Source organism: Saccostrea echinata, unplaced genomic scaffold (assembly GCF_033153115.1).
Source record: "Saccostrea echinata isolate AGI-Se365-2 ecotype Australia unplaced genomic scaffold, CSIRO_AGI_Sech_v1 ptg000028l, whole genome shotgun sequence".
Lineage (NCBI taxonomy): Eukaryota > Metazoa > Mollusca > Bivalvia > Ostreida > Ostreidae > Saccostrea > Saccostrea echinata.
Window position 1 is genome coordinate 11,820,210 of NW_026889777.1, and position 144,179 is coordinate 11,964,388.

Here is a 144,179-nt window from a genome sequence, read left to right on the forward strand (position 1 = left end):
GTTTTTTTAATGTTGATCTCATCAGGAAATAAGAAATTTGATTTTTTCGAAATAGTATTTTTACCAACGAACTGATTATCTAAACAGTTTAAAGTCTTATCTCAATACTTTCTATTTTCGACATGAAAGTGTTATGGTTCTTAGTGCGCTCTTTTGTGAAAAAGTTGGAAAATGTACAAATCTTGCAGGATTTCTGGGACACTCAGCATGTAAACAATATGTTGAATGGTGATGAAAAACAGCCAAGCAAACATGAAAATGAGACACTGCATTGCTCCTGAATTTACATGCATCAGAAATAGAAAGGAAAACGATATCAATTTATCTCTATTACAGGAAGTTAATAAGAAGTGTTGACGGTCCATCTTCAACAGGTTGGGCACAGTTCCTATTTCGAGGAAGTATTACTATAAAACGGGATTGTTCCTCTGTTCAGTAATAAAAAAAAACATTACTGTATACGGGAATTTTCACTCGTTTACCCTCTATTCTCGTGTTTGCTTTAATTTGAATGAAAGATTAAGTGCAAGAATATTTTCACATCCTCTAAATATTTATAGTCTATTAAGTGTATGTATGCTCAAAATTATAATATTTATCGCTGCAAAATGCTGAAAAAGAGTGATGAAATATTTCTACGTTATAAATTTTTTACGGAAGCTTATCTGTGTTAAAATTGTGAGATTGAATACGTTCGGCACTTGCTAACTCGTTCATGAAATTATTCGTTCTAATTTAATTTTATATCACTGCTTCTTTTACAGATGAAAATAATTATTTGAAATGATAAATTTTAGAGATAGTCTCTCAAAGATGGTTTTAACATGAATGCCCTTATAAGATTCCATGCTTTTCGTATCGTTTATCAACAGTGAAAATTAAAGTAAAAGTCGTGGATTACTGCTGCACGTGAGTGTAAATTTCTATGCTTTTTCAAAAGATGTCACCTTCACGAAACCAAGCTATGAAATTTTCCGTTTTTGAATAAATAAAAATATAACTTATAAGGGAAATATTCACATCCGTTTGAAGAATACTCATGATGTCGTACGATTAAATCTCATCTTACTCCTGTCTGCAGCACTAAAGGACCAAATTTTATTTGTCAGCGAGGTTGGTTTAATAAAGTTTAAGCACATCACATCGTATTTTTCATGCACGTTTTATTTAATAAACGGATTTGGGGCATTATTTTAAAAATATGACGAAAATTCCCGTATACAGTAATATTTTTTATTACTGAAAAGAGGAATAATCCCGTTTTATAGTAATACTTCATCGAAAAAGGAACTGTGCCCAACCTGTTCAAATACGGGTGTTGCTAAAACACGGAACGGAAAACGAAACGGAACGGAAAATATGATACCAATTTAAAGCCCTTGAAAATATATAAATTATACTAAAAAAACGATATACATTATATATGTTGTTCATATTTAACCTTGATTATGAAGAACAAGTTGATCTATTCATGTAATATATTCTCATATGAAGTTTCCTGTACAAAAGCAAAGCATAGGGTACGGTAAAATATAAAAATATAATGCCGTACACATGGTATATATAAAACGTTGTGGTAAAATATGGGTGAATTAACTTTATAAAAAAAACCACTCTGATCAACATGAATAGCCAGTATTCGATATTTATATGAGCGAACACAGCATAATTTTCGATGCACAGGCACCTAAAGCGTGGATAACCATGATATCGTGCAATTCTCTAACCCCCCCCCCCCCCTGTAAACAGCACAGACTGATTGCACAGAATAACATTAAAATTGTTATGATGGAGAAATCACACATTTTCCAGAAAATGCACTTTCGTAATTTATATATTATTTGGTAGAGAGGGGGAATGATGCATAGATGTAGCCTACGTTGTCCTCGCTTTAAGTGCCTGACGGTGGATAGCGCAGCTAGATCCAGGATATTCTTCCGGGGGAGGGAGGGGTTACACCCCAGTCTAAAAAAGTTTGTTTATTGTTTAACGTCCCTCTCGAGAATTTTTCACTCATATGGAGACGCCACCGCTTGCCGGTGGAGAACTACAAATTTTGACCTATACTCGGCACTGAGGGCCATTGAGCAGTGAGGGATCTTTTTCGTACCAGCACCTATTGCGACACGGGACCTCGGTTTATACGGTCTCACCGAAGGACCGGTCCCCACGTCCCACAGTGGGATTCGAACCCGTGACGTCAGGATCAACTCCTTACTCCGCGACTTTAGAGCGAAATCTCTAACCACTGCGCCACGCGGGCGACAGTAAAAAAAAGCGTTTTATGTGTACTTTTCTCATCAACTTCACAGGGGTCCGTTTTTCGGGGGAGGGGAGGGGGGCAAGGTCATTTTACTTTTATTTACTAAATACTATGTACACATAATAACTCCGAAAATTTCAGGGGGTCTGAACCCCATCCCAAACCCCTCTAGATCCGTACATGTCTAGTTTAAATAAGTGTATCCTTTATTCTTTCCTTAATGCCAGTGATCGTTGTCTATATAGAACACAAATGTGTACATGATTATTCTCTTCCCCCTCCCCCTCCCCCTGTTTTAAAACATTATTGCCTGTTTCATAATAAATGGTCAAATAAAGAGAGTTTTGTCTTTATTGAATAAGCTTTAAAAATTAGATTTGGACGAGTGATGAATGAGGCGTTCAGATAGATACTTGGGCTGTGTATCTACTATGTATTTAATTGACCACTGCTTGTAGTTTGTAGAGGGGGGGGGGTCATGAATAAATTACATTATTATGTTTTTTTAATGAGATATAAACTGTATGATAAAGAATACTGGTTCCTGTCTGATTTATATATGCGTGAAGTAATTAATTTGATATAAGATTTTCCGTTCAGTTCCGTTTTCCGTTCCGCGTTTTAGCAACACCCTCCAAATACAATGAAAATGTCTTGGAAACGCAGTAATTTTTTACAATGAATGATAAATTTAAGGCTTTCTCACTCTCAGATATTTATGTCTATTAGGGTAGGATGGTGTAATTTCGACCGATTATATTTTGTACTGAAGATTTGTTCAAGTATGTCATAGTCTGTTATGCTATAGCTTTAACTGAATTTTTTTCCCTTCGGAAAACCTTTTATTTTTCAGATTACATTGTTTTTATATGTATTATTTGTCATTATAAGAAATAAATGCGTTCGATTTACAAGATATGTGTGTGGGTAACTTCGACCACGCACGGGGTAACTTTGACCGCTGCACCATTGTAAACGGAATAATTTGCGTCACCCTAATATAATATAATATAATATAATATAATATAATATAATATAATATAATATAATATAATATAATATAATATAATATAATATAATATATATATATATATATAAATTCAAATTATTCTTTTGTAAAACATAAAAGACTGATGTAAAAATACTAACAAAAAGAGACGATAATTTTCAAAATGTGACTAATCTGAAGACATCGAATACACCTATCGACGCTGTTTACTGATTGCTACGAATGTACATGCACACAAAGGCATCTAATCCGCATGTAAACTGAACAGACGAGTTTTCACTGTTGTAGAACTAGTTTCTACTGTTTATACGTGTACATAATATTTTTCTTAATTTTTTTTATACGGTTAGGAATTCTTTTTGGTAAAAGTCATATTACTTCAGATTGTATTGCATTATTTTTCATTTGTCGAAGTTTATACCTGCACCCATGCAGGGGTAACTTCGGCCGATTTCTGTTCAGCTGATTTGCATTTTAATTTGTAAAAAAATAAATACTTATAAAAAATAATAACTTAACAGCTTAATTACGCTTACTGAAATAAAATTAAGAACGGATCGTCAATTAGGACTGCAGGCTTGATAAATTCACAGCATGAAGCATCCTCACAACGTCAGGGGTCCTGATCGTGAGTCAACAATTGGATAACAGCTTCATCCTTAATTCCAATTTTGTTCCAAAATATTATCCTTAAAAGTGCAAAGTTAAAATTTACCAAAAGAATAAAAGAATATTTTAAATCACATGGGAAATACTTCAGTGGCACCAGATTAAGTTCATAATTTTGATTGACAGGTGTAGCGCCGTTCATAGATTTTTTGTACTTATAAATTTTTTAATGTACAATTTGTGACTGAAAATAAGAAACGAACAGATCTAAAGAAAAGAGTTATTGATTGACATTGTAAAACAAAGACAATTAACGGTAGTTTGGCTGCGCTGGCTATTCTGACTTTTCATTTCATCATTAGATGTCTAATAAGTTTGTGATATTCAAGTATATATATGTATGTTCTCCTTGTACAACTTTTATGGAACCGCGCGCATGCAGGGGGAATTGAATTTTTCATAATTAATAGCCATTCTCTGTAAGCATTTAAACTCTTATATAGGGAGTGTGGCACGCTAGGTCTTAGATTTTTATGAAACTTGGCACACATTCCTATAATGATGTATGAAACTAAAATTCATAATAAAATGGTTGCTATGGTCAATGGTTACCATGGTAACCAACATACATTTTTCATGGCCGAAAAAATGCTAAATTTTGATGAAAAATGACCATTTTTGACTAATTAAAAGTCTTTAATACAACAATATATTTACATGACTTTATCTTTTTGTCAAAATACTTCATTTTTATAGTTCTTTAGATAATTTCTAGTATTTGAGTAACTTAACCTCATAGAAAAAATATCCCCCCCTTTTTAGGTATGATTTTTCTAAGGAAAAATTGTAGATTTTAGGTTCTTTTGAAAAGCCTGGTTTAAATTTTTGCGGACATATTGGAAAAAATAAATACATTGGTTTGAAAGTCCATATATAGTTGTAATATAAACTGCAAAGAACCACTTGGTATTCATATCTTGTTTTCATGTTACCATGGTTACAAACTAGTGTTTTTTTTAAGAATTCCAGACAAGGGCAATAGGTATCTACTATCAGTTTCCATATAAATACCTGAGTATTTTAAAATGGATTAAAACCAAATTTGTACACGTAGTACACATTAGCAAAAACAAAGAAAAAAATCAATTTTCATAACAAAAGGTCAAAGGTCAAGGTCAAAATGGCTCGATTTAGATGGAAGAGTAAGGAAACTAAGCACATTTTTCAATGCCATAACTAATACTTGTGTTTTAAACAACATAATTATGAATAAACAAAATTACAGTTCTGGTGGACAATACATGTAACTAGCATCACATGAATTGGTAAATATGGACAGAAGGTCAAAGTTCAAGGACACAATGGTATATAAAATTTGCCTTTTTGTCCCCTGCTTTCACGTAAAGTGGGGGATATTTATTTAGGTCTGTCTGACGTCCATCCGTCTGTCAGTCTGTCTTTCTGCAACACTTTCATTTCTGCACGATCTCTCGTGAAGCCTTTGAGTCTTTGCAATAAAACAACTCCCTGTGGCCTAAGGAAGACCCCCATTGATTTTAAGGTCAAAGGTAAAGGTCATGAATTCATAAATTCTGTCTGTTTTAACACTTTATTTCCACGCAATATCTCAAAAACTTCGAGGTTTTGCAATGAAATTTTACACTGAAACTCCCTATGGCCTAAAGAAGACCATTATTGATTTCGAGTTCAAAAGGTCAACGGTCAAGGTAAAAAATTTATACATTCTGTTTGTGTGTAAAATTTTCATTTCCGTGCGATATCTCAAGAAGCTTTTAAGCTTTTGCAATGAAATTTTATATCATAACTCCCTTTGGTCCCGCCCACAACTCTTAAAGTATCCCGCCCCCCGCCCCCCCCCCCCACCCCACCATCCTCCGACCCCACCCCTCAAGATCCGTATATGCTCATTTTTCTTAAGCAGGGGACACAGCTTCTCTGAATTAGCTTGTTAGTATAGCATTTAACTTGAGTCCTTGAAAATATTGAAAATAATCTGTCCCTGCCTTCTTCCTACGGTTTTCATTTTTTAAAATGAACATGATAAAGTAACCAATGACCAGGACTTACTCCATCCCTTCCAGGAACCATGTAAAAGCACTTACCCCACATAAATTGGTAAGAGACATTTGTAAGAAAAACACGGATCCCTTGTGAAACATTAAGAAGCGTTATATATAAATATGAAAGAAAGCGGTTCATTCATAATTGACTAATCCCAACCCGCCCCCATTCCAGAGTATAGATTTTTTGTGTTTAACTTTATGATTTTTTTTCTTTTGATAGAAAGGGGTGGGGTGGGGGGGGCTTGTCAGAAATGTATGTATGTTTTCATTATTAATAAAATACAGCTACACAGATTTACTATTAGTTTTACTGCTACAAGGTTCAATCTACACTTTTCTTAGTCTAGAGAAATGATAAACTTGATAAAAATGATAACTTTAAATATGATTCAGACAATTTGTATTTCTATGCAAACACCCCCCCCCCTTAAAAAAAATCGAAAGTATAATTTTCACTGGTTGAAAGGAATCAATTACAAAACAAAACATTTTCATTACTGACCTTAACAATTTTTTTTAATTCTTTTTTTTTTTTGGATAAAGACCATTCCCTTAAAGAAACTACTTGGATCAGGAACATTATCAATTTCTTTGTACATATTTTCAAAGTCATTGAATAAAAAGTTCAAATCAGAAATATACACAGATAACTTTTCCCTTTTTTACTGAATCAGATACAGATAAAGGCAAACAGTAGTATTAAAAAGATTGAGTTTTCTGTTACATCCCTCACTAATACAGGGTTTTTAGGTGTGAATTTTTTTCTACATGTAGCCTTTAAATAGAGATAAAATGTACTTTTACGTTCTTTAATTTTAGAATGAGGGTGTAAAGAGTATCAGTTTATATTTTAAATGTAGCAAATCCTATCAAGTGAAAACATTCATCATATAAAAATTGTAAATTATGAATGACATAAATTCTGTTTGAAACTGCATAATATGACTGCGTTGACTATGGGTTAAGGGACGACCATTTGATTCAGAAGGGGGGGGGGGCAATTTTTTTCCGAGTCAGATTATTTATTTTCATGGAATTGAAGACAGATTATTTATTTCCAATATGATCCAGGACAGATTATGTATTTTTTGTTTCACTGAAAAAAGTCTGAAAATAAAATAAACAATCCATCCCGCCCCAAGGGAAAACGTCCAAACTTTATTTCGTGGGGGGTGGGGGGGGGGTAGGCATTTGATTCCAGAATAATTTTTTTAACCCATAGTATAATAATAATACTTATTATAATATGGGTTAAAAAATTATTACCGAAACAAGTGCCTTTGGGTTGGAGGTTGTAGCACTTATCAAAGATGGATTATTTATTTTCCTGCCAGTTGAGGAAAGATTATTTATTTTCAACATTTTCAAGAACGGACTTTAGTTTCTAAAATCTGTAACCTCCCCCCCCCCCTCCCCCCTCGCATCAAATGATCATCCCTTTAATGACAGACATCAACTTACATACATCATTCAATATAAAATTCAACTTCCAGTTCTGTACAAACATGTAAATGTAGCTTGACTTTAATTATTTAGGTAAAATCAATATCCTAGTTCTCTCACATTATAATTCAGTTTTGTTTTTTTTTTTCCACATTTGTTTTTAAAAGGCACTGACTTTCCAAGGCTGTATTCATTATAATATATCACTCTGACTAGGACATTGTACCTCTTCTTACAACCAATTCAATATAATTCTGATATCTCAAGTTTATCTTTTTCTCCATTTTAAAACTCCTAAGACCTTGAGGCTTAGGCTTCAATATCATGAATGTGCACAGAGCTGATTTCCTTTACCATGTGGTCTTTTACATTTCACCATTGTTCACTCATCAAAATTATTCTTTTGCATGCAGGAAATAAACAAAGAGGTTAAAATTTTTATGCACATTAAATAAACAGAAAAAACCACTTGATTTTACTTGAAATCCAGGATACATGTTGATAATGTAAACAACTTCCAGTCAGTTTTGTCCAATGATTTTTTTATCTCTCGCACTAAAGAGCTCACAATTATCAAAGGGAGATAATTCAATTTTTAAATGAATGTCTGCTATTTTAATCATATATTTCTTATATTTATAGACTGAATACCAACAATGTTTTTAAATGCCTTTTAAAATCAGATGTCATACTTTTTATTTCTGTGAGTAACATGAATTGAAGTAGCCGCATTTCATTGATTGACATTCCCAAAAATTGCATTTTTTCAGAAAAAATCAACTTTAGACACCGTTTCCATGGTAACTACTCAACATTCATATGATCTAACAATATTTTTTGGAGTAGTTTGTGAGGTGGTAAATTCTAGCCAAATTTGAAAAAAATCTGTGACTATGCGTGCCACAAAAGTTTAAGTGGTTACAGAGAATGGCTATTAAATACATGTAACACACTACTGAAATTTATGTAATTTACGTTAGACAATTCTGGACATTCGAAATAATTAAGTTTATAGGCTCCTAAGATATTCTAAAAAGTATGGATAGGATTAAACATGTATTTTAAAAAATACGCCACAATATAGCCTTTCAGTTACTTGTACAAACAAATCAAATTACATGTAATAGCTTTCAAATTTTGAAATTTATTTCTTATTGAAACTTAAGATCTCGTTCCGTAAACAGGTATGTTATGACGAGGTCATTAAAGGCCGAGATTTTTAAGCAGAAAAGGGAACGAATAGTCGCCAGCTTTTCTTTGGAATTTTACAGTTATATATTGGACGTCATATTGCATGTACATGTACAAAACAGCAGTGAAGTTTGAAAAAAATCCATGAAGTCAAGGTTTAATTATCTTCTCTCAATTATTTCTTGTTATAATTACCGATCCATATAAAAATATAATAACGATTTGATTTAACATTTTTTTTTTTTTATCAGAGTGTATATCAAGCGATTTTCATGCGGTACATGAGAGCGTTTTACGCGTGACAATTACAAGTTAAGTAGAAAATAATAATTTGTTCAGGTTAGGTGTCTAATAAAATTTAATTTGTAATATTTAAATACAGTTACGCAGCCATTTATGTCTCATTCTACATATTTTGGACGCGCGAGTGAATGTGAGATTTTGTATTTCCATACGCTCGATATGCGTATATTTGGGGCGCTTTGTATATGTATATACACAGTTGTACATTTTAAGGGCGTCGACAAAAGAACGTATATTAGATTACATACATGTACATTTAAGTTTCAAAAGTTCCATAACTAGTAGGAATTAATAAAGGTAACATATTTTGAATTTTATTTGAAATAAAACAGACAATTACCTCGATATCGAGAAATAAATTGTTTATAAAAATAATTATGCAACTTTCTTGTAATTCAGCGAATAAAATATTAAATGAAATGCACTAGCGACTTAATCAAAGATATTATGAAATAATCTGAAAGATTCAACATATTTATCCACTCATCACTTAGTTTACAAAATCAAATTGGATTGGCCATTCTATGGTTTGTTTTGTGTTAGACCGTAGGTCGCTGGTTCACATGCCGATTGATCCCCGGTGACCTCCTTTGCCACGCGCTATCGAGGGAGATGTTACATAATTCTAAACACACAAGGTGAATGTAAAAGACGTGCACTTAATGGTTGTGAATAGTCTATGCTTCAAAGTTATGTTTTTTTTTTCTCACTATATTGTTTGTTTTTATATGATAAGAAGAAAAAGGTATTTTTTCCCCTATTTTAGTAGACTGGTTTATTCGAATTTGAAAAAAATGAAATAAAAGGGAAAGTTGTCAGTAAATAACTCGGAAATAAAGCACAAAACACTTCAAGAACCTTATTCTAAAGAATATTAGCATCTAATGTAGTCAGGTTTATTATTTATAGTAAGTTTATTTTAGTTACGCGCATGAAGAGCTCGTTTACTTGTTGAATGAAAACAGTTACCTATATATGGGTCAAGCTCCTGGCTCATTTAAAACACAATACTCGAACAAAATAACATTTTCGTGAGATCAATAAGATGTTAAAGAACAACTTTTTTAACGGCAGCCATTTCGAAATATTTACCATTTTTGAGTTATAAAGCAAAAACTTTAAAGGGCTCCAGATCCCTAATTTTAGGGGCCAGCCCCTTTTTAGTGGTGTCAAATGAAAGGCCTAAAAGGCCTAAAAGTTGTGCACAACTTTTATTCTATATGTCTTAACAAAATATTTTTAGTTTTAAAGATACAAAGAAAAATATGTCTAAATTTTCGCTCTTTTAGGCGTTCTAATTTTTGACCCCTATATAACGCCATTTTGAATACAGAAATCGAAAAACAAAAACCGATGTGCACAACTTCAATCATTCTGTTATTTAAATTCGGAATAATTTCTGTTCCAGCTTTTGTAGTCTCGGAGCCTTTGTCTGGAAATGAAGGCAAATAAATTTTCATTTAAAGGGAAATAACTCAAAAGCAGAAGTGACTTTTTGAAATGTTTGCAAATTTGAGCAATATCCGTTGAGAAATGAGCGAGATATGAGGTCTCAAAGTTGGCGTCTAGGAAAAAGAAGAAAAAAACTAGAGCCGAGCTCGTTGCAATGCAACGAATAGGTCTTTCGTCGGACAGGACATAGCGACCTTGAGTCAAGGTCACGAAACATTTTAAGGTTATAAACAATCCTGTAAGGGGCATTAACTTTCAATGTTTCAACAGTAGAAAGACAGTAATGGAATGTAAAATTCCCCTCTCAGTGAACTTGAACTTGTCCAAATAACCTCGCGTCAAGCCATGACACATTCTGCAGTTGGTTAAGAGCAAACACCATCTGTATGTCACCGACATAAAAAAAATTCACAGTCACGTATTTTTTCAGACTATTCATCCAAACATCATATTCTAAGTGACCTCGAATTTAAGTCAAGGCCATTACACACTCTGGATGATATATTTATTATTTTTCAGTGAAATGCAAATGCATGCAATTTTTTCTATTACAAAATTATAGACCTTTTTGTTTGTTTGTTTGTATGTTGTTTAACGTCCCTCTCGAGAATTTTTCAATCATATGGAGACGCCACCATTTGCCGATGGAGATCTGCAAATTTTGACCTATACTCGGCACTCATGGCCATTGAGCAGTGAGGGATCTTTTTCGTGCCAGCACCTACTGCCAGACGGGATCTCAGTTTATAAAGTCTCATCCAAAGGATCGGTCTCTTCGTCCCAAAGTGGGATTCGAACCTGCGACGTCAGGATCAACTCCTTAATCCACGACTCTAGAGCAGACACTCTTACCACTGCGCTACGTGGGCGACTAGACCTTTTTGAATTTTACACTTATTATATCAGTGACCTTGAACTTGCCTAAATGACCTATGTTAAGATCAAAAACAACCTTTGAACAAATTATGAGCTTCCAGTGATACTCAATGACAAAGATATATACCTGAAAAAGAATATTGCACTTTTCTGTCAGTGACCTTGAACTTGCCAGAAAGACCTTGGATCAAGGTCAAAACACATTCTTGGATCATAAGCAATCTCTGTATCAAGTAAAAGCTTCCAGTGATTTTATATTACAAAGTTATAGCATGGAAAAAAAATTATCTGCCAGTGACCTTGAACTTGCCGGAAAAACCTTTGTTCAAGCTTTGTGTTAAATTATGAACACTCTTTCCGGTCCAAACCTTCTCCCTGAAATCAATATTTGCAAAAAAGAATGAATGTATGCTATGCTGGAAATTTTCTCATTCTAGTCCAGGGGTTCTTGAGAATACTATTTTCAAATGACCCATGCGCAGATCTAGAGGGGGTTGGGGGCAGTTAAGTGTATACTAAACCAAGTAAAAGTGACCACGCCCCCTCCCGCCCCTAGAAAACGCGGACCCTTCCTCGAAAACGCGGATCTGTGTTAAAATGATATTAAAAGTCTTAGGTATGAAGCTTTAAAAGTCAACGACCCCCCCCCCCCATACACAAACACAAACACACACACAGAATAGGTTTTTCACGTTTGAGAAAAGAGTTTCCTTTTTTCTTGGCTCGTCAAGAAATTTCTGGGTTGAAATATTTTTTTTATTGGGATCCCCCCCCCCCCCGTGGAAAAAAATTCCTTGATCCGCGCCTGGACCCCATCTAATTTTTACTAGATGTATCCGTTAAAAGAGGATGTGACCCTTCATTTGAACAAAACTTTACCAAAAATTTTCTGTGTTAATTTTCGTTGTTATGGTCCAGTGGTTCTTGATAAGATAAAAATGAGAAAAAATTATAAGTAGCTTTAGAACAACAACGACGATAACGCTTATATACACCAAGAAAGCAAACAAAGATGAAGAATTATGAACAGAAAAGCTTACTTGGGCCTTTGGCTTGGGAGATGAGATACTTACTAAAAATTGAAATTATTTTGTCATTTTTTTTTACGATCGACGGGCCTGCATTTCAAAGAGAGAGAGAGAGAGAAAGAGAATTTCTGGCTAGGTTTTGAATAACAGTGACATCGGTGCAGAAAACCAGGTCCCTAGGAATGTACATGTATATAAAATAGGCAGTGCCTTTCTCTCGGATTTCACCACCTGCTTCTGTAAAGCTCCATCCTCACTTGTACTTACATGTACCTGGTAAAACCAACCGATTGCGAAGGAAAACATTCTATTTATTTCGGGGATGGGGGTATACATATAGTGACGAGAGGAAATTTATTCACCTATACGTTCATTAAATATGAAAGATTGCTTCTGAGTATTTGTATACGATCGCACGACTTTCATGTTAATTTATAAAAGTTAGATTACGTAAGCAAAAAACTAAAATAACATTTGTTGTAGATGAATTAAATAATTATTTAGCCGTTTATTAGGGTTTTTTTAACAACTGTAAGATCCACTTTATTTTGAAAAACAAATAATCGTCCTATTATGGGCGCCCATGATATATTAGACAGGGTGTTTAATTAAAACATAATTCAGATATCGACATCCAAGAGAACAGCAATTCTTTTTCAGTGGCGGATACAGGAATCTTGAAGAAGGGGTCCGACCAGTTTTGGGTCGGGGTAGGGGCCCAAAGCCATGCACATAAAAAATTGATTTATTAAATCTTGTGTACATTTTGGATACAAAAGGGGGGCAGGCCCCCTGAACCTCCTCTCAATCAAAAATCTCGAACCCGATCTAAAACGCGTTGACAAAGTCAAACCAGACGGTTTTACTTTTTAGGGCATTTTTACTGTGATATGAGAAAAGTCTGATAATTGCTGTTAATTTTAAGAAATAAAGTTCTTCATTTTTCAACCTCGTTCGGTATAATATAATTTACTGATAATTTTTTCCGTTAAGGAGGAACACATGGACGAAGGATAAAAAAAAGCGGTATTCTGCATGTACATGTACACATCATTGCTATTGTGTACTCGGATTAAACCCAAAATCCTTCGTTAAATTGTATTTGGGTATAATTTTCACATGTTCCCGGGCGGATATTCATTTATTCTTATCTATCTAAAGACAATAATTTCAGTTAATAGAGAAATGTTTTTATTTCATCGTTTTTCCAGGGACCTATATAGTATATAGGTCCCTGGTTTTTCCCATCCCTTTGGTTTACACGTTTGCTTTGTACACAAAAGCATGTGTTTCTACGCACTATCGATGTGATCTGGGAGAACATGATATCCTCCAGCAATTTACTTCTTATGAAAACACTCAATGAAAACATATTAGTTGAAAATATATTTACCCGTTAGTATCTTAGTACCTTAGTATCTACCTGTTTAATTGCAATGTCACCAACCGTAACGATCGATCGCTGGCCAGGATTTGAATATAATTTATTACCGTTATTAAAACAACTCGTCAGCTGAGCGGACCTATGATTTAAACAGTAAAATAGGGAAATTCCAGAGTTCGAAGTGTATTTATTTTGGGCGCTCTTCCACATACACAAATAAAACAGCATTTACGCGTACTTACATGAATGTACCAGTAATTTGTGCCATGGGTAAATTCAGTTTATTAGATAAAATATTTAAAACAAATGCATAAGATTAATCTTCCTAAACAACACGTTTTTAAAACAATCTATCTAATATAACTGACGGTATAAAATAACAAGGAAAATAACGGGTTTGTTTTTGTATTTAATTTGGAATGAGAACAAATCTTAATCTGTCAGATCATTTATAAAACATACTTCGTTTTCCAGACGCGAATTGCCATACGTAATCTTCACATGCACTGACCAAGAGGTCACAAGTTTGAAATGTATGGCTTCTCACTGCGTGAGTTTTGTCAACACATCTAGACTATCTAAGCGAATTGATTCCTAAAGAAAACTGCATAGGAAGGGGTTTTTGTACACTTTTTAACGGGTAAAATTCATTCGAAGCTCGATAGAATTTTCAAATACAAGTGAAATATTTAGGTTACTTGCGTCCGACCTAGTATTTTGTATGCAATGATATTGTAAGTTAGGAAGAAAATAATACAAACTCAAAAGTACTTAATTCTATTTTCGATTTTCCTGACAATTAAAAAATGTGACCTCTACGTACAATTATCGTGAATAATTATATACATGCTGTTTAATGTTCATGAAAGAAATAGCAGGGACCTATATACTTTAACCCTTTCCACGCCAAAGCGACATAAATGTCGTTTACTGTGTCAATGCCAAACCGACAAAAATGTCGTTTTGCAATAATTTTACATTTTCTTTTATTAACCATATACCTTACGTGTAATTTAATACAATAATATCTATATTTTGACAAAAATATAGGTCATTATTTGTACATAGGTACTGCTCTAAACATGACGTCATATTTTTTACGTTGAAGTTAAATTATGACGTCAGTTCAGGAGTACGCTAGAATTGTAAATAAAGTATGGCGCACTTTCCGTTAGCATCCTTATGGTTCATTGTTGCCGGAAAGTTTTATACTGATTTTCCCCGGTAATATATACATTTACATGCACATATTTTTTTTTCAGAAAGAGAGAGAGAGAGAGCTCTGTGCACATATATGAGCATTTTTTTTTATATAAGTGGTTTTTTTAATCTGAATAACACCTTATAAAATGTTTTAACCATTTTAATTTTAATCCATAGTTAATCATATTGATATACTCGATTAGACAAGCTCAGGGTGTATAGCGTCGATTTGCAGATGGGTGTTGGTTGAGGGGGGGGGAGTTAAGCATGCAGAGATAATTGACAAGCAAAAAAAAATTCTCCGAATGAAAAGGCAACCGCTAATAATTAAAACTGAAAAAGAGACATCATCGTTGTTTGAATATAAATACCGGTAACATGGGATGCTTGAACCTACGTTTAAACATTAAATAACAACAACGAGGAGGGGCACACAACTATGTCTAAATAAACACACAATAAAACGGAGGGGTGGGTACAAAAAATCTAAATTTTGTTTAAATAAAAAAATGAAAAAATGCATTAAATGCATTAAAAAATATTAGTCCCTGAAAATAATATGAAATTGTTCTGGTAAAAGCCAGTTTGAAATGAACTTGCAACTTGTTTAGGAATTGAATACAGCTAAACAGATGTGGACTTTTTCCAAGAGCATTATACTTAGAGTTGAAGAAAATAAGAATTAAATCGACAGTGACTTTTTTGCTTTAAAAATATGTATGAAACAGAACAAACAGTAGATTAAATAGTAGAGTAGGCTGTAAAGAAATTATTATTAAACTTCTGATAAATGTTTATACGGCAACACCGATTGAGAATAAATCAGTGATAGAAGAAAAAATGTACTATTACATTTATCAAGTGGTTATGGATGTCATTCAAATGATATGAAAAAGTTCAAAATCATAAACCAAACACTAGTATGGAAACTGTACATTATGGGAAAAATAAAAATAAAAGCAACGTTGATGTTTTGAGCAAAAACAAAACAAAGCAAAACAAACAAACAAACAAACAAAAAACAAAAACACCCCCCCCCCAAAAAAAAACAAACAAACGAATAAACAAAAGAAAAATTGAGATTCGTTCAAAACTTTGATGAACGTGAAAAATGTCAGGAATCATTTTTTAAAAATTGACTGTTGAATTCGTGTATGTAATAATTTAGCCATGAAAACTTGAACGTCAAGTTTCAACTCTGATATCTCGACACCCCGGATATCTCGACATTTCTGAAAGTTCCGTTGAATTATATATGACTTTGAGGAAAAAGGATATACACACACCTTTCTGCCTTTAAAGGAAAAAAAAAAAAACGTTTTTAATCCTGTCCTGTGGTAACAGGCAAAAATATCCGTCATGTTCTGTAATTTCAAGCTTCCACTTAGCCTATGAAGAGAGTCGAGTAGAGCAGGAGAGTTTCAAACATTAAATGGATTTTGCTTACCTGCATCGCCTTATACAAAAAATTATAAACATGTGTTGGACGTATTATTTAATTATTGCTTGAGACATAATTATATGTGCATTTCATTGCAAGTATGAAAAGCTTTAAGATGTCAGATTAGCTGATGTCACGGAGGAAGATGACTACATAAAAATATATTCAAGTCTTGCAAAATATTCAGTTTCAATTTCAGATTTCGTCAAAATTGTAATGCAGCTGTATCTCACTTTGCTCAGAAAAGTCCAGCTATGTTAAATATGCATAATATAGAAAAGCTCCAAGAGCAGAACAACCATCTCTTTGATCAAACTCTACTTAAAAAATAATTTTAGAACTTTCCGTAAATCTGAGTTGGAAACCTGACAATAAAATCTCTCGCGAGATCTTTTTTAATTCCAGGAATCCAGAAAGGTCATTATTTCAGATCAAGCGCAATGCTACAAGGAATTCTATTTTTCCTGGGATTGAAATTTCGAACTTTAGTAAGCTTAAACATGACACGTGACTGACGGCTATATTTCTATGTCCAGCAGGTGATAGTAAGATCGCGAATTTCCAATTCATTCCGACATTAAGACTGCGGAACACTTACTGTCAAGGTTTGGAAATATGCAGATTACGTCATTTTCATCTATTAGAGTCAAAACATTTGAGCGGGTAATTATAATAATTTAGCGCGGGCGTCTGGATTAAAATTCTAGTTCGAAATTCATTTTAAATTCACCTCAGCTACAGAGTGTACTCTTGTGCGCACAGTGTTAGTGATAGATCCAGAAGATAAATAATGCCAATTTCGAAATAATTAATATAATATATTAATATATATTATATAATAATTATATTATATAATAATATATAAATCAGAGTTTTCTGTCCAATGTTTTTTGTTTAAAAGAAATAATAAGAGGACGAACATTTGTTTCTTGAGAGAGGCGGGGGGGGGGGGGGAGTTAGATCTTAGAAATAAGCAGAAAGTTTTTGAGTTTGGACAGCCCATATCAGTGTCGTCTCGATCATCAAATATTTTAAGTGTAACAGATGGAAATGAGGTACATGTAAGCTGTATATTTCCAATCTTGCCAGTTAATGTCGTGCGGTCTTAGAAATCTACTTTAAAGAAACCAATTTCCTTAGTGTTTCATTTGAGATTACAGTTTCGACCCTTTAAAGAAATGAGGTACGATTGCTGTGTCCAAGTGATAAGCGTCGAGAGCACAGGTTAAAAAAAAACCAGAAGACAGCTTTGGATATAACCTGATTTACTTGGGAAAAACTAAAAATTGACGTGTAATAGTTTCAATTTTCATGTATATGAAATAAACTTTCACAAAACAATCTTTTGAATCATTATGTGCCTCTTTTTTTATGTTTGTATTCCATACCTTGGAAGAAATTGGTTTGTATGAACAACATGGTCAATATTAAATTAAAAAAATCCGCTTGGAAGTAGAAAAACAGACTTTTTTAATTACTTTTTTATGAACGGAATAAACTTAACCAAAAAACAAACGAACAAACAACTACCGTATTTTACACATCATGCATCTGAATCAATTTCCCGTTAGAATTCATCGGTGATACATAAAATACTTGGAGTGTTATTATCTTCTCTTTTAAACAAAGTTGGAGGGGGAAAAAGTAACGCGCTTGTGGATGTGGGTGGGTGGATGGTAGAGTGATTGCGTGCTTTTAACCGAAAGTAATAATTTTTATATATCGAGATCAATTTGCTTTTTTGCGAGGGAATGGCCCGCTTTACGCGCAGACCCCTTGTTTGGGTTGGATTTCTTTTTTTCTCAATGGGGCATCTGCGATTTTTTTTTTTTTTTTTTGGGGGGGGGGTTAATGTTTCAAGTGCGCCTGCTTTATATCCATTTTTAATTGGGCTAGATTATAAAATATAAAAAGAATATTTTGTGTGAAATTGTAGTATTTTTCGACTGAATTTAAACCGTTCCCAGATCCTAAATGTCTAGATCCCCCTCCTCCTTAATTAATGGGTCTGCCTCTAGAAGTATGAACTAAGGCGTCTTTTCTTAGGAATAATTACATACTAGTAGCTTAGAAAAAGATATCAAATATTTTCTCAAGTTTTTATGTGTCAAAACGATTAGGATTATTAAATAATTTTAAGAATGTTTGGAAAGTGAAATTGCTGAACGCGACATCAGTACGTTTTCTTTGACTAACGTCAACGTTGTTTTAAAGTGCCTTTCTAAAATGCGTATGAAATACTGAAAAAATCAGATATTTTTAAAAGTTATATATATTTGCACTCAGAAAGGGCCAGGCTATTTAAGGGCCCCTTTTCTCGTGACGGCAGTCATACATTTATAACATTTAGTAAAAATATTATTTGAAAAAGATTAAACGTCGCTTTTGTTATACATGTATGTAAAGAATTTCCTTGTGAATTCTAGCTACAGGATATATATATGCTGAATTTACTTTATGGCGATTAAAAATTATTGGAATGAATATGACTATATATTATGCACATTTTCCATGAAAACTATGAACATCCTATTACCTTGCTTAAACAGGTGCTTGTTTCATTATCAATTTGACGCTTTTTTCTGAAGCAAATTATTTTACGTCTCAGTTGACGTCATAGTACGGCATTCATGACGTTATAAACGTAACTATATTCGGCGTCGAAAGGGTTAATGTTCATGAAAGAAAAAGCAACTCGTTAAAATAATAACATTAGAGAGATAAATCAACTGTTTCTTAAATACGCAAACAAAGTGGTCTTTTCGGCATTCAAAATGCATTGAATTTGAAGTGAACAAGTGAAAGGCAGTTAAGACTAGCTGATTAAAACGAGCGAGTGATAAACAGTAAGACGAAATCATATGAAAGATTCGAAATGATTTTAAAGTAATTTTCCACAAGGTGCAATTATCTCAACATCGAGAAATACAATGTTTATAGAAATAAATATGCAACTTTCTTGTAATTCAGCGAATAAAATATAAATTGAAATGTACTAGCAACTTAATCAAAGATATTATGACATAATCTGAAAGATTCAACATATTTATCCACTCATCACTTAGTTTACAAAATGCATTTGGAATGGCCATTCTATGATTTGTTTTGTGTATGACCTTAGGTCGCTGGTTCACATGCCGATTGATCCTCGGTGACCTCCTTTGCCACGCGCTATCGAGGGAGGGGTTACATAATTGTAAACACACAAGGTGAAGGTAAAAGGCGTGTACTTAATAGCTGTGAATAGTCTATGTTCAAAGTTTTGTTTTTATTGTTTGTTTTTGTGTGATAAGAAGAAAAAGTTATCTTTTTTTCCCTGTTTAGTACACAGGTTTATCCAAATTTGAAAACAAACGAAAAAAAAAGGGAAAGTTGTCAGAAAATAATTTGGAAATAAAGCACAGAATACTTCAAGAACCTGATTCTAAAGAATATTAGCATCTAATGTAGCTAGGTTTATTATTTATAGTAAGTTTATTTTAATTACACGCATGAAGAGCTCTTGTTTACTTGCTGAATGAAAACACTTACCTGTATATGTGTTATGCTTCTAGCTAATTTAGAACACAAGACTCAAACAAAATAACGTTTTCTTGAGATCAATAAGATGTTAAATAACAACTTTAATTACGGCAGCTATTTCGAAATATTTACCGTTTTTGAGTTATAAAGCAAAAACTTTAAAGGGCTCCAGATCCCTAATTTTAGGGGCCAGCCCCTTTTTAGTGGTGTCAAATGAAAGGCCTTAAAATTGTGCACAACTTTTATTCTACATGTATTATCAAAATATTTTTAGTTTAGAAGATAAAAAGGAAAATATGTGTAAATTTTCGCTCTTTTAGGCGTTCTAATTTTTGACCCCTCTCTAGCGCCATTTTGAATACATAAATTGAAAAAAAAAACCGATGTGCACAACTTCAATGCTTCTATTATTTAAATTCGGTAGAACTTTTACTCCAGCTTTTGTAGTCTCGGAGCCTTTGTCTGGAAATGAAGCCTCCCAAATTTTCATTTAAAGGGAGATAACCCAAAAGCGGAAGTGGATTTTTGAAATGTTTGACATTATTCTGATTGAGTTTTGTAACGTCTATAAACCCTGCAAATTTGAGCAAAATCCGTTGAGAAATGAGCAAGATATCAGGTCTCAAAGTTGGCGTCTAGGAAAAGAAACAAAGAATATTAAGAATAATCTTAACCATCAGAATCAGTAGAAGGTCTCCCGCTGGAGCGGAAGACCTTAAAAAGAATAATAATCTTAACCATCAGAATCAGTAGAAGGTCTTCCGTTGGAACGGAAGACCTTAATTACTTTGTTGAAAACCAATCAAAGACATTATTTTTTTTCCGAGTTCCATTTGTTTTCGAAGAAGCAGTTGTCTATGATATCAAAATGCCTAGTTTTTGATTTATCGTGAGGAATGGTTGTATTAAGTGAGAAAGTCATATACTGATGTTAGTGAATTTTGAAAATTGAAAAATTATGGGATCTTAACAATTCTTTGGAGTTACGGAGAATCCACATTTGGCTTACACCACTTCTAGAAACCGAGTTTTTTTTTTTCAACCATTTCATATACTAATATTTGCTTGTACAATGCTTTGCAAGCAGTACAGATGCCTACTCGGGAAAAAATCATGCCTTGTGATCGGTTATGAACAAAATTACTTTGTTAAAAAGCAGTGTATTCAACAATTATAATTTCTTGAGTGCAGTAAACGCCCTTAGGGCATTCTAAGCATACAAAGCTTGGTTCAAGGAGTGGATTCCAAGCGATGCATGTACCGATTTTTGTTTCCCAAATGCTTCCAGGAAGTAGACAAATACAGTTTAATTTTAATTTTGAAGCAGTGCATGTACCGATTTTGGTTCTTCACAGAAATAATTCCAAGCAGTGATGCACATATTGTGGTTCACAAAAGGGATTTCAGGCTGAGCATGTACGTATATTGGTTCCTAAGTGTAGTACAATCATTATACTGTAAACCAACTTTTCTTCTCGAGCGAGAAATATCCCCAAGTTTTGCGTCATACTTTTACTCACAAATGGAATATTTCTCGTCGCGAACCAATTATTCACCGATGTATTTATGCAGAATATTGTTTGTTTCTATGTTGTTTAACGTACCTCTCGAGAATTTACACTCATATGGAGACGCCACCACTTGCCGATGGAGAGCTGCAAATTTTGTCCTATACTCGGCACTTACGGCCATTGAGCAGTGAGGGATCTTTTTCGTGCCAGCACTTACTGCGACACGGGACCTCGGTTTATACGGTCTCATCCGAAGGACCGGTCTCCACGTCCCACAGTGGGATTCGAACCTGCGACGTACGGATCAACTCCTTACTCCGCGACCCTAGAGCAGACGCTCTAACCACTGCGCCACGCGGGCGATAAGTAAATTTGAAAATGAACTTTTGACATAAAATAAAAGGGGAACAAATCTTTAGGAAGATTTGTTAATTGTTGGCCTATAGAAAATTTGAAATCCCCCTCTTCAGAGTGTACATTTTTGGTCTTGCGATTTTAACAATAAAAATATTATATAATAAGTATATGATGAATAAAGTTGTATAATTTAATAAAGATGGTTACAGAAAGGAAGAATTTTGAACATCATAGAGAGTTTACAATTCCTTGATATCTTAGAAATTTATTATACGCATCATTTACAACCATAACAGGTCAATTTAGGCATCCATTTTTCTTATTGTATCATCTGTCCATTAGTGTTCATTAACTGAATTTGAATATGTTCTTGCAATAATGAAATGCATTGATACTGTAGATACCTGAATACACGCGAGGAATAAATTATCGCGTAATTACGCGAGAAGTACCGCTCGCGAAAGAAAATTACTCGCTTTCATTTTTATGGTGCTTTAATGTATGTAAAATCTCTAGATAAATCACCGATTCGCGAATTATTGTTCTCGCCATTTGACGACATTTGCCCATTTTGCGATATTAAGTACTCGCGTAAAATAAGGAAATTACAGTAATCGAAATACTGTTGGTTCATTTGGTAAAAACCATGCAGATGACTACCAAATTACATACCATATCTGAATAAAGAAATCGTGATTAACATATAGTTTCTACCAATATTAAATTTATCTATGATCAGTAGATTGGTACAGATGTAAATTGATATTGATTGATTGTAGTATTACGTTCCATTCGAGAATGTTTCACTCATTAATAGAGACTTCACTATATACCGGTGAAGGGTTTCAAATTATACTCGGCATCAGGGTCATTGAGCAGTCAGGATTCTTTATTGTGCCAATGCCTATCGTGACACAGGACCTTGGTTTTTTAGATCTTATCCGAATGACCCATGAATTTCACTTTTACTGCCGCACGCTTTGCGAAGGAACAGTCACTACCTGTGTTTACGTCTAAGATTTGAAGCGGTTTGGCGAACGAGAACCGAACCCTGTCCTCCCTATTACGTAGCGAACGCCCTACCGCTAGGCTACCGTGCAGCTATAAATTGAAATGCCAATCCTAATAAACAAATGTGTTTTGGATAAAAATGTGTGCTGCATGGTTGCATCTAGTCAAAATTTTCGTTACACTAGAAATCAGGACAGCTCCAGCTTTGGGGGTATTCTTGGTCCAAGATACAGAAGTATGTTTTCTTGACTGTCCTACCCTATCATTGCTTGTATTTGATTAATCTAAAATGACAAAACCATTTTATAAAGGTGCACTCATGATTACATGTGCAAACACGGATATAGTGAATTCACGAATATAACGAATATTTTTTGCAATCCCCGGCGAAATTCTTAATAAATCCTAGGAAAATATAACAGTTATAACAAACTCTGATATAATGAATTTACGGATATAGCGAACTGATTTTGTGTTCCATAGAGATTATAAAAAACGAAAATTGCATCTTTTGTAACAAATTTTCAGTATCTTAATATTCAATATATCTAACTCAAATTATTTTTCAAAGGTATTTTTATTATTTGAAATTCAATTCATTAGAAATATTTAGTGCCCCATGGAAAATTTTGTATTTAGTAACTCCCAGAACATATTTAGTAGTCATATATGAAGGAAACTTTACTCTAACGAATTTGCAATGCGGATATAACAAATTACGGATATAGCGAAGTAGATTCACAGGTCCCCAGGACTTATTAGTCCCCTACCGGTGAAACCGGAGGGGACTATAGGTTTTTTCTGAGTCTCTCCGTCCGTCTGTCTGTCTGTCCCTCTGTCTGTCTGTCAGTCTGTCCCACTTGGTTTTCTGCACTTTTTTTCCTAAACGCTTGCAGAAATTGAGCTGATTTTTGGTGTGTGAGTGTATCTTGATGAGTTACAGATCAAGTTTGCATTTCGTTCCGCTTCATTGATTTTTGACGGAATTACGGCCTTTTCAATTTTTAGGGGTTTTCCGCAATTTTCTTCTAAACGCTTTCAGATATTGAGGTGATTTTTGGTATGTGACTTTACCTTGATTAGTTATAGATCAAGTTTGCATTTCGCCCCGCTTCATTGATTTTTGACGGAATTATGGCATTTTCAATTCTTTACGGGAACCAGATTACACTTGCCGGTAGGGGACTAGTATTGCTAATGCAATACTTTCAGAATGCTTGTTTTAATGGGCTCCGTTCCTATTCTGTCACAACATAAATTATATCGCCGTAAACTCTTAGCTATTTCAACGTTATCAGCAATAATTACTCATTCCAAAGACTTTTTGCATTTCCTTTCAAGTTTAAATGTACTTCTTAGTATTGATTGATTGATCTACTCCGATCATTTCTATACAAAACAGTTTGCAAATATTTAGTTCATTACCTAATTCATATTACATGTTCTAACCCGATAGATTTACATGTCTCCATATTCCCTAGGACTACTCATTTGTCTTATTTTACCATGATTGACATGACTGAGGTATTAAAAAACAAGAATTTAACTTTAACACATTTATCATGAAATGTCTTTAATGGGTTTATTTTCTCTAAATTGTTATCCCTGATTGAGGCACAAGAAAGGGTTTGCTTTATGCACCTGTTGATAATATACAGTGTGAATATTGAAGTTTTTACGATAACTTTGAGTCACGAATTTACAGATTTATATTATATATACGTATTTTTAAAAACTGTGTTATAGACCAACCTGAGATTTCTCTAACATGATACTAGACTTAATCACCACAGAAGGATTTAATCGTTAATCACACCTCTCAGTACAGTGTCATGGTGTACTGTTCTAAAAATTAACAAATCACTGACTATATAAAGAGAAAGGACAAGAGTATATATATACATTCTACCAAAGGAGTGACATAATGACGAAGTCTAACAATGCTTCTCAAAAACTGGACAATTTATTATTTAGCATGGTTAACAACAACATAGATTTTAACCAGATGTTTAAATTTTCATCTATTTATGGTACATTCGGTTTGGAATTTTCTACAACTGTATCACCATATCTATGGATCTTGCCATTCTGTTCAACTATTTTTATGTGGAAAATATTTCGAGAGGGGAAACTTTTTGGCACCGCTCAAAGGTTTCTGGTTCTATTAATGTGTGTTGATGTTCTGTTTACGATGTTTATGGGCATCCGTGATGGACTTCTAGAATACATGGACATGAATTATGGATTGATAGAATACAAGATTTGTAGGTTCATGATTATTTCTACTGTTGTTTTGCAAGTAATTCATGCAACATCTATTCATCTCAAATGTCTATCGACTTTAACTCAGGCAATGTTATTTTTCTTTCCCATAAAATTCAAATTTTATTACGGCAGATTTAGGACATTACTTTCTGTTTGGTTTCTCATTCATGTTATTGTGTGTAGTTTACAATTTATAGTTCCGATTAGCATTCCACTGACACCCGTTCGAACTCTACAGGAATTTTCCAAAGGGCAACCATTAAAAATTATTGATGCATGTAAAGCAAACTTGTCCACAAGAAACAACACATGGGAAGTTATAGTCAACACACAAAATCTCGGTTTTTTAAGTAATTTAATCTATTTTAGTTTTCTGCCCATTGTTATCAATAGTGGAAGTGTAATTGCATTATATATTGTAATGAAGAAACAGATAAAAGCACTAGAAGTATTATTGACTGGTAAGAAAACTGGTAAAGTCAAATATTTGCGTCTACTTAAAATCCATTTGCTCTTAGGAAGTTCCTTCCTTTTGCAAGAGATTCCAGTTCTTAGTTTAAGAGCTTATCTCTATGTATCATCTCAATCCTTGGAATCCATATTTCCTGATTCCTCAGTATTTCTAATATATATTTACATCTACTTTATTTTCACAATTAGTAAACCTATTGAAGTTTTTATTTATGCGACCCAAAGTAAATCTTTCAGAGCACAGATCTCAAAATATCTAGGTTCACAGCGTGATTGAAATAAAGTCACGTGACAGAGATGGGGTCGGTCATGTTTTTTGTGCTTTATATGGCTGTATATCTCCCAAAATGTGTATGTGAAGTGTACTATATTTTTAATATTGTATTGAAAAAATTATTGATTTTTTTGTTTAAATACCCGTTTTTGCTTGCAAATCTCAATTGTAAATTGACACAACCTTTACAAACGTCCACGAAAAAGATCCAAAATATGCATGGAAAGCCAAGATCCATCACTGGGAGACTTAAACAAGATTACAGATATAGGCTTCATTCTGCAGGCGCAAAGGGAGCATGAAAATTAGCGCCAAGAACAGAACAGAAGAAGAGGTGAACTATTCCGATTCAGCATTCTCTCCACTTTACGCCATTACGCCACAAACATCAATTGAACTGTAAGAAATGTACCGATGCTAAAAGAGTCGAAAAAATTCTGAAAGCAAACGTAAAGACATGTATTGTTTGGGGGGAGGGGGTCTTGTATTCCCAACAGGAAGTGTACAAAAAGTACAGAGTCCAGACAGAATAAATTATAGGAATACATGGACAAAACAGAAAGAGAAGCTCAGAAAGAAGATTAAGTGACGAAGATGGAGGCAACTGAAGTGGACATCTTCGAGGTCTGGGGACAATAACAGCAGAGTGCATTACGTGTACAAGAAAGCATTTAATTAGATTTCGAGATTCAAGTGGACTTATTCGCGAGGGATACAATGATGATGGTGAGCTTGCCACAGGACGAGGATTAATTAAAACAATGCAGAACTTACAAGTCACCTAATATGACAGTCGTTATATTGCGCGCGCTTTCAAGGGAAAAACATCGGTATTGTCGATTTGAAATTCTGGGAAATTTTCTGACTGAGGTGGTTCTTCAACACACTAATCACTGAGGGTGTGTCATGCGCAAGCATTCAGCCCCTTCTTTCACTGAACTGCATTTAATTACTTCAAAATTATGCAGTAATGCGAACATTGATATACTAGTATATTGTTTAATCATTGACTGAGTTGTACTTTAATTATTGTTATTTTTCATGCATGGCTCACCTACCCCCCCCCCCCCCCCCTTTCATGTTTTTGAACCTCTCGGATGCTCAGTTGTTAGAGCGCTGGCACGGTACGCCAGAGACTTTCTTCCGGTTAAGACTTGATTTTTCACCGTCTGTGACGTTTTTACAGATAGTGTATATATTCACGAGTATTCTTTATTTCATTGTTGATGCGTTTTAATTTTTGTTTTCTATTACCAGATATTTTCTGAATAATGTTACTTTCTGAACAGGTTTTCATTATCACTATTTTATACTTGCGACTTAGAGTAAAAGGATGTAGGTAGCTTTTTTTTTTCAGTCTACTAGCAAGTTTTAAGGTGTATTTTTCATACCCTTTGTTAATATATGATTTTATCGTTCTTTTTTATGATACCTGCCTCTGCAACAATGTATTATTTTGCCAGACAGTTGTAAAATTGCAGTAACATTACATGTATAATAAATTGTTTATAATTTTGATGCCGTTTCAGTTGTTATGTATCTCACTAAATCCTAGTTTGATTAATTGTATGCTGTTTAATTAACATCCGATTCCAGAACTTTTCATTCATATTGAGATAACTGTATGCCGGGGAAGAGCTTCAAATTTAGACCTATATTCGAAAAAGTGAGCAGTGATGCTTCGTTATCGTGCCAACGCTCACAGTGTCAAGGAACCTGATTTTTTAAAATCTCGTCCGAATGATCCGTGACTTTCACTTTTAATTCCGAGTGGTTGGCGATTGAACAGTCACCACCCATGTTAACGCCTTAGGTTTCACGCGGTGCAGTGAATGGGTATCGAACCTGGGCCTCTTGATCACGGAGCGAACGCCATACCACTAGTTTACTGTGACTGGTCACTAAATGTTAGAGAGCTTGGCTCAAAACATGAAACCCATGGTATTTTAACGTGGCTTAAAAAATCTTGCGACAATACTGATGGACGACAATATGCGCAGTGAGGGTAGGTACAAATTGTCGCCGGCGACGAAGTTAACAGGACGACAAAATGTACCTACTCAATCATGCTGCGTGAAATAGCATTCGAGACACGTAAGTGTGATTTACACACCAGTTACATTCACAAAACTATTTAAAAAAACCCAACAATCTTTAAGTTACAATATCTCTGGGACGACAATATGTGCAATGAGGGTAGTTAGGTCACATAATGTCCCCAGCGGCAATATGTAAATGTGTAACTTTTCAGCCGGCGACAATACGTAGCGATGGACGACAATATGTACAGTGAGGGTAGGTATATATTTTCGCCGACGACAATATGTACAAAACTACAATACCTACCGTAACAGCTTCTCTTTAATTTACCAAAGTTATTTTTCCGGATCATATCTTAGATATATAGCCTTCTGTGTATTAGCCAATCTGATTTCTGTGCAGATAAATGCGTGTGTTTTCCAGCGTTGTCATATCTATCATCTTATAGTATCTAATAATAAAAGGCTACATATATAAAATTCAAAAGGTTTTCAATTAAAATTTCAAACATTGCAGCTATTGAAATATATATGCATGCATGTCCTCTTGTTCTTTTTTTCTGATGGTACTATATTGCAATATTGTATATAATTTGTCTGAGCTCTGAATTTTGTTTTGTTGAAAACTACAAAACGTCAAGGTCAGACAATAATATATAATTTTTCCCAAGAATATGTTCTTGAAGTATTGCTACTTTAAGAAGTTTCCTCGCAAAATATTGAGGTACCTTACCAGTCATTTGTGCAAGATACCAGAGGGCGGTGTTTCCTATATAATACTATTTGAAATCACTTGAATTGTCAATATCACAACTTTTGTTGTAATTATTTTCCAAGACATTTTGAAATCAGTTTAGAAATCACAACATAATGTTTATTATGAATATTTTGCATACCATACGAAGAGAAACAAAACAGATGTATTTGAGGAACGTGTCGTCAGACCTTAAATCCATTTACAACCTTAGCCATTCAAATTTCATCACGCGTGCATATATACAGGTGTTAATGTTTTTTTTTTTTTTTTTTTTTTTTTTTTTTTTTTTTTTTTTTTTTTTTTTTTAGATCTCTCATGTTTACATTTACCATCTTATAGTGTCAGTCGACACGTTCTTCTAATATTTGCTTTTTTGTCTCTTTGTAATTTACCAAAAATATTTATAATTATTGTTATCTTGCTATTTCTAAACTGTTTTTAGAATAGCTTTAAAAAAGTTTAAAAATTATGATATAAGCAATTCAAGTCTTTTCCGAAAGGATATAATATAGGAAACACCATCCTCCGTTACCTTTCACAATAAATGCCTGGTAAGGTACCTCAATTTTTTGAGAGGAAACTTGTTAAAATAGACACACGAGGGTTGTCCCAAATTCCGTAGACAAGCGTTGTTTGTAGGAACCTGGTGTCATAATTAATGAAGCTTTGTACAAAGATTAAAGAAACAATAACTAATGAATTTATCGACAAATATTGAGTACCTACACAGATTAACCCTGTTTAAATGAAATATTTCATTGTCTGGTGTAGGAAGGCGTCACAGTACCCAAAAATGACAACGAAAAATCGGTATATCATATCTAAAATTCTGCTAAAAAGCATTTACTTCTGGGAATTTCGAAAATAAAATTGAAAATTCATAATATTGTATTGTTAACTATCTTTCCTCAAATTTTGGTGTTTATGCATTAATTAATATGAATTAAATAACTTTTAATATCCATCGGTTTGAAATCTGACGTGTTAAAAATGGCGGCTGCGTTGACAAAGGCAGCGCAGTAGACTGTGATCAGTTGTTCTGATCTTGAATTTACTCCTGCAGAAACGCCGAAGTCATAAATGTTTGGTACATGTACAAATGGAAATGTTTTCTGGTTCTTATTGAAATGAAAATGACTGAAACGGTTTTTCTAAGTATGTGAAGGAGGGAAACTAAAAGAGACACCGGCTAAGGAATCGGGCAAGAGTGAGACTGTGCAACTAAATTAGAGAAGACAAACGAAAAACCCGTAGAAACAAAGAAATTTTCAAAATATTATTGTTTGATACAGGTACATGTATGTACTTCGTTCACATATTTAATGCTAAATCTTTTCATAATGATTAAGTTATTTCAAATTTATATCTATAATCTTTATGATGAATTATATTATTTTATTCTGTAATAAGTGTATTTCTCCCCCAAAATCTGAACCGGTGACGTTTTAACTGTTTTGACGTCGGAGTTTGCTCCGGGTGTTAAGGAATGATAACACTAAAAATCTTATTACTCGTATTGTTTTCATGTAATCATGTTCAAACTTCGTAATTTATCAGCCAAAAAACATACTTTATCCACCCAGAAAATTTTATGAAGATATATTAATATCTGAAAAAGATATGAGCTCATTCTACGAAATTTTGGGACAACACTCGTACTTCAATAACAAGTTATTAGGAAAAATTATATATTATTGAGGAAAGCGTCGTCTGACCTTAAATTTTAGACTATATCATTCATAAGAAAGTTACAGTCATTAAAGAACAGGGCTTTTTGACATAAAATACTACTGCTTTTTCAATAAAAATGGAGCACGTCAATTTTCATGCATTGCCATTGGTCATCTGCAAACTTTCTAAAAAAAATTTTTAGGATTCTGCACTCAAGAATTTCGAGGTTGATAAATCAAAAAGATGCTTGAATTTCTCAATGACAATATCTTCGTAGTCTTCGAAGATCAAGTCTTCCAACAATCTGATGGAAAGTCAAATTGTGCAAATTGTGCTGCATTTATTAGCAGATCCCTTTTTAATTCTGATGAAGCAGAATTTATTCAAAAACTCCTACATGGAAACAAAAGTATGTTGGTTTGGCCTTGCATTCGACACTTAGAAATATCTGCGACGTTTTATCAATTTAAAATATTAAATTTTTTTTTATTACAAGTGACTGCAAAAAATAGTGAAGAAGTAAAATATGTTCTCACAGAGTGATGATTTCAGAGACTGGATTTACTTTCACTTCATTATTATTCGCGACATTTTTATTCGCTATTAGCCGTTTTGAAATCTATCAGCGACGATTAATTTTTGCGACTGAGAAGACGTTATAAAAAATTACTGTTGCATCTAGAATTATCCACAAGTTGATAAAGATGGCATTACATATGTAGCAGAGTATGTCGATTAGCATCATGACATGCCTATTAAGGTTATCTGGTATATGTTGTATGCTTTCAGTCACTGGTTTTGGAATACTAGTATGCATAAAGAGAATTGATGAGATTTCTAATCTTATCTGCACATGTGTGATATATATATATATATATATATATATATATATATATATATATATATATATATATATATATATATATATATATATATATATATATATATATATATATATATATATATATATATATATATATATATATATATATATTGAAAGGTTCGAAATGTGGCTCAATGAGAAGATATTGATAAAATTTTTGACATGACAAAAATCAACTCCATATCTACAAGTATGATATCTCATTTTTGTACGTTGGTTATGTATTTCTTTTCTGCGCAACAGGTGAAACATTATGATACTCCTATACTTTGGTATCCTAACAGCAAAACTTTATGATAAACATGATAACATCAACTTTTCTATCCTTACTTATGTAGAAATATGTCTTTATCACCTGCATATTGGGTTTATGTCTCCCAGTCGATTCGATACGCAAGAGCATGCTCTCCATGCGAAGACTTCTTAAAACAAGACAAGCTTTTAACAAAAAAGTTGATGAAACAAGGATATAAACAGTTTCGGTTGAAATCATCATTTTGCAAGTTCTATGGTCGATACAATGACCTTGTCAGCAAAAATAACATATTAAGTCGAATGTTGACTGCAGTTTTTCATACTAATTGTAAGGCTCTTATTTACACACTAAATTATCTACAGATTTTGCCCGATAATGACGAGAAGAATACGTCGACAGGGGATGCTTGCTCTTCTAAGGCACCTGATCCCACCTTTGATATTATTAGAGATCTTTGTTTGCTCTGCTCCCGCTTTGTATTGATTCCATAGACTTTTGAACTCGATTACCGTTCGCTATCTCCATATTTCAATTGAATAATATATAATAGTTTTATTATACTTTTTTTTAGATGAATATAATTAACTCGAGTTAAATTCAATTTTATTTAACGATTTTGTTTACTTGACAACAATTCTACAGACAAAAAACCTTGAATTTGCAAAATGCTAAACTTGTTTGTTTTTTACACTTTACTTTTATTGGTTTCTTATTTATATCGTTCAGGTACAAAAGATCTATCAAAAGTTTGGATTCTTGGTCTTTTTATTCTGGAATTTTTTGAAAATTAATGCTCTTTCAAAAACTAATGCTGAATCTCAAAGCTGCGTATTGCAAAAGGGAAATTGGGCAACTGAAAGCAGGTGTACCAAAGTCTACAATTGATATAGGTTTTAATATTGCACAAAGCACAATATCTCACCTAAAAAAATACCAACAGCATGGTATAGCAAAAGATCTACTAAAATATGACAGACCACATATTTTTTGAATGACCCCCGTTTTAGGGATTTTCGAAGATATCAAAGTAACGTGGATTCTCCGTTATTTTTCATCTATATGTTAAATGATCCAACAAATAGCGTCTTGCAAAAAATACAATTTTTTGATTGTGAAGAACGTATTAGAATTAATGTTAATGTTCCTTAATTATTCAATAGTAAACCTGATTTGATCTTGTTCCATTGTATTGAGTTATGTAAAACCTTGGTAGTAATGACTTGTGAAAATTGATTTCAAGATTGGAAATCTTAACCGGTGAAATAATTTTGTGTCGATTACCAAGTGAAGCGTTTCTTTTTAAGGGGGCTGGGGTTTCCATTGTGGAATACTTCGCGCAGTATAATGAAATAAAGCATTTTTACTTTTCTGAAGTAATTATTTTAACATAATTAATCAAATTTAAGAGAATTAGAAATCAAAGACAATTTTTATAACGTCTTAAAAGAATCGTTTTTTTAAAAAAAAACAATTTGTCTTTCAACTGATAGGTTGATGGACGTCGTTATTATATTTGTGACTTTATGATAAAATGAAGTTCTTTAAGTAACTAAAGGGTGTCATAAAAAGTTATTACAAAGAAAAGTATAAAATATATGCTCTTGAAATTATAAATCGTTTGAAAATTTTTCAGCTTTTTAAAAATAAATCCTTAGTATTTGTCATATTTTTTGAAGTACTCATTAGCATCAGGAACATTTTTGAGATGCCCACAGACGGCAAAATTTTGTTTGTCTTATATATATTATATACGATATTGTTTTACTATTAACATATTATAATCTGAGCAGAAGCCTATGTAGTATTTATTATGATTTGCTTTGAAATGCGAAAAAAAATATTTCCCAGTAGCATATCTACCATGTATGCTTGTATTCCAAAGCATCTACTTTTTTAAAAAATCGGTATATAATGGATGAGCCTGGAATTCTATCATCTTACTGACATCTACTCTACAAAGCTTTAATCTACTGTCCATTGCATACTATTGAGAGAATATTCAAAAATAAGTGTACATCTCTACTTAAATTTAAAAACCATACTGTAAGACAGTCATATATATGAATTGGACGATATTTCATTGAAACAATGGAATTTTGAAATTCTGTATTACAGCACGAAGACTCAAAGAAATGACCTCATTGTCAGATCCACAGCCTTTTGCGACCCTATACGTACATAAATATTTCTACATTGAAAAAAATTGATATGGGTGGCTAAGCAAAACAGATCCTTGTAGATGATGGAGTTGTGTAACCTATTATATACTCACACCCGTAGACTACCCAGGGTATTCAGTAATGTACCCAAAATGCTGTTATATAAATTCATCAATTTAAGAGTTACTTGATCGTCAAAAATCAATATATAAAAGTATGTAATTTGTAAAAAACCTATAGGATTTCGATAATTACATTTTTTTTAAAATGAATAATTAAAGATGACGTCGTTGTATTTGAATTTCCTCTATCAGCTCTTATCTGCAATCCCCCTGTGATTTGTCTGTTAACTTCCCTTTGGTGCATATCATCTGAATCAGAATGCTTTTTCCATTATTTTGTATGGCATTGCCTCTCATAACGGAAGAAAAACCAAGTGGTATGTATACATTTTTTGCATGATTTCAGCATGAATTGCTTTATAACATATTCTTCCAAAACCTTTGGTTTTTAATATAAATATTACTTTTATTACATTTAAAAAAAACGTGAAAGTAAATTTTTAATCATATTTTAAAAAAAGAACTTATCTTTGTCGATTGAATTGCTTTTTTTCCCAAGGATATGTACATGACTGTATTATGTAGCTGAACCAAAAAGATGTTTACTCCAAATAACCTTTGTTTGCTTCACTTTTTTCTCTCGAAATTTCAATATAATATTTTGGGTCACTAAAATGCGCGATAAAAATACAAGCAGAAAATAAATTAATCTAATTTTCTTATCTCTATTGATGTCAGCTTTATGCATAAATTTTGCTATAAAGAATGGTGTTCTCCTCTTCTGTTTAAAGTCATACTGAAATATGGAGATAACAAACAGTATTCAAGCTTAGAGTCCATTAAAACAATACAAATCGGAAGCAGCGTAAACACGGACCTTCAAAAAGCATCAGAGGTATCAGAGGTGGGATCTGGTACCATAGAGAAGTGAGCATCCCCTGCTGACCGGTCACACCCGGCGTGTGTTCCTTGTCATGAACGGGGGAAAACGGAAACACCCGTAGACATTTCAGTGTGTAAATAATGGCCTAACAATAAGTATGAAAAATGTCAGTCAGAATTTGACTTAATGATAGGTTGTATTTGCTGACAAGTATCGACCATAAATCTTGCGAAATGATGACTTCAAACGAGACTGTTGATATCCCCGTTTCATCAACTTGTTTGTCAGTAGCTTGCCTCGTTTTAGAAATTGTTAATACATAGAGCATGCTCTTGCGTATCAAATCAAATGGAAGATAAAAACCCCATATACAGGTGATAAGGGTATGTTGCTACACAAGTAAGGGAAGCTGACATTGAAAAGTTGAAGTCATCACGTTTATCATAAAGCTTTGCTGTTAGGTTACCATTATAATTAATGTCTTTTTTGGTAAAATATCCAGATATGAAACAGATGTGTCAGTCTCTGTGATATCTTTTATTTCAAGCTCACTGGGAAATATTGAGCCGACAAATGAATGGAAGTAACTATTCTTAATTGATAATACGTCGTCGATATATCTAAATGTCGAGTTGAAGGCCACAGCAAGTGTGTTCTTCTCTTGTAAAAGTTTTTTAATAAATTCTGCTTCATATGAATAAATATATTTACAAGTTCCATTTTTATTGATGTCAAAAAGCCTGGAATTCTAGCATCCACATCTAATTTACACCAGTTCTCGAATGAAGCGCAACAAATTGTTTTAAATTTACACATATGATTTAGTTAATGATTTGTATATACATTAGCACAGTCAAATTGAGCCCTGTGACCATGCGTTCTTCTCTAAAATAGCTAATCTTTACACAAAACTGTGCATCGATTGAAATAAGTAAAAATGCACTTTTTGTGCTCAAAGGTAATTGTTGATAGAAATTCATTGTTTATCATCCCCTTTTTCATTTTTCGCATGCTCTGTAATAAGAACAGCAAGATCAAGTCCATGTTGATTACATGGACAGCATGGGTCAAAGTCAGATCATAGTGAAGAACATATTTTTCAGCATAACAAGAAACATATTTTTTGCGTTGTCACATGTAGTATCAGAGATTCTGTATATTGATATCTTATATCGCTAACAAAGTTTCTGTTTGACATCATTTTTGTTTTCCTGTGCTCAAACAATGTAAACATGAAAAATTTTAATCGCACTTACGTCTTTTTTAACGATGTTGATACCTCAATACTGAGGTAAGATTGTATGTTGTTTTACGTCCCGTTCGAGAATTTTTAAGGTCTCATCCGAAGGACCCGCAACTTTCACTTCCAAGTGCCTAGCGCTTGGCGACAGAACCGTTGCTACCTATTTTTTTATCGACTTTGGTCAGTCGCGGCAGTGAATCGAACACCCGATCTTCCGATCACGGTAATACTGAGTAAAGCTTCACCTGTGAATATAAATATAAAAACACACTTGAATTTCTTTTGATTAAGTATTTTAGAAAGTCTTTTAGAATGTAGTGATATTTTTTCTTTTATATATGAAATTCTACAAATAAAAATTCTGATTTTTTTTTTTTTTTTTTTTTTTTTTTTTTTTTTTGAATTTGTCAATTTTATTGTAACTTCGGATATTTTACTAGAATGTTTGTACAATTTAAGGTTGTAATTAAAAAATATGCTATGCCAAGTTGATTATTTTAAAATTCCATTGGCTGGTCATTATTTTTTAACTGTCAGTAAAAACTACAATATATATTATTGAAATTGTTCTGTCAGTAGTAGTAAGAATTTAATTCCACGCTCTTGCGCGGGATTTCATCAAGTGAATTAAGATTTCTATACCTCTTTCAGCAAGCTTTTCTAATTGGACACCCTGGGGCACGTGTTCTGTCACGTGTGGTAAGGGAAATCAAAAAAGGATAAGATATTGCACCAAACAACCCAAGTTTTGCAATGGAGATTCTGTCGAGTATCGGTATTGTAACAGCACGCACTGTCCAGGTGATGGTCATTGATTGTCAATAAACGATTTGATATATATAGGGACTGTTGTCTTTATTGTTTAGCAATTAGTGCAATTCGAAGAACATGTACATCAAAGCAAAATTAGAAATAGTCACTGGCTTTACATTTCCCTTTATACACATAGAATAAATATTATTTAGAATATAAACAACGAATTATTGAAATTCGTATTAATTCTGCGTACCTATGGGCATTCATCCATCTTTTTACAAGTTGATCCTGACATTAATGGTTGGTCAGCCTGGAGCACGTGTTCTGTCACGTGTGGTGGTGGTGGATTTCAGGAGAGAACAAGATGCTACAACTCTGAAGCAAATTTTGAGGGCATCCTTTGTGTTAGAGCTGAGAAAGACACTCGGAATTGTTCCACACAAAATTGTCCTAGTAACTCTATTCTTTTTTAATTTATATTGGTTTTAAGACCATCTCCTTCTAATTCTTCTTTTCTAGTAATATTTGCTTCTTTTGGAATATATATCAACTTAATATATCAAGTATTAGCTTGATTTTAATTTCAGTCGAGGGAGGACTTACTGATTGGTCACCATGGAACACTTGCTCTGTGAGATGTGGTGGTGGTTTTCAACGACGAGAAAGATCATGCGCAAACTCGGACACTCAATATAGCGAAGCTCAGTGTGAAGGGATTGTTTCCGAGGTCATTAAATGTAATACCAACAGTTGTCCAAGTATGCAATATTTTGGCACAACACTGTGAAAGCACTGATTTTCTTGGGGGTTTAATTTTGTTGTTTTCGTGGTATTGACATCTTCACAATTTCAAGGTTTTGTGATGTGGAGTTCCTTAATCACAAAAAATTGGCATTGTAAAGATGTGGTATTGAAAGACCCGTGAAGTCGTGTCCCCCCATGTTAAAATGTTTAAATTCAATACTAAAGTATGATGTTTATTTGGACTTTTGAGCATATCTTCATATGTCCAAAGAAAATCTTTCTGCAAACTTTTTGATTTTTAAGACTTCAGCAAGTCTAGGCATATTGATTGTTATGTGATCTGTAAAATGGAAAGACATACTTAGGTCCCGGAATGCTAAAAAATGTCTTATTTCAATGGCAGACAAAACGCCCATAATTAATTTTTAGGCATTACTCAAGGATGTAAACATTTATCGTTTTTACCAGTCGTTAAACTATGTTACCTTTGTCCTTAGGTAAATTATTTTTGAATGAAATATGGAGATAACGAACAGCATTATTTTCTCTATTACCAGTATTCGAAGCTCTCTGATTGGCTAAAACTTGATCACATGATCAAGTATATAACAGCATATAGACTTGTGTTACTATTTTAGATTCTGAAATGCATATCGACCTGATATTTCTAAAATTGGAAATTATCTTCTATAAATCAATAATAGTGTTGACTTTACATATCTAACATGCATGGCTTAATTGATGTTTTTGAAAAAAAAAACACGCAGAGAGATACTTAAGTTCCTAAATATTGTAAATAAATATATTGTAATGTTTTGTAATAATTTTTAAGACGTAACAATGCCCCGAATATTGCTCTTCTTTATGTTAAAACAAATTTGATATAATTTTTCATAAATTGATAAAAAATATATATATATTAAAACAAAATGTAGCCTTCAAATACTCTATCAGTATAAAGAAAACACAACGAAATTAAATATGTAACTATAATTTGATCTCTATATGAAAATTAAAATGTTGTATTTATTATTTTTAAATTTTGTCCTGTCAAACTCTTTAAAAAATAAGATCTCATGAAAGGGCTATATCTGTATAGTATTCAAACTCTCAAAGTCCAATTAGACAATACAAATCGGGAGCAGAGCAAACTAGGACCTCCAAAAACCTCCAAAAACATCGGAGATGGGGCCAGGTGCCATGGAGGAGTGAGCATCCCCTGCCAAGAGGTTGCAGCCGCCGTGTGTCCCTTCTCATGATCGGGGAAAATCCGTAGACAATTCAGTGTGTAAATAATGGCCTTACAATTAGCATAAATAATAAAAATCCAGAGATATTGTTTTTCGATATTACTGTAATGTTTCCAGTTTGAGTTTATTGGAAGCGACATTCCACCTCGTGAAGAGGGTAAAAAACTACAAACAATTCAAAAAGAATCATAAACAAATGACATATATATCATCCAGATTTACCAAAAAACATAATAATTGACATTAACAATAGTTTCTTGTACATGAGTTCACTGAACAGACCAACATTTTACTTAAAGATTATTTAAACATTTAAATTTAGCAGCATCATTGGTATAAAACAATTCAAATATGTTCTTAACATTATTTTTCTTGAAATTTTATGAATTTAGATAATTACTTACTCCTGTGAGGCTCTACCAAGTACAAGCACATGTTAAATTGAAACATTTCTGCTTGGGCGGAAACATAAACAAATACATAATAATCAAACCTGTAACGGACAAATTTCCGGATCGGGGACTTTACACTCCCCCTCTGATTTTGTCAAAAATCACTGATACTTCACAAAAAAAAATTACACTGCACATTCATTATGTTCATGCATATGAAAATAAAATAACCAGCATAAAATGTTGATACATATGTAATACTGTACATCAAGGACCAATGTGTATCTCACAAAGAGGACAAAAAATAAAATGTTCACTCATCAACTTCCAACAAAAGAATAAGATCTGTTATTGGTCTTACACACAAAACTTGTTTTCCCTCCTTTTCAACAGCTATTTCTACTTTTCTAACAAGTCCATCTCCACTTTCAAATGTTCGGCGCACAACTCCCATAGGCCATTCATTGCGAGGGGACTGATCTTTGAGATCACATCTCCAAACTTGATATTCCTCAACTGTTTTTGCCACTTTTCACGTTTTTGCAACTGGTGCAAATATTCGGACTTCCATCGTCGCCAAAATTCTTCTGCCAAGACTTGAACATTTTTCCAAGCTGACTTAAGAGCATCCTTTGTTCCAAGCTGTGGAAATGGCTTGACATCTGAGTAAGTCTTCATGGTAAGTAGCATTGACGGCGTAAGTAGGTGTGGTGAGTCCGGATCACATGACACATCCATCAGCGGTCTGTTATTAACAATGGCACATATTTCTGACATAAGAGTAATGAGTTCCTCATGTGTTAAGTCTCTACCTTGTCGTTGCAAAAACATGGAATTCAGTATACGCTTGACTATTCCAATAAGTCGTTCCCACACCCCACCCATGTGTGGGGCATGAGGAGGATTAAACTTCCAAGTAGTACGACAGTTGGAGAGAAAGTCTAACACTGGTCCCTTCTCAATAAATTCTGCGTTGATAGACAAATCTTCTGATGCACCTACAAAATTAGTACCACGATCAGATCGGAATTGGGTCATGGGTCCACGTAATGCAACAAAACGTCTGAGAGCATTGATGAAAGACGAACTGGTGAGTTGTTCTATGATCTCAATGTGGATGGCTCTGGTAACTAGACAGGTGAATAAAAGACCCCATCGTTTCTGATTAGCACTACCTCCTCTTGTGCGACGGAATGACACCATCCAAGGACCAAACGTATCAATGCCCACATATGAAAAAGGTGGACTGGGTTTGCAGCGATCTTCTGGAAGATCCGCCATCTTTTGTTGACTGAATTTACCCCGAAGCTTGCGACACACCACACACTTGCTGATGAAAGATGAAACTTTCCTCTTCAATCCAACAATCCAATATCCTGTCGCACGCACAGCACCCTCTGTGAAATGGCGTCCCTGGTGAAACACTTTTGAATGAAAGTAACCAATAAGCAGGTGACTGACATGATTGTTTTTAGGTAAAATTATCGGGTTGCGCTGTTGCCCACTCAGTTCTGCGTCGTTCACTTTCTTCAGTCTCCCACCAACTCGTAGAACACCTTCACTGTCCAACACAGGAGAGAGAGATTGGATGGTACTGTTGTTTGGAATTCTGCCTGACTCTTTCATGTACTTCATTTCTTCCATATAGCTGTCTTTTTGAACACATGCAATTATTGCAAGTTCACTGTCCCTTAGCAACTGAGGATGATCAAATCGAGTACAGGAACTCTCACTCCTTCGTTTGCAGCGAGCCCAATACTTGATACGAGCGACTGTCCTAACCAGTCTGTTCCAAGATGAAAATGTTGAGAAGTGGTCTGAGAAGGGGTTTGATGTTTTAGGACAATCTTTTGTATCCACTCCTTGCTTGCAGCTGGTGACTTCTGGTCGAACTTCAATGTCATGTTCGGGATTAACAAGTTCAAACTCTGACTTGGTTGTTACTTCAGGTATCTCCTCTGGACCACGAAGCCATACTGAATCTTCAAGTTGTGATGCATCAATGCTACGGGTAGCAACATCTGCAGGATTACATTCTGTTCTAACAAAATGCCATTGCGATGGTTTGCTAAAAAGACGTATTCTCCCAACACGATTAGCAACATAAATGTAAAATCTTCTTGCTTCATTTGAAATACATGTATATCCAAGCACAACTTGACTATCTGTAAAGAAGTGAAAGTTGTTCTGAGGAATCTTCAGTTGATCTCGCACATTTTCTGCTATCTCGGTGGCAAGCACAGCTGCACACAACTCCAAGCGAGGAATTGTGTGCCCATGTGTCGGTGCAAGTTTTGCTTTACCCATCAAAAAGCTAGTTGTGGATTTTTTCTCATCACATAACATGAGATATGCAACAGCTGCCACTGCATTCTTTGATGCATCCGCAAATACCAAAACCTCTCTATGGGTGGCATCCTCAAACGAGATATCACTGTACATTCTAGGTATGTGAAGAGTCTCAAGATAGCTTAAAGAGTTCATCCACGAGATTTTTGTTATACAGTGGTCCTGGTAATGGGTCATCCCAATCAGTTTTACTGGTCACAGACATCATTTCACGAAGTAAGAGTTTTCCTTCTATGATGACAGGTTGTAAAAAGCCAATAGGGTCGAAAACACTATTGATTACAGATAGAAGTCCACGTCGAGTGTACGAATTTTCAGCAGAGTTGACTTTAAATGTAAAGCTATCTGTATCTGTATTCCAAAGTAGGCCTAGACTTCTCTGGGTAGGAAGAGTAGCCGTTCCTAAATCAAGGTCCTTTAAATCCTTTGCTAAGTCGCCTTGGTCCAGCCCATTTAGCACTTGTCTGCTGTTTGACGCAAACTTGTGAAGTCTTATTCTACCGTTGTCATGTAAGACTTGCTTCGTGCGTAGGACAAGGTCAACGGTGTGTTCAACGGTTTTACAGGATACCAATCCATCGTCAACATAGAAGCTTTCTCTGATGAGGTCCTGTACATCTTCGTCAGCAGTTTCTACAACTTTGCGAAATCCATAGTTGGCAACTGCAGGCGATGCAGTATTGCCAAATACATGTCTAGTCATTTGATAATCAACAAGGGGTTGTTCGAAGTCATTGTTTTGGTGCCATATAAAACGCAAATAACATCGCTGTTCTTGTGGTACTTTGAAATTATAAAACATATGTTGTACGTCCATGGTAACGGCTACCTTTTCCTGGCGGAATCGAAGAAGGATACCAACCAGACTGTTCAACAAGTCAGGTCCTTGAAGAAGCACAGAATTCAATGCCACATCTTGATATTTCGCAGATGAATCGAACACCACACGAATGCTCTCCGGCTTTTTCGGATGAAATACAGCGAACATTGGTAAGTACCATCGCTCGACATTAACAGGTAGTTCTGGAGCCAATTCAGCATGCTTATTCTGTAGAAGCTTCTCTACAAATTCAACAACTTGCTTTTTCTTCTCTGTGTTAGAGCGCAAGTTGGCATCAAATGACTTGGCTCTACGCAAGGCCATTGACCGATTATCTGGTAGAGGTTGTCTACCGTCCCGAAAGGGTAATGGCGCCTCCCAAAATCCATCGCTAGATCTATGGAAACTTGACTCCATGATGTGAAGAAACTTCTTGTCTTCTATTGAGAGGCCTGGTTTCTCATCACACTGTAGACGTGTAAAAATGTCACATTCTTTCACCAAGATCTCACTTTCACACGGAATCAGATGTGTGGCTCTTCCATTTGACAATATGGAGGTCTTCAAAACACTGATAGTCTTAGGTTGATGGGTCTTACCAAGACAAACATTCCCGATTATCACCCAACCTAGGGGTAGTCTTTGACTAAAAGGTAAGCCATCTGCTCCTATTCTTTGATCCAATACATGGTGTGCTGTAATTAGATCACGACCAATCAAAAGTTCAATATTGACACTCTCCTCAATCTCAGGTATACATTTCTCAATATCCCGTAAGTGTGAATAACCTCGTGCAACAGCTTTAGATGGAATCTCGTTCCTGTTGTCAGGTATCTCATCACATTCAATAAGACTTGGTAATGTGAGAGTACATGATCCATCTAGTGAGCGCACTACAAATCCTGATGCTTTCCGTCCAGATGTAACAGATCTCCCTGTCCATGTTGATAGTACATATTCTGTCTCTGGGCCATACATGTTGAAAGCATCAAAGAACGATGATGATGCCAAGGATCTGTTGCTTTGGTCATCTATTAGTCAGTAAACTTTTCGTTCCCGATGATGTTCTCCCTCTGGAAACACTGTCACTAACACAATTTTTGAACAAGATTTAGAAGTGTTTCGGGGTACATTACATATTTCTGTGCAACATGTATTCACATCAGACTGCTCCCCCTCCTGGACTTTCCTAGGTGCGGAGTCTGGATGAAGGATAGTTACATGTTCAGTCGAATTACATCTTTCACACTTGACCGACTCACGACAGTTCTTTTTTAAATGGCGTCTTTGGCCGCAACATTTCAGACAATATCCTTTCTTGAAAAGGAAATCTATTCTCTCTTTGTAAGGCTTCTTACAGAGTTTCTGACAATCTCGAAGAGCATGGTTGGAATTTTCCTCCGTGAATGGGACACCAGACACAGGAAATGTCACTGTCGGCTTCACATTCATGACGATCTGGTGCTACAGTTATTTTGTGAACAAATATATCCGACCTTTGAGCCGACTTCCTTTGTGGTGGATGCTGAGTGGTTGCATTCTGAGGTAAGTTCTCCAATATCAAACTTGGGTCATTTCTAAGCCTAGCAAGATCTCGCAAGAAATTCACAAATACGTGGAAATTCACATGAGACACTCCATTGTTGACTTTGTACTTGTCACACGTTGTCATCCATTTCTCCCGAAATCGCTTTGGCAGTTTTCTAACGAAGTCATTTATTCCAGTAGAGTCAAAATATGCAAAGGATGATCCATAGGATTCATCGCTTTTCAAGGACTCAACCTCAGCTGCAAGGTCAAACAGATCGAAGTAACGTTTCCTATCATTCTCAGTTAACAAGGTAAAATTAATGATCCGCTGCTTCATAGCATGTTCCACTGCTTCAGGGCTACCGTACTCCAGGTCCAGTCTTTCCCATATTTGTGCGAGAGCTTTCTCTGGATTACGAGCATTTGTAGTTCTAATATTTTCACACTGCAGTTTACATCCTTGTCCAAGGTTGTTCAATAAAAGATCTAGTTGCTCCAATGGGCTAGAATTGATGTCTTTCATAACATGTAGAAAACTGTGTTTCCAGGTTATATACCGTCCGGGTTCACCACTGAATTTCCAAAGTCTTTGTGGGATCATTTGATTTTCTACTACTGCCTTTGCAAGATCAAATGCAGTGTCCTGCTTTGTGTTAGTCTGTTGCAAAACCTGAGGAACAACTGAATTTAATGAATTCTGTATAGGTTCGGACACATCAATATCATGTGCATTTACCACTGCTGTGGAAGGTATTTCACTAACCACTGGATCAGGTGGAGGAATGGTCATTCTCATATTCTCATTCACATATCGCTCTGTCAAATTGTCTTTATCCTGATTTTGATATTCACCGAAAACACTTTCATCAACATCTGAAAATTCCAGAACCTTTCGCACAGCTTCTAACCCTTGTTTGCAGCTTCAAGTTCTTTCTTACATGTTAACACAGTTCTGCTGGCCTTGATAGCAGCTTCCTGTCTGATTAATTCTGCTTCTTCTTCAGCATATTTCATTTGAGCACGGGCTTGTTCTACTTTGGTAGTGTGCTGTATAAGTGTTTGGGTAAGTTTGGAACTAACTCGAGATAAGTTTGATTTTCCTGATCTGCTTGTTTTGCTGCCTTGAGATGCATGTGATTTAGTTTGAGGCATCCTTGAGCGCAAAGAGTTCATGTGAGATGTGAACAGAGCTACTGATTTGGCTACAGACGATGAAATTTGTTGCAATGAGTTCATTTCAGTCTCGCTCTCTGCAGTTCTATGTCCTTCTAAAAACTGTCTAAATGTTTGGACTGCTTTGTCAAATTGCTTAAAAAGATCACTAAGCTCTTCCTGTGTTTTCTCAATCTCTGAGAGATTTACACCTTGTTCTATACATTGTGAGGTAAAATAGTCAATCTTTCTCTTTAATACAGCTATTTCTGTCGTGTGACGAGACACGGATTCATCAAAGAGTTTCTTACCCGCACTGCTCATGATTCTTCGTTTCCTGAGACCTTGATCCATACAAACTATTAGCCGGATAAACAGGATTTTTTTACTGTAATGTTTCCAGTTTGAGTTTATTGGAAGCGACATTCCACCTCGTGAAGAGGGTAAAAAACTACAAACAATTCAAAAAGAATCATAAACAAATGACATATATATCATCCAGATTTACCAAAAAACATAATAATTGACATTAACAATAGTTTCTTGTACATGAGTTCACTGAACAGACCAACATTTTACTTAAAGATTATTTAAACATTTAAATTTAGCAGCATCATTGGTATAAAACAATTCAAATATGTTCTTAACATTATTTTTCTTGAAATTTTATGAATTTAGATAATTACTTACTCCTGTGAGGCTCTACCAAGTACAAGCACATGTTAAATTGAAACATTTCTGCTTGGGCGGAAACATAAACAAATACATAATAATCAAACCTGTAACGGACAAATTTCCGGATCGGGGACTTTACAATTACTTTAAATAAAGTTATAAAATATAAGTGTTTTTATTTGTCATCCATAAAATAAAATTTGTTCTTCCTCTTTCTTTTGCAAAAACATTGCTTTGTGGTTATTACTAGCTGTGGAGGGAGTTTATATTTGAATAGAATAAGTTTTCTTGCAAAATCTGAAAGAAATCTTTATTTTTATATATAAAACCAGCAAGTTATTACTCAAAATAATCACATATTCATTTTTCAAAACAAAACATAGTCTTTTCAAAAACGTAGTCTTTCGTCGTCGTGTCGTCGTGTCATACCCGGATGATTTCTACGAGGAGTTTAACGAAAGTTACACAACCCAATTACAATTACAATGCCTTAAGAACCATCGCCTGATCGCGGGTAATCTTTCCATTTTCTGTGATAGTAACGCGAAGGGGAGCTATATTAACATTAATTCATATTAAATGGATAGTATAGAATGAACAAAAGACAATTTCATTACAATCTTCTGTCTTAATGAATGTTTGATTGTATGAAAAATGACTGCAATAATTGCTAGGTATACCTGCTCATAACGTGAAGAACAACAGAAACAGTCATGTGGCTTATGTACTTCACTATCTTTTGCAGGCTGCAAGTGTTCCTGCTCGAAAACAGCCCAGTTGTTCTACATTACCAATGGCAAACAACTGGAAATGCGCCTCCAAAATATCAGCAAAATACTTCATATGAACCGTAGAAATCTGTCTAGCTTCATTCGGAGAAAAACATGTGCTGCGGACAACCGGAAGTCATCTGCCGTTATTGGATGCGTGCTTGGTATCGGATTAATTTTAGCCGCCATTTTACTTATCGTAACAACTGACATACTTCCATTAGTCCGTCGTTTGAGATTCGGCCACAACAGAATTCAAAAACAAAGGGAATACGTAACAGTCACGTCACTGGCATCGTCGATTGAGAATCGCACTTTTTGTGGAAGAATGTTGGATAAAAAGTTTTAATATGTTTTACGGTTTGACCGTTGGGGCGAGCGCAGTTGTACCATCAAAAACCTATACACAGCTTACACTTGTAACGTTTATGGATTCAAACTTCGAACCTTACGAGACACAGTCTAGACTCTGACGTCACATGACGTTGGAATTTACGGAGACAGCCGAACGTCTGGTTGAACGAGACTACAGAGTCTTCTGCAATAATGAATGAAATACGTTCTAGAGTAGATGCAATTATTTGTTGTTTCTTTTAAGCTCTCTCCAAAGAAATAAAAGTAAACGTATCTCTTGGTAAGGAACAATTATCCTTGGTCTTTTGTATGTTTTGCAATAATTTCGCATGGAACCCTGGTAGCGAAGGAATTCTGGGAATGTTGCACAAGAAAATTTGCTTATGTACAGATTTCATTCCGAATTTCCTCTGTTCTTATACGTTAGTCTATTGAGCTCGCTGCGCTCGCTATCAAGATGTAACATAAGGTCCCTTGTGTCCTGACTAGGATTAATAAATAGTCTTGTATAATTTTTACTTATGTTTTCAAAAGACCTTAATAGACATTGATTTTTTTTATTTCATCGCAAATCTATGATAAGCAAAAGTTTAAATTTGTTTTTGTATGCGAGTTCTATTATGGAGTCGATTTTTTGTGATTTAATACCAGTAACTGGGAAGGAAACTGTGTTTTCCTTGAAATATTATAAATATTGTACCTTACTAAATACTTTAAAGGTATTTTTCCACGGGGGTCATAATTACGCAAAATCGCAATTTCCATTCAATCTGCGAGTAGAAAATAATGCGGATTTCTTAGATTGCCGCTATATGACTTTAAAATACTTATCAACATGACTTATCATGGCCCAGTTGTTTTCTTTAGAAGATTGAGGGAGATTTTTTCGCATAATTACTCACATGGAAATTGCCTATTATGTACAAACCCTACGCCCACGGATCATGATTAGAACATGTTTGAATATAAACTAATATCAGTTAACCTTTTCTTGCCAAGTGGTTCTTGAGAAAAAAGATTAAATGGTGCCACTTTATTTCACAATTTTTAAATTGGCTTCCTTAAAAAGATAATATTCCATAAATACTTTGAGAGCTCTGTAGTCTGTGTGATATAATTACCTTTACAGGGAACTAGGAGGTTATCATGCATATTATTGGTTTTGTATCTAATATTCCTTCAAAATCTCTCTCTCTTAACAACTTTTCCGTAAACACCAACTCATCTGTTAGTAGCTTGCCTTGGTTTGAAAATTGATTGCACTCAGAGAATTTTTTGGGGTATCGAATAGGTTGGGAGACGTAAACAACACATGCAGGTGATATCCGAAAATTAATACATAAATAAGGAATATTGACGATGAAAAAGCTGAAGTTCTCTCGTTGATAATACAATTTGGTTGTTTTTTGTGGTTGTTTGTTTGTTTGTTGTTGCTGTTTTTTTTTTTTGTTTTTTTTTTGCCATTATATCGCCTATAGTCAGAAAAAAAAACATCTTAATATGAAACAGATGGGGCAGACTCTGTAATGTCTTTATCTAATCTAATATAAATATCTTCAATACATCTTTAATAATCTTATTCTCAAGAACAGAAAAGCCATGATTAGAATACAGAAGCATCCTCAGATAAATCAGATTCAAGTTCATATATTAACCTCAAGGTGGTAGGATGGGGCCAAAACAGGGGATCAAAATTTTACATAGGAATACATATAGTTATATAGGAAATCTTCTGAAGGAAAGCAAACCATGGTTAGCCATATTAATACGGATGTATTTTCAGGTAGTGTAGATTTAAACTTGATCAAATCATGATCTCTGGAGGTAGAGAAGGGCCAAAATATGACTGTCATCAAAGTTTTAAATAGAATATAAAGAATTTTTTTTGAATTTTTTTCAAGAACAGAAAACCCATGATTAATCATATCTATTCTGAAACTATCTTCGGGTGGTGTAGATTCTATTTTGTTCACATCATAAACCCAGGGGTAGGGTGGGTCCACAATATTTTATTACAATTTAACATAGGAATGTAATTGGGGAAAATCTATTATAAAGAACAGGAGGCCATAGGTACTTAGGTGCCTATGGGTCTCTTGTTATAATTATTTTTCTAATTTATTGTTTCTGTGAATGAAAATAAAACCACTATCTAAACACTGTGTTGCAGGAAGTTCTAAAATACATTTAAAGATCATCTTTTGTGTGATCTCTATTGCTACTTACAAGATTGTAATAAAAAGAAATTTGTTATTTGCTGGGGAAATAAGTCAGAACAAATAACAATTATTAAGAGAAATTGACCTCTTTTAAACATAATACTATGCATGGAATATGTAAATGATTAGAGGTATTGAATATTTCTTTTGAAATGTCTGTGTACAGAAGGTGTGGGTTTTTTTATTTAAGACAGGTGCTTCTTTGCTAATATGTGCCACATGTCTCAAAGAGATGTAAATATTTCAAATGAAATATTAGGAAAGGTATTATTAATATTAGAAAGGTTTGTCTTGAGAGATGAAAACTACAGGGTGTCCCAAAATTTATGATTCCATTTGAAATAACTGTCAGAAACAAGTATCTTGACAAATTTCTTTGGTATTTGTCTCATTTAATATTTGGATAAATACAATTTTTATTATGATTATTTTTAGACAGATCTGTTGAAAGAAATCAGATTAATCTTTTTTCTACTATCAAAATAATGTCTGACTGCTTAGTGCGCGGGATTTGGGGGTAAAAAACTCGTGTCTTCCACGGGACGAAACTATGTCGTTGTTCACTGAAAGGTATGAGCGTCAACTCCCGAGAGTACTTTTAGTACCTTGATTTAAATGTGACATCTTTTAACGAGATATCTCAGAAAGCATTGAACAGATTTTAAAGAATTTAGAAGTTTAGAGTATTTCCTGAAGTAAAATTTTTTTTCGCTAGAAAATGGGTAGATTACAATCAGCAAATGAAGGATTATCATTTTATTGTTTTTGTTTTGTTATGGACGAGAAAATAACTGTAACAATATCTTTTATAACTTTCATTATCTTCACTAATGATTGTATTTCAAGATTACTTAAAAATCTGTTTTATTTACATCCGAATTGAAATATCTTAGTGGGCTGAATTTTATAATGCAGATACATGCATCTGTAAATTACGGAAATGTATTAGTGCCATGTTAGATCCATATTTTTAAGTTGGTAATTTCAACTTAAATCTTGGTAGGTCCAACTTCAATCTTGGCTTTTTCAACTTTAAACTTTTTCAACCTCAGTGTTGGTAGTTCCTACTTAAATTTTAGCCTTTCCAACTTATATTAAACGTGGCACTTATACACCACCGTATATATACATATATCCATGCATCTTCCCTGGTAAAATTACGTATACAGTGGCATTATAGATACTAGAACATGCATAGCTATAACAAAAAAAAATATTAAAAGTAATTGAAAATGTTCATGTATAAAACAGATTACGAGACAAGAAATTAACTTCGTGCACTAATTATAAAACCGAAGTCAAAATGGTTAAGTATACCAAAATGAAAACATCATATGCAGCAGTCACTATGAAATAAATTGCTCTCAGAGTTAATTGCATGTATAGATGCATGAACATTAACATTTGGTAGTAATGTAAACTCCAATAGATACAAATAACCCTTTTACGTACATACGAATCAATGATTTTTACATAGTACCAATGATAGAAAAATGAAATCATGCATAATGAAATCCTGCAAGTTGCATAATTAATTTTTGCCTTTTTTTTTTCCTAAATCTATAAATATATACAAAGATCCAAAGTTTATTGGCAAACATTGCAACTCAGCAGGTTTGTTGAGAATACAATGCTGTTGGTTAAGCTGAAAGGCACTATGTGCTTCACAGGTTATTTCACAAACATCATCCATGAGCATAATGCAACAAAATATATAGGTGCACAATTGTATCTCAAACTTTTCACAAATACACAAAGAAACTGGTCTTAAGTCCTTTTAACAAGTAAAACATATATCCATTGTAACATTAAATACTAGTAGCACTGTTACTGCAATGAATAAATATATGCTTACAAAATGACATCTGCACCTTTTTATAAAGAGTTTTCCTTGAATATTTCTGCTATACATTTAAGATTTGGTTAAACAAAAAAAGGGAAGAAAAATCACTTGATTTAACTCTTCTCTTCGTGATCATTAAAGTAATATAATCTGTAGCTTTACCTTTATTTCGAAAAAGAAAAATACTTTACATCTTTTGTCTATCTTCTTCCTAACCAAAGTTATTAAAACCTAGAGCCTCATTAATTATTATATAATGCAATTTGGAAACCTCTACAGATCTTGTTTTATATGCAATAAAAGCATTGCTTAAGTATAAAAGCCCCAAACTACTAGTATTTACAATGCATATAGGTATGCATAGGATTAAAAACAGGAATCATACGACACAAAAGTGTATCAAGCAAGATTTAGTTTTTCTTTAAAATCATATCACAAGTGAAATTTCGGTGTCTTTAAATTATCAACATTTATGAAATCGTTGCTAACCAACAATTTTGTTTAAAAATGAATCTTGTGTCAAAATAACTTCCTTTGTATGTATATTTTAAAAATTGAATAATTTCATATATTTACACCGAATCTTCAAAAATATGCAAGTTACGGATTTGATTTAATTTTTCATGTGATAGATTTTTGGGTTTTATTCCAAAGATCTCAAATAAGCGTGTGCTAGTTGTTTTTTTTTTAAATATTGTATTAACAGTGTCCCTCTGAGTATACATGTAAATATGCTAAAAATTAAAATTTGCCACAGAAGAGTTGTACCTAATTAAGGAGGGATTCTTCTCATATTTGTTGTATTTAAAAATTAATGAAATTTTCATAGATTCAAGAAGACATTATTATTAAGTGATGGTATCAATTTGATTAAATTTGACTGTTTTATTTTAGCAAGGTCAGGGCAAGGTCATTATTTTTTTCCTTGACCTTAAGAACAAAATAATACCGTTGCCAATCATGGAATGCCTACTTTTATTTCAAAAGATTGAATCTGTACCTGTATCTTAAAAGATATTACCATATAGGGTCTATCAGATGATACTACCAAATTGACATAGATAATTTAACTAAAATAGATATTGGCTAATCCGAATTTCCTCTATTTTTCTTAGATTTTTAGGATATATTAGTTATTCTTATATGCTTCGTATATTTGAATTTTTCTTATTTTCACAAATGGTAAAGTAGTCGTATAAAGATACAAATTGGTACTAAAACAAAAAGCTTTGACCGTTTATTAAGAGAGAAAAAAAACACTTTTTACGGATTTTTGGCTCAAATCTGTACTTGGATCGGAAGCTTTTAATTTTAACATAATTGTAGTTTGTTTGGAAAATCATATTTATTTGATATATTTTAAAACTTCAATCAATTATTATTAATTTTGCTTACATTTGAAATTTTTTTTAGTCTTTGATTGTTAAATTTTTTTAAACTAAATTCATTGTTCTATAGTAATTTTGAGAAGCAGAAAAGGAGATATTTTCATACGCCGCCGTTCCGCCAAAAATATAGTTCCTGCTAGATTTTAAACTCAGTTTACCATTTCTATTTAAAGTTGTACAATTATGATGAGGAAAGAAAAATATGATCTTTTAAATCTCTTACATCTAAATATATAACACATATAAGCATATATACTTTGAATATTTCATCTAGACAGAAACCCGACAAGAATCCCTCCTTAATTGTATGAAATACCTGAGAGGAAATACCTGTAAAAATATGTATAAAAACAATACCTTAGGTATTGCCTTCTTTAAAATCAATGTTATACTCTAAGCTTATTTGTGTAACCATGTGCTTTCATGATCACAGTGAACATTTTAACATGATACATGCTTCATTTCAACCATTTCCAAATTTATCTATTTTTAGAACTCCAGCATACCAGCTAGGTCCATGAATGAGTCCATATGTTTCATAAACCTTTCAAATTCAGATACAAATTCTTTCATAGGTTGTCTACTTCTACGTTCGTTCACATAGTCTTTTTGGAAAGAATTTTTGAATATTTTCTGATTCATTTTTTTCCTATCGGGGTCTGGGCTAGCTTTTTTCTCACCAGGTGGCTCTGGTGGTGTCCGGATATTGGTTGGTTTCTTAGCTTTTTTCGTTAATTCCTGTTTCCTTTTCATGATATGTTTCAGTGGATCGAACTGCACAGGCCTAGGAAGATTCCGTCTTCTTGGTCTGGGTTCTGGTTTATTCACCACTGGACTAACTGTGGGATCCACAAAGTTCTGTGTTGGTGGTTTCGGTGGTTTCCGCATAAAATCTCTGTTAAGATGTGGTCCTCCATGATGACGATTACGAGGGTGATTAATATGCATCGAGTCAAACTGACCTTGACCCGGCGCACTCAAAGGGACTTGATTTTGCTTGTTAGGTGCCTTAGTTAAATAGTCTGCTGGATGCTGTGGATAAGGTGCTATATTCTTCGGGCGAGAAAACCTGCTATGCTTTCTTGCAACAATAGGTGGTTGAGGTATAACTCCACTCAGTGGAACTTTTGTTTGGATGTAATTCATCTGCGCTCCATGGTTAAGTGTATTTTGATTGCTTCTTAAAGGGCTTGTTTGGGAATGAATTCTGTTTGGTGGTGTTATAAGGGGTGGTGTAGGTACAATCCATGGACCAGGTGGTTTTGGAATATGTTGTCTTCTGAATCCATTTGGTGGAGGTGGAGGTATAAATCCAGGTCTTAAATGTCCTGGAGAAGGCGGATGTTGATTAAAAGTTTCAGAAAGAGAAACACCTACACTAACTCCAGTTGCCTGGCTTGGTTCACGCATCTTTTGAATCGATCCAGAAGAGAGGCCAATATCATTAGCCAGAGGGACTGTCTCCAAAGGCTTCTTTACCATATCCTTTGAATGTTGCTGTTTAACAGTGATAACGTGCTGCAAATCTGGTGGAATAATATCGCTTTTTGCCATTTCTCTGTTTCTTTGCACAGACTGAAATTTATCAAATAAGCTTTTATGTTTCGATGGCGGCGTTCCCAATACAACATCTCTATCATTTGTTTTAGAATTGACTACTTTTTGTGCTGGATGTTGAAATTCCTTTCTTGGCAGGTTCATAAATAGACTTCCGTTCTCAAATATTTCACCAGGTGGCAGAGGAATTTGAAAGTCTGTTGTTATTCGTTCAGAAACAATGGGTGGTTCGACAATAGTTTTCTTTTCGTCTAGTTTTGTAAGATCTGAATTCTTCGTCACAGAAATAATCGTATTAGCTCTTATATTCATTTTTGCTTCCGATTTCATATCGCTCGTTAGACCTACGTCATTTCCGGTGTTGATAACCAAGTTTCTTGTTACTTCTCGCTGAGTTGAGAGATTCTGTTCTTTTTTCTTTAAAGGGGGTGCAGCTTGAAATTTGTGAAAAGGAATCCTATAGCTGGACGATACAGTCATCATTTGCGGTGCAGGTTCAAAGCCTATCTTTGCAGGTTGTTTCTTTTTCGGAGTCGGTTCTTTCATTATTGGTCTTTGTACAGCATCGCTTCTTGTTATATTTTTCACCCAAGTTTTGTCAACCATGCTATCACGTTTTTCTGGTGTAACTTCCTTACCAGTTGATATTGTTTGTGTACTCGTGATTATACCGAGTTTAGCTGGCTTTGTGGTGTGTTCTTTTTGAGTCTCCGAACTAGGTTTAACCTGTTCAGCATCATTTATTTTTCTATGTGTATTTTGTAACGAAAAATCCATACTGATTTGCGTTCTAATTTTCCCGTTGAGTTTACTGTTTTCTCCTGTGCTTGGTTTATCCCACTCCTTAGAGGGGGAATGACTTATACGCCACCCATTACCTGCCCTTTTTACATCTTTGTTGTTTTTATTGTTATTAAAATTCATACCGTCTTTATTTACTTTTATCTTTCTTCTAATTATAATCTTCTTTATTATAGTTTTCCTTGGACCCTGTTTTTTATTTCCCACTAGAACCTTCTTTAGTATTTTGTTTGTGTGAGGTTTGTAATGCTGAATGTCTTGTTTAGCAAACACTTCTTTTGATGGTAACTTTTGCCCTTCCTTTGTTCCAAGTTGGAGATTTGTTTGCGAAAAGACTGGTGCTCTGAAACTGAAACTGTTGCTGGAGAAAGCAAATGTTTTTGGTTTAGAACTTTTCAGTTGAGAGCCGATTTTCTTCATAGATACAGGCTGGGCTGGTGGTAAATAGGACTTGAATGACGTTTGCCCAAACTTGGCACTGCTTTTGGATATTTTGGCTTTGGCATCTAAAATAAATAAAACAATCTTTGTCAACCATCTAACCTAGAATATTTCATTTTTATTCAGCAGGCTTAGACAAGAAAGAAATTCTACGTCACTGTTTATTTTGTGTTTCGCTATAATAACCATATCACCACCTAGCTGCTGAAAACCCAAACTATCGGTAAAATTATTTGTCTGTCTAATTGCAATGCATAAGAACCATTTATATAAAATAAACTGCCAATGTTTAAGATGCGCATTTAAACATTTAAAACATGTTCTGTTACTTTTTTTTAAAGATGTGAACAAGAATAAAACAGATTTTTTTTAAATAAAAAGAATTCTTACCTTGGATAGCTCGAGTGGCCTCGGATTTCTGTTTTGATGTGTTATTGGGAGTACAGTTAATACTAACAGCAGAAAGTAAGATGAATATGGTATGCCACTGGAATATCATTGTAATCTAAATAGAAAATAGATTAAGTTTTAGTTGTTTTATCCCCTGTTTAGAAACATGTCTCTATATTTTCCTTGACTTTTGTTATGCTTGTAATGCTGTCTAATTTGATCTTCGCATGTCTGTCTGTCTGTGAGTCCGTATGCCATACAGCATGTATTCATTTTGGAGTAATATATTAAGACAATGTTTAATATACATGTACAAATCTGAAATATTCTGACTGATTTTTATTGACAATAACCTAGAGAGTAAAATCAAACTTATATGTTATGCCTCGGTCCCAAAACAGGAAGCACGTGTTTTCCTCTATAAACAATGAGTTATAAATATCCATCTGACTATTGTTCGTGCACATCTCATAAAACAAGATATAGATTCCAATTGTTAACCATCGTCATTTATAAAAGGAAGAATTACTAATTAGTTCCTCATTTATTTATTTATTTATTTATTTATTATTTATTTATTTATCTATTTGTTTATTCATCTATTTATTGAGCATTTTTAATTTCGAGCATATGCCATTAAAAGAAAGGTTAGCAAAACGGAATTTATACTATAAATTATAGAAGAAAGGGAACTATTAAGCCAGCAAGCCTTCTGTTTGTCAGCTATTGCATCTCAAGAAGGAAAAAAGCTGTTTTTGTTATATAATTATATTTTTTCAAATTTTCTAATGCATTTTCAATTAGTATTTTTTGACAAAAATTTTATTTTTTAATCCATTTACAATTTTTTTTTTTTTTATTCAGATAACTTTAGGTAGTCCTTAGTTATAGCCCTCAATTATATTTCCAAACTAAAAAAAAAAATCATAAAATAGAGAGATTTTTTTCTTTTTAGAAGATTACACATTTTACCTTTGTGGCCCTGGAAATTCGAAATGAAAACAAACGTTTAAACTCTTTCATGAATAGCAGGTGACATGAGTTAATGAGTATAACAAATTAATATTATAAATTAATAATGACCGAACTGCACGAGCGTGACCTTTTTCTGCTTGAGTTAATTTGTAGTTTATAATGACATTAAACAAGGTCAGTGTGGGGGCAGTACATAACATCTGAGGTCGACACGAGCTTACCAGAAATGAAATTGTGCACGACCAAAAGAGTCATGCATCGGGATGTTCAAACGCGACCAAGTCAGCGAAGGAGAAACAAAACATAAGGACTAATAGCTTTCTAAGCTATTTTACGCATTAGGTTGTCATTTGAATTTTTCGTCAAGCAAAAAATAAGTGACGTGAATCTCATTTTACATTAAATGACTGTATAAATAAAAACTTGAAGAGTTGTTCATGACTTTGCTCACGTAATAGACCACATTCATGTGCGTTTTCACATTTTAGACAGAAGCAAGAAGAAATGTAATGTAATGTAGTCTAAAAACTAATTCTGCTTCTCTGGTAGGTTGCAGTGTTGGTGTAGCTACACACAGTAAACCGTTGCAGTCAAGGAAAGAATACAAATCGCTCGCTGTAAAGCTGAAACGAAATATTTACTTGCGGAGGAAAATATACTTGACCACATTCGTAGAGGAAATCACGATTTTTTTCTATAAACATTTACATACAAGAAAACCCATCAACTGAATGTCGAACCAAAAGTAGTTTTGATCACTTTAAAGACCTTCCATCAAAACCCAAACGCAACGACGAATGAGAATTTGAACGGTGACGATTTGACTGTGTTCGAGGAACTTGACTGCGAAATATGTAAAAAGGAAATTTAGGACGCCATATCAAAGCTTAAAAAAAGGCAAATTTCATGGAACAGACTTGTTGATTAATGAACACTTCATTTAATTTGAACATTGTCTTCTCCTTATCCTATATAATCTGATTAATACAATGACATTAGGTGTTTTTCTCATATATGGACCAAATCAGTAATTGTTCCCGTGTACTGAAGAAAGGTGATAGGTTGTATCCAAATAAAAAGACACATCCGTCTAATAGCACTAAAAAGTTGTTTTGCAAACTTTTTACAATTCTGAATATAAATACACTAGCTCATAGAATGGGTCAATGTAAGTAACCTCCTTACAGATGCTCAGTTTGGGTTTCAACGAAAGGTGGACAATGCCGAAGCAATTTTCTGTTTGTCGACGTTTATAAGTATGTCCCTATGTAAGAAAACAGAATATATTGTTACTTCATGGAATTAAGAAAAGCATTTGACACAGTAGAAAGTTTTAAGCTTTGGAAAAAACTTTTTCATACTGAAGTATTTGGTATTAAGTCGAAATTAGTGGATGTTATGCGTGCTATATACCAGAATGTTAACAGAGGTTTCTGTTAATTCTCTTGGTCTCATACAAGGCGAAGTTCTGTCCCCTATCCTTTTTTTTTTATTTGTATTTGTATTCTGTATTTGAGATCATGTAATGAGAAAATAAAGAGAATGAGATCAACCAATGAAAAATGTTACAAAATTAAAAATAAATTACTGAGTATTTGAAACTGGATTAGGATACATTGGTCTGACCAAGGTAGACAAATAATTTAAAAAAAAAAAATGTTTTGTGCATTTTCTACTATGATATGTTTATTGAAACTATTAAGCTGATTTTACGAAAAACTCCTGCGCTATGTTTTAATGTTTATATGTATACTTATATTGTTGTATGCAATAAGATTGAGTCTTACGTAATAAAGTGAATTGATAGATAAAACATGCAGTTTGTTTAATCCTCTACTTGTTGGGCAAAATTGAATATATCACACCACTTTATAGATTTAAAGGAGTTGTGGTATTTAAGGAATAATCTCTCGGCAATCCATGTCTCTTATTCAAACTCGCGACAACTTCGTGAGTATTCGAATGGAAATTCAGGCATACATGATGAAGTGGAATTAAAGTTGTAAAGGGTAGACAATTACAGCGCGTGTAGATGCAAATATTTAATTTTTTAATTACGTACGCCAAAGACTGGAGATAATGATTTCCAATTAATCAATAAAAGTTAATCTATATTTTGATTTATTTTCTATTTTCAAAACTTGTTAACTTTGCGTTCTGTTTCAGTGCTCTTGGACCTGGAACATTTGTTAAAGGTTGTGTTCGTGTGAGAAACTAGTAGTTTTATAAATCTTAGTTAAAAGGGATTTTTTGTTCTTTATCTGCATGTATATGCATACAAATTGTAGGGAAAATGATTAAACTATTATTGGCTCCTTTTATTGTCTTTGGGCGTCTGCTGCCTTGCAATATCTTGAATGTTTACAAATACATGTCGTTCGCTTTTTTAAAAATATTGATGTACTCCTCAATGCCTGGAATACAAGATACTGAAAATCTTAAAACTCTTCTTATTTAAATCTTCTTGTCACTGAGTTTCGTCCAAATTTAGAATGTGAAAGCACTTATATAATGTCTCTAACAGAGATACGTATATAAGATGATTGTCCTTTATACGAACTCTCTCTAACCATGGCGTAAAAAAGCATGCTTGACTGTAGAAGATGCAAACTTTTTAGGTGTATAAACGACGTATACATGTAGTATTTATTTTGCTTTGGCAGAAAGCGCAATTCTACAAGCAATTATAGCCATAATTACCCTTATCAATATTCATTGATTCACCATAAAACCACAAAAATTAGAGAACACTCCCCTCATAATTAACATTTCCTAAAATGACGACTAGCACATGTACGTCCCGCCACGGAACCCACGAATGGACCACAAAAAAAATTCTTCCACATGATGCTAATATATGTAAATAATGTAAATATGTCTAATCATAGGTTGTGCATTTTTTCATTATTTATATGCATGAATGTTTATGTTCAACATGTCTTTCTTTGAAAATCCCAGAATAGTTCGTGTTTTAGATCTTAGGCTTCGTCCCTACCAGCGCCACAGAAAAATCCTTTTTTGTGGTCAAATTGCTTCTCTGGAAGTTTGTAAATCAAAAGAATGCTGTAGACAATGACGACATGGCCTGTAATATTTATATTTCGGAGGGAGATGAACTAAATGTACAGTCATTGCTTTATGTCAAAAATACACAGAATATTTTATTACTGGATTGATTTAAAACAAGAAAAGAGTTAGACAAACAGGTTCACCTTAGGGCATGCCAATATATGCACAAAATATTAAAAGATAAACTTCAACTTATTTGATGCTTAAAACACATAAATCCTCGTGCTAACAATGCCCTGGTCTAGATTTTTTCTCTTTATTTGACCACACTGGATTATTAATCAAGGATAAATGCTCTGATATGGGTCTTACATGTACGTACCAGTCGATCGGGCAATAAATAAATACTTGTTTCTTAATAATCGCCTTCTGTCGGTCGTTTCTCGACACGAAATGTGAATAAACCTTAGAGTTCATCAATAAATGGACTAGTGGAATCTTTCTTCATCTGCAGTTTGATAAATTTTAGAATAATTGGTATTTGGGCTCTAGATTGTGGTTAAACACTATTTAAAAATCTGTTCTTATTATTGTGATAAACACACTGTTAGTTAAACTTCTTAAGCTTAGTAGAACGTTGTGATGCAATACCAACTGTTTTTATGATATTTTTCCTTTATTTACAATTAAAAAATTATTCGCGAAGTATAATTGGAATAAAGATATTTTGAATAGATTTTAGGTAAATGGTACTTGCATGAAAGATAAGTAATATTCTATAGATCAATCGTCCAACGTTATTCACACACTTCAAAGAAATAGCCATAGTTGACACCTCCAACCAGAATAATGGCTCATTGTCAATCAGTGATAGGTATTATCGCGAAATAAATACACTGATATTCACCGAACTGATCACGAACCGTCCACATCGCCATATAGAAAATCAAGTTATTATATTCACATTGACACAGTTCTAAATACATGTAAATTCCAATTATCCTGGGTTCTATAATACATGCTACATGATGTCTTGTATTTAAAAATTTCAGGCAAAGAATTGTTATTAATTCACAGGATGTATCTTTTTTTTTTTTTTTTGGAAATTATATATGTACACATATAACTGATTTCCAATATTTCAAAAAAAAAAAAAAAAAAAAAAAAAAAAAAAAAATCCAAAAATCCAAAAATATTCCCATCCCCCTAGCGCCTTTTATATACGTTTCATATTTTACATTTTATTCTATTTGGGACTTTGTATCTTACATAATAAAAACAGGAAATTATACAGTAGGTGAAATTTGGAGAATTTCATATAATTTGTTTTATTTTATTTGTTTCCATGAAATACTATTGCATAAATAAATCCAAAATTCGACATTTGACTATTTAATTATAAATTTTCACCTTAAATTTAATTTATTTCCATTTATTGGCGTTTTTTTTAATTTTTTTTTCCCTTCGATCTCGATAAAATGAACATTTATTATGAAATATATAGTATATGTATTAATATAGATTAATAGAGCTTACCTTCTAAGGATAAACCACTGAAATTCCAAAATTATCCAAATGCAAGAAAATCTTTCAAATATAGAGCATTCATACTACGATTCAATAGATGCTCTTTGTTAAACTTTCTTGGTTTCAAAGGGATCAAGTTCTCTAGAAGACAAAACCGTAATATTCTAGTAATGATAAAAAGAAATTTATGTCTATTTTCACTTTTCAGGACCAGCTCTGAGCTTAAAATAAAACTAATAATGGACCTGATCTATTATTTATGTCCAGGGTTTTTATTGTCTATACTGTCTATCATGGCGCTACATTTGACGCGTGCGATTAGTAATGGTTTACCTTGACTGGTTTTTTTCCCTACATAGACCTGTCTTGCACAATATGCAGTGGTATCGTTCACTACCCTCTTTGAAAAAATTCTTAACTATCACTCCTCTCTTTACTCATTCCGAAGTGTTCGCCATTCTTTAAAAAAAAAAAACATATTTAAACCCGATATATTCAAATAAATTATACTTTATCTTAATCATTTTTAAAAAAAATCATTCAAAAGTAAATTATTTGTTTCATGATTTTTTTCAAATCGATAAAATAGATATTTTGAAACATGGATATTTTTTTATTTACATGTGTATTGATCTATTTCCATACTTAAATTTGGAAAGGTGTTGATACTTTATCGTATTACCTCTGCGAGACACAGTCTTGACATATACTCTCTCTCTCTGTGTGTGTGTGTGTGTGTGTGTGTGTGTGTGTGTTGAAGTAACATTTGGAACGTCAAAGAATAAGCGCGCTTTTAGAAAACCATCAAACTTTCCGTTTATGACGTCATTAATCGAACGTCATCTGAAACGACGTAGGTCAACAATAGATTTCAAACGGAATACAACAAAAAGATTTCGATCCACCTACTAGACGCACAATGGGAAAACTCTGGTCAGGATTCAGAACACTGGCTGACGGATGTCGGCGTTTGTTCAAGAAAAACCCGGATCCAGAGAAGGAACGCAATATTCCTGAGGAAAGTACGTTGTTAAAAGAAGAAGTTAGAGAAAATGTTCTCGATCCTCAAATAGAAGTGAAAGTTTTCTCAGACAACGGGGAGGTTTCAAAGGCCCAAGTGGACATTATTATTCGGGAATTGCAGGAATTTCAGGCAATTTCTGGAATACCCAAAGAGGAGCCAAATGAATCAAAGGTGAAAAGTACTTTGTTATTACAATCATCTGTCAACATTGAAGATGTAAGGAATATCTGTTCAAAACTGCTGCGTCTTTGTCGCTCAAAAGTACAAGACGAGGTTGCCGACTACCATATAAATGTTACTTTGTTTCTGACCCATAGTGAGCCTAAGCATACAATTCCTACTTATACCGGCGTGCAAGCCATCGATGAGCTGACCGATTCAGATATTGAGGTTATAACCCCAGAACCATCTGAAATCCAGAATTGCTTCAAAACTCATTCTGTAATAAGTATTACAGATTCTCATCCCGTACAAATATCGGAGAGAGAAACGGTTAATATCCAGTCAAAGAGTGACAAAGATTACTCGGTAGCGGAACCAATCACTCAGATTCAACTAGAGGCAGAAAAAGCTGATATAGGTGAAGTAGCATTGACAAATGGTCATAAAAACAAGGAAAGTGAAAGTATTAAAGAAACTCCTGTACAGAAAGGTGTTGAGGATAATGTTAGCCCAGACATGGAGTCAACGACGTCAGAAGAAACACATTCATCTGAACCGGAATTCCATTCTAGTCCAAAACCTCACGCAAAACCAAACCTGAAGCCTAATTCAAAACCTAATCCCAGACCAAACGGTGGAGGAAAAAATCGGGGAATCGATGCTGATGTGGTGATGGCACGTCTGTCCCGAGTGTTGAGGAATACCAATACATGTTCGAGTGAATTCATAGCTCGTGAAGGGACTAAACTCGATACCGATTATCTTACGACCCTTATAAAGTCCTTCAATGGCACTGGTATAGCAAATCGTGTTCGTGACGAAATTTCGGGACTAAAAAGCAATAATACAGTCTGGCTGGAACAAAAATTTGCGTGCATGAAAAAAACTGTAAAATTATTAAGCTATGTCCACAAGCTTGAATTCTACGCCTTGCACGAGAAGTTTCCAGAATTAGTTTCGTTTGCTGACTATGTCCGTTCCAAAGAAAAACAATTGAAGAGCCCAAATGTAAGGCGAAAATACATTGCTCTCATTTTGTACGGTTCTCTCATTAAAGAAAAATGCTTTGAGGAAAAATTCCCAGACTCAGCAAAAGAGATAAGAAAATTACAAACCATCAAACAATACATACAATTCTGTCTGGCAAACAAAGATCCTAGATTTCACTCTAATACGTGTAAGATTCATAAAATGCAAAAATTGCCCAAAAGCAGAAAGAAAAAAACATTGAAAATGTTGGAAGGAGAAACTAAACCGGAAGAAAGAACTAGCGGTGAAAGCGATCAAACAAACTGCCAGCAAGTTCCAGAGGAAGTAATGGATGAATCTGTAGATGATTCAGGCGATCTGAAAAAGAGCGATGTTTCTGAAGCGGTGCCAGGTAATGAAGGAAATTCGGGCAACCATTTGGATCAATCAGAATACGTTAACTCCGAGTTACACGAGGGTGCAAATTCAGAAGAGATAGGGGACACAAAAGAGGATGGAGAGGGAAATAGAGTATTAACTAAAACTGAATTAAGGAGAACAGATTCGAGTCATGAAAACTGGACATTTGAAAAAGATGCTATCAAATCGTTGGATGATCGAATACGAACTAAAAGGTATGGTAAAGGTGCGAAAAAAAGGTTCCAGGAGCAAAAGGTCAAAGTGAAAACAAGAGGTGTTGCCAACCGCCATATTGCACCATTAAAACAGGAAATCCTAACCGAAGATGCCCCAGAATTGTCCACAGGCGATGATATTTATCGCCAATTTTATAATGTCTTTACCGACCATGGAGGCTTTGAGAATTCTACGGAAAACATAAACGAGACTAACAAAAGTAAAGAGAACAGCAATAAGACTTATTTAGAGAAGGGTTTGGTTTCCGAGCCCGACTTCAGGCATGTTGAAAGCGCGCCAAGTACAATCATTGTGGGAAAGAAAAATGAGTGCGAGGATTTAGGAGAGAGATACGGGTCCAGGGAGTCGTACGCAATCAATTCCAACAAATCCCGACGGCAGCGTAAAAAACAACAGAGGGCAAACAAAGTCCTTACTCTGGGAAACCTAAACAACTCGGCTCTCGTGGAATCCGACAGCGACGACCTGATAGAGGACAGTGAGTCAGATAACGAATCTGATGAAAGCGCCAATGAGTTTATGAACTATGAAATGTTCAGCGAGGTTCTGGCACGGGACTGCGATGATGCTGACGATTCGTTTGACGACGGTTTATGCAGTGGTATAGACGATTTCCTTGACGAATTCAGAACAACCGTCAGAGCTGAACCACGGATACGAAAAGAAAAGAACATGTTGTTTTCATTTTATTAGACAGCTAATAGGTTTTGTTCAAAATGGTTTATTTTTTGATATTTATACTATGATACAACAAAATTTGTTTCAATTTTAATTTGGTTTAATTTACATTATCTGACAAATATGTTAATAATAAATCTCAACTCAAACTACAATATATTTTTGGACTTTTTGAAAGGAAAATAGAGTGCACTTATGTTAAATTTCAAGTTAAGAGAACAGGCAATGTGATTTGATAGTGGTACTAGGACCCTGAGAATATTTATTGCAATTATAATAAGGGGTTAAAAAATCCCTACATAATATAGAATTAAATTTACATATGACATGGTTTTATCTTTTGAAATATATGCATTATAAACAGACAGGAAGCTGTTTTTTGATCGTGTTTGTTAGTCTGTATGCTTGTCCGTCTTTCTGATTGTAAAAAGATCTCTAAAACTGTTGTTAACAGATTTGGATGAATTTTTAGGATTTTTTTTTTCATATTTCGAAATGTTTCCAGTAATATCCTATTTGAATTTTTATAGATGCGACATGCCTTTTTGGAGGCATGCTTATATATAAAAGAAATTCTGCATGTCATACATGTATGCCTCCGGAGGAAGTGATTCATGTCTCAATATTGAGCAAAGAACTGAATCTTAGTGTTTAATTGCATTTTTTGTGTTGCACACTCATTCGTACAGATTTTTGAACGTGATTTTCCTGTAATTTTTGGATTTTGGCATTGAGATTATAGTACATCGTACAGATCTGGAAAGTAGAAATTTTGAAAGGTGCTGAGCCAAAAAGAAAAAAAAACTCTAAAATTAAAATTCATAATCGATCTTTGAACAAATCTCCGAGTTCTCAGTCACCAGCAGGTCCGTAGAAGGCGCGGGGGGGGGGGGGGGGGCACGCCCTTCTACTTATTACGTATTATTATACGTATAGTATTTTGCAATTTTTGCAAGTGAATTTTACTTTAGATGCTGGTTGCTACCCACACCCATCCACTTTTTGTCGCTGCAAGGTCTGGCAAATTCCATGATTTGAACATTCATTTTATTTTTTTTTTTTTTTTTTTTTTTTTTTTTTTTTTTTTTTTTGCTTATTTGATTTTCTGGGGAAGTCCCCCCCCCCCCCCGCTTTGAAAGTCCCCTCTTTTTAATGAACGAAATTTTTTATTCCGTGTCATCTGTGGTACAAATCACATTTCGATTCTTGTAAGTAGTAGCTAGTGTTTAAAATGCTCAAGATGCCACTTTTATTTCAATGTGAGTCAGCTTCAGAATTTCAGTGTAGTTTTGATGCTTTGAATTTAAATGTTTCCCCAGAATACCCGTCTGTTATCTTTATATACATTAATCAAGGATTTACACTGAAAATTGACAGCCCCCCCCCCCTTTTTCCATTTTTTTTCTTTTTAAATATGGGGTCGAGTCACCTTTTTCCTATTTTTGTATTATAATATGCACTATATGTTATCGATAATGTAACCCTTTTGTCTCTATAAGTTTAAGCTGTTTTTTAATATATTGTTTTCAACTGATAAGTAAAAAAAAAATAGAGACAAAAGGTTATCGATAGCATATAGTGCATATTAGAATACAAAAATAGGGAAAAAGGAGCTTTGATCCCAGATTTAAAAAGAAAAAATGGATAGGGGAGAGGGGGGTTCCATACCCCAAGTGCCTGTGTGAAAATTAAAAACAGAAAGATTCTTGCAGAGCTTTAACATCAATTTAGATCGGGATCGACATTCCCAAATGTGTATTTGTTGGACTTCGAACGGGCGACGACGACAGAGCGGTCAAAATCTAGGCTTATGCCAGTTAAAGCCCAGAAAATGAACTCGTATTGAGTTAGTCTTGTTTAAGTCATGGAGCGGCTTCAAGTTACATTCGGACACCTGTCGACGACAGGGTCACATAATGATTATCACAGAGTGCTGACCAGTGAAGCTGCCGCCAGAAGGTTTCCCGACGGTCCAGATGATGTTGTTATTATTTCTGCTCGTAGGACACCAATTGCTAAAGGAAACAGGGGATCGTTTAAGGTATTTTCTAAAAATGGGGGCACACTCGTGCTAATCTGCCTGACACTGCTATATGTAGCCATAATTTCAAAATATACACGGATGCCTGCTAAAATAAAGACATAGTCAGATGGTAATAATATCAGGTTGGGCACAGCCCACCGAACGGTCATTTTACTCCCGTCTGGTGGTCAATCTCCCATATCGGAGTCAGTATTTACTGACCATTTGGGAGAGAAAAATCGTTGTGTTCAATTCCATGGAATGGCGCATAATTTTAAACCAGGCGGAATTAATAAAATATTATACATGCAGTAATGGACTCTTTCAGTGGTGAATATGGTTTGTTATTCACCAGAAAAATATCAGTATTAACCGAGGCGAAGCCGAGGTCAATATTGATATTTTTCTGGTGAATAACAAACCATATTCACCACCGAAAGAGTCCATAACTCTTTTATTATATAGTCAGGATTTGAATGAATCAGACACTGAAGGCTGCATGACGATTCCATTTTCATGAACTACATGTAACTTCTGTCGTAGAAAAATTAAAAAAAAATGTCCAGATTACAACTTATAACTTCCATGTTTCCCTTTTGCTGTGCGTATGACATCGAATTAAATGTTTGGAAAATAATCCTGCGATAAACTTCCCTAAAAATTTTCCTGCTCATATATACAGCTGGCTCCGGCCGTTGCAACCGTTGTTTTCAACGTGATTTAAGGTATTGATTGATTGTGACGTCACAATGCCGCTGCACGCGCACTGGCCCTCCAGTGAATACAGCTTCAAATCCAGTGAATATGTAGTGTTATGAACTGTTTGCATTTGTATAGTTTATGTAGGGACTATTTATAGCATATATAATAAAGATATTTATTGATCGGTGTTCTGAATGAAAAAAATCAGAAATTCAACGTGCAATTTTTTGCGCAGAGTCATTCAAAAATTTGACAAAATTGTCGCGTACGTAAACAAGTGCAATGTTTCTCACTCCTTCCCCAGCAATGTTAAATTGCACCTGTCAGTCATGTTCCGTACTTTCTATTTCGATTATCCGGACAACCAATCAAATAATGCAAACCAATAAAAATGATGATCTTTTTTTTCACCTGGTCAAAAGTCAGATTTAACTACGGAGGCACATTAGTGTCAATTTTCAATTAGGAAATAAAAGAAAAACAAGTTTTCAAGTTTATTTCATTCATTTTGTATGCAATGGCTTTATTCTTTATAAAAATAGTATATACAGTGAGGTTGTGATATAATTATTGTTTTAAAATGATGTACTTGGAATAGAAACAAGAATAATTGCAACAGTCACTTTGTAAATCTTTTATTGAAAATAATTCATCAAATATATTAAATTCGTCAGTTCTATGCATATTAAACCACAAAAGGTTGCATGGAATTTGAAACTTCATCCTAAAAGAAAAATAACAACAAATATTACGTTCAGGTCTAGAAAAATTGAATTTTATAGCAATAAGTGCCAACCATACCAGTAAAGTACGAGGAGCTTGTGTTTAATGGGATTTTATGGAGATAAATATTGTCGAAGATCCAAAGAGCGATTGAAAGTTAACTTATCAAGAGTTAAACCACTGGATAAAATAGAATTTTCATCCAACAAGACGCAATATAATTCTTTTTTTGATGGATTGAGCAAGACGTTCGGCCATTACGGACAACTATTGGTATCGTTTTTACGAAGTTACGGAGAAATTGCACATGGAAAATCGACCGCACTATGTTTATTGTGCGAGGAATATGTTCACTAAAATTCCACGATGCCTATGCAAATGTGCTTTTGCTTTATTTTAATAAAAATTGGAATAGAATAAAAAAAAGACCACCGTTTGGCCCGTAAAATTCGTCTCTGATATGGGAGATTGACCACCAAACGGGAGTTAAATGACCGTTTGGTAGGCTGTGCCTAACCTGAGTAATCCATCAAGGAGTGGAACGCCCAACCCACCTCTACTGTGATGGCTCCGAGCCTTGACTGCTTCAAGGCTCGTCTCTGTCAATAAGTCTCCAGCATAATTGTTTTTAAACTAACTTTTAAATAGACTATCACAATCATTTTTAAACATGCGCACACCTAGTGGCATAATAGTCAACATTTTGATGGTGGCCGCTTACTGGTAGAAGTATACAGGTATAGGGCCTAGGTCAGTTGTAGGTATATTATTACTTAATATAAGGTTTGTTACTTACTGTCTACAGAAATATATCGGGTTGATCAATTTCATAGACAGCAAGATGGAGCCGAGCTTCCTCCTTCTTCCTCTTTATTTTAATGCAATAACATGGCATACTTTGTCATCTGCACTTGTAAAATATGACAAAAGCAATCCAAAAAAAATTTCTAACCATGTATGGTGGAGCAGTGGACACAATCTTGTGAAATATCTGAGGAAAATAAAAGGGACTCAACTCTAGGACCATAACGAATTTAAGTCTCCAACGATACATGATACATGTAAGAATGGTGTCCTATGTGGACCGAGGTTCATTAACTTAATTTCCTAGAAAACTTTAAAAGTTCTTGGGTGAATTAGGGTGATTAAAACTTCATTATTTTTTCGAGAGCAAGTAATACAGGAATGTATGTACTACATTGTAATTATGTTCCTGGTAAAACAATGTAAGTAACATAAAGCATCTGTAAGTCCAGGGACTTAATAAGTGTAGTTTTAGAAATAATTTACCTCGTATATTACTTAAAGAGGAAGAGGGGAATTCCAAAGCTTAGTCAAGATATTAACAAAGAAAAGGCACAGTTTTACTGTTTAAAAGTAAAATAACAGCTGGGTTGACAAAACAAATGTACATAAGCCAAAATTATATGAAAAATTTGACATAATGCATTAATTTCTATATACAGTTGAATTTTGGTATCTCGAACATGGATATCTCGAATACCATGGATATGTCAAAGTGATTTTGAAGTCCCAGCTGCTTATTGCTTAAGTATTTTACCCTGGATATCTTGAATCCTCAGTTATCTTGAAGTATAACGAGGTTTGACTGCATGTATTCCCTTGAATTTTGTATTTTGTAGGAAACTTTCCCAGATGATCTTCTTGTCCCAGTCTTTAAAGCTGTTCTACAAGAGGCCAATGTTGCACCCCAGGATGTCCAGGATATCTGTGTCGGTCAGTCAGATAATAATCTGATATCATAATTTGAGTCATGTCAAATTCAAAGTCCCTTAACCAAATGGTTTACATGTAAAAAAAAAATTAATAAATTGCTGATATAATCCATTTAGAGCAATTTTTCTTCTCTACTTTGAGGATATTTGTAATCTTTAATAACTTCTACAGTTGAACATTGATATCTCAGATATTAATATCTTGAATCATTGGATATCTCAAATTTTTTACCAAGCCCCATGGAGTTCAAGATGATAAAATTTGACTGTACTTTTGTTTGAATTTTGTAGGAAATGTTGGTGATCCCAGACCAGCTGTTTCAGCCAGAACTGGACAGTTTTTCAGGTGAAGGATTACTCTTCCTGGGAAAAATTATATATACATGCAAATAGTTAGGATTTGAAATTGATATAAAGTTGACTTTTAAGGTTAAGAGGCATTTACATACAGTCAAACCTAATTATGTCAAATTCGATGGGACAAAGAAAAGAATTCAAGGAGATATCCCAGGATTTGAGATATCAAGGGTAAAATTCTTGGAGAATAAGTGATTGGAACTTTCAAATCACTTTGACATATCCATGGTATTCAGGATATTGGTGTTCAAGATACCGAAGTTCAACTGCATGTACAGTTATTTTATTGGCTACTTCATCTCTAAGACTTCTATCTGTATAAATTGAGGAATAGCACCATCTCAAAATAATACTACTAGTCTATATAATTACTTTAAAAGTTTTGATTGTAATGAAATGAAGAGGACAGAGTTCCCCTCATTTTAAAACCCTTTTTCATAAAACCATGCTGGCTATTTTTAAGATAGCCCATGAAAATTTGTCAGCATTTTCTTATCAATGGGCCAGGGAAAATTCTAAATACATGTAATTAGATCTACATGCATTTGACAATGTTAATTTCTTGAAAATGTTAGTTTGACAATATTTTGCGATGACAATTTGTTGCTCACTTTCAAAATATATATATTTTAAATTTTGATGATATTTTTTTTAGCTCACCTGAGCTGAAAGCTCAAGTGAGCTTTTCTGATCACATTTTGTCCGGCGTCCGTCTGTCTCTCTGTCTGTCTGTCTGTCTGTCTGTCTGTAAACTTTTCACATTTTCGACTTCTTCTCAAGAACCACTGGGCCAATTTCAACCAAACTTGCCACAAAGTATCCTTGGGTAAAGGGGATTCAAGTTTGTTCAAATGAAGGGCCACTCCCTCTTTCAAGGGGAGATAATTAGGAATTAGTGAAAAAATAATGGCAACATTTAAAAATCTTCTTCTCAAGAACCATACGGCCAGGAAAGATGAAACTCATGTGGAAGCATCCTCAAGTAGTGTACATTCAAGTTTGTTCAAATCATGACCCCCGGGGGTAGGGCGGGGCCACAATGGAGGATCAAAGTTTTACATAGAAATATATAGGAAAAATCTTTAAAAATCTTCTTCTCAAGAACAGCAAAGCCATGATGAGTCATATTTATATGGAAGCATCCTCAGGTAGTGTAGATTCAAGTTTGTTCAAATCATGACCCCCTGGGGTAGGGCGGGGCCACAATGGAGGATCAAAGTTTTACATAGAAATATATAGGAAAAATCTTTAAAAATCTTCTTCTCAAGAACAGCAAAGTCATGATGAGTAATATTTATATGGAAACATCCACAGGTAGTGTAGATTCAAATTTATTCAAATCATGACCCCCAGGGGTAGGGCGGGGCCACAATGGAGGATCAAAGTTTTACATAGAAATATTTAAGAAAAATCTTTAAAAATCTTCTTCTCAAGAACAGCAAAGTCATGATGAGTAATATTTATATGGAAGCATCTTTGGGTAGTGTAGATTCAAGTTTGTTAAAATCATGACCCCAGGGGTAGGGCGGGGCCACAATGGAGGATCAAAGTTTTACATAGAAATATATAGGAAAAATCTTTAAAAATCTTCTTCTCAAGAACAGCAAAGCCATGATAGGTCATATTTATATGGGAGCATCATCAGGAAGTGTAGAATCAAGTTTGTTCAAACAATGACCCCCGGGGGTAGGGCGGGGCCACAATGGAGGATCAAAGTTTTACATAGAAATTTATAGGAAAAATCTTTAAAAATCTTCTTCTCAAGAACAGCAAAGTCATGATGAGTAATATTTATATGGAAACATCCACAGGTAGTGTAGATTCAAATTTATTCAAATCATGACCCCAAGGGGTAGGGCGGGGCCACAATGGAGGATCAAAGTTTTACATAGAAATATTTAGGAAAAATCTTTAAAAATCTTCTTCTCAAGAACAGCAAAGCCATGATGGGTCATATTTATATGGAAGCATCCTCAGGTAGTGTAGATTCAAGTTTGTACAAACTATGACCCCCGAGGGTAGGGCGTGGCCACAATGGAGGATCAAAGTTTTACATAGAAATATATAGGAAAAATCTTTAAAAATCTTCTTATCAAGAACCACAAAGTCATGATGAGTCATATTTATATGGAAGCGTCCTCAGGTAGTGTAGATTCAAGTTTGTTCAAATCATGACCCCCAGGGGTAGGGCGGGGCCACAATGGAGGATCAAAGTTTTATATAGAAATAATATATAGGAAAAATCTTTAAAAATCTTCTTCTCAAGAAAAGCAAAGCCATGATGAGTCATATTTATATGGAAGCGTTCTCAGGTAGTGTAGATTCAAGTTTGTTCAAATCATGACCACCGGGGGTAGGGCAGGGCTGCAATGGACTATCAAAGTTGTACATAGAAATATATAGGAAAAATCTTCTTCCCAGGAACAGCAAAACCCAGATTGTTCATAATTATATGGAAACATCCACAGGTAGTGTAGATTCAAATTTATTCAAATCGTGACCCCCGGGGGTAGGGCGGGGCCACAATGGAGGATCAAGGTTTTACATAGAAATGTATAGGAAAAATTTTAAAAATCTTCTTCTCAGAAACAGCAAAGCCCTGATTGATCATATTTATATGGAAGCATCCTCAGGTAGTGTAGATTCTATTTTGTTCAAATCATGACCCCCGTGGGTAGGATGGGGCCACAATGGAGGATCAAAGTCTTAAGTAGAAATATATAGGGAAATATCTTCTTCTGAAGAACTGCAAACCATGATTAGTCATTTTGATATGGAAGCATCCTCAGGTAGTGTAGATTCAATTTTGTTCAAATGATGACCCCCAGGGGTTGGATGGGGCCCATTGGGGAATCGAAAGTTTTACATAAGAACATATAGAGAAAATATTTCTTCTCAAGTACAGGAAAGCTATGTTTAGTCATATTGATATGGAAGCATCCTCAGGTAGTGTAGATTCAAGTTCAAATGATGACCCCTGAGAGAGGGAGGAGCCACAATGGAGGATCAAATTTTTACAAAGGAATATATGGGAAAATTTTTTTTAAATCTATACAAGTACAATAAAGCCATTTGTTATATTGACATGGAAGCATCATCAGGTAGTTTAAAATTCAAGCCCCCCCCCCCTCCCCCCAAACCCTAGGTAATCTTTTCAATACTGAACTGATTTGTGCTTTTGCCTAGCCAATGTGCTCAGGTGAGCGATGTGGCCCATGGGCCTCGTTTTTTTTTTTTTTTTTTTTTTTGATTTGTGCAATCTAGTTGATCTCCACTATGCAGTAAAATGTAGTTAAATCAAACTTTCAGGGAAAATTTAAATTGCTCTCTGTTATATGTTAAAAATGTTGTTCCATTTAAAATATCATTAATTTTTTTATCAAGTAGAAACAAAAGATGACTTTATTTGTTATATCCATGAAAAGCTTGATCGCCATTATAATTACTCGTTTCAGTGGAATTCCAGAAACGACCCCGATACACTCTACAAACAGACAGTGTTCCTCTGGACTACAGGCTTGTATGAACATAGCAGGTCAGTGAGGCAGGGGGATATGTCAGTGAGTAAAGGGAGTGAATGTTACAGGTGTATTGAACGAGAAAAGGTGATTAATACCACATTACTGTTTGAAAATTGGCTGGTAGCATGACTGTAAAATCTCATGCATTATTGCAATTTCTTGGATTTTCATTGCATATTACTCTGAAAATTGATAAAGGATTTCAAGAAATGCAATAAATAATGATCTTTAGTACAAAAGTAATGTCAGGTAATATTGCAGTGTATAGACAAATATGAATTAATTTTTCTTATCTTAGGTGCCATAAAAACAGGTCAGATTGACTTAGGAATTGGAGCAGGGTAAATCTGTCTTTCTTTTTTTTTTTTAAAAAAAAGCTTAACCTTTACTTATAGATTAAAACAGAATAATACTATAAGTTTACATCTACATGTGTAACACAAAGGAATACTTTTGCATATTTAAAATATGAGAAAGATATATTTGCTCATTTTTTTATTGAACAGAGTGGAATCTATGACAATGCACAGAAACACAAGTTCTACAGTGCCAATCAACCCCTCTGTGTTTGACCACGATCTTGCCAGACAAGTACTTATCCCAATGGGGTAGGATCATAAACTCACATCGAATACGAAAAATAGAGAATAGCAACAAATGCATATACCTTGCCTTTGTATAAAATATAATATAAACTAATATACATGCATGGATGGTTGCAACATTGCAGACAAAATACAAACCTTGTCAGCAGGTTATGTAAATGTTTCCTGCAATGATTGCAACCATTCATCTCCTCTTAATCAAACATTAACAAAGAAAGACTGCAATTTCATTGTTTATGTTAATTTCTCTATAAATTATTTATTTTAAATGGGTGAAAATATGTACAGTTTGTATTATCACCAAGTTTTGAAACATTTGACCTGTGATGCTTCTTAAAAGTTGTTCATGCATATGGCTTTAACAAAACTGGATCTATAACTAGCTTAGAAGTTATTGATTATTCTAAAACAGTTTTCTTAAAATAAATAATGGAGTGGATGTAAAACTATAGTGATTATGAATGAATAGCCATTTTAACTTTCTGAGTTTTGTGTTTTCCAGGATAACATCAGAGAATGTAGCAGAGAAGTTTGGAATCACCAGAGAAGAGCAGGATAAATTCGCTCTGCTGTCCCAGCAAAGGTCAGAGGTTATAGGCTTAACAGCTGTGTCGTAGCGGAACTATAAAGAAGTACATGTACCTCGTCTTAATGCAGTTGAATTTCTATTTAATGATGATATTTGGTTTTCTATTTAATGGTGACAGGGCGGGAAAAGCACAGCAGACTGGGGCATTCAACAAAGAAATTGTCCCTGTGACAACCAAGGTCACGGATAAAGACGGGAATGAGCAAACTGTCACAGTGAGTAGAAGTACAAAAATCATCACAACTCGGTGTTTCTTTTGTTTAGCCAAGATAATTGGAATATGATAACTGTGGCATACATATTTTGTATCATAATCCTCGTACAAACCAGCTGCAATTTCTTTGTGATCTATAGTATAATTATATAAAGTTTATATAAAGAGAGTTATTTCTCTTATCAGATTGTCAACAAACCTTAAGAATAAGACTTGAGAATATGTGAAGAGTGAGAGTTGTCTTTATTTGTGCTTACGTCTTTGTGGTGTTTTTTGAAAGGTCACTAAAGATGAAGGTCCCAGACCCACAACGTTAGAAAACCTGCTGAAACTCAAACCAGCTTTTAAAGAGGGTGGATCCACCACAGCAGGTAGTGAATCACAAAACTTGTGGTCCCATTGTTCATTGTTTCACTAGTCATATTTATATTGCTCTTTTTAATTTTATATACATGTAGAATCAAGCCTGAATTTCAATGTGATGAAAAGTTATCTCCCTTTAAATCTGCTTTAAACGCACTTAGTATAATTACTTTTTCCTTTTCTTGCATACCTGATACTCAATGAATTTCTGAATCTCTTTTCTGGTAGTTATTTTTCACTGTCCCACTAAACTTCCTTCAGTAGTTGTTTACAAAAAATATGTTTCATTATGAAGCATACTAGCTTGTACTAAGCAAGCACTTGTAATGTCTCTTTAGAATTTCATTTGGAAAGTCAACTTGATTCAGGATTTACTGTATTCCACTTTATAGGGAACTCTAGCCAAGTAAGTGATGGAGCAGCTGCTGTTCTCATGGCCCGGAGATCAGAAGCCAAAAGACGAGGAATGAAGATATTTGGGGTAATCCGAGGCTACGCCGTGGTGGGGTGTCCCCCAGATATAATGGGCATTGGTCCAGCTGTAGCTATTCCAGAGCTTCTCAAAAAGACAGGTAATTTCCTTAATTTCTGATGCATGGGAAATTGTTGATTATTTTGAGTCTGGATATGAAACCTGAACCTGACTGTTCCTAATTTTATGTTCTGACTTTAATTTTACTGAAATCCAGAAATTGCATGTCTGTACATTTTTCTTCAAATCTGATGGTTTATAGGACATATGGTTACTTTATAGAGCTGTTGGGTAGATCGTTAAAAAAAAATGAAATGGCTAGAAGAAAAAAGATTCAAACTGCCTTTAAAAAATTGTATTTCAGTTTATTCTTTTATTTAATAAAAAATTGAAAAGTGAAAAAAAAGAATCCAACTTACCAACCTATTTTTTTTAATCATGTAATACTAGTGGTGTTCCAATCATTGATTATAATCGAAAATCAGTCAATTGCTGGCATAATCCAAGCACTCGATTACAAAATTTTTATTCCGATTAATCGGGTTATTTATTTTATTTTACAAGCATAATAGTTTTTAAGCCAAATATGTCTATTAACTTAATTGTGCATTGTGATGGTGCAGACGAACAGACATTGTATTCATACCCGGATAACAACGCTCATTCCCGGGTATGGACGTACTTTGGCTTCAACAAAATGAATGATGAACCAGCTGGACTAGACAGAACGTTCTATCGTTAAAATGATATTGTCCTATGGACTAAGGCTTGTCCCGAGACACAGATTATTCTAACTACAGCTAGACCACCTCAGAAAGTAGTTATTCACCCATTCGTACTATTTAATAAACTAAATTGACAGACTTTGTAAATGTCCAATTATAACTGATAATTAGTTAGTCACAGTAGCCCGATCATCGATTATGAAATTCCCACTGATTCCCATCACTATGTAAAACATATGTTGCAAACAAAAGAGAAAATAGTAGAATTACATAGAAATAAATAGAAAACAAACATATTTTTTTCCTCAGGACTAAACATAATCTTGATTTCTTTCAGGTTTAACTATTGATGATATTGATGTTTTTGAGATCAACGAAGCATTTGCTAGTCAGGCCTTTTATACTGTTCAGAAGCTAGGAATTCCCTCAGAGAAAGTGAATCCAGTAGGTGGCGCTATAGCTCTGGGTCATCCATTGGGCTGTACTGGAGCAAGGCAGATTGCAACACTCCTGCACGAGTTAGAACGAAGGGGAAAAAGGTTCTTTTTGGATTTTCTGTTTGTTTTTTTTTTTCACTCCATGATTTAATAGCTAGTACTTGATATTCCATGTAAACATGTAATATATAGCTCTCTTGGTCACATCACATATTGTAATCCTCAATATTCATGTCTCTAATTATAACAATGTGTACACACAGATCACGTGCTACCCACATTGACCTGTGTAATATCACCCTTTGAACGTTGGGAAAGAAACTACTTTGATATTTCTGAACTGCAGGAAAAAACACATTCTATAAATTATGGTTGCCATCATCTCAGAATCTACCATTGTACACAAAGTACGGTGTATCACAAGTCCAGTCTCGCCTCATTTTATTTTCGCCCTTTCACACTTGTCTACAATTTTACCCTGTTTTAATTTCTCCCAGTCACAGTTCTGTTTAAGAAATTATACCGTGTTCTTTGAATTCGCCCCATTTTTCATTCGCCCACCTTTCAGTAGGGAGAAAGGAGCGAAAATAAAACAGGAGTGAAAATTTCCCTGTATACAGTAATTCCAAAAATGATGTCAGAACTTTTGTGTGTTCAGTATACTGGAAATTTGCATTTTTTTTTGTCCATATCAGAACACTGAAATAGAGCTATAAAGGGTTTCTTTGAAAAGACATTTGTGTTATCATAGCTTGTATCTTTGATTGATAAAGAATAAAAATTAATATTAAAAAAAGGCTTGAAAATACTTCAAATTCTTCAATTTTTCTTTTGAAAATCTGCCAGAAAATGAAATGCCGAAATGTCAAACTCTTTTTTGGTATCAAATTTGCCAAATATTCCTGATGTCAAAATAACTCAGTATACAGTAGCAGGTATAGATCTATAAAGCATCATTGCAATGAAATCTACTTTGGGATCTTTTTCAGGGCCTTTGGTGTGGTCTCTATGTGTATGGGGACAGGCATGGGAGCTGCGTGTTTGATCGAGTACCCAGGACTGGCCTAGAAAGCAGAGTTTATGAAGAGGAGGTGTGGCTTGTGAAGAGGAGGAGGAGCTTGGAAGGGGGAAGAGCCTGTGATATTTGTCAGTGAAATCCTCATCTATTTAAGATTAATTTATGAGGAAGACATTTTACTTTTTGATTTTTATTTGTCATGATCATAAGATCATTGAGCAGGGGAAAAATTGGTGCCGTTTTTTAATGAATGTCCAATTATGTACAAAAACTTCATTTCAGATGTGTAAATAAATGTATATTTATGCAGATGGTATTCATATAATTCATATGTTTCATAGGAATTATGTTGTCCATTTTACAGGGGATTGCAATCAAAGAACTGATTGATTAATACATTAAAGATGGGATGTACATGGCCTTTAATACATAATCTTATAAAAGTAAAATGGACACAAGTAGTACATAAAAATCAATCTATTATCTGTCTTTTCCTAAAAAAAAAGAAGCAAAAACATTAACTGATGATAACAATTAATAATTACAATGTACTTAATTTGTGTTAATAGCACAAACATATGAACTTTTTTTTGTCATCAAAATCAATTGTGATATGTTTTCTTACTAAATAAACTATTCATTCCAGATTTTGTCTGTTTAAATGATTATTCTCTTCATATATGATAAATTGACTTGAATTTCACAAAGTTTAGTCAAATTTTCCAGCAAGTGTCACAATGGGTGATGATCTGTAACAGCAATGGTTTAAAATAAGGTATGAATTGTTAGGAGTTGAATTGTTGAGACTGAATTTGTAAACTGGACTAAATTATTTACAATTATACCTATCAATAATAAAAGGTATATGTCATTTACGGGGATGCTTCATCGACACAAATTTTTTGCTTGCTGGGTACTGGATTAATGATGCTACATTGTCCATAAAATAACACCAGGTTACTGTGGAATCATTTTAATTCCTGGGGGTCAATGTTTGTGGCCTTGTGAAAATTAAGCAAAATTTAACTGGTTCCATGGGTTTCTTGTTTATAAAGTAGATTATATAGATTCAATGAAACAATATTTTTACAAAACTAGTAGACTAATTGTTCTCGAACAATTAGAGGTCTTTCCACCTTCTTTAAATTTCATATATTCTTCATTTTTAACTCTCTACTGTTTATTTTTATACAAGAAAAACCAGAAATTGCTTGAAAAATGGAAAAAATGAAAATTTTAAAAATTTTGAAATGACCTTGACCTTTGACCTTGAAAAAATAGTGAAGGTCAAAGGTCAAGGGTCACATTGCACTTGACCCCATGCTTCTACGACTTTTAGTTTTAAAGTTATAAGGTTTAACAGTAAGCAAAAAGACATTAAAGGGCAATAACTGATAGAATGGGGCATCGGATCCTTTCGCACTGAATAGACTGAAGTTGTGTCTAAAGACCCTGAAGAAATTAGTGAAGGTTTGATGTCTTTACGGTCTATGGTTTCGGAGGAGTAGCGATAACAAGATTTTTAATGAAAAGGGCAATAACTTTTAAAGGGGTCAAACTTTGGGGACAAGTATGAAATATTTGAAATAGTTTTAAGAGGACATATTAAAGATGCAAAGATATAGAATATATGTTGAAAGACAACAAGGATATAAAAAGAGCTTAATTTCTCATTTTTTGAATGACCTTGACCTTTGACCTTTGCATATATTTTAAGGTCAAAGGTCAATTAATCTTATGCAGTTGGTCCCATGTCTCTACGACTTATCGTTTTGAAAATTTTTAATTATTCGTAAACATCAAAAACTTTCAGGGGCAATAACTCATAAAAGGGGTCGACGAATACTTTTGCAATGAAAAGATTGAAGAGTCCCTTCAAGTAGCCGAAGACATTGGTGAAGGTTCCATACCTCTGCGGTTTATGGTTTCGAAGGAGTAGTGATAACAAGGTTTTATTGCGAAAGGGGTTGTAACTCCTTAAGGGGTCAAAGTTCATATACGCAGGGTCAACTGCAAAAATCTTTTACAAAGTACATTCTTATGGACCATGAATCTTTTCGATATCTTTTGAAACAAAAAACCATTCGGCGGAAAAATAATAAAAATAATAATAATAATAATAAACAGAACAATTTCAATAGGTCTTTCCACAGAAAGGTGGAAAGACCTAATAAACATTTATTGAGATGTAAATTTGTGGGTAAGGGTAAGGGTGACCCAAGAAATCCAGGAACATTGGTCCCCACGAACATAGATGATTCCATAGTATTTAATTTGATATACTGGATGTTCACAGTGAATGAGATCATTATTTTCCAGTTCAAAATTAAAACTTGATACCTCAGTTTTGGACAAAACAAGAACCATAAGTAAACAGCAAAAGCAATTGCTAAATACTGGATATTTTTTGAAAAAGACTAAAGATAAATTTACAGATCGGTATTTAAAAATGTATTCTCTTTAAGTACATGGCTAATGCATACAACATACAAGTTATAATCACCATGAGTATAAGAAAAAAATACATCTATTATAATGCATTCATAAAAGTTTCTGAACACGTTTTACTGTCTTCTCCACCCTGACATTAGCCTCCTCCACTGTCTTACTAAGTTTATCAATCTTCTCATCCTGATCGACCATTTCCTGTTGAACTCCGAGAGCCAGAGATTTCAAATCTCCCAGAATGCTACTAAGCTCAGACACTTCCTGGTCACTTACGATCTTCTGAGGGGCCTGTAGTGAGACTTGCTGTGATTGGTCCCTTGGATGTATTGCTGGATTTGATTGGTAATTTCCTGTCATGTGACCACCAGATGGTGGAATTCTGACTGCAGAAACATTATTGTCTAACCTGTCAGTTTTCTGATGAAACAGTTCTGCTGTAATGAGGAAAATTTATCTTTTATTGTTTATTATTCAAAGCTCACCACAGGTTACACACTCTGAATAATGAGTATTTAGTTTCTTAATTTTATAAGTAAATAAGTATTCTAAGCTCATGTATTTTTTAACTATGTTTTAAGGTTAGAAATTCTACTCTTATATATTAAGCAAAGTGTATCTAATAAGAAAGACAAATAAAGAGCAAGGTTCACTCAAGGTCTCTTTTAGTCCTGTGAATTTCTGTAAATTGAAACTGCTCAGTTTTAGTTGACATTGCTTTAAATATCACTTGGACCTTTCATGACTGCATATCTTTTGAAAATGCCATAAATTTCTTAAGCTATTCAATGCATTCATATATCGTCATGAATTGATTCACTTTTATTTCCATAGTCTGAAAATTTTGTCAAAAAATGGCCAAAAATTTGAGCTAATTTTCAATATTTAGTATAGAGAACAACCTCTGATCCAAAATGTGCAGATTTTTCATGACAGAACTGTTTCTGGAGATTATAATTTTTGGATTGCGGACCAGAGTGTTTTTAACAAAGCCTGTTTTCCAACACCTGGATTTTCAAAGGAAAGTATTTTATAAAATGAAAGTACTATGAAGTCTCTTCTTTATATTGATGTTTGAAAAGGACAAATGGTGATGTACATGTGTATGTACTAAATTAAGGATGGCCAGTTTATGCATAAAGTGAACATAGCTCTTTACCTAAATTTACTGGAAACAAGTAATTTGCAATACCTTTTACTTTAGTTAGGATATATTTGTCTTTCATGCAAGCACATTTCACATGACAAACTTCAAGATACTTACTAGAAGAGTTGGTGTTGACTGTCTTTCTAAGTGGCTTCATATTTGACGAATCTCCTCTGAAGGCATCCTGGGAGTATTCCACTTTACTACGAAGTCGTTTATCCAGGATACCAAGCACGCTATACACAGATGTAAACACGAGGCTGTATGATATATCTGCTTTCCCTATCTGAAACTGGGTCACTGTGATTTCCCACAAACTAACAACCCGAACCCGAGACACATCTTTCCACTTGAAGCAGTGTACCAGTTTCTGCTTTTCTGTCATCAGATAAATTCCATCTTGGGCTACTCTGAAGATTCCTAAGTTCTGTGCATTGAGTTTGTTTGGTTCTAGTTTTGTATACAGAATTTCATAATCCACCTCCATGGAGAGGTCAGCATCACTAACCACTAGGGGGTCATTGCTTTTGTACTCTTCTGGAAGTGACCAGCGTCCGAGCCAAGATTCTAAACCTGAAAGAAGATTTTCTGTCACGTCCAAGTCTGAATGAAGGTCCATCATTGTCGCCATGGCAGAATCGAACTGATGACCCTGCATGAGACAGATCATGAACTTGTAGTCAGAAGTCTATACCTACACAATCTGTGACAAGTTTCTATCAGTTTTATGGAACTAGATTTATTTTTATTTATGCTTGAAGTTAATTGTTAGATCTGCATGAACATACATTCATTATGTTCATGATGTAAAACATTTATCACTTAAGAGTACTTGTACTAGTCTATGTACAATATACAGCCAAATCCCATCTTGAACTTGATAGGTCCAATTAAGACACCCAAAGATTCAAGATATTAACAGGTTAAAATACATTTAAAAAGGGTAGTGAGTACTTTAAACTCACTTTGACACATCCATGGAATAGAAATATCAAAGTTCGAGATCACAAAGTTCAATTATGAAAATTTGATATTTAAACTTTTACATGTCTTTCATGAAATTTGATGTTTCCTTTATTTATAACATGCATTTTTATCATAATAAATCCATTTAAAATTGAACAATACATTATTTTTCATCAGTTGTTATAATATGTCAGTTGTACCTGTGTAACAAGTGTCTCTGCAGCATTTCTCAGTGTTGTCTCTGAGTCAATAGCAACACTCAGTAGATTTTGTCCCATTTCAGTTCGACCTTCTATTGTTTTATCCTGTGTAGAAGCATTCTTTTTCTGTAATAATTTTGACCTCAGAAAGAAGCTGATAAATTGCACAACTATATAAATATCAGAAAATGAAGAAAACCAATGTTTAGTTCCATTTTTTGTATCCAGCACCATGGCTCTAAATATTAAACCTGTCATGCACTTCTTCACTTGAACAATGTCAGAATATAATATATCTAGTGTGTTCTCATGATCTGTTGTAAATCTTATGCCATTGCCCATGATAAACAAAGTCCCATAAATCCATCTTCTTGAGGAGTTGTCATAATAACTACATGGCCATGACTTAATGGTGTAAGTCTCGTGTGTAGAAGACTCTGAAGACATTTTAACAAGCTCTCATTATAACTCCATGGAATTAAACCTACAAGTTAAAAAATGTTTCATATTTTACTGTAATATTTAATGACTAGTTCAGTATACACAAATAAGAATCAATTGCATCGGCAAATGTGTTCACTGTCATAAAGAATTAATGTTTGATATAGGGTGAATACATTAGCATTTGTCATAGGAGGGAGAAAATATACATGGAGCCATCCAGGATTTAAACCCTGGACATTCTCCGCAATAAACGTGACAATCCAAAAACGTATAAGAGACACCGACGCAAAATGATAAAAAAAAAAAAAAAACTAAAAAGAATTTTCTTCTTTGCTCATACACAGGTACTTGGGTTTTTTGTTTATAAATATGTATGTACCTTATTGGTATGTACTTTTTCCAATATCAATAAAGGTATAAAGGCCTACATATTTATAAACCAAGACCCAAGTACCTTAGATAGAATGTTCTATCGTTAAAATGATAAATGTCCTACAGACTCGGTTTAACGATAGAATGCGTTCCGTGTATTGTCAATGTAGCAAAGAAAATACGGGAGATAACTCTAACTCAGTGCATTTACTTTGAAAAATCCCGAGAGTTCCGAATGTCAACATGGTGTGTAAATTTGAAACGAGTAAAAAACGTTGGTGAAAAAGTGTTGAAGAGGTTGGGACCAATCGCCCAAATGGGATATAATAGCCCGTTTGGGATATAATATCCCAAATGGGATATAAATTTACAGTGCAAAAGATGAAAAAATTTAATTTTGGCTATAAATATCTTAAATCCGCATCAACATACTTATAAAGGAATAACTTTTGGTTTACGAGTTTTTCTGAATGCCCACTGTTTATGAGATTGATCCCTCGGAAGTTCCTAAACTTCTTGGGGATCAATCTAACAAACTGTAGGGTTGCAGAAAAACTTGTATGCCAAAAGTTATTCCTTTTTAAAAATTCTGATGCGGATTTATGATATTTATAGCCAAAATAAAATTTTTCATTTTTTGCACTGTAAATTTATATCCCATTTGGGATATTATATCCCAAACGGGCTATTATATCCCATTTAGGCGATTGGTCCCAACCTGTTGAATTCTTCCATTATATGGATTAAATTTTTAGATGAAAGGTATTTACAGTCTCAAAAAGGTTTGTTATGATTAATTTTACTGTTATTTTCAATGCAACTTCATGAATTTTCTCCAAAATCGTTTCGGAGCGATTCTGCAATTTTCTGCTACATTACGGGTATATGGGAGGCATTCTAACTGTGGTGAGGGCCTGTCCCGAGACACAGTTAGATTATTCTAACTACAAGTACCTGTGCTCATGCAATTTTTGTTCATTTCTTGAAAGTATTCCGTTTCATAAAATTGCAAGTCAACAAAGTATTCTGATGATGTATTAACTCGTAACCCCCTCTCAAAATGCACTTATTGTTTGACAGTGTTCTACGGCTATGAATACCTTGTTGTCAATCTTCATCGCCTACTTTCATTTTCTATAAATAATTTGAGAGTTATGTACCTTAGCGGAAGTATTTGAATCATGGAACACCATTGGACAGGCGTGTCAAAGTAACGGTCGGTTTAATTGGTGGATACTGGGCGGTATGTGTTTCCCATAGTATCGAGCATGTGGCTATCAAGTATCAACAGGTAACTTCTAGGAGATTTACATTGTTTACTTTTGTTTATCTGAATGAATGGCTAGATTTAAATAAACATGGTCCTTTTAAATTCCTGGACGTTTTGGTGAGTAAAAGTTATGTTTTCTATGTGATATGAGTAAAATGGGAGGAAAATCTGGCTCTGGTTAATATCAGCTGATCAGATGAATGATCACTGCAGTAATACTATGCATTTGTTATTTTTCAGTAGGCAGAAAACTCCAAATCTGATTTAAAGACGGAAAGCATTCTATACTATCACTGTTTTTATGTCACATGCATGATCGTGATAATTTAACTGCCCTTGTAGGTATTTTTCCAATTATACTATTTTTATAGGCTTCTCCTTGCTATTTAGCTGCTATTTAGCTGATGTACCCTGATTGTCAGCAGTAATACTATTATGAAAGGGTCTGTTTTAAGCTTTAAAAATTAAATTCCGTCCTTCAGGCTCCTAGACAAAAATTGCTCCTAGACGAAAATTTTGGCCTGTATCATGATGATTATCATTGATTTACAAACAGGAGTCTTATTTTTTTAACTGGCCATAATTGTGTCAGCTAGAGATATGTTATAATTTTTCCAAATGCAATTTGGAGGGTATATAGACTTGCTCCAGTAAATAAAATATTGATTTGTAATATTTTCGAAAATATTAAAAATTGGCTGCTCGATCTGCACTTTAACCATTTTTTAAGAATTACACAGATATTATAATCATCATGATCTTGATGCATGTTTGGTAATTAATTAAATGCTTAAAGTGCTTTTTGACTATAGAAATCAACAGAAAACAGAAAATATTTTTAAAACATCAAAGTTAAAAACAGCATCATGAGGTTCTCAAAAATATTCTCCCTATACATTTCACACAGTCTACTCCAATATCTACTCATTAATAAAAAGTGCTTCTCTATCAATTAATGCATTGAAATTTATTTTGCTTTGAAATTCTGCTAGTTTACTGAAATTTGTTATGACATGCAGTTTGATTATATCGGAGTCCCCTTTTGTAAATTTGCAATTCAACAATATAAATAACAATAACCCGATATTATTTAAACTTGGCGTTTATTTGACAAACTTCCAAAGTAATTCATTGAATTTGCATTGTGTTTCATTTTGAAGGCTGCATTGTAGTCTGCTTATATATATCATATTGATGAAATTTAAAAAAAAAAAAAAATCAAAAAAATTCATATGCACCAACCTTAATACTATGCTTCAAGGATATGAATTCAATAGTGACAATTAACTGTTAAAACTCGAAACAGATTTAAGGTCTTTGCCAATTAAATAACATATCTGCTTATATATATAATCATGTTAATTGATTATTTTTTGTATGTAAATTGAATTTTATTTTCATTGATTGTGATGAATTTTAATCGTTCAAACTGGAACTTCTGGTTACATGAATTTAATGTTAAATTTAAATATTCAAATAAAATATACTGTATATAGATTATTTTGTATCGGTTTATTTTAGTGCTGTCATGGAGAATCAATACTTAATATTTGTAGTAAAAGTAAGTCAGTTTTAAAATGCACTGTCAGAGCAAATCATTTTGTAAATGTTACATTCTTAGAGGTCCATCAGATAAACATCTCACTGTCTGCATAATTTAATTTCCCCAACAGGTTTTTTTTTTTTTTTTTTTTTTTTTTTTTTTTGCATGACTTAATTATGAAGTAAAAAAAAAATACCAGGTACTACAATTTCTCCATAGAAAAATCCGAAGATTTCATTATGTTGTCTAAATTAAAAATGTACATGAATACTAAAACTCTTATCTTTGGCAGCCATACAGAGTTTATTTCATCAATTTCTTTCTAATTTAAATAAAAAAGGAAAGAGCACATTTTTCTGACATGAAAAAAATACTTAATATGCATATAAGATAGTAGTAGTAGTAGTACATGGTATTATAGCAGAGGGAATAAATGTTGATGTTATTTTATACCCCCCCTTTTTTTTAAGTTTTAATTGATCATTATAGATATATGTATTGTGTATCTATGACCAACATGTTTTTAAAATTTGCAAGGAAGGCATTTGAATGATATACAAATTAGCGATGATACAGCAGAATTATGCCCCTTAAAAGAATGCATTGTTGATATTGACAAAGTTTACAATGATCAGAGATAAAGAATAAATTGTGATCATTATAGATTATTCTGTGTTTTAATGTTTTAGTACTCTTTGTGTCAGTGATATGATCCATTTAATGAACAGATAGGACAAGCATGCACGGGAATATGATCATAAAAGGATTAAAAGAATACACTACCAACTTTGACCTTGAAGTGGTTTATTTTACTATGTCAATTTGTGAACTAGTTGGCTCTGCACAAATTGTCTTTAAACACTTAGCTTGTCCATATATTTTTATAAAATAATTTATAAAATATTGTAGTTTTCTTATAGGGCTGTCACGGTTCCAAATTTTTCAGGTCGGGTCAGTTCTGTAAATTTTCGGTTCGGTTTCAGGTTTTTTGGGTCGGTTATTTACATCTATTTTAAACCTTAATTTCATGAATTTTACTTGAAAAACCTTTATTTGTTATATTAAATTTACATTGAAAACAAGTCTTAACCATGCGAACGTCTAGACATCGGTGACTGAGCCTACTATTAGCCACAACCTGACCATTCCTGCTCGTTTTGATTATCTAATACTTCCGTGACAAGCGTTTTGTCATGGAATGAAGTAGATTTCAGTTGTGATGTTTATTTATCACTGTTATCGTGAATAATCGTCATCATTCCTTCGATTTCAACGCCATTTTTTGTTTTGAAAAGACTCTAATATATAAATCAGACCCGAACCGTAATACGGAAAAATGGAACTGGAACCGAACCGAACAACTTTGACCGCGGTTCTCGGTTATTTCGGGTACTCATGACAGCCCTATTTTCTTATGCATCCTCCAGAAATCTATTCTCACTGTTTCCATGATCTGTAAAGAATGCCAAGCATATATACCATGAAACACAATTATACTGAACTTATATATAATATGTCTATTAAGGCAATAAATGAAATTCTTTGAAAAAAAAAACTCTTGTATCCTATTTATACCATTAAAATTTAAATTACTTAAAAAAAAATCCGTATAAATTCACTGAAAAGCTACTAAGTCTCGGTTGTGCAGGTATTAAAACAGAAATTCTGGACACTGCATGCTCAAGCAGAATCACTTGAATGTGACTATTCCTCAGGCTTTCCCCTTCGTCTAGAGAAAGATAACTGGTCCTTAGTCATGTTAGTGTGTCAAATGGTTATCCTGGGCTTATACAGGAAGCTATAAATTGGAAAAATTATGAATCATGTATAACTATATTGTATACTACTTAAATCAATTAACACTGAATATGTCTTAGATATTGGTAAAACTGAAGAGCTGTGATTATTTGTTAACCAAGAAAAAAACAATATTTTTGCTTGAAATTTGAACTTGAAAGTCTATTTATGAGAATCAATGTATATTAGCTAATGTTTATATATATATATATACAAATCTTGTAAAGTTCATGCAAGTGAGTTCAGACTATTCAATAAGAAAATGATGGACCAAGTCCTGATTTGATTATCACGATTTTGGCAGGCATCACCTGAACTCCAGAATGAAATCAATATAATGGTGTTGCTTATATAACACATTTCCAGCCAAAAAAAACCCACTCCCAAATTCCTGCTATTCCTACCATATTGATGGTGTTTTATTTTTGAAAGTACCGGTATAACTTTGAATTATTCATCGTTGGGTCTCCCTATAAAGGGCTTTTACGTCAGCATTGAGGAGCACATCAAAGACCCTGATCAAAGTCACTGTAATGCTTGCTTAGATTACCGGGAGACACTCAAAGCTCAGTGGCATTCACACATATACGTACATTTCATAGATTAAAACTTTGTAGTAGCAGTGGGTTTAGTGTAATCAGTTTGATTTTTATATATTGGAACAGATCTTAGATTGCTTCCATTAATTGATATGAAAATTGTTGAGCAACCCAGATACAAACGTAAAAATTCTATAAATTGAGGACTCGTTAGATTTTCCTATTTCCAATTCAAAAAGATACCCTTAAATAAGAATTTTTCCAGTTAATTAAAGCATACTACATTGTTTTATGTATACTAAATTTTGGACATTTATTCTTAAAGTACACATGCATGTAATGCAAACAGTCTTACCAAGATGTTTGTTTTATCTCACTTGTTCTGAATTAGTTGTTGGCAAATCCAGTGCAATGACTATAGTGTTCACTTATTTATTTTATTAATTAGTAAAAGACCTTGCTTTATTACACAAAAGTTAATCATGTGTGAATTCTATAATGAACCAAACCCAGCATTTTGTTGTTGACCACCAGTGACATTGTAATACAGAGAACACATATGGTTTTGAGATGCAGTTTGGATTCGGGACAAAAAAAAGAGGTGTAATGGCCTTTTTGATGATTGCATGTAGACGTGGGGAAGATGTATAAAGAATAAATGATGCTGGCTGTTAAAACTCCAGCCAGGAATAATTGATTGTGAGGAAGAGTTTCCCATTAGAGGGTATATATATTTAATCTTGTTCTATACAGATGTATCTGGTTATGTAACATGGTGGAATAAAAGTTGTCAGGGGAAAATGAAATTCCTGATTTGTGACCGAAAGCAGTTTGTAGATGGTTTTCATCATACAACTGCCCCTTTTAAAAGTTTTTTAGTGGAGATGGGTTTGAACTAGTTAACGACGAAGAAAGTTTGCATTTGTATACCCTGAATGCCAGTTAAATGTCTTGAAAAGCTTCTGAAGGTTCAAATAATTTACAATTGGATTTCATATTTGAATTTGGATTTTTAATTTAGAGAGTTTAAAAGCCCGTGCTGTGTAAAGTGTTATAGTGTCCTAAGGCTTAAAGTACACCATTACTCTAGGTCCTTAATACATACAAAGTTCTTATATGGAGTGCTTACCTAGAAGCTAAAGTTCTGTGGTGCATTTTCTTTCTTGGTAATATTCTCTGGCAGGTAAATGATATTTATCTTTTCTCAGTTTTATTCCATTTTCATAAAATGAAATAAACAATCACTAAGCATTTTTGAATACAAACCAAATTTCGTTTACTTATCTTGTCAATGACATTCTAAATTAAAAAATAGATTATGAATATCACCTGCGAGTTATTATATTTCCCCTTTATTTTTCTTTTCTTTTTTTAATTTTACATTTCACACGATATACTTGAGGCATATAATCCACAGTGAATATAGCCTTCACTTTCTTCATGTCATTGGTATGGTGCAACATGTGACTTGGCATTGTCCTTGATAATTAGTTTGACAGAAGAGTTATTGCCCCTGACAGGTTCATCTGCAGTGCAATGATGTGTCATTTCTGTCAGCGCTGCTCATAACATATTGCTGCAGAAAGAAATCTGTTATAACGAGAAAAATAATCAGATGATTCTGATCGTTTTGACCACAGGATCTAATAGGGGATGAAATTTAGAAGTTACTGAGACTATGTGAATTATTATATTAATGTTTGTCAAGAAAGGGAAAAGATGAAGTAATTATAATAATAAAAAAAAATATTTAAGATGAAATTATCCATTGATATAATTATTTGATTTGAAGTGTTTAGTAGCAGGAATATATACATGATATAACTAGGCATAAGTTAATTTAAAAAAAAAATCTAAACTGTAATAAGTACAAGTAATAAGTAATATAGTTGTTATATCATTCTTATGAGCATCTGATGTAAGTTGGATTTTTTTTTAATTAAAGTTGATAAACAAATTATGAAAAAATTACACATTTTAAGTAACGTCATAATATAGAATTTCTTAGAGTGTATATTGTATCTAAAAATATTTTTCCTAAATGTAATAAACGTTTCCATTTCCTAATGGAAATTTGTAAATATATTCTTTCATTTTATTTAAAAATTCTTTGAATACTTAGGCAAACATTGAAATAAAAATTAATTTAGTCAAGTGACGGCATATTATGCTAGCATTCATCAGTAGTACATAGGGATTTAAAGAACCTTTGTGTCAATGTGAGAAATGCTTGTACTTAGAGAGATCATTTTAAAAGCTGGTTTGTAGGTTTAACACCTTGAGCTCCTTGACAATTTGTTGATGGACAGAATTATGAAATTTATAACAATTTTAGTTCATGTTAGCAATCTAAATAGTCATTTTATTTACTTTAAAAGTAAAAACTTAGGAAACGCAAGTTTTATCTAAGCTGGTATAATTGTTTAGATCATAGATGCAATTTTGGCAGGTTGGATAACATGTACAGTCAAACCTCATTATCTCAATGATGGGACCGAGACAAAACTTTGAGATATCTGTGAAAAAACAAGTTTTCTTAATACAAGAAACAAGATTTGAAGGGAATTAAGCTTTATACTGCAAATAAAAACTTGATGAAAAGTAACAATTTAACTTCTTTGTGTTTACAGACTTTTATCTGACAGGAGAGGATACTAATGGGTGTCCAATAGCCAGGCCACGTGATGGACCATCAGCACAATATAAGATTCTCTTGACCTTTGACCCTGGACCTCCACAATGGGGGACACTAATTTAAGTAACCTGACTGCCAGCTTGGAGGAACTGTCCCTCAAGAAACAGCTCCCTTTGCGGCAGACCACACAGAAACCAGTGCTGAAGTACAATCAACAAGTGACCAGACCAAACCAGTTCTACAACCAACAGAAGGTGATAGCCATAGGTGAGTAGTAAACAGATCCAAACAGTTTTACCTTGTAAGCAGAAATTAGGAACATAGGTAAGTAACCAGATCCAACCAGTTTTACCTAATAGGCAGTGATACCTTTAAGTGTTACTGGTAAGGACCTGAGGATGTTGATAGCCAAAAGGTTAGAAGGTAGTTCCAACCAGTTCTACATCAAGCAGATGATAGATGCAGAGAAGAAATGATAGGTGCAGAGAAGTAACCAGGTGGAACCAGTTTTACTCTGGAGCTGATAGCCACAGATAAGAATTAATCAGCTGAAACCAGTTTTACTCACAGGCAACAGGTGATAGCCACAGGTAAGAATTAACTGGTTAGAACCAGATTTACTCAGAAGGAGCTGATAGCCACAGGTAAGAAGTATCCAGAGAGAACCAGTTTTACTCAGCAGGAACTAATAGTCAAAGTAAGAATTAACCAGCTAAAACCAGTTTTACTCACAGGCCTTCGAAAATGTGCCGGTACCCGGTATTTTTACCCGGTTGAAGTCATAAATGTACCGGCCAAAATAATCTTTGGAGAAAAATTTGATTACATATTTAATTAAAATTGTTTCCACAAGGAACCTCCTATTTTTGAAAAAAGTACTGTTTCTAATTTTTTAACAGCCATGTTAACTCAGCAACAGCTTATAATCAAGGTAAAAATTAACCAGCTGGAACCAGTTTTAATCAGCAACAGCTGATAGCCATAGATAACTTTTTAAAAGAATAAACCAGCTAAAACCAGATTTACTCAGTAGAAGCTGATAGCTCTAGGTTAAGAAGTAACCATATACATATAACCAGTTTTACTAAGCAGCAGCTGAATAGCCACAGCTATGAACAATGAAATAACCAGATTTAATCATTTCTGGAATCGGTTAAAGGGATACGTACTGTAGATCACAAAATTTTCACAGCACTTTATTTTCTAGAGATTGTTGTTAAGTATTTTTAAGCGAAACAATTTTTTTTTTTTTTTTTACAAATAGTGGCTATTCCTCTATTATTATATAATCTTTAATAGTAAAATTATATGTGTGAGAATGAAATTTTTGTGAACATTTGGTCTTGCGTAATTACCAGAAAATAAAGTTGTCGAAAATAAAAAGTGAATTACATACAGTAAAGCCATGTAAGACTCTAAGAGAGGCTGTTTACAAATCGTTGAGGGCCAACAGATCCCATAGTGTTGATCCATCATTATTAAATTATAACAATAGAATTAAAGTAAAATTTTGGGGAAAAAAAATCTCAAACATGGTCTCTTGTATTTAGAAACTTCAGAACTTCATTCTATTCAAGTCTCATGAGTCTATTTTTTTTTTTTTAATAGAAAAAAAGAAAGAAAGAAATAATGACAACAAGCAACCAATAAAAAAAAAAACAGACAGACAAACAAATTTTAACATGATCTGTTCTAATCCTATTCGGTAACAAAATGTTTGTGATGCAGAATGTATTCTTGTGCTAAATTTATTTTCTTGGACCTTGGAAAAGAATATCTAAGAGAAACACCTTGCCTCAGCAAATTGTACCATAAATAGAAATCTTGCCAGCTTTCCCTTTGTAGATAACATTGTATTAAAAGTAAATTAGTTCTGTAAAATAAAACCAGTGAATTCACTCTCTGAAACTGGAGTATGTCTTGTAGAAATCAGGAAACTCTTACAGCCTTATACGAGGGATATTAATCTTGTGTTAATTGTGCAAGATATTGACTTTTTATTGGAAATCATTACTGGACAGTGTTCTAATTAGTGCTCGCATCCTGTTGGACTTGTCAACTTCTTGACGGAATCTAAAGCACACAAATCTTTGGTAATTGTAAATCAATTAATTTCTAATGCCCTCAGGCTAGACCGGTCAAAGAGGGGGACAAAGAAAAGAAAATCAGTAATGAACATTGATTGTTTTTGCGATCACGATAATATTGCTCAACAACAAATGTTTTTAGGAGATATTCCACCATTATCCAAAGTGGGCTTATGGGGGGTTTCATGATAAATCCAATTTGGAGCGTATTCCGTGTTTCAGCTTTCATGGACATTTATTGGTAGATGAAGACTTTAGACTGTATGGTACATCTCTAGTTTTAGGATTGGAAATTTTGTCTGTGATAGGATTTTTTTTGAAAGATTTTCACTTTTGGATGTATGGTAATTTACCCAGACTGGTTTTTTTTCTTCCTTTTTTTGTGTATGAAAGTAGTGCCAATATTTTTAAAATTATTTTAATGTTAAGCAATGTGTTTAAACGTAATTTTCTTCCTAGTAAGAAAACCAATACCTATGTAGAAGGGGAAAAGAAGCTAATTTTGTTTATATAATTTTAGTTAATCTGCAAAATAATTATGAAGTTTTCGAATTATGTTTGTCTTGAGTATGTTGAGGTCAAATTAGCCAAAGAAAAAATGCGTTTAAGTACAGAATAGGTGTTAGCTAGAAAAACTTGATAAAATGTTTGATACTTTTCAGGGCCTGATGGAAACAGTGCCTATAGCAACCTCAACCAAGCAGCCTTGACCTCTCCTATGGTCCCAACTCCCTTTAGAGTCAGCCGCCATCCTAATCCTGCTCCTGTCCCCTTCAACAAAACCGGGGGACAAAATTATATATCCCCAAACAATGTAGGTAAACCGCCCATTTCCCAGGCTGCCAAACAACATGCCAATCCTTACAACCGCCCGCTCAGTGCCAAAGACATTGTGTCAGACCTGCTGAACCAGAATCATCAGAAAATGGTGAAAACTTTTGGATCCACCCCTAGTTCGGGAGTTCCCTCCTCCTCTTCTATGCTGGGGAGTGCTAGTAGTGCTTCAAGTAGCAGCAGTGGGGGCTCAGCATTTCCTGTTAACTCTTTCATGAGGCCTCAGAGTGCTGTTAGAAAAGAGACTAAGGTGGTCCAAAAAGATATCATTCCTCCTAAGGAGATAGGTGCACTTCAAAGAGAGGCTCATATTGTTCAAAGAGAGGCTCATATTGTTCAAAGAGAGGCTTTTGTAGCTCACAAAGAAGCTCATATTGTTCAGAAAGAGAGTTCAAGTTCCAGCAATTCAACAAAAGATCAAAATGTTAAAATGAATATTACTGATGGTGTGAAGAAAGCTGTGAAACAAAATACAGATGAAAAAGACAGTGAAATTGCAAGGCCCAAGTCTGCAGTAATGAGTCAAAAGACAGTAACACAACAAGGGGACCAAGTCATCACACGACAAGGCATGAATGGTGTCACTGTTATACAGAAAGTGGCTGCCCCACCAAACTTTGGAACTCAGATCAACACCATTATTTCAAAAGTCACAGAGTCGTCCAAAGTAGAACCTCCACAAACCAGTTCAGTTTCCAAAACCACTACACTGAAACATTCCTCCTCAACCTCGTCCCTTCCAAGACCAGGAATGTCTGGTAACAACAACACCACCAAAGAATCCCCCAGCAAAATACGCAATCTGAACTACACGCCCACCAAGCCATATGAGGAAGTCAAAGATCCCAATCCCACTTCCAAAACCATCAAGGAAGAGGAAAAGAAGTCTAAGCAGCAACCAGCAACATTGGAAACTCCAATCTCTGAAAAGAAACCACCCAAACAAGAGACTTGGGCCCATCAATTGAAGCAGCCTGTATCCTCTACTGCACCCAGCCAGGGCCGTGATGGCACATCATATTACCGTAAAGGATCAAAATCGGAGGTTATGGTACACGAACAGAGACCTCCTGTTTTGGGAGCTCCAGCAAGAAACCAGAAAATTCTGGACAAAGTTGATGTGGAAGATGATGGTGAAGAAGATGAAGAAGAGGAGGAGGGATCCACGCCAGGGTAAGTCTGCATGTATATGTCTGTGTTTCTGCATGTATTGTTACAGTGCATGTCTGTACGTGTCAGCATGTCTCTGTGTCTACATGTCTGTGTGTCTGCTTGCCTGCATATACAGGATCATAACAGTCTGCATACCTGTGTGTCTGCATATCTTTGTATAAATCTTCTTATCTTTGCATGGGACTGTCAGTCTGTATGTCTGTCTTTGTATCTGTGTGTGTGTCTGCATGCCTGTATGTTTGTGTAGCTGTCTTTGTCTGCATCTGCACGTCTGTGTCTGTCTGTAGGTTTGTCTATATGTCTCTCTGCATGTGTATCTGTCTCTTGCGTTTTCAGTTTGTATATCTTTGAAGCTATTAATTTGTTTTTGTATCATTTGTGTGTGTGTTTGTCTGTCTTTGTTTCTGAATAAGTAAAGCTTTCTTTTAAAATTTATATGTTAATTTGTTGAAGAAGAAAAAAAAACTAGTGAAATCATGAAGGAGTAATTACATTTGTAGTTCCATAAACATTGATTACATGAGTTCAGTGTTGTAATTTTATTTGATCTTGGTTATATATTAAAGACAATAAATCCCTCTCTGTGGGTGTAATAGCACAGAATTAAGTGATATATAGGAAAATCAAGTCATTTATCTCGTCTGAGTTATTTAACTTTTTCTATTCTCTGTTACATCAGTTGGCATGCAGATCAGTTGCTTCTGAAAGTGTTATCTATAGTACTGAGTTAAAACCAAGCATACATAGTTTGATAGCAATCTTATTGCTTTATAGACTTAGTTGGCTAAATGCCTCTTTGAGGTCCCATTCATCATTGTGTAATGTGCATACAAAAAACAAATAGCTACCCTGTAAATTGATGCACAATCATCAGGTTTGAAAGAACAAAAGAAGAACAAGACATTTACAGAAAATCACGGCATGATCCAATTCCTCTTTGGCAGGACACAGTTTTCAACCATTTAATGTTATGTTGGGCATGATGACCCGCAGTATCAAATGGCCATAGTTTTCTTGTATGGTGCCATCACTTCTAGCCTAGTCAGGTCACCCGAATGTTCAAATGAAGGTACACTTTGGCTGGAACTTATCAAAGGTCTGATACAAAATGCCTGCAGTATGGAGTTTCTTTATGCATTTGAGGTATTGTAATGTTTCATTTCTTAAGTCTGTCAAAGTGTAGCATTGAACATTCAATGACAGAAGCATTTTCTTAATGCATGTATGCAACCTTTAGTGTAAACATTGTTTTTTTTTGTATTGGACTACAATTACTTTTTCAGTGGTCCTTGTATTCCCGTAAATGTTTAGATTTGAGGTTAGGACCTTTCAAATGTGCATTTATGGGGTTTTATATAGAGATTACATTTAATTTGAATGTCTCGTGTAAGGGATAAGAATTATGTGAACATTGAATACAGGATCAGCATTGGGGTGGAATTATAAGGATTACCAGGATTAAGATAATTCATGTCAAGATTGGGTCATTGGAGGAGGTTCTAAAGAAAGGTGAAGTAATAATAAGGTCAATGTCAGGATTAGAAGAGGTCACAGTGGGGAGAAAATAGACAGAACTCGTCTGACAAAGAACTTTAAGATATATCAAGGAACTCTGGGAATTCAACCTCACTTCCACAAATTCATGGTATTCAAGATATGGAAGTTTGACATATTAAGGTTCTCCTGTATTTTAAGTAGACATTTCTGATTTTCATTATTGCGCACCTCAACATCTGTCAGTATAATCTAGTTTTTATCATGATTAAGCAGTTTCTGTTGAATATTTATTTCTTTGAATGATTGATTAACTGAAAGATTACTGCCATATTTTGGGTTGCGAGTCAACTTTCTCAGTTTCAATTTTCAACTATATGAAAAAGGAGAATTGATTATCAATCCATTATTAATAAGCAGAGGCGATGATCAGAATTATTTAATATGCATTTGTTAAAAAAAAAAGATTCTATTTACCTTAAATTTTTGAGCAGTCAAGGACATCTTATATTCTCAAATTTTATGTTCATGACGGTTGTTTTCTAATATTTCTTATATTGAATTTTCTAATATTGATGCTTGGATCCAGTACTGTGAATTTCATATGTGTGAAATTTTATTTATTTATTTATTTTTTTTTTAGCTTTTTAATTTAAAAAAGTAGTCAGTTTTTTTGGTACAGAAGTAAAGTCTAAACCACAAAGCACGGTCAGTTGATGGGACCTTTCAGCTTTTAATGCAGAAAGTGAAGTATGAAAACTTTGGCTCTTTGTACAGTAGATGACCAGGTTTGAACTTTCAGTCATTTCATTGTGAACAAGTATAATGACTTGTCATTCAGTAGCCCTCTATCATTTAGAAATATCTGAAATGCCCACTTTTGGGCTTAATGTATGAGGAATCTTTTAGATTAAGTAGCTAACAGCAGGAGGATATATGGTTTCTTTCTAATTCTTCCATTTTGGGGTGGCCAGCTTTTTCCTACACCATGTTATTAGATAAAGTTGCTTAATTGGAAAGCACTCAAATGAAGTATCAAAAGCATTATAAGCTCTGTAATGATTGAGGCATTGATTTTTTTTCCTCCCCTGACAAGAGAATTCTGTTTTATAGAATTTAGGACAATAAGAATTACATGGTCACAAAGATAGCAGAGAATATTCATTTATATTGACTTGCATAGTTTATAGCTAGTTCATTAATGTTTTGTTTTACAACTTTCTGACATGGGCAACATTTCAGTCTATATTTCTAACTTTTTGGAGTCAACAGATCTGTGAGTAAAACTGATAAATATATATATATATATTTACAGATTAAGGGACAGGTCATCCCGAAAATTTGACAATTTTTATTGTTCTTGTCCGTCATTTTTAGTGCTTTATATGAAATTCCATCCGTGACCTTGTATCTACTTATTAATAGTAGATCCGACACTTAGGATATACAGTGTTGTTGGTTTTTAGTGCTTTTTATATTTACAGATTTATAGATATACTTTTGGTTTGTACATATAAACTAATGAAAAAGTTTAAAAATATGAACTAGAACTGCAATGAAAAAATCTTAGATCTGTGTGAATCATTGACATTGTCTGAATCTTAGTATGATTTCCCAGTGCCATTAACTGTGTCCTTAAAGGACAACCCCTCTTGACCTCCGCCAGAGATTTAGAGAAGATCTGCCGTTAATCACTAGAAAACTTGTAAGACTGGGATTCCAATGTCTGGAGATAAACTGTCTTTACCGGGCTGAACATCTCTAAGTGCAATTCTCTCAGTAAGTCCTTGGTAGCAGTGGCATTTGATGAACAAGAGCCAGTTGTGACAGAACTTGGTCCTGTTTATACAGAGAACATGAGAAGATTTAGGAATCAATTTGAGGTTCAATACATCAATGTCAATGAAGTACTTGTGTTGACTTTGTGACTTGTATATTTCTGTACACTGATACCTCTTGACTTTAATGTTGCATTAAGGTTTTTTAATATTTTTTTTTTAAGGGCAAGCATTTTCAACATTTTTCATGAAGACTAGGTACATGCAGTGATTACTATGTATATTGCTTTACTCATTATGTATGTGCATTTACTTAAGAACTCACAAGACAAAATTGTCTGCTTGAATACATCTAAATGGTGTGTCAGATATTGATGTACTTCAGTCATCTGAAAGTAGTGGAATTCTTAGCCTGTATTGATTACCAAATATCTACAGCTTTTAGAAATTTGAAATGTTAATGTAAATTTTTTTTTCAAATTGGGAATTAAAGATCTCCTGGGTGAAATTAGGGAAATTTTAGAATCATTATGTGTTTAATAGGTGTTCAGATCTTTTATAGAATTCCAATATGATCATTTTTATTGATGAAACCATTTATTCCCGTACAGGATTTAATGGGGTACGGATTTTTTTGAAAGTTGGCAAGACCCTGCAACATGCATTTTTAAAAAAGCGAAAATTTAATTAAACCCTTTTAAAATGACAGAACACTAAAAGCTGAGGAAGTTGATGATATCTGTTATAAATATTGGATTTCCTGGGTAATTTTTCTCCAATTCTTTTTATCTAGTCGGCAAAATATTGATCAGGTACACAGGGACCCACCACTTTGAAGAGGGCTGTTGAAATTTTTAAACATGATTTGTAACTCTGTTTTATCGCAATACTTCTGAGGGCTCTTCAGCTTTACAAAGAACACAAATTTTATGGACAGAAAATGACGTGAACATGGTTTTTGTCTGTATAACTTGAATTAGTGATAGCTTGGTATTGACAGGAGGGTAATATTTTATGTGTATCACCGACAGCTTCATGTGATCTGTAAACTTAGCACTCATACCCACAGATTCGCACTAGAAGTTTGTATTGTTTATTAGCAAGGAAACGTGTAGATGACTTAAGAACCTCTCTTTGTCTTTCTCGTTTATTAGAATTTCTGTCAGTGGGTTTCCATATTAGAATATTTTCAATTCCTTTCATTTTAAATGCTTAAGAATTGTCTTGTTTATAAGTCTGAAGATTAGAATATCCCCATATTAAATGCTTTCTTTACATGATCTACCAGACTTGGTTTATTCGTTTGGTCATTATACTTTAGTACCCAAATGTGCTTAAATTGTCATTTTATCCCAGAGTTTGTTATTTGATCATTTTGAAGGAACCGTGCATTAGCACTATCTTAAACATGTTAAATGTAATTGTGTTTAGTAAGTAAGTGTCATGATCCAGTTTAATTATCCAATGCTTTGTGATTAATTCATTTTATGGAATACCTTCAAAGGTGTATAGGCTTTGCATGTCTTTCTCTTGGTTTTACATAACACATGCTTTGGTCCATATTGCTACATAATTGATAAAACATTGGTCTCCAACCAATTTATTCACTCGTCTACCACTGCTTTTGGCACTTTCTTGTGAATCAGATTCAATTATGTCTTTGAATTTAGTAACAAGGTTTCCAATTAAAAGACATGTCTAGTATACAGTCTATTTTATCAAATGCATTGAGGATCCCCTGCAGATTCGGAGTATAACCTGTTTTAAAAAAATACCGAAAAACAAACAAATATTACATGTTCTCAAGGAAAAGATTTAGATCTTAAACGTCATAAAATGAAATATGACCGGTCATTTGGCAATAGAAGATATCATGCTGTAAACTTTTCAGTTTAGAAAGATGACACATTGCCTTGATGGCATAAGTTGGTTTTGATAGGGGTCCATCAGATACAATCTAACCTTTAAATGCTGGAATTTGCAGGGACATGTACGCGGGGTTTGCGTGATGTTTTAAATTCTCTATAATTTATTGGTCTAGTACGTGTCATTTAGACTTTAAAAGGGTTTCTTTTTAGTTTCTGAAATTACACAATTTAACAGGGTTTAAATTTATGATAATTGATATTGGAATATTATTTTGCAATATTTTAAACAAGAATTTAGTTTAAATACAGGTATTAAAAATGCCATCAAAAATCTTGAATTAATTTTGCAAGAAGTTGAAAATTATTTATTTGAAGCAATTTATTAAGGTAGGTATTACAGGGTTCTTAAATAATTCTTTGAAGTTGTGAATTTCAATCCAGAATTAGAGAGATCACAATTGACCAATCAGTGAATCCTCGTATTTTCTTCAAGTTGTAAAGTAAGGCAGTGTACTGATTGACTTAAACAAATGAAAATATGTTATTTGTTTAAGTACATATGATTTAATTGTGGTTGTACCACACCATTTGATTGTATAAAAAAAAATTAGTTTATATGGTATAACCTGTGTTGCCTACATCACGACTAATACAAAAAAAAAACATATCAATCCGCTTGACGTTGCATTTAAAATTTAAGGCCTTTTTGAAGGGAAAATTGTCCTATTTTTAACACTTAATAATGGAAAATTAAATTATAAGGAATAAATTTAATAGCTATCCAAGTTATACTGGTATAACCTGGGTTGGAACAGTTTATGCTTTTTTTGTAAACTGCAGAGCGTAATCTGCCCCAAACCAATTTATACAGTATAACTTGGGTAGCTATTAAATTCATTCCTTAAAAAAAAAAATCTCCTGGAAAAAAATTGGCATTTCCACTGAATCAAAACCTCTTGAGAATTTAGTAAATTTTCCTCTATCAATTTTGGGAGTTCCCATATAAAAATTTTGTGAAACCCTTTAAGTAATAATCACACTGCAGACTCCTGCGTCAGGCAGATAGAATGTCAGTTACCATTTTTTCTACTGTCGGTCTATCAATGTTTCCATCAACTGGATGAATTACTCACAATCCTGGGCTGCTGAACATGATATAAAGCAATTTGTACTTCACACTCCCTTTCTCGTGAAAATTAAAACGGTATGGATTTTCGGTATTTTGAATAAGGGGAAAAAAGCTTTCACTGTGTTTCAGTTCTGATAAAAAAAGTTTTGTGCTTGCTGGCCTCCCTAAAGAATTAAGCTTAACATAGGAGCTCTTGCTCAATATTATGGATATATTTTCCATATCAAATGAAGTCCCCCCCCCCCCCCCCAACACCACAAAACCTGATGTTATGCTTCTATCATTCATACAAAATTGTTTTCGTTTGAACTTGCAAAAAGTTGTCCTGAAGCCCGACCCATTAACTGCTGTTTTTTTGTAACTGTTTACAGTACTGCAGATGTGTGAATGATTCTTAAGTATTTGGAGAAAAAGATATTTTCTATTGTTCATTAAACATCAGAATAATATACGTACTCTGAACTATGTATATGTATCATCTATATGTATCATTTCCTGTTCTATGGAAAATAATTTTAGGTCTTTATTACATAACAGTGTTCATTTTAACCACAATGCTCCTTTTGTTTCTATAGGCTCTCGGATTTATTTTGAAATATGAATACAGTTAAACTTTGGTTAATACATTTAATCCCCCATTAATTCCTCTACATACACTGTTCTTTATAACTATGCATTTGGTATTTTCTGGATGGGGTGTAAATTCACAGTCTTTCATGGCCACCCAGAAAAACTGTTCCTTAAGCGCCGGGTTGGTGTGGGGGATGTGCCATCCATGGACCTTGGGGGTAGGGATTTACCCGGTGGGGTATGGGACCTGTTTGAGGTCGTTTCCATACATGAGTTGTACGATGCAAATCCCGATTGGATGGATTTAAAGAAGGTATCCTGGAGGTGGGTTTTTGATTCTTAGATCTGATTGATATGTATTCTGAATTTTCCATTCGGTACAGAAAATTTTTCTGTTGTACCAACTAGACAGCATTCCAATACAGGTTCTTTTCATGTTTATGCTTTCCTTGGCAAGGACTTGCATATCATTTTATGAAAAATTGAATACATAATATTGATCTCTGTTTTTCATTAATTAAGACTTTCCATACATAAGGAAGACTTTTTAACAATGTTCTTGCTGTGCAAAATTTGCATTTATGTTTTGATCTTCTAGATTTTCTGCCATAATATTAGCAGTGTATGTAGGGGCATTGGAATTTCATGTACAGATGCATTATGATGTCTAAAAAACTGTTAACAAATTTGAATTATGGTTTTAAATCAATCCCAGTCTTTGACAAGAAGTAGACAAAGGCTTAAATGTATGTAATATTTAGTCAGCATGTATATATTTGTTTAGTACCAAACTTTTAAGTGTAGAGATAAAGAAAACCCTGTTCTGGAATAAAAAGTTAAAATAAGTCACACGTTTGTTGACATCCACTTCTTGGGGCTGATTTTCTGAGGTTATTTATGGCTCTATTAGATGATTTGTCAATATTTGACTTCACTTCTCTCATTCAGGCTATTTACTACATATTAAACGTAGATACATACATTTAGGAACCCGGCTTGTTTATTGAGATTTCTAGTGCTCTTTCAGAAGTGTAAATAATCCGTTATCAAGTAATTAGAAGTGAAATTCAAACAGCTCGATAAAGAATAACAGGGTACTACCCACAATTCATAGAAGTCGGACAGATTTATAGCGGAATGCTTTGACACTCGTAAAGAAAATTCTCATCAAGGAGAAATGAATGGGACGTTAATTACAGTTCTGGCTATGTCAATATCCATCAGGGATTAATAATCGGCCATAACGGGAAAAAACATATTACTGTAATACACCTACCAGACTGACTATTTGTCGGTGTTTACTGGATATCAATCAATATTTAGTGTAATATGCCCATAAGACACTTTGATAACTGCTCAGAAGAGAGCATATTAGAGCTGCAGTTAAATACTATAATTCTTTTCATGCAGTATTGTGGTTAGAAATCCAAAAAATCTTATTTTACTATTTTTTTTTTTAATGCGACTACATATAGACTAGCACTCCACATGAAATTTTTTTATCTCAGTTAAATTAAAATAAATGACAAATTTAATATTTGGACAGATATTATTAATATTGACTGGAGCATTTATTCCTGAAAATTATGATCATGATGAATTGATACATGTAGATCAGAAAATCAGAGGAAGTGTTTTATTCTTCATGGTACTGTCCTCCCAATTGTTAAAATTTTTACCTTGTATGGTTAAAAATGTTTATTTTTTTATATTGCCTATAAATAAGTAAATAAAATAAAGAATATTTTTCCCTTTCTGTCTGTCTCATGGTGTGTGTGTGTGTTTGTCTGTTGATAGTTCAAGTATTCATCTCAGAAAACTCCACCCCTACATAGTTTACTATTGATCCCGCGTGTACTGACCTTATGTAACTTATGTAAATGACTTGTTGTTACAGGGAAAGACAGCCTGGTGATGGGGAGGCTTCATTGGACGGTGATGTAGATGATGACGACGACGACGATGGAATCGATAACCTGGACGATGATTGTGTTGAAGGATCAGACGGTACATACAAACCAGCCTCTCCTACAAACAACAAATCACAAGTTATAGAAAAATAATTGATGGGCAATTAACAATCGTTAAGTGATAAACGTAGCTGAAGTATGTTCAATCTTAATTTCTTGCCCTTGTCAATAATAATATATTAGTTTAAATTGATCTCATGAAAAACAGAGCTTCAAAGTAGAAATAGGGTGGACAAATTGACTAAGACATCTCAAATGTTTGGATAAAACAGAGACTTTTTTCCAAATGGTTGGACAAAATTAAACTAAAAGCAGATGTCAAAATTTTATAAAAGTATAAAAACAAGGTGTTATATATTTACTATTTACAGTTATTGTTTTTCTAGGTGAGTCTGATGGCTACTCCATTACCAGTAGTCTGTCTCGTCGATCTTCCTCGTCTCGTTCACGTGCCAAGTCGGCCAGTACTACACGACCTGTTGTAGCAGCTCGACCAATCAGTACACCCAGTGATGATGAAATACGTCCCCGAACAGTACGACCGGCCACTGCCGTCCCTGCCAAACCAACCATTCGCCCTCCTCTCACACAGAGTCTGTTTCCAAACATTCCTCCTACCATTAGCTTTGAGACCGAGGGATTCAAAGGTACTTCTAATGAATTATTGAAACAGCGTCTTGCATTTGTTTTATATGGATTTTGTTTGCGAGAGAATTTTTTGTCCAACTTTTAGAAGTAGTAAATCATGGTATCTGAATTAGAAAGAAATGAACAATGAGTTTGATAGTCTCCTGATAATTTCATTGTTTTTAGCTCATCTGAGAATTTGCAAAGTCTCTCTTAGTATTGTTCTGAAAATATTTGAGAATTATGTATGAATTAATTTAGATTACACAGAGTATAAGTGACCTGATGAGCCTTTGGCCGGTGGGCCTTAATTTCGTTTTTTTTTTTTGGGAGGGGGGGGGTTGTTTTCTTGCAATATAAATACACTTTATAGACAGATAACAGCTATGTTTTCGTAGGTGTGTAGAATTGAATCTAATGTCCCAAAGGGAGATAACTGCTCTCACCCTTATCCAGAGAACCAGAATGATATTATCTTGTAATAAAATATAATTGTAGTCACGATCAGATGATCGGAATCTCTTACTCAGTGCCACAAATGTCTCTCTTGACAGGAAATAGCAACACCGTAATTAAAAACAACCAATAACATTTCTTGTGTTAAGGTATTTTTTTTTTCCATTGAGCAGCTGGGATAGAGCAGTTCAATTAATAAATCCCCTTTGGTGTTTTTTTCTGTGTGTGTTTTATAAGCAGGATGTTACATTTCAATTATAGGCAGACCTTCTTCTGATATGCTGCTATTGAGTACTTAGTTTCCTTGGAAATTTTTTTTTGTGCTTTCGGGAAGAATCGACTTGGGGTCTTTGAGTATAAAACTACCGATATCCATAAATGTTCTCAGCCTTGATTGATTCCCTAGTCTTGGCTACTCCATCAAAATCAGTCCATGTTCAAAAGCCTTAATTTCTGTGAAGGGAAAAAGCCAAAGAAAATGTCTAATCTAATTGACTGAAGGTCAGAACGATGCGATTGGGGCTAATTGGCCAGATTTTGGGTTTCTGTTAAAAAGAAGTGCTTTTTTTACTGCAGTCAGAAATCAATGGTTGTTTTTCTGGCACTGTTGGGTATTTGAACATGTCGATTTTAATCATTCATTTTGGCATCAAATGAAGTCTTTCCTGGGGAGAGTATCCGTCAATATTTGTTAGCTTGCCTAGCATGATGTAACAGCATAAAAAAGTGTGCATTGATTTTAAGGCTTTGGTTATTTGAAAAAATAAGAACTGTATTTTGCACTGCCAGATACCAAAGGATATAGAAAATGACATTGAACAATTGACAGCTAATTTAGGAACTTTTTTTGTATTCCAAATAGGGGAGGGGGGATGGATGTGTCTTTGTGAGTGATTTTTTTTTTATATAAATAGAGTACCGTACAAAAAATAGCTATATTAAGTCTTTAGAGTTATAATACCATGTTTCTACCAAGTAATTTACAAGACAATGAAATGAAATAAGTAGGTTAATACATGTACATTTTCACAAAACATTTTTTTTACTAAAATTGATTACTACAATACAGTTAAAAATTGAGTTATTTATGTTGCCACATTTTAACTTTTTTCTTCCATGATTTTATGCCAAAAGTGTTATTACTGACTAAATTCTTAGAAAGCAGGTATTAAACAGAGCATTAGATAGTTTAACTGAAGTATTGGTAATGATTCAGTTGACTGGTTGGTTGTCTCCCCCCCCCCTCCCCCCTCCCCCCCCCCCCCTTTCAATGGGATGAAACAAAAATATATCACATTTGTTTGCAGCCTCGTTGTTTTTGAATACCAAGTCAAGTGAATTCTTTTTTTTTTCTTTTTTTTTTTTTTGATTGAAAGGAGTACATATGATAAGCATCAGTTTTGGCCCCAACATTTTTTGACTTTCAACTTTATAGTATTTCTGTGACTGAAATTTATAGTAGAAATATTTATATACATTATGTACATGGAATAAAAAACTAAACATTAAAAAAAATTTAGGATTGATTTTGAGGTCAAGGTCAAAATATAAATTGTTTACAATGGTTTCCCGGTGATAATTTTAGTTCTCTGAGAAATTCTGCAGTGAGATTTATACCTTTAGTCAATATAACTTTAAAAAATCCTATTGATTTTGAGGCTATAAGGTCAAAGACCAAGGTTAGAAATTCATATACATGTACATGTATGTATTATGTAGTTTTCAGATAGTAACATCAGTTCTTTGTTAACTTTTGCAATATAACTTGAGATCATGAATTTCTTTTACTTAAAAAATACCCCTGATGCATCAAGGCCAAAAGCTTAAAGGGCGAGTAGACCTTTCTCTCTCTCAATCTGCATTTCTTTCAGGTTTTCAATCCTTTTTTTTTTCCTTAAGCGAGGAATACAATTCCCTGAAGTAGCTTGTTATTAGGATACTTTACCATTATTTCTAATGATTGTACTTTGTTTTCCAGTGGAACAACTGCCATGGGATTTACGCAAACTCTTAAAATGGAGGATGAGTCCCATTACCCCAAACATTGTAAAACACACATTGGCTAGGTCACACTTCAGGATCACTAAACGTATGTATTAAATGACTGATTAACATTTCAAAAACTCTGTTTAATGTAGATCACCAAATTATGGCGACACCTTATTTTTGCGAGTTGGTCATTTGATATTTATAAGCGAGACATAATTTGTACAAATATTGGTTACTGTTCTATTTAATCTTTTGTAATACGAATATATGTGAGAATTAAATTTTTGTGTGCAGGCAGTCTTGTGTTAGTATGTGGAAATAAAGTTATTTCAAGTTTAAAGTTATTTACAGTAATATCAATTAAACTGATTTTCATGATGAAAATTGTGGATATGAAGATCAGTCAAAATTTTAAAATAGTTTTATTAAAATACAGGAATATTTCATTTACTATGAAATCCTCTGTGTTTAATCACCATTTGAATAAATAAAAGATAATGTAAACTTACTGTTTAACAAAAAGTTATGTGCAATATAGTCATGTGATCGGATAAAAAGAATGTTAAAATGACTTGTATGATTTTATGTACAGGAAACCATGATTGGTTAGGCTGCTGGGGTAAACACATGAAATCTCAGGGATTTAAGTCAGTCAGGGAATATCAAAAGGTAAAAAAAAAACAACTAAGATTCAAGGTAGAAACAGTATCAGAAGAATAAGGTCAATAAAGTCATCAAATGAAAAAGTCTATGTATTAAAGCATAATAAACACTATTATTTGAATGTGCAAATTTTTATCCATGTGCAGCTGCCCATAAAATCAGATGAAAAAATAATTTTTATTATGAAGTGGGCCTTGTTTAAGTGTACTGAAAATCAAAAACAAATGTTCAGTGAACAGGTAATAACTTGCAGATATGCTTGTAGCTCAATCATTTTCCTGGTTCATTCCAAATTGGCCGTAAGGATCGCCTCTGGAGGAACCTGTCCAAGCTTCAGGTGCAGAACGGCAAGAAGGAATTTGGATTTTTTCCCCAGACGTTTATCTTACCATCGGACATGAAACTGCTAAAGCGAGCCTGGGAAGATGGCGGGACAAAACAAAAGTGGATTGTTAAGCCGGTAAGAAACTCAGAACGGAATCAAAAATGTATCAGATCAACATTCTTTAAGTAAGTTTTTGAGTTGGATCTTTTAAAGTTTTGTATTTTTCAGAGAAGTAGAGAGAGAGTATTGATTTTATTCAGTCTTGAGTGTAGAAATATGAATATGTACAGTAATAATTTGATGATGTTTAAGGAAGGGAGATGAATCTGTCGTCACAAGGAAAAGCTATAGATGTTTTTGTAATGCATTTTTATTTCAGCCTGCTTCTGCACGAGGAATAGGAATAAAGGTCATAAACAAATGGACACAGATACCAAGGAAACGGCCAGTAATTGTCCAGAAATATCTAGGTCGCCCGTACCTCATCAACGACAGCAAGTTTGACATGCGTATTTATGTATATGTTAGCAGCTATGACCCTCTCAGGATTTATATATTTGAGGATGGACTTGCAAGATTTGCATCCATGAAGTACGTTTTTGAAGTTGTGTGTAAAACTGTTCTGGCAAATACATCTTATTTTCATCTTAAGGATGAAAGTGTCTTTGTATAAGAGGAGTGTTGTTAAGGTGAAAATTAATTCATCAAAAGAAGTTCATAAATATACTTATCAGTCAGAATTTAAAAGTATGATTGTCATGAATTTTGAATTTTGAGTGAAAATTTTGGTGACTCCAGTTGTACATAACACCATCTGGTAATTTTAGTATTATAACTAGAACATTGCATACTTAATAAGTTTGGTTCTGGGTTGAAATTTTGTTCAGACTGATCAATTTCAATAATTTTATAGGTATTCCACTGCTATGAAGAATGTGAATAACAAATTCATGCACCTAACAAACTACAGTGTCAACAAGAAGAATGCGGAGTATCAGTCCAATGGGGATGAAGCATTGTGTCAAGGTCATAAATGGTAAGGTCAAGGTCATCTAGGAATCTGAATGAACTTGAAAGTAGTAATAACTTTAGTATGGAAAATTCAGATTAAAAAATATGCCAAAACTATGGAAGATTGAAATGTCAATAATTTTTTCATGTAAGAATCATTAGCTTTACCTGTTTAATTTTTATAACCAGGGGCTTGAAGGCTTTGTGGAATTATATGAAGAGACAGGGAATAAATACAGCTCAAGTCTGGGAAAACATTAAAGATCTGGTCATAAAAACCATTATTTGGTAAGATCCTCCTTAAAATATGGTGAAATATAAATTGTAAAAAGTTACCTTTATATTCTATATTATATTTGCCTACAAATTTTGGCATTTCCTGTTCATAAAAAAGATGACATCTTGTTTGAGTGTGGAATACTGTTCATAGAAATGTTACCCTTTCATTACATAGAATAACATGTTCATAGAAATGTTACCATAAATTTCAAAGAGTAGCTACAGTATGTAACGACTGACTGCCCAGTGGCTCCGTGTCTGAATTCCCCATTTTTCTTTCAGTGCTGAATCCCCCATCAATAGCATGATTAAGTCTAACTGCCGCAGCAGGTATTGTGTCCATGAGTTGTTTGGGTTCGATGTCCTACTGGATGAGAATCTGAAGCCATGGATTTTAGAGGTCAACATATCACCAAGGTAAGTCCAGGTAAACTGACCACTTGCTGGTCAGTCAGTTATAGTCAGTAGTTTTGGAATAGGAGTATAACGTTCACATAATTTAGCAATGGTCTTATTTAAGTATCTTTTGCACTGTATCTTGTCTTGTTCACTTAAATATTTGATTTAAACATTAACATATATAATCATGGCTCCAAATGTATTAATTTATAAATAAGCTAATCAGTTCCTTCTGTAACTTGTAAAAATTAAAATAAAACTAGTCAGGATACTTTTCGTAAGGTAAAGGGTGATAGCTATGGAGGAGGATAAAAAGTGTGATTTACTTAAGATGTTGTTAAACTCTTAACAATGCTGAGTGTTTTCTTTCTTGCAGTTTACATTCCAACTCTCAGCTGGACATAAACATCAAGGGACAGATGATTCGTGACCTGATGAATATAGCTGGATTCCGAATTCCCGACAAAGCCGATGTTCTCCATAGCAATTCGGTCGCACCCAGTGCTACAGAATTCAGGTTAGCTCGGTGGACGTAAGAAAAAGACAAAAAAATTTCTATTTCTCCAAAAAGCATCTAAGGCAAAGTAGGTCAAAAGAAATCTACAGAGTTGTCAGTTAATGTTTTATCTTAATCATAAAGTTTTATATGAAAAGGGCTACAGGTTCTGGTTTACATTTTATATCACATAGAGAAAATTTTAAAAAATATGAAAGAATGAAAAATTTTCATTTAAATGTTAAATTTAAGAGACAAATTGATTTTGGCTTAAGAAATGTATAGTAAAACTTGATATTTATGAAAAGCTGGAAATGTTTGCAAGAGGGAGAAACTCCACACATCCCTGTGTGCATGTACAGGGAAAAGTAAGTTTTTTTTATGTATACATGTACTTGCATAAAATATTTTCACACATAAAAATTGTAATGCCCCCTCTCTGAAGGTCATTATGTCATTTGTTTACAGTTCATACATACCCCCCAATGATATGTGTATGGATAAGAGGTTGTTCACCAGTATACTCGCCCCAGATGAGCGTGCCAAACATGCCTATTACTGCCAGCGACACCAAGATGAGGTAAAAATTACAATATCAAACAAATCATAATAGCTAATTAGACAATCTTCTGTGGTGCAATGTATACATATGCATGTACACTTGTACATAAGTAAAAATGTGTATATACATGTACATATGTAATTATAATTGGTCATTCAGGCATCTTGTTCATGAAATAGTTTCATTGCGTAATATACTATCATTTATTTGCGAATTGTCAGTTTAAAATCAATCCGCTACCATTAATTTTCGCAACTTAGAAAACATTCTCTACAAATACAAAGCAGAATAATTGGTTTGGGGTGATTAATATTTGCGGGTAGGTCAAGAAAATCACGAATATTTCTAGCACGCGAATAAAAATTGGTTTACAGTATACCATTCATGATTTTATGATGCCTATAAAGAAAATTTATACATTTAAGTCTGTGTGTTTAAAAAACAACTTTAAGGATTAAAAAAATGTACTGTTAAGAGATCAAATTTAGCCTTTTGAAAGTTAAGAATGCACAGATGTTGAGATCAGAGTACATATAGTCAAAAGAGATATGAAATTTTCTGTTGTGATACAGCAAACTTTGCAGACCATCTTGGACATCTTGACTCCTGACGACGTCCGGATTCTGACAGAGTGTATAGATGAGGACAGTCGGAAGGGCTGTTTCCAGCGTGTGTTCCCCACCCCCTCCTCCCACAAATACCTACGCTACATGGAGGCCCCTCGGTACTACAACTTACTAGTCAGTCAGTGGGTCCAACGATTTAACAGAATGGAACAAAAAGGTCAGAGGTCATTACTATTAATAAATGTTAGAGTTGATATAGTGACATATACTTGTTAATATTGACCTTTTAAAAGCAGAAGTGTGCTAGGAAAGATTTTAGGTGTAACATAATGTACATGTACTAAGGTCTTTTTTCATTTATTTGTGTTTTATGTGTATAAATAGGAATAGCAGTTTTGGAAGGATTTTGTGAGGAAGGAATTCATCTGCAGAATCCGACAGAAGACCCAAGTCACCAGGTAACATTTCAGATGGCAATCTGGAATTTTGAAACATAATCAAGGCCCCCCGGCATATTTAGAACAAAAATAAAGTAGGCATATTAAAAAAAAAGATATTTTGTGCAATGATATTGAGTATTGTGGTATTCACAGTTTTATTGTGAATGAAATACTTAATCAGAAGTGTCAAATTATTTCACAATGTAAAAGGAAATTCATTATTTTTAATTGATGTTTAAAAATTCTTGCAAAGATTCTGTTGCAGAAAATTTCAACAGCAAAATTTAATATTCTGTTACAGATTGATAAATCAGATTTACATGTACTTCAACCAGGGAAGAACGGTAATCTAACTAGATATACATGTAGTCCTGTACAGCATGAAATTATAGAATTATTTATTTTTAACAGTGGTGCCCTCCTAATGGTCTATTGAGTCATCGGGGTGACACTAGGACACACAGCGCCCCCAATAAACATCACGTGGAGAAGGAGAGCACGCTAAAACATAGGTACGCTGACCCTCCCAAATACAACAGAATGTGGTTCTTTGCCTTCTGAAGAAGGCTGCAAGGTTCTAGACAGTATATACCAGACAGTGCACAGTATTTCTCAACAGATGTTGGTAAAAATGTAAAGAAGTTTAAGAATTTATGGTTTCTGATACAGAATTGTGTTTTGCACACTTGGCAAATTCCAAGTTGACATGAATCAAAATGTTGACATAGCAAAAAGAAACAAAGACTGCTATAACCAATTTTTGGTCTTGATAGATATCTAACCAGTAATCAGCTAAATATAACTTTAACCAGCATGATCTAGCGTAATGTTTGTTATTTTATGAACTCTAACATTCCTCAGCTGTTAATAAGATTCCCCAAGTAGTGTGTGTTGATTTGATCTATAAACAGAGTGTTGTATGTACATATATATAGGACAGCATGCAGTTTGATTCCCTTGTATAAACTGATGTAAGTCCCACACCTTGTGAATTAATTTCTACTGAAGCAGGAAGACACTGTATGAACAATTCACGTACACTGTTGTTGTTGTAGGCTGTTTCATTGAATTTCTTTCCACAGAAATGGTACACGGCAGAGTTATTGAATTATTCTCACTCATGCAGTACACATGCAGCAGGTTGCATGACTCATACCAGTTGCATTACTGCATAATTTTATGACTGCATTTATTGCGACTTTCGTGATAGGTTTTTCTTTTGTCAAAACAAATTTTTAGCAATTGACCCATGTAGATCAAGTTACTACAATACAATTATAGACAAAATTTTGAGAAAAAGGATATCATATCCCAAAAGATTTTTTTTTTTAATAATGATAAATATTTATATGAAATGTCAAAGACTTTTCAACTTTTACCTTTTAGAGCAAGACATGCCCTGCCTTAATTAAGTATGAACTATTAGGAATTCAGATTTATGATTGTTGGAGTTGTTTCCCCTCTTTATGTATTACAAATACCAAATTAACCATTTCTTTCTTGTATGTTTAGATCCAGCAAATAGATTTATATATTACTAACAAGAAAAAACTAACAGTATTTAGAATTGCTTTTAATATGTTCATATAGCCGGTATATCTTAGTTCCTAGAATTTGTTGATCAGTCATCTGCTGTATCGAGAGCACAGAGTTATTACAGTCTTTGAATGGTCACATGGAATGGATTTGAGTGATATTGCTGTGATATGGTGCTCTATGATCTACAACTGTATTAGTACATAGAAACGGCACAATTGTTTGTATGGGTCCACAAGATGGTTTCGTACTAGCAAAACTAAAAAAACTGTATTGTCTATACTAATTTATTAAAATTAAACATAATGAGCTAAAAGAGTATAATACAAGAATATTGACTTGGTAAATAAGATGACTAGTTTTATCATTCAGGGTAAATACAGTCTAACTTTGAAGTATCTCATACTGATATGTTAGATACCTGGTATATGTGAAATACCTGACATTCATGTGAACATAGAATACCTGGTACATGTATTTAAACTCCGATTAATTGGGAGCTAACCTGAAATGCCACAAGTGTGAGTTGGAGTAAATGTGGATCCATACAAACAATGAGATTTCGATTTTGTTTTGTTTTTCACTTGTGCATTCACAGCTTCTCATTGGATATCCTCACTATTCACAGATCTGCCTCAAACTTTATATAAAGATTGATACTTCTTGGCTATGTTGAATTATTTCTTTCTAGTCATTCTCTGTTAATGTATACAACATTTCATTGGGTCAAGGTAATAACTGTGCAAAATATCTTTGAAAAATAAAAAAAAAAAATGTCTATGAACTGTGCTACTTTTTTTTTTTAATCGTATTATTAGCATGGTATTAGATAAATTGATGATTTATAAATAGAACAAAAAAGTCAGGATATGCATGAGAGGAGGCAGTGCATGTGCCATGTTTTATTTTTGTGTAGTTCCTGAATGTTTAGTCTGAATGTTTTTGTCTCTTCACAGTCAATCAACGTCAGGTCTGCCTAAAATGGCCAAAAAACCTCCCAAGGCACCAAGTCACGGTAATTCTGGAACCACCACGCGCACAATTTCACAGTGTAGCTCCGCCTCCTCGTCAGTTACCTCCCTTACCTCACCCACACCAACACAAACTGTCAATAAAGCTGCCGCCCCCTCCAGATGACTGGCGGTCCGCTTACCTCCCCTGAAAGAACTCTTCAATGGAAGTATGCCCATGTTTAACTCCACGAGATACCAAAGACATGTACTGAAACCATTAGTTCGACACAGTGCCGATGCCAGTTTGGATGCAGTTCGGAAAGCTCAGCTGAATCGAAAGAAAAAACGAATTCAACTGAGAACATCTGAAAAATTTTTCTAGTCTGGACCAGAGATGTTTTCAGCAATGGAGTTGTACATTTGCCATGTTTTCAGAATCATAGTCCTCATGTTCATTTTACCTCAGCATTTAAGTGAATGTTTCATTATAGACCCTAAGCATGTGCCTTAGTCTGAATGTTTTTTAAATATTTATAGATTTTTAAGGTTGTTGCCAGGTCATTATTGCTCATGATAACTGTGCTTACAAAGTGCTATCAATATATTCTGTGATAAAGGAATAATGTTGCTAAGAACCTCATGGTGGTTAGCTTTTGCTTTTGGTACATGTTACATGTATATTAAGGGTTGCATTCCAAAAGATTGCTAGGATTTGTTTTGAAGGCCGGTTCTCAATCTTTTTGCTCACTTGAGGAATTGTTTATGGTGTACATCTCAGTATGCAGGGTTTTACATTCCAACAATGTTTTAGGACCAAAGTGGAAAGTCTTCATCGTTTTGCTCAATTGTAGGATTGTTCAGGGTGTTTGGATTCGCAGGGTTGTCACATTTTTCTGAAGCAAACTCTTTTTTTTTTCCCCCAGTGCCTCAGAATTTCCCCGTTGTGCAGGATTCAGGAGGTTTCCTGATAATTCTGTGCGATTACACAGCATAAAATATCTGTGAAGTCCAATTTATTAATTGCAGTGTGTATATACAAAAAATGTGCCAAATTCATTTAACAATCGTAAAAGGAATAAGAAGAGTTTTTGGAATAAACATGCAAGACTTCACAGAGATCACCACTACTGCATGTATTGTGTTGAAATAGTGCATGATGTGTGTTGTTTTAACCAGTCCCCCTGTAGCTGTAGATGAGAAAGTTGCATCATAGTTTTCCTGTAATTATCCCAAAGAACAAAATCTAATGAAAAAACTTGGAAACAACCAGTAGCAAAAACTAGCTGACATTTCACTTTATGTTTTTTTTTTTTGGGGGGGGGGGGGGGGGAGAAAGAAAAATGAAAAATAATTGGAGAGCACAAAAATTATCTGAACTTCAATGTTGGTCATCCAAAGAACTGGAAATGAGTGATATTGTATTATTTGACTTTAATTGCCTGCCTTTTCAGTTGTGAGGAAGCATCAGAGAGCGTAACTTTGCTTGACTCGGAATCAACTTCATCGCTTTCATTGGATGCTGATCCATCAGATGATGATGATGACGATGCCGATGACAACACTTCCAAACTGTGCAAGATCACCTCACATTGGCGATCACCTCTTGTGAAACTTCGAAATCTGTTTCAATTCATTCAGGCCTTTTCAAAGAGAAAGATCAAATAAGGAGATATGATAAACATTAGAAATAGAATCAAGCAAATATGGGTCTTTTCTTGGTAATGAACGAGGTTTTCTGGCATTTTTAAACAAGTTGATTAATCACCATGGTTACTTTTATCTCAGAGGAAATTTATAATAAAAAAATGATACCTTTACACGTTCCCAAGTTATGTTGATAATATGCAAAGTTTGGTATTAAAATTATGTGTATTTATTGGCATTATATTCAAGGACTTGATGAATCTATGTATTTATATATAAATGGCATCGAGTAAGTTACAAAAGTATTGTGCACTGATGCTGTTCCATTTGCATCAGTAAAAATAAATATGCAATTTGTTCATTCATTTAATCTCCGTCCTTCTCCCCCAATGAAAATTGTTAGAATTTTTATTCTTGTTATTGCACTCGCAATATGAAAATTTTGGGCACATTGTAGTTTAGTGGACAGGCTATTTTAAATTTCTTTTTTTCTTTTCTTTAACTAACAAACATATCACATGATTTGGAAGCTTTACAGTTTAATAATCATTATTTCAATAATTTTTGTGTATAAAAAAATTTTATTTTTAAAAATCTCCAACTACAAATCAAGGAAAAGTTGAACTTTTGACGTTATAGATTGGAAAAAAAAAATTCTAATTCTAGACAATTTTTGTAGCTTCTCATTTTCTAGAAAAGTTTAAGTCTACACTTACGACACAGAGAAGGCTGTAGTAAAATTATTTCTTAAAGCATGCTTGATGGCAAAAAGGAAAAAAAAATACATGTATAAGGGTGTAAATTACCATAAATATTTTGAAGCCCATAGGTACTTTCATGTCATTCAATATTTTTTTTACTCTTACATTTTTGAAATTTCTTTAAATTGATACCACAAAATTCTGGATATGTCAGTTTTTCTTAATGTTATTTTTTAATATTATTTTGATCATAGAAGTAACTTGATTAAAATGCTTTAATACCTTGCAGTTGATACAAGTTGCTATGCAATTCAAGGGAAATAATATTTGCTTGGTTAACATTTAATTGTGAAAAAAAATGCTTTGAGAAGCATATTGGATCTTTCTTTTATGTAAAAGTATTAGATTTGCCATTTAATAAATGCCTTTTTTTTTGAGTAAAATGAATATTTACATGTATATGTACCTGAATGTGTAAATATATATACCTGAATACATGTACTAGATAGAAGCGTCTTTGTTGTAACAGTCAGAATTGTTTACTAATTAATGTCTACAATATCAATTTTGATATGCCTATATTTGTTCCACAAGAAGTAGCAAATTCTTCATGTTTTTTAAAAGCATGTTTGTCAACAGAATTCCATTCCATGAGTGTCAAGTGATGGATTTTAACGAGAGTTTTGAGTATACATGTACATATTATAAAGGTATACCCAAATCATTTTTTGAGAAACTACCATTTAAATGATAGCATGTTTGTAAATGTGATATATATACATGTATGTATGTAAATTCACATGTTATATATCAACACTATTAATGATGTTAGAAGTCTTAGTTAAGTGAACATATGGAATGTTAAGTAAATGTAACATGATCACATGACATGCTAGTTATGTGATCACATGACATGCTAGTTATGTGATCACATGACATGCTAGTTATGTGATCACAAGATATGCTAGTTAAGTGATCACATGACATGCTAGTTAAGTGATCACATGACATGTCAGTTAATTGATCACATGACATGCCAGTTAAGTGATCACATGACATGCTAGTTTAATGATCACATGACATAGTTGTCTAGAGAGGAGGATGCCTTAGCAATATTAAGCCTTAAATTAATTTTATTAAAAAGCTGAAAATAATAATAGGTGTTTAATTCACATGTATGATTTGTTTTGGACAACAAAAAACATTATTTAAAAATTTAAGTTTGGTGCAATGGGGCTGCAAGAAAAACATTAACTGAAGTTTCTATTTTATATTAAAACATTTGGTTTTTATGTCTGCATTTTGAAGTGGCAAAGATTTAAGGAAATCTTTAAATACCTATTGGTGAGAGATTTCTTCCTCTGCAATGCATTCTCATCTATAAGTGTTGGAAATTTCTGCAGGATTTGCAGTCTTATGTACAAGTGTAAGACAAGCTACAGTGAATTAGTCACAAAATCTGTTTATTTAAGTTTAATTGTATTGTTTAGATTATTCTACTTTGGAATGGAGTTTTGTAGGAAATGGTGAATGAAAGAATACAAGAAAAGTAAGAGCAAAAAAGGATTGGTTCACAGTACCCTGATATTCCCGGGTCAGTTTTACTGGTGCTAGCTAGTGGATTTATTGTTATCTTGCTAATTAAGGCCATTAGTTTAAGTACATGTATATCATTTGTCATTTTAATTACCACAGAGCATTTTATCAAAAAACATCATGCATTTGTTGTAAACTTCCATTGGGGGATTACTAAGGGAGGTAAGCGGATACCAGAGTTATGTTTAGATTTTATTAAGATATTATTTATTTATTTATTTATTATTTTTTACTTGTGAAATATCTCTGCTTAATATCAGAGGTTCCTAGAATATACTAGTCTCTTATAATAAAGGATGATTATATTTAGATGAACCAAATGAGTAAGAGGTGATTTTGCAATTGATTTTTTGTAATGCACCTTTAAGAATTTTAGTAGGCTGAAATATGTACAATTATTGAAAGACATTTTGAAATTGTCATATTTTTTCATAATATGATGAACTGTGTATAACTGTAGCAAAATTAACTACAATCAAAACAAGATTTTGAAAAAAAAAGTTTTAAAATAAAGGCATTTTAATTTATTTTCACAAATTCGTTATCAATACTTCTTTAACAGTGAAATATTTGGACAATTGATATATATATCCCTTACTCACTAAGGTAATATATTTTTAAAAGAACTGAAATTTTCAATTCAGTGAAAGAGACCTTAATTGTGATATTTTCTTTTTAAGTTCAAACAGTCTTTTTTAATTGTCATGATAGTTCTCCAAAATAAATTATTCACACATCTAGAATAGCAAAATCAATAAGAAAAATTTGTCATACATTTTAACTGGATTTTGTATCTAACTTCTTACTGAACATTTCACTTGAGAAAAAAAACACTTATTGCCACTTTTTTCCAAAATTTTATGTGGAAAAGTATTTATTCAGCAAGGCACTACTCACTGACTGATGTTTAATGTATCCCCCTATACTGTGATTTGTAGAATATCTAGGTTATGATATTGTATAACTTAAAATCAGACTGTACTTAATTGTTAGCAGGGCATATATGCCGAGTTTGATCAATGTTAAATAAATGTTACAAATTGTTGATCTGTGTATTTGGTTGTTATTTTTGTTTATCATATACTTAGTAGTAAATACACCGATTATGCACTGTGCGATACAGGTGACGTCATAATACCCCATATCAAGGACCGGTCCGAAAATCCATATCACGTATCGGACCGGCGTGGAAAAATCCATATTAAACCAGAAGTAACTTTTGTATAAAGTTTAAAAGTTATTTACTTGATTTTATTTAAATATACATGTAAAATAACTCTTTAATAACATTTGTGGACTTATTTTTTTTTTCAAAGACCTAAAATTGCCTCTATTTAAGATTTTAAAGAAAACATTCATGAACATGCACGAAATATTCTTCAGTGACTTTATGTGAACTCGCATATTTAGTATTTTAAATATATGATAAATGGAATACTGCATACTGAAATCCATATCATATGTCATATCAGCCCTTGGGCTGATATGGGGCCACTCGGGCTGATATGACATATGATATGGATTTTAGTATGTAACATTCTCTGTGTAGGTGATTTGAGTCACTTTATTGGTCTTTATCTGTTGTCTCCGTGAACAACAGTTATTGACTACTTTAAATTCTTCTTGAATACTACCTGGCCAATATTGTCTGCAAAGATATGAAGATGAATATACAGTCAAACCTCATTATCTTAAACTCAATGGGACCAATGGAAAACTGATGAGATATCCAAGTATTTGAGAAATCAAGGGTAAAATACTTGAAGAATAAGTGGTTTGGACTTCCAAACACTTTGATGTATCCTTGATATTCGAGATATCAGTGTTCGAGATGTACATAAACTGTAATTCATTGAAAATACAATACACATGAAAATCATCATGAACTTGTGGACATTAACCTACAAATTGTTTACATGATTGTGAGGACCAGTTAGCCATCCCCAAATATTTTAAAATTTAAGTACTCTTGGTTCAGGAGTCAGTATAGAATCGCAGTTTGGGATTGGACCAAAGTGGCCATAGCTGGAGAAAGTCGTAATACTCAGGTGACCATCAAGGCCTCTTGTTGTTTTTTTAGCTCACCTGAGCTAAAAGCTCAAGTGAGCTTTTCTGATCAGCCATTGCCTGGCGTTGTCCATCTGTAAACTTTTCACATTTTCAACTTCTTCCCAAGAACCACTGGTCCCATTTTAACCAAAGCTGGTTAAAAGCATCCTTGGGTAAAGAGAATTCTAATTTGTTATAATTAAATCTTTAAAACTTCTCAAGAACAGTAAAGCCATGATGAAACGTATTAATTCAGAAGCATCCTCAGGTGGTGTAAAAATCCAGTTTTTGGAAATCTTTAACCCCAGCGTTAGGGTGGGGCCACAATGGACAATCGTGGTTTTACAAAGGAATTTATAGGAAAAGATTTTAAAACTCTTCTCAAAAACAGCAAAGCCATGAATTGTCATATGAATATGGAATCATCCTCAGGTAGCGTAAATTCGATTTTTATCAAATCATAACCCCTGTGAATAAAGTGGGGCCACAAAAAGATATCAAAATTTTATATAGGAATACATGTACGGTATGTAGTTGGAAAATCTACAGAACAGCAATGCAAACGTGCCTCACGTGAGCGTTGTGGCCCATGGGTCTTTTTTTTTCTGGAATTGTAATGTTGATCTTTCTCTTTGATCAATGCAATCTTTGCAGATAGACTGCACTTTGTCTTCCAAATTTCATACAGCAAGATTAACAGAAATGGTATAGCTTTAATTTTTGGTGCAAATAAATTAAAATTAATTCATGTACATGAAAATCAGAGATAAAGGATAGGAATGCTTTAATTATCATCAAATAAATTAAGACAAATGTAATATCCTTTTACCCAAAATTTATATATATACAGTCATATATATCTGACAAAATGACTTGAGTCATATATATCTGACAAAATGACATGAACTCCTCGCTATCAGATATGTTAATTTCTAGTTCTTTGTTACATGTTGCCGGTATGCTGCATGGTGCAGTGATTGCCATCACAATAAATGTGAAGTAAATTTAAACACGCAGTTAAAGTGTTGAAAAAATACTGTTGTGACATTCACAATTGTAGCTTATTAAAAACAAAGTTTTACAGTCTAATTTTTATTTATCATTAATTAATACCTGGAAATTCGTAACGATTGCGAGCATATCTTATACAGTCCAATGCCGGGGAATCCTTCGAGTTCTTGTGAAACCTTTTTATAAAATCATAAATTTATAAATATCTTATGAAGATAAGGAAATAATTGAAATATACTAAAAACAATTCAGACATAATATTCAGTAATTTTAAAATATTTTATCAATAAGGCCAATCTTTAAAAAATTATTTGTTTGCCATCTCCCAACAACTGGCTAAAAATGGTCCGACTCAAAACTTGTTTAAACCTCCAGTAAATTAGATGCTCTTTGTTACATCTTTTGAGAGTTTGTTATGGAAATGCAACTTGCATACGACGTTATATAATGTGACAGTCTAGGCCTTCATGAGGCCGATGTAAGTTTTATTTTAAAGTGAATACTTCTAACGGTAGGCTACCGTCAAATTACTGACTATTATGCCATTGTTGGTTGTGCGCATGTTAAAAATAAAATTGTGAGTGTCTATTTAATTACAGATGAGTTAAAAACAGGGCTGGAGGCTTATTGACGGAGACGAGCCTTGAAGCAGTCAAGGCTTTGAGCCATCACAGTAGAAGTGGGCAGTACATTCCACCCCTTGATGGTACATGTACGTGGGTAGAATTATTCCTTCCTCACTGAATTTCAGCATGACGGAATTTGGAATGCCAGAGTGATGTTCTTTATTGAATTTTAAGTTTCTGACTAGTGTTAATCTGGACCGTGTTGTTAATCAGCTTGAACATAACACTGAGGCTGGCTGTCCTGCGCCGCTTTTAATTCTAATGATGGCCATTCAAGCTGCATGGGTAAGCAGCTCGGTTACAGATTAGGTGTTGTGATATCTGTTGTGGACATATATACTAAGCTGCTCTACGCTGTTCTTAAGGACGTTCGATCCTGAGCTTTTGAGCAGATTTTAGTCAGGACCTTTATATCTAAAATTCTGCATCATTTTTTATGTTCTAACATTGAATCTGGATTCTACAATGCAAATTAAACTATATCCAATGAAAAAACCGCGATGAAATTCCATTAAAATAGGATTAAGCCAGGAACTATATTTTGTGGCGGAAGGTTTTTTAGAAGAAAATGATCAATTTTTCCCTTTTGAAATATATACAGTACTGTAAAGTTTAGATTACTATTTTTCCATGCTGGTTAGACATAGAGCTGTTTTTTGCAGTGAAATGTTTTATGCTGGCTCTGAAATATCTAATAAATTATTTCTTATGAATTCTTTCATTATATTGTGACAAATAAAGTAAATATATTCTGAAAGTCCAGGAAAAAATTGAGCCAATTTTAACATAAAATTAACACTTTTTTAGTAATATCTAAAAATTTAGCTCATAGACCCCCACTCTTGTTTTTCTTTCCTGAATATATAAGATAACTTTGATCAATCTGCTTAAATTTAGCAAAAGTTTAAGACTTTAAAATAATTTTCTTGCGTTTTAAATTTTTAATGCCAGAAAAATCACATTTTTTGAGTGCAGAAAGGTCAAATAATTCATTATGCGAAGCAATTTGAAACTTTTTCTTCGTCACAATTTTAATGCGTCTTTTTTAAAATAGACTAATAGTTTATTTTGTCCCATGATTTATTTGGATAAAAACATTGGAGGGAAAACGTCGACGATGCGATTTTTGATTCAGACACAAATATCAGTGCAAAAAGGTCAAATTAAATTTACTGTAGCGCCGAAAGAAGCATATTGACCCCAATTTTTTGTTTTGTTTTTTAATTAAGCTATGTGTGTAGAAACTAAAAATATACTTGACAAAAAAAGTTTAAGACTTTAAATATCAGGATCCAACCTCGTTAAGAATCATTTCAATTTTATGAATATCTTACTTTTAGTGAAGATTCCAGTCAGCACTGGGCTGTTTGCTTGGGCACAGATGTTATTTACGTGCTGGGTCCACTTCAAGTCTGACGAGATATAAATATGGTAACGCCAAGATATTTTGCTGAAAGAATATGCTCTAATTGGTGGTTGTGTAGAATGTGGTTCTTCTTGATGACTACGATTCTTGGTAATGGTAAGCACAATATTTTTCTGTGTGGAACCGCATGAGCCATTTATTTTCCCAGACCGCTAGTTGGTTTAGGTCGTCCTGCAGCTTCTCTGCATCAGAGGTGATAGTCATGTATGCTACGGTATCATCAGCAAAGAGTCGTACGGTTGATGAAAGACCCTCTGGCATGTCGTTGCTATAAAAGAGAAAAAGACTCGGTCCAAGGACTGAACCTTGAAGTACGCTTGAGTCCACCGACACCTCTTCAAATCATTCCCCCTCCACGACCACACTTTGCCTGCGGTTGGTTAGGAAGCTTTGGATCCTCTGGTTGGGCTTTTCTTTTATTCCATAATGACTGAGCTTGTGGATAAGAAGATCATGAATCACTTTATCAAATGCTTTGGAGAAGTCCATGATAAGGCAGTCAGTCTGTTTTCCCTTGTCTATGTTGATAGTGATATCATCATTGAACTCAATAAGTTGGGTTTCGCATGAAAGACCACGACGAAACCCATGTTAAAGTGGGTATATGAAGTTGTTGGTATCAGGATGGTTCATGATGTGGCTAGTGACGATATGCTCCATGATCTTGCTGGAGATGCATGCTAATAACACTTGCCTATAGTTCACTGCTTTTTCATTTCTTTTTTGATTTTTAATTGAATATGTATCAAACAGCTGCGCTTACCCCAACAGTGAACAGTCGCAACATCAACATATTACCTATTCAAACACAACAGAAAATTTAAAAATCAAACTAATTCTGATGATTCATTGCTTAGCGTTTCCCAGTACTTTCAGTACTTTGATGAAAAGAGGTCCATTGCATTTAATAATATTTTTTTAACATACATACAAAAATTAAAGATACGCATTCATACATTAGAAAAGGTTACAGGTTTTGTACATATTTGTATTTGTAATCCTTTTTTTTATGTAATGAACACGAAAGCCAAAGAAATATTTAAGGGGAAAAGAAGATCATTCTTTTATCATGTAAATATAGATATATATTGCCACATTCTTCGCTATGAAAATTACAATGTTAACAAATTTGATATTTTGCAGTTTCTTTAAAAGTGTAAAAAATTAGATATAAAGTTAACTCAGTGTAAATCAATAACTAGTGGCGTTGCCTTTCCGGGAATAAAATTTTCACCAAAAGTTTTTCTCTGTTACAATTTCGTCAATGTAAACAATATGGTAGCGACGAGAGAAAACAGGTGGACGCCAGGATAATTAATTGAGAAATAACTGTGGTAAATTTTCCAGGGACATATTTGGAATAACGTTAAAAAATGTCGTTGTCAGCAAATGAAAGGAAAATGTTTTGGCAGGATCACAAATCCAGTTTGAATAGGATTCGCACCCAACTTTCTGATCGAGATTCACCTGTGATCTCTCCAAGAAGGTCTCCTGCAAATGGATTAAAACGTACACACTCTCCACTTGGTCTCTACAGAAGGCCTTCTCCTTCACAGTTACCCAGAATGGAGACACCACCAGACACTGATCGGAACAGAGGAAAGTTGAGAGGAAGTAGATATGATGTTGTCCCACCTGTAAATAACAGACGATCAACCCATCAAACCCCAGATTACGATTCCTGGGGCGAAGAATCAGATGAGGAAAACGAGGAGGAGCACCAGCACTTCATGCCTCTGCCTTATCCCTACCCAATGTATGGGTACCCAGCATACCAAGCCCCCTCTGGAATGCACCCTCCGCCAGTGGTATATGGAAACCCCTTTCCAGTCTATTATCCACCTCCGCCTGTTTATAGGGAGAGGGGGAAGAAAAGGGGAAAAGGCAAAGAGCCAGCCGATAGGTTAGAAGTGCATCAGACATACCCTGCTGGGGGCAAGTCCAGAAACACTGCAGTACAATTTTCAATGTCAAACAGAATATCCAAAGAACCTAGAGTATTTGATCCCAGTAGAAATAGTGTTCTAAAGAAATACAAGTATATTTATCCAAGGGATTCCCCATTCCTGCCAATTAATGATGGAGGCTACATAGAAAAGCGATATAGAAATGAACAACCACGGGATGATCATTCAAACTACTATGCTGCTGTAGATGTTCGAGATGACATTATTGACGATGTTGTGAAGTCATTAACCAGAGAAGCTGTTCGCGGAGGTGTTGGTGATATGGTTAATGAATACATGGGTTATGACAATGATATACATCCAAAAGACCCTTTAGTTAGATTCCTGGATAACCTTGTCGAAGATGCCATCCGTGATTCCACTGACGAGGTGGTACGAGACACGGTCAGAGAAATGGCCAGTGACCACATGAGAGTCAGTTCAGCAGCTGCAGTCGTGGATGAGCTGGTCCTTGATCATTTGCAGGACATTCAGAGGGAACTGGTAGATGATGTTGTTTTTGAAATGGTCATGGAAGAGTTCATTCAAAATTATGTTATTGAGCAAGAATTGGAGGATGAGCTTCCAAAGATAGCCAAGGAAGTTTTGGAACACTATGATACAAAAATTGAGAAAAAGGAATTGAGAGAAGTGTCCAAAAAAGCTCAGGACAAACTTTTGGAATCAGTTACTCTGGAATATCTTCTTTCCCTCATATCCAGACAAGGAAAGGTATGGAATGAAAGTGACCATGCAAACAAATACTTAGATGACATGATATTGAATCTGCTGTTTGGTCAATATACCAATGTTGTCGTTAATCGTGATAAAACAATGACAAATCAGCCCTTGAAAAAGCTACATGAAAAAGTTGTCAGTGATGTTGCTTTAGACCTAATGCTGCAGCAGTTATCAAGTTCTTTAGATGAGGATTTGGCCGACGTCGATGAATATGAGCATGGTGTGGATGATAAAAACGTTACCATTAAGGGTAGTGTTGCTCATTTGAAAAATTCATTGAACAAGAGTTGAGAGACTTGGGAAACCTCACTAATGACACAATTCTAAGGTGTTGTGATTTAAAGTGTTTGATCCACAGAATGTTCTGAAGCTGAAAGAAAGACTTTCAGAGACCACTTTTTCACTGGTACTAATGTGTATTTTTAGTATGTCCACTTCAGGAAAAAATAACACATGCCTGTGTATCACAACATTAAACTTTAAATTATAATCTGCATGATAATAAGTTACAAACAGTTTACTTCACAGTGTACACTTCTAATATGATTTAAATGATGGCATTGACCAATAACTAGGCTTACATCAGAGTTGAAGGTCATTGTGATATTACCAATGCTGATAATTCATTCACCTTGGCCAGTGATCTGTATTTAAAATTACATGTACCATAATCACTTATATATGGTGCTGACAAGCTTATTGATGAATGAACTTCACCTGATTTCTGCATAGTTTTATTTTCGGAGTATGCATCATTTTACTCTATTTATACATATTATATTTAATTTGCATTTTTGGCTCTTTTGAGCTGAATGTTCAGTGAGCTTATGCTATGGCCATTTGTGTAGTGTGCATAAACTTTTTGGAATATGGTAAATTTTTCAAGAACCTTTGGCTAATATATTTTTCAAATTTTTCATTACACAGAGTATCCTTGGCTCAGGACGTTCATTTAAGTATGAAGTTTTAGTCAAGGGGAGATTATTAGGGAATTATAAGGAAAGTACATGTAATGGTGCTGAAATGTCTTGAAACAATGTTAAGATTTTCACTAAACTTGTACATAAAATGAGGACGTATATGAGGATATATAGAATCAACCTATAGTCTAAAGGGCATATTCTGATTTTACAGCTACATGTGTATATAAATTCATTTCCAAATAATATAACTTAATATCTTGGATGCTAAGATGCCTTAAAGATATCGGCCTTGTTTTACAAAAGAACTCACATTGTCAGTTGATGCATTTTAGGGTCTCACAGTGTGCTGATCTAGCTAGGTCAGAATGACCGACCTATTTAATTTATGGCTATTTATATTTAGATATTTTATTAACCTATTTTCAACACTATTAGACAAAGGGTCACCAAACCAGGAGAACTGGTACATCATATAAAATAGGAGTGTGTCAATCTAAAGTAGGTCACAATGACACCCTGACACTGTGACATTGAGGATCAGCAAACCTTGTTGATTGATACATCTTGAATGTATAAACTGAAAGTAGGTCACAGTGACTTTTTCAATTTTTTTGCAAATCATTTTAAAATGTATGCAAGTGTGAACCTTTTTGATATTGCATCTTGGGACTTTGAAGTACTAGTATATTAAATCAAAAGTAAGTCACGGCGATAATAAAACCTTGTTGATTGATGCGTGTTTGGACTTTGGGTTGACACAAATGAAATGTACTTTATAGTGGCATTTTGACCATTTATTTTCAAATCATTTTAATATACACTGTACGTGTCCCAGGGTATTCAAATCTTGTTGTTAATGCATCTTGTAGTATAGGGGAAGGGCTAGGTAAAAGTAGGTCATGGTGATGTACCTTTGGAAGTATTTACTATCATCATCAAATCTTTAGACAGATAACTAGGATCATCAAATCTTGTTAATTATATAATTGATCTGTGTGCCCCCCAGTGTTACAACCCAAAAATAGGTCATGATGACCTACTGTTGATTACTAAATTGAAGTTTTGCAGGTCACATTTTGTTTTTCAAAATTAAAAAAATAAGATGTTGCTTATATTTAAAGTATGGTACACATCTTGCTATTGAAATAATTGATATTCTTATGCAGGGATTTTGAAAAGCATCATAAAATTTCTGTTAAATAAAATTTACAAACATTGTAGTTTGGAGTGAATTTAATGTGGGACATCTTGTAAGTTCAAGGTCAAAAATTATATTGTTACCAGATGCAGTTACTTGCAATTGTAATATTTTCTTATCCTACATACATAGGCGGACCAGATCCGTAGAACGTGGGGGAAAGCCCCCTTCACCTTTTTGCAAGTATAGTATTTTGCTATAGTAAACTTTTAGATGCTGCTAGTACCCCCCCCCCTCCTTTTTTCCGTAAGGTCAAGGACTTGCAACGTGCATGATTAGAATAAAAATGTACCAAAAGTTAAGAAAAAAAGTCCACCATCTCCCCCCCCCCGCCCCCCCCCCCCCCCGAAATAGAATTTTCGAGTTTAGACAGTAGGTTTTTTTCCTTGTTTGATTTATTCGGGTAGTTACCCCCCCCCCCCCCCAGGTCGCCCGCGTGGCGCAGTGGTTAGAGAGTTCGCTTTAAAGTCGCGGAGTAAGGAGTTGATCCTTACGTCGCGGGTTCGAATCCCACTGTGGGACGTGGAGACCGGTCCTTCGGATGAGACCGTATAAACGGTCCCGTGTCGCAGTAGGTGAAACAGATCCCTCACTGCTCAATGGCATTAAGTGCCGAGTATAGGTCAAAATTTGCAGCTTTCCACCGGCAAGTGGTGGCATCTCCATATGAGTGAAAAATTCTCGAGAGGGACGTTAAACAATAACCCCCCCCCCACACACACACACACTTTTAAACTGTTGCTGGGTCTGTGGAGGCTGGTCAGAGGAAAATGCCTACATATTTGGGTATAATTTGGTCGAAAGATAAAGTCAGTAGATGAAAGCATGTATATGATCATTGCAATTCATTAAACTGGATATTTTCAATGTACAGTCTGAATTTGTATAATTATAATTTAACTATAGATTTGTTATAGAAGAACACATCTTTTTAATAAAAACCAAGACCAAATGTTCAAGACTATTCAGTATGGCTATTAAATATTTAGTGATTCATTTCTTCAAAAAACAAAATGATGTAAAACGCTTGTCAAATAATATTTTTTAAAAGTAAAACTAGCTTGTAAAATGTTATTACATTATGTACAGTTGAAGACCAGACTTTTCAGCGAATGTATCCGTATTTAATTAAAAGCTAAAAATTACTCTTGGGGGAAAAGCCCCCCCCCCCCCCTTCGATACTACGTGCCTGATACTTAAACTAGCTTGGTTTTGAAGATGAAGGGGTCTTAGTGGAAATCATGTTAATTTTATTTATTTATTCATTTTTTTGCCACATGTTGAACCTTCTATGGTAAAGACAGTCCTAAGAGTGTTAGAAAGATAGTGGACATATCAGACATAAATGTTTTTGATTTTCATGTAAAGTTCTCATTTAATAGTGTGTATCAATACAAAGTTCAACTAATAAAATTATTTCATACATCTTGAAAAATGGCCATGTCAGTTCAGTAAAGGTAATTTGATAGAAAGCTGCAATTATACTAACATTTGTTTATACAATAAAACCAAAATCAGGATTGCAATTCAACTGAACTGTAACGATATTGTAAGACCAAATTCAAGAAGACATACAAGATGAACTTAATTAGCTGGGACTTGGCTACACATGCATATTTATTTTCAATGCAGATTTTGACAATAATAAATTTGCACACGGTAATAAAACAAAGATTTCTTGAGGTTTATATTCATCATATGTTTTCTTATATTTATTCGTAGTCATGCTCGAAGTAAAACAAGACCCGGTTGATGCCATTGATACACATGTACAATATTGCTATAAAGCAAACTTTTTAATGACTTGTACATGTATACGTACAAAATACAAATTGCATAGATTAGGCTTTTTAACTCATAATCTGAATTTTCAAAAACGTTAGATATGCACATGAATAGTCTTTTAAAAAGTGGATCTTGTATCAAATATATATGTTCCTTGAATGTTATTGACGATTATTTTCATTTTATAATTATACAGTCATGTTCTTTTTATAATGACTATAGATTTGGGTAAAAAAGTGTTATTACTAAAACTTAGCGTTCGGAAAATAATTAGAATTTTATGCATACGAATTCGAAATGTAAAGGGAAATTGTTATCTTGGAAAATATTTGTCAAAGCTCGAGCTCCATAAAGAACACGATTTATTTGCATTATTTAAGAGTGATAAAACACATTCTATGTTCTTTCTATTTATTATAATATCCATTCCCATTTTCTTATAACATTGTACGTAGATGTATTTAGAAATTCACTATGTTTTATAAATTTCTGATGTGTCATTATGGCCCAACGATTTGAAACTTTAATAAATACATAGATTCAGGTGTTGCGATTCAATCAATCCACCAACCAGATCCGCCACTGATGATATGTTTTGCCGGTGCCAGGATCATTAGAGTAGAGTTTTGTTATTTCATTTGGACAAATTTTAAGTAATAAAACACAAAAACCGCATGTACTAAAGCACATAGAGTTTATATATTTTCTCTTTATACGGTCCTATTTATTAAAAGTGAAAACATTTATCAAGTAATCGCCATTACGAATGAGGGTAACGCTTACCCTTAGGAATGTCTTGTTTTTTATTGAGTAGTTTAGAACTGAAAATATGCGATGTCATGGAAGGAATTCATAACAGTGTAGGCTACAGATATCCAACCAAAATTGATATCCTCATATTTTATAAGTAAAGATACATGTATAATTAGAAATAAAATATTTTTTATGTTTGACTTTAAAAACATACTGTGTATATCTAAGGTCAGGTAATCCCAACTTCTTAATCTTTTTGAAAATAAAAAATATATCCAGGCAATTGAATAATTTCCTATTCCTAAATGAAAAAAATCTGCCCAAATGAATTCATAATTAGTACAAATGAGAAGTACCAAAATGAATTCTAATCAGAAATAATTCTGCCATCATTTTCATATGAAGAACCCACTTTATTAATCGTTTTATTATGCATTTGTTAATTTTATTTTATACAAGTACTTTCCGTTTAAAGTTGTATCTATCAGTTAGAGAATTTTAAGGAGGCGCAAGGCGTCACGTGATCGACTCATGTGATGTTTAAAAAAAGAAAGTTTACGGTAACCATTTCCGGAATAAGGCGCGTGATATGATTGCGCCAATGACAAAAAGTCCTCGTAGCAATATTTCATGATCAGAGAAGGAGTAGGACGTGACGCTGCAGAGTGTTGGGAAGCGTCGACGCAGATTTTTTTCATCTACGTGTTTTGTTTTGACACGTCTAGCTTTTGTGTATATACTGTATACCGGGTTATTTTCGACCCGTGTTATTTTCGCCCTCTGACACTTGCAAACAATTTTGAGTGGGGTCTGTCAGCTAACATCCGCAACTGTACTCGGCAGTGCTGGTACCGGACATCCATGACTGTACCTGCTCACTAATATCAAAAACGGAATGTCAGAGCAAGATTTTCCGGATTGTTCAACATATTAAACTATATGTTTTTAATTAAGTATGGATTGTTTTTTAATGAAAAATACGAAATGTGTTAATATGGAGGAAAGAAAATTTCTGATTTTAAATAAATCTACTTTATGGAAGGCTGTAATCGCCAAAACGGTAACGATAACTGGCTTAGTGAATATATCGCGGAAAATATATGTAAACTTGACTATGCCTAAATTTTGTATATCTATGACTGTATACCTGTGCCTGATATACACCATCTGCGACTGTACCTGTGCCGTACATACACACTACCACTGACTCAACCCGCGCTTGATTAATAACATCCACAACAAAAAATTCTGTGGATTTTCTCCGATTTAAATTTAGAATGAATTCAATCAAAGCGCAATTAACGCTAATCTTTATATTACCCATGACAGTGATACCGAGACAAACGATGACAGCAGTGATTAGGGAAAGATCCAAAACTTTTACAGCTTTATGTTCAGAGTACAATATGAGCCAGGTCTTTAATTTTTTTTTTTTTGGGGGGGGGGGGGGGGGCTGGGGGCATGATTTCAATATCCTACGTGCTCAATAATAATGATGAATTTAAAATGAAACATGCTAGTATAATTATAGAAAATATACGAGTAAACAATAAACAAAGTAAAATAAAAAAGGAAATTAAAATACATATTGAAATTAATTTGTAATCCTTAATTTTATGTTAGAAAGTATAAGTACGTCACAATATTATTAATTTCACCCATTTTATTGATCACGCAAGTGGTGTCAATGAAAAGCACAGGTTTTTTCCCCATATATATACATTTGTATGTCTTACGATATATACGGGTGGAATGGGCTGATCCACCCGTTTTCAATGAGTTATATATAAACATCTCAAGTGCACCCCAGGAAATAGCCTCCAATGCCCTGAAAAAGAATAGTTCCTGACAAAAAAAATTATTTATTTACAAAGTACATAAAATTTACTAGGCACAGGTATCAAAGTTGTAAAAATAAGCTGGAAGACCCCCCCCCCCCCCCAAAAAAAAAAAAAATTCTCAAAAGAAATAAAAATTAATTTTATATGCATGGAACAATTAACATCATGACTGGTCGATAACCGTGGCGTGATACCTGGAATATGTAGGGTATGGTATTAAAATAATTGCTCATATTAAAGGAAATTAATGCTATAATTATCGATAACATCCGAAGAAAATATTTGTATAAGTAAATATTCTTATTAGATCCGCCTCTCTAAGATTCTGCAATCAGTTGTCTGGAATCAATCTATAGGGAATATCGGTGAAAAGCGTTAATAGCACCTTTATAAAAACGTAAGGAATTTCTTGGGATGCAACATCAACAACTGTACCTGTCCTGACAACTGTACCGGTGTCTGATTGACAACATCCACGACTGTACCTGTCCAGTACACACACTTTATTCTACATCCATGACTGTGCCTGTGCTTATAAACAACATCCATGACTGTACCTGTCCAGTACACACACTTTATTCTAGATCCATGACTGTGCCTGTGCTTATAAACAACATCCATGACTGTACCTGTCCAGTACACACACTTTATTCTAGATCCATGACTGTACCTGTGCCTTATAAACAACATCCACGACTGTGCCTGTCCAGTACACACACTTTATTCTACATCCATGACTGTACCTGTGCCTTATAAACAACATCCACGACTGTACCTGTCCAGTACACACACTTTATTCTACATCCCTGACTGTACCTGTGCCTTATAAACAACATCCACGACTGTACCTGTCCAGTACACACATCTTACTATACATCCATGACTGTACCTGTGCCTTATAAACAACATCCTCGACTGTACCTGTGCAGTACACACACTTTATTCTACATCCATGACTGTACCTGTGCCTTATAAACAACATCCACAACTGTACCTGCGTATGACACACACTACATCTATGACTACCTATGCCTTATAATCAAGATTTACACACAATAAACTTCTCAGGGTTTAAGAGGTACGTATTGTATACTGTATTTGGACCATCCTACCATAAAAAACAACAATATTTAAACAATTTTCTTTCACTCACAAATTTTGATCTTTAAGTGTGTACTTGACTCTTGAAATTTGACCATGAAAATCAATTAGAATCAAGTTCGAGACACAATTAATCATCAGTGTACAGGTGGAAAACTCAAATCTATAAGTCAACATATAGCCAATTACTATTATTAATTTTAATTAATTTTAATAAACATTTGTCGTATACGTTTGACGTATAATCAGTTGTAAACTATGATAATAATACCCCTCAACTTTGGGGTTGGCACAGAAGAAGGTATAAAAATGTTTTCATAGTTGAAAACATTTTAGGATGGAATAGTGCATTTTATCGTGTTAACAAAGAAAGACCTATCGAAAATAGTTATTGCAGTACATGTAATACTACATGTATCTACACTTCACAATTCAATGTTTAAATGGCATTCAAAAGAATTAAAAAAAAAAGAAGTCTGTGAGCCAATGCTCACTAGTAATACCCCCGCTTTGACGTGAATGTACACAAGTTCAGTTATGGACAGAGACAAGAATGAACAAGAAGTTGACGTCAGATTCGTACAAAAATGAATCCCACAATATGGCATGCCTAAACAAAGAGTGTGCTAAAATTTCAAGCATCTGCGAAGAGTAGTTGCTGAGAAAACTGTGACGAAAATTTTGTTACGGACAGGCAGACAGACTGACACACAGACAGACGGACAGACAGACAGACACACAAGGGTAAAACAGTATACCCCCCTTTCCTTCGGAGCGGGGGTATAATAATGATGACAATAATAACAATGATGAAACATGACATAAACAGGAGGGGAAAATGAGGAAAAAGTTGGACTTTTTTTCATGTGCTTAAGAGCCCTCTATACACTGCACACTAAAGAGTTCTAATTTTGTGGTACATTTATGCAAATAGAGTAATCTGCCCTTTCAATAAGAACAAGCATTCTGAGAGTATTGCATTAGCAATACTAGTCCCCTACCGGCAAGTGTAATCTGGTTCCCGTTAAAAATTGAAAATGCCATGATTCCGTCAAAAATCAATGAAGCGGAACGAAATGCAAACTTCATCTATAACTCATCAAGGTAAAGTCACATACCAAAAATCAGCTCAATATCTGCAAACGTTTAGAAAAAAATGCGGAAAACCCCGAAAAAATGAAAAGGTCGTAATTCCGTCAAAAAGCACTGAAGCGGAACGAAATGCAAACTTGATCTGTAACTCATCAAGATACACTCACATGCCAAAAATCAGCTCATCAATATCTGCAAGCGTTTAGAAAAAAAGTGCGGAAAACCAAGTTGGACAGACAGACAGACAGACAGACAGACAGACCGACAGACGGACGGACAGACTCAGAGGAAACCTATAGTCCCCTCCGGCTTCACCGGTAGGGGACTAATAAAATAAATTGAAACCGGAGGGGACGATAGGTTTCCTCTGAGTCTGTCCGTCCGTCTGTCTGTCAAACTGTCCGCCTAGCTGTCCCTCTGTCCCACTTGGTTTTCCGCACTTTTTTCTAAACGCTTGCAAATATTAAGCTGATTTTGGTATGTTAGTGTGTTTTGATGAGTTACGGATCAAGTTTTTTTATTTCGTTCTGCTTCATTGATTTTTGAGGGAATTACAATCTTTTTAATTTTTAAGGGTTTTCCACACTTTTTTCCCAAACGTTTGCAGATATTGAGTTGATTTTTGGTATACGAGTGTATCTTGATGAGTCACAGATCAAGTTTGCATTATGTTCCGCTTCAATGATTTTTTGACAGAATTACAGCATTTTCCATTTTTAATGGGAACCAGATTACACTTGCCGGTAGTGGACTAGTATTGTTAATGCAGAAAGCTTGTCTCAATAGCTTTAATACGCATGCTTGAATAAACCATATGATAGCAAGAATGATAGTAAAATTCTGCCACCTATCGCAGAGTTAATTTAGAAAGGTGACATATTGGAATGATTTTTTCATATTCATATACCGAATATTTATGTGAATTTTATCAAAAAACATAACTTACTTGGGAAAACAAAGAGAGATAAGTCTATAATTTTGGTAAAACTTCATCTCTATAGAAATCAACGGAAAATATTTTTACTCCCCTCCCCCCCCTTCACTGAAACAACAATTCCTTTTAAAGTATTATGAATTGTTATTTCAGAAATTCAAATTTATACCAATTGTTTCTTGTTTCAGGGGAGTGGGTTGTTGGGGAGGAGGGAGGGGGGGTATGAGGGTATAGAACATATATTTACATACTAAAAGCAGCAAAAATAGTCATTTTATTGCCAATGAATCTAATATGTCAGTTGACTTTTACATAAGTTAAACATACGGAGAGATTTGATGGTTATTTATCCATTTCCATGAGTATTTGAAAATCTGGATCACTTGTTATGTTTAAAACCCGATTTCAATTTATAAAATTGTCTAACCCTTCCCCCTCTTTATGAGAAGAGTTTTAAATGAACAGTTAACTTTTTGACACTGGTTTTAAAATAATTAATCCATTACCTATAAACTCTTCTACAATAATAATAAAACTTGGCAGAAGTTGTGAAGGCGAGGATGGAGTATATCGAAAGAAGGAGTATTTCCTCTTAAAAAAAAAGACTAAATCCCAAGCTTTCTTGCAGGATTATATGATTCAATTTTTTTGACGGAGTGGGGGTTGCATTGGGGGTGGGGGTTCGGGTCACAAACGAGAAAAGAACAAACTTTTAGTAGAGCCTTGAGTAACTTTTCTTGGATGTTGTTAATAACGCAAAGATGCAGACATGGAAGTAGAATAAAGTGTGTGTACTGGACAGGTACAGTCGTGAATGTTGTTTTTAAGGCACAGGTACAGTCAGGGATGTAGAATAAAGTATGTATATATGCACAGGTACAGTCGTGGATGTTGTTTATAAGACACAGGTACAGTCAGGGATGTAGAATAAAGTGTGTGTACTGGACAGGTACAGTCGTGGATGTTGTTTTTAAGGCACAGGTACAGTCATGGATGTAGAATAAAGTATGTATATATGCACAGGTACAGTCGTGGATGTTGTTTATAAGGCACATGTACAGTCATGGATGTAGAATAAAGTGTGTGTACTGGACAGGTACAGTCGTGGATGTTGTTTATAAGGCACAGATACAGTCAGGGATGTAGAGTAAGATGTGTATACTGCACAGGTACTTTCGTGGATGTTGTTTATAAGGCACAGGTACAGTAATCGATGTAGAATAAAGTGTGTGTACTGGATAGGTACAGTCGTGGATGCTGTTTATAAAGCACAGGTACAGTCATGGATGTAGAATAAAGTGTGTGTACTGGACAGGTACAGTCATGGACGTTGTTTATAAGGCACAGGTACAGTCATGGATGTTGTTTATAAGGTACAGGTACAGTCGTGGATGTTGTTTATAAGGCACAGATACAGTCAGGGATGTTGTTTATAAGGCACAGGTACAGTCATGGATGTAAAATAAAGTGTGTGTACTGGACAGGTACAGTCGAGGATGTTGTTTATAAGGCACAGGTACAGTCAGGGATGTTGTTTATAAGGCACAGGTACAGTCAGGGATGTTGTTTATAAGGTACAGGTACAGTCGTGGATGTTGTTTATAAGGCACAGATACAGTCAGGGATGTTGTTTATAAGGCACAGGTACAGTCATGGATGTAAAATAAAGTGTGTGTACTGGACAGGTACAGTCATGGACGTTGTTTATAAGGCACAGGTACAGTCATGGATGTTGTTTATAAGGTACAGGTACAGTCGTGGATGTTGTTTATAAGGCACAGATACAGTCAGGGATGTTGTTTATAAGGCACAGGTACAGTCATGGATGTAAAATAAAGTGTGTGTACTGGACAGGTACAGTCATGGATGTTGTTTATAAGGCACAGGTACAGTCAGGGATGTTGTTTATAAGGCACAGGTACAGTCAGGGATGTTGTTTATAAGGCATGGGTACAGTCATGGATGTTGTTTATAAGCACTGGTACAGTCATGGATGTAGAATAAAGTGTGTGTACTGGACAGGTACAGTCGTGGATGTTGTCAATCAGGCACCGGTACAGTCATGGTGTAAAATTTCTAGAGTTGTCTGGACAGCACAGCAGAATCTTAGAGAGGTGGATCTAATAAAAATATTTACTTATACAAATATTTTCTTCGGATGTTATCGATAATTATAGGATTAATTTCCTTTAATATGAGCAATTATTTTAATACCATACCCTACATATTCCAGGTATCACACCACGGTTATCGACCAGTCAAGATGTTAATTGTTTCATGCATATGAAATTAATTTTTATTTCTTTTGAGAGTTTTTTTTTGGGGGGGGGTGGGGGTGGGGGGGTCTTCCAGCCTATTTTTACAACTTTGTTACCTGTGCCTAGTAAATTTTATGTACTTTGTAAATAAATATTTTTTTTTTTTGTCAGGAACTATTCTTTTTCGGGGCATAGGAGGCTACTTCCTGGGGTGCACTTGAGATGTTTATATATAACACATTGAAAACGGGTGGATAAGCCCATTCCACCCGTATATATCGTAAGACATATATTTATGGGAAAAAACCTGTGCTTTTCATTGACACCTCTTGCGTGATCAATGAAATGGGTGAAATTAATAATATTGTGACGTACTTATACTTTCTAACATAAAATTAAGGATTACAATTTAATTCCAATATTTATTTTAATTTCCTTTTTTATTTTACTTTGTTTATTGTTTACTCGTATATTTTCTATAATTATACTAGCATGTTTCATTTTAAATTCATCATTGTTATTGAGCATGTAGGATATTGAAATCATGCCCCCAGCCCCCCCCCCCCCCCAAAAAAAAAAAAAAAAAAAATTAAAGACCTGGCTCACATTGTACTCTGAACATAAAGCTTTAAATTTAAATCTGTAAAAGTTTTGGATCCTTCCCTAATCACTGCTGACATCGTTTGTCTCGGTATCACTGTCATGGGTAATATAAAGATTAGCGTTAACTGCGCTTTGATTGAATTCAGTCTAAATCTAAATCGGAGAAAATCCACAGAATTTTTTGTTGTGGATGTTATTAATCAAGCGCGGGTTAAGTTAATCAAGCGCGGGTTGAGTCAGTGGTAGTGTGTATGTACGGCACAGGTACAGTCGCAGATGTTGTATTATACAGTCATAGATATACAAAATGTACGCTGTAGTAAATGTTACTTTTTAGAGATAATAGCGATCTATGCAATGGATTTAGGCATAGTCAAGCTTACAAATATATTTTCCGCGATATATTCACTAAGCTAGTTATCGTTACCGTTTTGGCGATTACAGCCTTCCATAAAGTAGATTAATTATTAACACATTTCGTATGTTTCATTAAAAAAACAATCCATACTTAATTAACAACATACAGTTTAATACGTTGAACAATCCGGAAAGTCTTGCTCTGACATTCCGTTTTTGATATCAGTGAGCAGGTACAGTCATGGATGTCCGGTACCAGCATTGCCGAGTACAGTTGCGGATGATAGCTGACAGCCACTGTTGACAATTTTGCCCCGTTTTAAATTCGCCGAGTCACAGTTCTGTTTAAGAAATTATACGGTCTTCTTTGAATTCGCGCCGTCTTAAATTCACCCACTTGTGTTTCGGGCGAAAGGGGCGAAAATAGAACGGAGGCGAAAATTTCCCTATATACAGTTGTTCTGAACATTGAAAACTATTTCATTAATAAATTGAATTTTTATCTGGATCTGTATGTCCTCTTGTTTTAATTAATTAAAATATTAGAATTTACTATTGGATCTACATCTACATATATTCATTTCCTAGAAGCTTCAGACAGCATGACAGCTTCAGATAGCATGATTTTCTCAGTGATTAATGACTATGGATGACAGATAAACGAATGCAATTTTGATATATAGGGCCAAAATAAAAAATAGGTTTGTTTCCCCTAACGCGACCGACCTACTTAAATCGTGCCGACTGAAAAGTTTTTTTAATAAGATTATTCAAATATTTATTTTTATTGTTTATCAACTTTATAAAATACAATTTCATCAAAATTCGTTTTTTATCAGAATGGCGACTTTTGTTTTGCTCCCATTTGGCGCCCACAACATGTGGCCACAGAGGATTATTTAGTGTTATAAACAACGGCGATATTTCAATCTTAATATACATCTTTAACTTATTAGAATCCTACACTCTTGAAACATTTCGTGAATTAAATATACCATGACTAAGGAGTGTTAAGATGGTATTTACAAATGTGTCTTCCAAAATTAACGTACATAGTAAGCATGACAAAGCCTGCCTCATGAGCAGATGAGGGGCTCACTTTGTGTATGCATATCAATATATTTCACTGCATTTCATTCGTTTTGATCTAAAAACACTTCATTCTATTTTTTCACTATATAGGATCATAAGATTTGTAAATATATCTTTGTATAATTATTTCATCTTGATAATTATAATTCGGATGTCTTTCTTCATTCCTCTTATTTATGGGGTAAACTTCGTGACTATATCATTAGATATATGAAACTTTAATCATTTTAGATATCGTTTGGTTGAATTAAATATTGTTTATACAGGTACTCTCTTTTCAAATAGTGTTGAAATCTTTTAAGTTGGCTTATGGTACGGCTTCCTGAGACGTTCAGTGTATTTTTTATTTTTCTTTTCTTTAGTTGGGCCCTTGAAAATAGGTTGTTTCTTTGCTTTAAAATACCTTTAAAAATTACTGGGTCTACAACATTTGAACACCTGCCTGGTGGAGGGCTCCTAATTTAGACTTTTTCTCGGCACTAATGGTCATTGATCAAACATGTAAAGCATCAGTAAGGGATCTTTATCGTGCCAACATCTACATGTATACTGTGACACTGCACGGCCCGGCCTATGTTTTTTACGGTCTCATTTGACTGACCAGCTTCCACGCACCACGTCGGGACCTGTGACTTAGAATAAGCTCCTGAAATACGTCATGACTCCAAAACGAAACACTAGGATTACTGCACCACGCGAGGCCCTTGACATTTTATCTGTGTAAACACTCGAAGATGATAATAGGTTTTAAAAAAATATACTCGGATGGCCGATGGTTGAGTATTTGCGAATGTTGTCTTTTTGTAAAAATTCAATTTCAAGAAATTTGAAATTAAGTTCAAATGAATAATATTTGTGAGTTAATTTACCATACATGTTTATTTCATTTGTATGATATTCGGTTTAAAAATCGGTTTCTTTTGTTCTTTCTTATTTATACAGATATTATTCAATTTTCAGAATGTATTTTCAAAACTGCATGCTGTCAGAAAAAAAATAATAATTTACCTACCTACCTACTCAACTTGGAATTTTAGGGTCGGGTTAGGGGAAACAAAGATATTTTTAATGATGGCCTAGGTACCTACGTTATAGACTAGTTTGAGGTTGCTTGCATTGCTGGACATGAACTTCTTTTTTTTAATATTGCAGAGGAAATTTGTTTTCCTCTATAAGATCTTCTCTAGCATTTTGAACACTACATCGGCCATGTAAACATTGAATCATCGGTGCATATATTGTGTAAACATTTTATTGTAAAATGTTTTATGCGTCGTATTTTGTAAAAAATTGAAACTGAACACACTTCTTCTGACAGAAAAGAAAAGTTTCTTTTTGCAAGTTTTCACAAATCTAGCAAAAAATAATTTTTAAGATAATAAATTTTGAAAATTCACGAGGACATGAACAAAGATGTTTCACGACGGTGTAACTGACCCCGGTAGAATATTGACCGGGGGGTAAAATTTCTCCGTAGAAAAATGACCCCCCGGTCAATTTTCTACAGCAAGTAGGGTCATTTTTCGACCGTAGAAAACCCTTCCAGGCCGGTAATTCTACGACTCCACACACGTTGAAAAATGACCCCCATAGAAATCTGACCCCCTACTTTTTCACTATATTTTATAATTAAACCTTTAGAAATGAGGTGTGAAATGCGTTATTCCGATGTTGGGGAGGGTCGGTGAAGGCCTAGAGTCTCCTGATTTTTTTCTTTCAAATGTATATTGGAGGAAGAGCAAAGTACCTTCCCCTCCTTAACGCCACTTCTCAATACTAGCATGATATACAATGTATATGGTATGGTTATTTTTGCTTGCATCCCATATATATATAACCCGTTTTTTTTGGGGGGGGGGGGGGTCTCACAGGTTTTGTTCCAAAAATGACATGATATGTTTCTGACAATAGCTGTATGGAATGGATGTTATCGGAAACTATTTAAAGGACAAGTTTGTGGCCCCATACTTCTAGCTTAAAATTTGTGCCCGCTTTCAACCTGCCTCCACCCCAGCTTTTACATGTATCAGTTTCTGGATACACCATTGCATTGAAACAAAAAACGTATTGTATTATTATTTTTAGACAAGGAAAAAATTAGAGAAAGCACGGCATATGAAGCGTCCAATATGGAAATGCTATCATTAACTGTAATTGCTGCTTCATTTTTAATATCATATAATATCTTTTTCCCTCTTTTAGGTTCACTTATCCTTATCTATTACATGAATATTAATACCCCCGCTTCGAAGGAAATCGGGGTATATACCTTGTACCTTGCGAATCTCTCTGTTGTGTGTGCGGGGTGAGTGTTTGTATATGTCTGTCCGAAACATTTTTTTTCGTTGCAGTTTTCTCTGCAACAACTCATCGCAGATGCTTGAAATTTTAATACACTCTTTGGTTCGGCATGCTATACAGTGATATTCATTTTGGTACAAATCTTGTCCGTCTGTCTGTGCGGGTGGGGTATCACTAGAAAGCACTGGCTCATAGATTTGTTGTTTCCCTTGTAATTTGTGTACTTACAATTATTGCCTGTAGAACTATATTATCTCTATTGTAGGGAAAAACGAATGTATCTAAATAAAATTAACTATGAAACACTATATATATATTGTTTGTATCAGGATTGCTATATGAAAGACACTGATAGTCTCTAAAAAAAAAAAAAAAAAAAAAAAAAAAACACTATGGAATTCCATATACGACAGCCAACTGCTTACTGCCAACTGCTCACTGCTTACTGCCAACTGTTCACTGCTTACTGTCAACTGCTCACTGCTTACTGCCAACTGCCACACATATTTAAATTAATTTTCATATTTATATTGATATTTATGTGAATTTTCATAAAACCAGGCGCGGATCCAGGATTTTTTTTACAGGAGGGGCCAACCCCAGTAAAAAAAAAGAAGAAATTTCTTGACCAAAAAAAACAAAAAAAAACAAACAAACAAACAAAACAAAACAAAACAAAAAACAAAAACGTAAACTCCTTTCCTTAACGTAATAAACCTATTTCGGCGGGGGGGGGGGGGGGGGGATCTTATGCTTCATATCTATGACTTTTCATATCAACTTAACACGGATCCGCGTTTTCTAGGGGTGGGGGTTCCAAGGTCACTTTTAGTTGGTTTATTATAGATCTATACATTAAATAACTCTACAAATTCCAGGGGGTGGTCCGGACCCTCCCCCAACGACCCCCCTCTAGATCCATGTATGTAAAACATAACTTATTTGGGAAAATAAAGAGATATAAATCTTTCATTTGAAAAAAATATTTCACTATAGAAATTAACGGAAAATGGAAATTTATTTTCAAAACATCTTCCCCCGCGAAACAACAGATCCTTTTTTTCAGTTTTTATTCATTCCAAAGGTTTTGTTGTCTCACGGGGGGGGGGGGGGGGGGGGCACGTGTTTAAAAACTAAAAACAGGAAAATAGTCATTTTATTACCAATTTCAAATGAGATCACAAATAAAAAATGTACTTTATCATTTTATCAATCTCATATGTTAAACTTTACATAAGTTAAAACATACGGTGAGATTTAAGAGTCATTTATCCATTTTCATTTTCATGAGTATTTGAAAATGGTGATGTTTTCAGCCTGATTTCAACTGATAAAATTTTCTACCCCCATATGAAAGGAGTTGTAAATAAGAGCAATTAACTTTTTGTCACTGGTTTTTAAAATTAGTACTTAAAACTAATGAACTTTTCTTTGCATTCAGACAAGTTTTTATGTCCAAATTGTCATTTATATTGAATTAAATGGGTGGAAAATGTAGGCGGGAATCGAGAGTTAGTGTGCATAGTTCTTACAATTATTATAATAACAAAATTTGGCGGATTTAGGAATTTTTAAACTGTAAAGGCGAGGAAGGAATAAATCGGAAGAGGGGGTGTTTCCTCTTAAAAACAAAACATTTAATTTCTGCATTTCGTTGCAGGCAAATAATTTGATAGCTTTTTTTGATGCGGGTAAGGGTGGGGGGGTGGGGGGGAGGGGGGAGGGGTCACATAGGACAAAAGAACAAACTTTTTAAAGGGTCTTGGGTAACATTTGTTGGTATATGTATTTATAATAGAAATATTACTGAAAGTTATAATAACAAATAACTTTTGCCTAGTTTAAAATAACTAGTAATATCTTTCGGATTTTCTTTTTTTTTTATCCTAGAGAAAGTACCTATGTATGGGAATGTTTATATGTGTCTTATGTAAATCGTTTTAATGGCTAATGTTCGATCTGTTAGATTTGTAAAAAACATTCGTGGTGGTGGTGGTTTGGGGGGGGGGGGGCGAAACCACTAAATTTCCAGCATATACTATATACAGTTGTTCTCCCTTACGGAAGCGTA

General features: G+C 34.0%; 5 protein-coding genes across 5 annotated transcripts; 3 read left to right on the top strand and 2 right to left on the bottom strand.

The window, feature by feature from the left end:
• Positions 1–52,354: 52,354 nt before the first annotated feature.
• Positions 52,355–55,190, bottom strand: LOC133193876 (serine/arginine repetitive matrix protein 1-like). Its single transcript, XM_061329792.1, has 3 exons — positions 55,082–55,190; positions 54,389–54,756; positions 52,355–54,175 (listed from the first exon to the last, which is right to left on the bottom strand). The coding sequence occupies exons 1-3, from the start codon at positions 55,188–55,190 to the stop codon at positions 52,382–52,384; spliced, it is 2,271 nt and encodes a 756-aa protein (XP_061185776.1). The 3' UTR covers positions 52,355–52,381.
• A 10,705-nt stretch (positions 55,191–65,895) lies between these two features.
• LOC133194122 (3-ketoacyl-CoA thiolase B, peroxisomal-like) lies at positions 65,896–78,142 on the top strand. The gene is made up of 12 exons (XM_061330096.1): positions 65,896–66,123; positions 69,174–69,267; positions 69,558–69,612; positions 73,079–73,158; positions 73,443–73,485; positions 73,651–73,752; positions 74,252–74,332; positions 74,457–74,553; positions 74,833–74,923; positions 75,308–75,487; positions 76,450–76,651; positions 77,539–78,142. The coding sequence occupies exons 1-12, from the start codon at positions 65,947–65,949 to the stop codon at positions 77,615–77,617; spliced, it is 1,281 nt and encodes a 426-aa protein (XP_061186080.1). The 5' UTR covers positions 65,896–65,946; the 3' UTR covers positions 77,618–78,142.
• A 1,864-nt stretch (positions 78,143–80,006) lies between these two features.
• On the bottom strand, positions 80,007–84,259 carry LOC133193877 (synaptosomal-associated protein 47-like). The gene is made up of 4 exons (XM_061329793.1): positions 84,242–84,259; positions 82,326–82,781; positions 81,277–81,811; positions 80,007–80,449 (listed from the first exon to the last, which is right to left on the bottom strand). The coding sequence occupies exons 1-4, from the start codon at positions 84,257–84,259 to the stop codon at positions 80,109–80,111; spliced, it is 1,350 nt and encodes a 449-aa protein (XP_061185777.1). The 3' UTR covers positions 80,007–80,108.
• A 114-nt stretch (positions 84,260–84,373) lies between these two features.
• On the top strand, positions 84,374–114,521 carry LOC133194123 (tubulin monoglutamylase TTLL4-like). The gene is made up of 19 exons (XM_061330097.1): positions 84,374–84,432; positions 90,921–91,192; positions 93,675–94,198; positions 94,229–95,019; positions 103,756–103,865; positions 104,215–104,475; positions 106,890–107,000; positions 107,493–107,569; positions 107,829–108,023; positions 108,268–108,479; positions 108,802–108,924; positions 109,089–109,187; positions 109,461–109,595; positions 109,954–110,094; positions 110,542–110,653; positions 111,208–111,418; positions 111,586–111,659; positions 112,053–112,153; positions 114,134–114,521. The coding sequence occupies exons 2-19, from the start codon at positions 91,030–91,032 to the stop codon at positions 114,312–114,314; spliced, it is 3,621 nt and encodes a 1,206-aa protein (XP_061186081.1). The 5' UTR covers positions 84,374–84,432; positions 90,921–91,029; the 3' UTR covers positions 114,315–114,521.
• Positions 114,522–124,534: 10,013 nt separating this feature from the next.
• LOC133193756 (uncharacterized) lies at positions 124,535–127,954 on the top strand. The gene has a single exon (XM_061329688.1). It carries the CDS (start codon positions 124,557–124,559, stop codon positions 126,159–126,161), a length of 1,605 nt encoding a protein of 534 aa, XP_061185672.1. The 5' UTR covers positions 124,535–124,556; the 3' UTR covers positions 126,162–127,954.
• The last annotated feature ends 16,225 nt before the right edge of the window (positions 127,955–144,179 follow it).

Excerpts from the sequence above, each read along its gene's own strand:
- LOC133193876 (XM_061329792.1), bottom strand. The coding sequence starts at position 55,190 with ATGATATTCCAGTGGCATACCATATTCATCTTACTTTCTGCTGTTAGT. Across the intron at positions 54,757-55,081 it reads GGCCACTCGAGCTATCCAAG|ATGCCAAAGCCAAAATATCC; the intron begins GTAAGAATTCTT and ends TATTTATTTTAG. Across the intron at positions 54,176-54,388 it reads TAATTAGAAGAAAGATAAAA|GTTAAACCTAGTTCGGAGAC; the intron begins GTAAATAAAGAC and ends GATGCTGAACAG.
- LOC133194122 (XM_061330096.1), top strand. The coding sequence starts at position 65,947 with ATGGAGCGGCTTCAAGTTACATTCGGACACCTGTCGACGACAGGGTCA. Across the intron at positions 69,613-73,078 it reads AGAACTGGACAGTTTTTCAG|TGGAATTCCAGAAACGACCC; the intron begins GTGAAGGATTAC and ends TACTCGTTTCAG. Across the intron at positions 74,333-74,456 it reads GCTCTGCTGTCCCAGCAAAG|GGCGGGAAAAGCACAGCAGA; the intron begins GTCAGAGGTTAT and ends TAATGGTGACAG.
- LOC133193877 (XM_061329793.1), bottom strand. Across the intron at positions 81,812-82,325 it reads CAGAGACACTTGTTACACAG|GGTCATCAGTTCGATTCTGC; the intron begins GTACAACTGACA and ends TGTCTCATGCAG. Across the intron at positions 80,450-81,276 it reads AGTCAACACCAACTCTTCTA|CAGAACTGTTTCATCAGAAA; the intron begins GTAAGTATCTTG and ends TCCTCATTACAG.
- LOC133194123 (XM_061330097.1), top strand. The coding sequence starts at position 91,030 with ATGGGGGACACTAATTTAAGTAACCTGACTGCCAGCTTGGAGGAACTG. Across the intron at positions 104,476-106,889 it reads TGAGACCGAGGGATTCAAAG|TGGAACAACTGCCATGGGAT; the intron begins GTACTTCTAATG and ends TTTGTTTTCCAG. Across the intron at positions 108,925-109,088 it reads TTGTGTCAAGGTCATAAATG|GGGCTTGAAGGCTTTGTGGA; the intron begins GTAAGGTCAAGG and ends TTTTATAACCAG.
- LOC133193756 (XM_061329688.1), top strand. The coding sequence starts at position 124,557 with ATGTCGTTGTCAGCAAATGAAAGGAAAATGTTTTGGCAGGATCACAAA.